Source organism: Magnolia sinica, chromosome 3, assembly GCF_029962835.1.
Source record: "Magnolia sinica isolate HGM2019 chromosome 3, MsV1, whole genome shotgun sequence".
Taxonomy (NCBI): domain Eukaryota; kingdom Viridiplantae; phylum Streptophyta; class Magnoliopsida; order Magnoliales; family Magnoliaceae; genus Magnolia; species Magnolia sinica.
This window is the reverse complement of record NC_080575.1, coordinates 8,076,346-8,220,524: the sequence shown is the minus strand read 5'-3', so window position 1 is coordinate 8,220,524 and position 144,179 is coordinate 8,076,346. Positions and strand designations below refer to the sequence as shown.

Sequence of the window (144,179 nt, the reverse complement as noted above, 5' to 3'; positions counted from 1 at the left end):
GCCCTGGCCCCTGGCACATCATGTGGTTGTAGGCAGGGACACATCTCAGCAAACCTCTTTGATGATACTTCACATACCTAGGCTTGGATCATTGTCAAAATGAAGGTTCGCTAGACTACATCCTCACCAATGGTCCTTTGATCATGGGTCATTTTCCAATAACCGTGACTGTTTATATGATGTGACTAATCTTGGGGCACGTTTGGTTGGTAGAATTGAATGGTATTGAATTGTATTAGATGGAATTAACATCATTATCATACCAATAATTCCATGTCAAGAAATACGATGGTATCATCATGTCCAATTTCATGTTTGGAATATAAATTTTGCTATGGAAAAGACTAGATTAAGCAAAGTCATATTTGGTGAATCGAGGAATTGTAATCAATGAACCAAATTTACAATGGATGTCATTCACTTGTACACATACATAACCACAATGTCATGTATAAACAGTGTATATGGATGGATAGTATGGATAAACACATGCATCAATGTGGGGCCCACATATTTAGTGAATTTCAAAATCCACGAAAATCCTGCATGGACCAAACGTAATTAGATGGGAATAAGGGTTTGTTTGATTTTTTAAAGTAAGTGTAAATACCATGTAAATGAATAATTATTACTATTTCACCTGCTTGAGAATTCATTGGGTTTCAGTCTTGGAAACTTATATCTGTTATGTCCATTCATTTTACTACAACATTCTGAGGCATGAGCCAAAAAATAAAGTAAGTCCAACATTCAAGTGGCTCGTACCAAAGTAAACGATGGCCTCATGAAGTTTTTAGCAGTGAGTGTTTAATTTCTTTTTTACTATGGTGTGGTCCACTTGAACTTTGAATTTGCCTCATTTTTTTACTCATGCCGTAAATTTAGTTGGCATAACGGATGGATATTGTGAATAATTCACATATATCATGATGGGCCCCACATATATTTGTGGGCAACTTCAGTTTTAGTGTTAAAAAAAATAAGAGTTAAATCAACCTTAGGGAACAATGAGGTACCTTAGGAAGTAATTATTATATATTTACGATGCATTTACGATTACTTTGGAAAATAAAAAATGCATTTCTATCCCACTTGATCTCAACCTTTCCTCTCCTCTCTAAATGCTTAATGGAATTGCACGGGGCCAAATTTAATTCTATCCCACCTAATCCCGTTTAATACCCTACGCCAAATGCCCCTTTGGATGGTGATTTCCAAAAATAAAAAATCTTAATGTGGAATATGATCTGACTGTTTAACATTTAATTCTTTTTCTTTGAACATGAAGGATCTCCTTTTAATCTCAAAGTTCTTTTAATGTCCAATCTACAATGAGGCTTATTGTATAAACGGTTTTGGTAGTTGAAAAGGACCACAATCCAACGGCTAAAATCTTACTTATCCTATTAAATGCAGCATGCATCATTCACAACAATGGATCAAAATGACAATGATGGATTATTTGCTCCATTTGCATCCTTTGGTTTTCCAAATCATGGACGGATACTTTCGATCAAGCGATTATTTGGAACCATCCATAATAAGCCCAAACAAATAAATGATTTAAATTATTTATTGGGCTTATTTTTTATAAGTGATCTCGACTATTCATTTTATAGGCCATTAATTAGATGCTTAGAATTGTTTGGTCGATGTGATTTGTACATGTGAGCCCATGAAACATATACTGCAGCTAATGGACAGTTCAGATCAACCGATTGGATTGTTGTTTGTCCAATACAACTATGAGCACCACACGTTACAGTGCTCATTTGTAAGTGCTTGTATGAATTTTTCTTGGTAACGTAGGTGGAAATGTAAATTAGGGGTGGTGTACATCGAGTTGAACCGGGTCGAGCTGGCCTTAGCTCGACTAACCTCAGCTCGAACTTGGCTCGGCTCAGTCCTTGAGCCTGACTGGCCAGCTCGGCTCAGTTCGGTTAGTAGCTCGGGCAAATTCGAGCCAAGTTCGCCTATGCAGCATTTTTACAAACACCTAGACTGCACCTTCAAAATCTCATTGTATTTGAAATAGCAACAATGGTTTCACAGGTATTTTATTAAACTCCTTCTAAGTAATATAAAAAATCAAGAAAAAAAGGTATTAGTTTCATATACATACCTTCCTTGCCACCTGCCACACTTCGTTGAGTCATTTCATCAAACACTTGGTGAGCAACATCAATATCAAAGTAACCAAGTCACCGAACTAGTTCAATCCAAGTTCGATTCGATCCGAGTTGAGTCGAGTTGGGCCAGCTAATACTCGGATCGAACTCAACTTCGAACCGAGTCGAATCGAGCAGGCTAACCGAGCTAGCTCGGATCTTGTACACCTCTAATGTAATGTAATCATGCAGGTCAAGAGTCGGCGCGCCCGCTCGGTGCTCCCGTATTTGGTGCGCGCAACCAATAAAGCTATGAAAGGACGAAATCCAGTTCTAAAATCATGAACTAGATGTAGAGAAGCGTCTGAGGATGGCACTCTGCATTTCAACATTGAGTTCGGCTTGAATATAAAAAGTGCGCACTGGGAGCACTGAGAGTAGTGTACACACTATCTTCAGCAATTCGTCGTTCCTTGGACCCGATGTGAAAAATATAACTGAGTTTTTAAAATATCAAGCTTTCGCGAGAAGTAAACTGGAGATTTTCAAAATATCGCGAGAATTTGCCTTCATGGGTTGGGCTGGCCTGTTGGGTTTTTGGGCTTGGGCCGCTTCATGGCATTAGGAAGGATTAGTTGGGATGGGATGTAAAAAACATAATTATTACACATAGGTTGTCCCTTGTTACCATGGGATAAACTTAATTCCATCCCCCGTTTGTAATAAGGTGGTACATTGAATGCATATACCCACCATTATTTGAAACTATTAAGAATAACACATATGTGTTATATCTAAACTGTTCATTTGTTTTGCAACCTCATTTTATGGCATGAGCCTAAAAATGAGGCAGATCCAAAACTTATGTGGCTCCAAAGAAGTTTTCAATAGTAAGTATTCAATCCCCACTGCTTTCTATGGTGGGGTCTACTTGCGCTTTAGATCTACCTGATTTTTTGGCCCATGCTCTAAAATGATCTTGAAAAATGGGTGGACGGTGTGGATATAGCCCACACATCATGGTGGGACCTACACAACTTACTAACATTGAGTGGAATTAGCACAGGTCCCAATGCAATTCCATCTGATCTAATTCCAAGCTTTTCCATTCTTTCCAAACATGGAGTGGAATTGGCACGGGACCAAATGCAATTCCATCCCACCAAATCCCTTCTAATACCATGCACCAAACGCCCCCTAAGCTTGACTAGCCAGCGCAGCTCATGCTGGGCTTTTACAAGCTGAGTTAGAGTTTATCGTTTTGGAGTTTTTAATATATATAATATAATATATATTATATAATTTATTTAAATATATAAATATTTACAAGTTATTTATATAAAGCAATTTCAATAAGAGTTGAATTGATTCCAACTGAATTAAGTTTGAGTCAAGTTTTGAGCCAAGTCAAGCCGAGCTTGGTTTGGATCCTTACTCTTGCTCCGCTACTAGACTCATGGGAGTTTCAACCCCCGGTCAAGGGTACAAGTATCCATAGGTGGTAAAATCCCACTACGACGTGAGTGTGTGGGGGTGTGTGTGCATGTGAAAAAAAAAAAAAAAAACAAAAAAGTCAAGCTTACTTTAGTTCAAACTCAGCTCAAAAATTTTGCAAGCTTAAAAAATCAACTCAACTCAGTTGGAACTTAACTTCAAGCTGAGTTAAATGGAGCTTTTTCTAGTAGAGTGGAATAAGTTAACCAAGCTAAGTTAGTTGGAATGCAACCCTAATCAGTGTATGTTTTGGTAGGTAGAATACATCTTGACATATATTGATTTAGGATACGTTAGGACTTTAGCCTAGTAGGTTCAACTACATATGTTCAGTCAAACTAGTTGATTCATCACGTGGGCCATATACGTGCATAGAGCTGGGCATTTCTAACCCGATCCGGTGGATCCGGTAGATCCGACCTGATCCAACTTGATCCGAAGGTCTGGATCGGTATGGTTCGAGTTGGATCAGTCATATTCGACCGTTCATCAAATCGAGTTCAGATCATGGTCAATCCAAACCAATCCGAACCAAATGGATCCGATCCGGAGTGATTCTCATGAATATTTATCACATATATTTATCTTATGAACATGTTGGATGACAAATAAACATCACTGAGGCCTTATAAATTTTTCAATGATGGAAATCAATACTTCTACCTTTTCCTATGGTATGGTCTACTTGAGCTTTGGATATGCATCAATTTTGAATTCAACCACTAAAATGATCTGGAAAAATGAATGGACGGTATAGATAAACCACATGCATTCATAGTGGGACTCTACAAAGTTTACTCAGTACGATAAGAGCCACTTGCAATTTTGTGCACAACGCGTCAACACGAGCGCGGATTAGCTACTAACGGGTTGAGTAGGGAGACTAGCTACTGAAGTGATGTCAACAAGTTTCGTGGGCCCCACCATGATGTATGTTTTGTATCCACACCTTCCATCCATTTGGAGAGATCATTTTAGGGTAATATCTAAAGAATGAGTTAAATCCAAAGCTCCAATGGACCCCAGCACAGAAAACAATGGGATAGTGACGCCCACCATTAAAAACTTTTAAAGGCCACAAAAGTTTTAGATCAAGCTGATATTTGTGTTCTCCCTTATTTCATGTCTTTTTTAACTTTTGAACAAGTTGGATTTCAAATAAACATTATGATGAGCCTTGAGATAGTTTCAATGGTGGGAATCACTCTCCCCACTGTTTTCTTTGGTGGGGTCCACTACAAATTTTTATTTGCCTCATTCTCTGGTTCATAGCCTAAACTGATATCTAAAAATGGATGGACGGCGTGGATATAACACATACATTATAGTGGAGCCCATAGAACTTCGTGACGCCACTTCAGTAGCCAACTCACTACTCAACCTGTTAGTATCTAATCCGCGTCCCGTCAGGCATCAACACAAGTTGTAGCCTATAACCATTTTGTGCACAGCACGTTAACACAGGCTGGTGTAGATACGTGTCGTGCAAAGACAAGAGGAGACGCGCCTCGAGCTCTGAGTTATACGAACAGCTCAAATGAGATCAAAATTACATGGACCCCACAATGATGTATTTATTATATCCATACCGTTTATCCATTTTTTGTGATCATTTTAGATCATTTTTTAAAAAAAAATCATATCTAAAGCTCAAATGGACCACACCGAAAATAGCAGCAAGAATAATGATTTTCACCATTAAAAAATTCGTAGGGCCCACCATAACATTTATTTTCCATCTAATCTATTAGTAAGGTTAAAAATATATGGATGAAAAGGAAAAACAAATTTTATATTAATTCGAAACTTCTATTATCTCCAAAAGGGTTTCAATGGTAAATGTTCAATCCCCCACTGTTTTTTGCAGTGTGGTCCAACTGATCTTTAGATCTGTCTTATTTTTCGGCTCAAGCCTTAAGACGAACTCTACAAATGGATGGACGGTTTAGATATAACACATACCTCATAATTTGACCCATAGATCCAACCCGATCCATATCGTACCCAACCTGATCCGACTCGGTTTTCCGGACCGAGTCGGACTCGGTTCGGGTTAGGCCAACCGTGCATCAGATCGGTTCGAGTTAGATGTCCTGGACTTGGTCCCGGATCGGATCAAGTTCGGGTCAACTCATGTAGATTTCGGACCAAATCGATTTTGACCCAATCCGATCCGACCCGGTCCGATGCCCAACTCTACATGTGCATCAAATGTAAACGTCTGGTCATTTTTCTCACATCCATGTTTTAGGCACACCACGCCAGTGGCCCAACCCGATCACTGCATCAACCACATGGTCGAGCCATGGAACATGGATGTGCGGACCCATCTGATGAACAGCCTGGATTCGACATTAGAGGACCCTTCACATTGTAGAAATGGGAACGAAATTTTAAGAGAAGCGTCCAACACCAGAGATGTGTGGGCCCACTGTGATGTGTGTGTGACATCCACTGCGGAATCTCATGTTAGGAGCTGGTACCTGAAGCCAAAAAGTCAGGCCCATCGAGAACTAAGAGGGTCAAATCAGAGGCAACGGTGGGACACCCACCATATGACCCTTCCTGGAACCTACCTGTTATTTATATGACATCCAAACCGTTCATCAGCTGGAACCCACCAGGATGAAGGAAGAAGCCAAAAATCAGACTGACCCAAAACTCAGCTAAGTCAAACTGAGTGAATTTATAGGATTATGCATGATTTCTGTTCCCATGGTGTAGCCCACCTGAGCTTCCGATCAACATTATCACTACCATATTCAGTGAACATAAGGTTTTGCAACTGATGGACGGTGTGGATTTCACATACACATCATGTTGGGCCCACAGAGCTCGGACGTTCCATACACTTCTTACAACAAACAGGTTTCGTGGAGGAATCTGGTCCGTAGAAATAGACAAGGGGCTGTAAAGGGAGGAAAAAGGAAGCATGCACGAGGCTGTAGTGGGAGTGACTTTGATGTGTACGTGTGGATGTGAAGGGCCATTGAAAACTAAGGCATTCTTAGTAGTTGTGTGGCCAGCTTTCCTACACTCTTCCAACCTCTCTTGCTACGATGGCTGCCCTTTGTTGATTATTAATAGAATTCTATGAATGGGGCGTTTCCTTTTGGCAAAGGAAGTTGGCGAGATTCCTTTAGAAAGAGATCCACTGAAGATCGTGGACCCTCTTTTGAGAGAAAAGAAAACTAGGCTTAGCTGTGGGCCCCTTTGATTTGGTCATGATTGGACCACCTTATATATTTGGGTGTCTGCCAAGATCTCCGTGGTACACACGTGTGGATGTGATCTGGCCGTTTTATCTTGTGGGTGTTGTCTTGCATGGATGCGTTGATGTGATGATCGGACCATCCAAGTTTTCTGATGTGTGGCCTTGATATTGGCTGCTAAAACAAAAATGGCAAATGGGTTTCATTCTACAGCTGGAATCCAGTGATCTAGTGTCTAGGATTGTTTGATTGGTGAGCCATGTCCATCCATGCCAATATGATACCCCTGTGCAAGATCCTAGCTTTCCATCAGGTGGGCCATATATACTATTTAGAATTTAATGTCTTTCAATCAAGCTGGCCAAGTGTACAAAATAAATGGATAGCTAGAAAAACTGATCTTAAGCAGCCGTTCATTTCATTCAATGTTGTCCACTAAAGAATAAGTCGGCCTGAATTTTAGGCCAGATGATGTAAGCGATGTGGCCTACTTGATGGAAGGCTCAGATCTCACAAATCACCAAATTTAAAGCATTTCTTGCATATGGATGGGCAGGGTTACACATGTCCACGCTTAGCAAGTTCTCTATATAATAAGAGAAACCAGGGAACAAAAACTCGAAGCTGTTGGTTTTCCTTTCATGTATTGTTAAAACCATGCATTATCTATGGACGCATGTATAATATTTTATTAGATTTAAGATATCTGTACTTAGTGTCCAACCTCTTCTACACATGTACGAACATGGTCTCTTGTCTACAAATCCTCTTTGTGAGCTTTTTCAATGATATATGATCTTTCAACCATTTTCCTTAATGAATAATTTAAAACCAATGTGACCTCGATACAAAACTTTGGTGGACTATGACAAATAGAGTTGTACACAAGTTGATCTGAGTCACTTTGGCACAGCTCAGCCATTAGCTAAACCTAACTTGAACTCGGCTCGCTCAATCCTTGAGCTAGTTTGGTCAACTTGGCTCAGCTCGATCAGTAGCTAGAGCCTGTGCGGCATTTTCTCAAACACTTCAAATGCATTTTAATTTGTCATATAATGCAAAATGGTAACAACTCTTTATAGATATTTTATCAAACACTCGATGAGCAAAATCAAAATCAAGTTGTGGAACAGTTTTAGGATATATTTTTTTAGTGGTTTGTTTTGTATTAATTCCTTCCTCGCCACCAACTGATCCCGCAGAAAATGCACACACCTTGAAACAATAATTCTTTAAGTCTTTTCATCAAATACTCAATAAGCAACATCAATATCAAAATAACTAAGTCATCGAGCTGATTTGATACGAGTTGGGTCGAGTCGAGCTCGGGCAAGCTCGAACTTGGCTCGAAGTTTTTTCGAGCTCCAAAAATTAGCTCGACTCGATCTACGGAATCCAATTTCAATCCGAGGTGAGGTGAGCTTTTTCGAGTCGAGTGAGCAAGCTAACCTAGTTAATTCGACTCGTGTACACCTCTAATGACAAAAGGAAACAATTTCCTCCATTGATTTGCATTTCTCTTTGTTATGACAAATTAGATTTTTGGTTTAGGCTGAAAATTATGCCCATAGAGTTTCAAGGGGTGCAACACCATGTATACGATTCAGATTTTGTGCCCATGACACATGTACTCACATAAGAAGGTGCGCAGGTGAGCATTCCTCCAATAATTTTAAAGTGAGCTTATACACTCTTTTTCAAAGATAGTTTTTTTTTTTAAGATAGAGGAAACCTATTATATTTTAAAAGAGGACTAAGGTCAATAAATAGACAATGTGATATTCTACACTTGGTGTAAGAGAAACTGAAACTAAACAAATCAAATTGTGGGCCATAATTTTGGGGGACCATTTAAAAATTATACCAATCTAATGATCTAAACAACCGTTTCTATGGTTTGATGAAAGGAAAGAGAAAAAAATCCAATGGCTTCTATTAGTTAGGGGTCATGATTGCTTAGATAATATGGTTTTTGAACGATGAGACTTTGCAATCTAGAGGTTTACATGTCATGTGTACAAGTTTTAAATGCATATCAAGTGTCACACTCTACCCGAGTATCAAGTAACCATCATTGAGAATCCCTGTGCCTCTCCCACTTATACAGCTTCTCTTTCCAAGTGGATTGCATGTGCCACCTTTTAGTCTATTATATATAAGCCATATGAAATTAGGTGCGGAAGCGTACGAACGTTCGTGGAAGAGCTCTTTAGGAAAAGATGAGAAGGACAGGAGATATTTTAGTTTCATGCACTCAAGGCTACTATCATATGATGGTTCAATGATGGTTCTTGATGCATGCATGGCCCACCGTGAAAGATACGTACACTTTATCACATGCACGATGTGGCACACGTGCTTGATTGGAGCCGTTTATTAAGTGGGCTGTGACCTGTAGGTGCTGTCCTATGGATAAAAACAGTTGGCCCATCAGCCAAGGCACATGTGTGGACTATTATTCAATACGTTCAAATGTTTTTTTGTTTTGTATAGTGTATAGCCCGCACAACAAATAGGTTTGATCGAAACCGTTGATTTGTGATGGCCCATCTAATGGAAAAGTTGTACATGATACTGATATTCAATGGACGAAGATGTCAAAGATTGGACGGTAGGATCTTTTCATTTGGGAGATTTGGACCATTTACACAGATGTCAAATAGGTTCTTGATGCATGCATGGCCCACCGTGAAAGATACATACACTTTATCACATGCACGATGTGGCACACGTGCTTGATTGGAGCCGTTTATTAAGTGGGCTGTGACCTGTAGGTGCTGTCCCATGGATAAAAACAGTTGGCCCATCAGCCAAGGCACATGTGTGGACTATTATTCAATACGTTCAAATGTTTTTTTGTTTTGTATAGTGTATAGCCCGCACAACAAATAGGTTTGATCGAAACCGTTGATTTGTGATAGCCCATCTAATGGAAAAGTTGTACATGATACTGATATTCAATGGACGAAGATGTCAAAGATTGGACGGTAGGATCTTTTCATTTGGGAGATTTGGACCATTTACACAGATGTCAAATAGGTTCTTGATGCATGCATGGCCCACTGTGAAAGATACGTACACTTTATCACATGCACGATGTGGCACACGTGCTTGATTGGAGCCGTTTATTAAGTGGGCTGTGACCTGTAGGTGCTGTCCTATGGATAAAAACAGTTGGCCCATCAGCCAAGGCACATGTGTGGACTATTATTCAATACGTTCAAATGTTTTTTTGTTTTGTATAGTGTATAGCCCGCACAACAAATAGGTTTGATCGAAACCGTTGATTTGTGATAGCCCATCTAATGGAAAAGTTGTACATGATACTGATATTCAATGGACGAAGATGTCAAAGATTGGACGGTAGGATCTTTTCATTTGGGAGATTTGGACCATTTACACAGATGTCAAATAGGTTCTTGATGCATGCATGGCCCACTGTGAAAGATACGTACACTTTATCACATGCACGATGTGGCACACGTGCTTGATTGGAGCCGTTTATTAAGTGGGCTGTGACCTGTAGGTGCTGTCCTATGGATAAAAACAGTTGGCCCATCAGCCAAGGCACATGTGTGGACTATTATTCAATACGTTCAAATGTTTTTTTGTTTTGTATAGTGTATAGCCCGCACAACAAATAGGTTTGATCGAAACCGTTGATTTGTGATGGCCCATCTAATGGAAAAGTTGTACATGATACTGATATTCAATGGACGAAGATGTCAAAGATTGGACGGTAGGATCTTTTCATTTGGGAGATTTGGACCATTCAAGCACCCAAAAAAAGTCACCCAAATCATCAAGTGGACCACACTTTCAAAAAAAAAAAAAAGTCACCCAAATCATCAAGTGGACCACACTTTCAAAGAGAGTATACAATCTATGAAAACTATCAACGGTCCAGATTTGCATTATCCGATGAAAGGAGTCGGCTGGCTTATTTCTCAAGGCAGCTCATCCATATGGTACTTCATACTTGGGCTTTCAGATTCTGGGGCTGACAGATATGGGCTGTTCTAATGGTGTTGAGACAAGTCAGGCCCATTTATGTCTCTCAGTCTCAGTTGTAGGAATTGGGCCTAAAACTCAGCCCCACATGAGATGCTCTAGCCCAATAACAAATGGGTTGTGCTTGGCTTTTAGGCTAGGCCTGGACCAAGGGAAGCCCTGCCATGTTTACAGCCATGTAAAGGCTATCCCATCAGGCTTTCGGGCCTGGCTCGTCCGGGGCTACTCTTGGGCCAGGAGCGTCTATATCTAAGAGCCCATTGTCCTGGCCCGTTATATTAGGGCTGAAAGTCAGGTGGGTTTGGCTCGGGTTGGTGCTCAGCCCTAACCCAACCCAAGGTTCCTATACCTCAACCCTAACCCAACCCAATCTCGGGTTGGGAATTCTCAACCCAAGCTCAACCCAAGCAGGCTCGGTCAGGTTGGTAAGGTGGATACATACTAATGTTTTCGTTATTACATTAGTATATTATATTTCAATACATGTCTTATTTTTTATTCCTATGATTTTATTAATTATATATGTAGTTATTTATGGTAAAGAACTTCATTTTTTTTTTTAACAAACAAGCTAAAATATAGGACAAGTATTCATTTAAAAGTCATGTTGTGTAGCACACAATCTACATGGGAGAGAGAAATCCGCTGTATCTTGTTAGCTTGAGTCGACATTGGAAATGACGTGGACCAATGAAACCCGACGGCACTGGAATTTTTTGTGCGTTCAACACAGACGATCCACACTTGATTATAATCTATAAGTAACTTATATATCCATCGGGTTCGGGTTGGGTCGGGCAACCCAAGCCCGACCCAAGTTTTATCAGGTTGGTGTTTGTATAGCCCAAGCCTAAAACCAAACCCAATACTTCCTGCCCGAGTCCAACCCAATGTGGGATCGGTCATGGTCAGTCGGGTTAAACCCGCCCAACTTTCATCCCTAGTATATATCTTGCACAAAATGGGGTGGCTGGTCTTTGGCCTGGGCGGAGTTGGTATTTGTAAAGAGCCTGGGCCGGTCTCTGTTTGTGTACAATCATTAACAGGTCGGGCTCAGTCCTCAAGGACCTCGGCCCAACCCAACTCGTTGATGACCCTGTGCCTTTTATGAAGACTTGCATAATCCTTCACCCCAAGATATGTATACTTGTGTTTCTCAGCTTGTAAAGTGGGACCAATGGTTCAATGATCTGGATCATTGAAATGTTGGGCCTCATCATGGATGGACATGACACATAGTATTTGATAGGATGATCTGAACTGTTCAAATCATGGGCCCTTTTGTTTATGGATTATCGGTTACAAATCACAGTAATTAGACAGTAGAACTAACCATCTAAATTCGCCTATTGGATTGAACCGACGACCATTTATCTTTTACCCAGCCATTGGATGAGCCCCGGATGGACCACACCTCTCACTGCAATTTTTGGCGATCTCCTCTGACATGCCACTCCATTCATTTGTGCCATCGTAAAATCAATTGGTCCCACTCATTATGTGGACCACGCGTGTACATTGAATGTAAATTGCTGGTTAAACCCTTTCTCACCGATTTAGAGCTGGGCACGGTACGATTCGACTTGGCAAATTCAACTCGTCTGACTTGATCCGATTTAATTGGGTGAGTCGATACAAATGGAGTTGACTTCGTCCAATCCGAACTCAAACCGAGTCGCGTTCGAGTCACTTAGTAACTTGACTCGATTGGACTTGAAATCCAAGTTAGTACTAACTTAACTCTGCTATCTGAAACTCGACCTGTACATATATATTTAAAAAAACTCGGATCTAAGATACAGTGTAGCTGATGGAGAGGGGACAATTTTAGCAAGTGAATCTAGGTTTTGAGTTGTGATTTTCGCTATGGATACCCACTGCACCTAACCCGACTTGGTGTCTGCTCTAGCCGACTTGATATTTGTGACTATGTCGGACTTGGTTCGGATTAGTCCAGGCCAGACCTGGACTCAGATAAGTCAAGCACGCCAAAACTCTGTACTGAGTCGGATCTGGGTCTGGCCTATTTCAACTACCCTAACTCATCCAACTCGACTCGATGCACAGCTCTTCACCATTCATTTTCTCATACGTGCGCATCGATGGGTGTAAAGTAGCCCCACTTTTAGTAAAAAGAGAAAAAATGAAAATGTAGGGCCCAGTGGTTACTGATCTAGACCATTGGTGTGATGACACTCACCGTGGATGTATCATACGCTAAAATATCCCAGACGGGAGATTTCATTGGGCACGGTACAACTCCAGTAAGATGGGCCCACAGGCTTAAATTGTAAACTCGAGTATTCCGTGCATATCCTCGGACGATATCAATGGTGACCTGGTGCACGATTATGTGTAAATGGGCCCAACCGTTTGATGGTGGATTTATCAAAACTCTTTGGATTAGAAAATTCAAAACCTTGATGGGTGGTTCACCAAAAGGGCCGATTGAATACAAGGATAATAGTTAATTTAAATTATTCAAAAGTTAACCATATTTGGTAAATACATAATAGTACTGGAAAGGATTATAATTATTTAAAAATTTTAATGGTTATTTTTATTATTATTCAAAAGGTTATTCCTCTCTTTCTCTCTCTCTCTCTCTCTCTCTCTCTCTCTCTCTCATGGACCGTTCAGTTTTCAGTGATCAAATGATCAAGATCATTCCTTATAAGTGGCTCTGGAGATTTATGGGCAATCGAAGGTTGATGCCACATCATGAGCGATCCCAATCTTCTTTATTACAAATTAATATGGATGGTCCATTATCATTGCAATTGATCAAGTGATTACAATCTTCATACAAAAGTGATTTAATACGAATAGATAATCAAAGGTGCGCCCAAATGGCAGAAGTTCACATCAAGTACATAAGCTATTCTATTACCCTATTACAATCAATATGGACCATTTATTTTCCTAGCGGCCACTAATTGTATGACTAAAATCGTCTAAGGTAAGTTATTTTTTTTAGTGGGATTCACAATAAAAAATAAGACTCGGGGTGTGATAGACAATCTAGATTAATGATTAGATTTTGATGTTAACTAGTATAATTAACATGGACGTGATAGACAATCTATATTAATGATTAGATTTTTATGCTATAACTAATATAATTAACACCGACAATCCAGTTTTCTAGCCAGATGGTTAGGATTATCACATCCAATCACCTTTGAGAGGGATGCATGATCAAAGGTGGGCTCTGGCATAATAAATTATCTAAATTACTTATTTGGACATTTTTTTTGAAATAATTAATATGAATCCATTTATACCAGGCTTGTGCCAGGATCAACAAGAGAGAAGCCGTCATGTGTTGGCACACTTGTGCAGAAACAAAAGAGCAAACATACTTGCAGTTGGAAAAGAGTACGCATACCTATCTACTAGGAAAGTAAATGTAAAGAGGAGGAAGCAGCTCAAAGATAGGGATATTGTTGCTCAAATAAAACGCATCATTGAAAAAGCCATCTCCTCATCGATGGACTATTTATGGAAGCAATAAAATTTTAAGCAGTCATTGCCTCTTCAAACCATTAAAAAGTAATATATGAAGAAGAGTTTGGAGCCTCATACTAATACAATCACACAAAAATCTTTTAGCTAACACTTAGTTAAATTAGTTTAATCTTTAGTTTTTAGCATAGTTTTTTAGCTTTAGTTTTCACTATTGTCCAACAAATCATTACGGTAAGTCGGCTAGTTTGGTACAAATATTCACGTCAACCCATCGTGAGATCCCCAAATTGTTGAGTTCTTACTTCTTAATTCTCCAATCACAACTAGTTGACCATACACCATGATTATCTCACGACCATCTAATTTTTCTTACAACCATCTCACGAATCGTCCAAGTCTGGAATACTATTAAGATCACAATTGGTCCACCCACATAGATCGTCATTGATAATCTCTTCTGCTTACTTTTCTTTTTGCCGATTGTACTATATTCCTATTTAGATTAATAAAATCGGTATTAAGTTATTTTTTTCTCTAACTTTTTCTATCTTTATTGATTTTATTGAGAAATATGACCAAAGTTATCACATTATAAGAAAAGTCTTTATTTTGAAGGCAAAAAGATCTATCCAAAGGACCTTTTCATAAGCTAATTGCTTTGACAATCGGTAATTGAATAGTCAGGTCAATCTTCTCGTATCTAATCCCAATTCAGCCAATTTAGTCCTTAGAGTCATAGTTTAGTTTGATTCAAGTTAAATACTATATTTTGGCACTCTTGAGACTTAATACATTCATACATGTTTAATTTAAGTTTGACCATTTGTTACACATGTGGCCGTATGTCAAATAGTTAGATCAAGTGTATTTTAATAATATACATGATTGATAAAATCCTTTTTTTTTTTGTTACACATGTGGCCGTATGTGAAATAGTCTGATCAAGTGTAGTTTAATAATATACATGAATGATAAAGCCTTTTTTTTTTTCTTCACCCCCACATACTTGGGCAGTGGGATTTCACCACTCATGGATACTCGAACCCTTGACTGGGTTTTGAAACTCCTCACCAGAGTAAGAGTTAGGATCCAAAAACCTTATATATTGTAATCAATGTATAACTTACCCATTCTCATAGTCATTTAGAGATAGCTACAATCGCCCAACCAATGTGAATTTTAAGAGAAATCAGCCATCAAAGATGCGCATGATGATAGATGGTTGACAAATAATCTAAAATTTTATACTATAATTAATGTTGTACCAGCCCATAATTTTAGAACGTATGTGCACCCATGTATGTTTGAACATTTGCATCCATAATTACACTTATATGTATCATGAATCAACCAATAAAGTAAATTTATATATTAAATAACAGATGTAGACATCTGACTCACTGTTTTGATATTTAATTCCAATTCTAAATTAGCATACTTACCAAAACATGGTTCAAAACGTTGAATTTTTTACCAAATAAAACTCCAATCTGTACCTTCCTTTCTTGTTTTACTACAATAGTACAACTTGTATATATATATTTTTAATTTTATTCTTTATTTTTTATTTTTTTTGGTTGATGCCTCTTTTTCGTCCTTCTATAAATAATTCCAGAATTCTTCCTAACTGCAAAGTACATCAATGGCCCAGGAGAAAAAAACCAAAGAATTTGATGGATGTCATCTTTCCATCCCAACCATCTTTTGGACCATTTACGTCTGCTAAAGGTCAGATAACTGCATGGACCAATGAGTGTGAGCGTGAGCTGCGTTAGCCAGGACTTTGGTAGGGTGCACCAGTATCTGTGTTTGAAATCCACTCCGCTCGGGCTGCGGTTGGATCCCTGACTGTGGGGTCCACTGTGATGTATTTACCTTACATCCGTAAGGTCCATCCTTTTCTATAGATCATTTCAGCGTATGATCCTGAAAATTAAGTAGGTTCAAGTGTCAGGTGGGCCACACCACAGGAAAAAATGGTGATTGACCATTAAAAACTTCTTATGGGCAACAAAAGTTTTGGATCAAGCTGATATTTGCGTGGTCCCTTCAATCATGTCTTTTTGACCTTATCAACAGGTTGGATGGCAAATAAACATTCGGGTGACCCCAAGAAGTTTTAAATGGTAGGTATTAAATCACAAATGTTTCATGTAGTGTGGTTCATATAAGTTTTGAATCTACTTCATTTTTTTTAATTCCATAAAATTATATTTCAAAACGGATGGACGGCGTGGATTTAAGGAACATACATCAAGGTGGGCCCCACAGTAAGGGATCCACCGAAGCCGCGCCCCTCCTCTCGGACCACAAAATTTCGAATCGGGAAGATCGTTGGTTTCTCCCTTCATCCTGGTCTGACATGAACGGGTTGGATGGCATACAAGCATCACATGACCCATGGGAAAGTTTCAAGTGTGCACCCCATCCTCACTGTTCCCTGTCGCGTGGCCCACTGGAGTTCCAGATCGGTCCCATTTTTGGAATTAGGCCCTAACATGAGCTGCCTCAAATGATGGACGGTGTGGATGTCACACACATCCCAGTGGGCTCCACAGCTCTTTTGTTGCCCGGTCTCCTCAATTGCAGGAAATTCGAATCTCACCAGAACTCTTCACACACGCTGTGTGTTCGGTCATCTCGACGGACACGCCTCGATATTTCCGATATTCTCTCGCTATTTCCCTCAAATGACCCTGGTCGTGGCTCGTTTCTTCTCATCTTAGAAGAAGGAAAAAAGAATGGCACTTTCTTTCCCAAATTACTCTTCGTCTTCCCCTTCTAATCTTCCGTCTCCTTCTTCATTCAAGCATCATCAACGTACAACACCTTCTTCGATTCTATCCTCCCAGAACTCCTTCCGCCATCGATTTCTCAAATGGGTCTCCATCCAATCCGCCAAAAATCAAAACCTCAATGCCGTTTGTATGCAAGAAGGTGAATTTCTCTTTCTTTTTTATTTTGGTTTTTTGTGAATTGGGTTGTCTTTATTTCATTTTCGGATGCTCAGTTTGTTTGTTTTTTTCGTTGCTGTTAGATTTGTTGTTTTGTGGGAATTGATACGATGCCACTGGTTGTATGGAAATTCCCATGCAACCTAACTAGCTGTTTATACATGGGAGAGAGGAAGGTGAATCAGGACCGTTAATTTGGTGTTTTACCAAGTTAAGAAAAATGGGCAGATTAGATAATCTGTTGACAGCCTAGGATAAAATGTGGATAAATCTGATGGGTAGGAGTGTTTGATTGATGAGGATTTTGAAATGTGGGCCATCCAGATTGCATAGATAAAATCTCATTAATTAAGAAGCTTGATTAAGCTTTGAGAAGTGTATTTTCATTAATTAATGACGCAGGGAAGAGTGTGAAAAAGTGAAGAGGAAGATCACAGTCTTTCTCAAGTGATTAAAATCTTCCTGGAGTGATTGAAACCTTGAATCCACAAGAAAATAAGAGAAATTTTGGGTATTTTACTGAATAATGTGTAATATCTATGATTTTTCGATTACACCACTAATAAAGAAATAAAAATTAAAACCCTAATCCGAAATGACCCAAAATAGCAAAATTCTAACCCTCATAGAAGTCCTAATTTGACTAGAATAGGACTTACTAGGGCTGAAAGTCGGGAGGGTTGGGTCGGGTTGGTGCTCAACCCTAGCCCAAAGCAAGGTTTCTGTACCTCAACCCTAACACAACCCAACCCAACCTCGGGTTGGGAATTCTCAATCCAAGCCCAACCCAAGTGGGCTCGGTCGGGTTGGGAATTCTCAATCCAAGCCCAACCCAAGTGGGCTCGGTCGTGTTGGTCGGGTTGGTCAGTTCGATACATGATAATATTTTCATTATTACATTAGTCTATTGTTTTTCAATACACATCTTATTTTTTCTATATATAGTTTTATTAATTATATATGTAGTTATTTATAGTAAAGAACTTCATTTTTTTTCTAAACAAACAAGCTAAAATATAGGACAATTATTTCTTTAAAAGTCATGTTGTGTAGCACGCAATCTATTTGGGAGAGAAAAATCCGGCATATCTTATTAGCTTGAGTCATCGGAAATGATGTGGACCAATGAGACCCAACAACACTGGAATTTCCTATGCCTTCAACTCAAACAATTCACACTCAATTATAATTTATTAGTAACTTATATATTGATCGGGTTTGGGTTTGGCAACCCAAGACCTCAACCCGAGCCCGACTCAAGCTTTATCGGGTTGGTGTTTGTATAGCCCAAGCCTGATATCAAACTCGATACATCCTGCTCGAGCCCAACCCAATGTCGGGTTGGTCACGGGCAATGTTTGCAATATCGATACTATCGGCCGATATTATCGGTATCGCAGTCCAGCGATACGAAACCCGTCAAAAGATACCAAGAAATTTTTATTTTTTATTTTTTAATTGTATGTAAATATCTGAAAAAATTGGGAAAAAAATTAAAAAAGAGAGAAACCTTCAACAATGTTGATTTCTATACCTGTAGAAGAGTTTGTGCTGATCGGAAGCTCATTTAGTGGGCCATTTGAATCGAAGTCGTAGGAAATTGATTTCAGAAGTTTGTAGGGAATTGATTTCGAAAGATAATGTGAAAAAAATCCAGAGATTTGGGAGGGAAATTAGGGTTCTAAGGGGCTGAAACCCTCTCTGCTACAAAATAAGGCTTTCAAGCCTTTTCTATTGGGCGGTCGGACATAGATTTCATGCGAAAGACTTCCGCACATGAAGTACTTGCGCTGGGATGCTAGGTGGGGCCCACTGTGATGTTTGTGAGAAATTCGCCATGTCCATCTATTTTGCAAGCTCATTTTAGGACATGCGACCGAAAATGAGGTGGATCCAAAACTCAGGTGGGCCGCACGAAAGGAAACAGTAGGTATTTGGTGACCATCGTTGAAACATTTTTATGGCTTAAGAAGTTTCGTATCGGGATAAGTTTTTTATGTTTTCACTTCATCCCAGTGGTAATGACCTCATAAACGGTTTGGATGGCATATAAACATCAAGGTAGATCCCAGGAAAGTTTCAATGGTAGGAAACTCTTTCCCCAGTTTTCCCTCTCGTATGACCCACTTGAGTTTTGGATCCACCTCATTTTCAGTTGCATTTCCTAAAATGAGCTTGTAAAATGGATGAATGGGGTGGATTTCTCACAAACATCACAGTGGGCCCCACCTAGCATCCAAGCTTAGGAACTTCCTGCTAAGGCCTTTTGCAGGAAATCCACGTCCAATGCGGATTGAAAACCTCAGAGACAGACGGTCCAGTCAGAGGCTACATAGGGCCCACCATGATATATGTGTTTTATCCACACAGTCCATCCATTTTGATAGGTCATTTTAGGGTATAAGCTTAAAATGTAGTTAAATATAAGGTTTAAGTGGACCATATGACAGGAAGTTGTGGTGGCAATGATATCCACCGTTAAAGCTTTCCTAGGGGCCCATTGTGAATTTTATTTGCCATCCAATATGTTCATAAGGTTTGACAGACCTAGATGAAAGGAAAACATAAATATTAACTTGATCCAAAACTTTCGTAGCCCCAATTTATTTATTTTTAATAGTGGCCATTCAATGACCACTTTTTCGTGTGGTGCGGTCCACCTCGTTTTTGGATTTGCCTCATTTTTTGGCACATTCACTAAAATAATATGCCAAAATGAATTGACGGTGTATATACACAATATTATGTCGAGGTGGCCCCACAGTCATGGCCCCACCATTTTACGTAAATCCTCTGATGTGGTTCACTTGATCTTTGGATCTACCCCATTTTTTTTCTCAGGCTTTAAAATGATCCAAAAAAATTAATGGACTTCATGGATGCCCACACAATCTGCTTCATTTTTTGAGCCAAGACCTATCAAAAAGTAAAACATCAATGTTAGGAATTAGAGAGTGGATTAGGCGAGAGCCAATACTCACCCAAGACGGTGCAGCCCTTAATGGGGGGCCCACCTTAATGTATGTATTCTGTATTCTTGTCGTTCATCCATTTTTCCAAATCATTTTAGTGTATTATCCAAAAAACGAAGCACATCCAATTATCAGGTGGACCATACCAAAGGAAAAAGTTGTGATTGACTATTAATGGGCCACAAAAGTTCTAGATCAATCTGATATTTATTTTTTTCCCCTTCATCTAGGCTTATGTGAACTTATCAACCGATTGGATGGTAAATAAGCACTACGAAAACATTAAGGTAAGCCCTAAGAAGGTTTTAATGGTAGGGCCTTCAATCAATAATGTTTCCGATGGCATGGTCCACTTGATAATTGGATACGCTTCATTTTTGGTATGGTACCATAAATTAAGGTGGCAAAACAGATGGACGATGTGGATACACGTCTTGATGCATTTATAAATGTTATGCAACATATTTGAATATAGTTGTTTTAGTTCAATCGGACAATGCATAACTTAGGACACTATACAAAGGAAACATATTATGTGCAAATTTTTTTTTTTTCGAGATTTTATGATTTAAAAGTGTGTATTAAGGTCATTTTTAATAATCTCTGAAGTTTCATTGAAAAATTCAAACGTTTTCCCAATGTTTCCCTATGTTTCCCAAAAAGTGCGATAAATTACGCGATACAAACGATATATCCCGTGCGATAACTGATACGTATCTATATCCCAAGGGTACGATACAGTGCGCGATACCAATATTTCGAACACTGGTCACGGGTCGGTCGGGTTGAACCCGCCCAACTTTCAGCCCTAGGACTTACTAGTAAGGGGTCATATGGCACCATGGATTTGGGGGAATTTCAAATCCCGTGGTTGTTTGGCACCATAAAGTAACTGGGGGTTTCAAATCCCCTCAAAGAGGGGGTTTGAAATCCACGGTGAAAGCTTGGATTACATCTATATTTTTTCCAAGAGTTGCATGTGTCACATGTGTGTCACTAGACTATTAATCTATTGGACATATGGCCCACTAATGATATCCCAAAATAATTAGATTATCAATTGCATCACTATAATTACTTTAAAACGATGATCAACGCCGTCCAAACATTGTCCATGTAAATCAACAGTTAAAAATCATTGGTTAGTCACTCAGACGTGATCTTGTGCTTGTGGCTCATCAGAGACTCAGAATTTCATCATTTTCGAGTAAAAGTATATATTTGTGCAGGCTTATTACAACCATTGTATCAAACATTATATACGTTCACTAATTAAAGATATTAAAGTTGATTTAATAATTAAATTCAAACCCCTGTAAATATACTATCCATAACTACTTTTAGATTAAAGTTGATTATGAATCTAGGGTGCCAAACACAATAGGAGGATTTCAAATCTAGGGGGTTTCAAATTCAGGGGATTCCGAATTTAGGGGAATCCCTCCTCCCAAGTAGGCCCTAAGTTTTTGCCAAAAATAGAAAGTCCTAAATTAACCTTACTGGAGGATTTCTGACATAATTACAAGTAATTTCTAAAAAAGAAGGAAATTCTAAATCTTTATAAATAAGGAGATATGACAAAAATCAGAATTACTAAAAATAGTAAAAATTTCTGAAAATCACAATTTTGAAGAGCAAGCGTCCGTTTTCTCGCGAAACGGATAGATGTAACCTACTATGTGGGTCGGTTGACCTTGGATGGCCCACCACATAAAGATCGATAGGTCGTGCATCCTGTAATGCTACTTGGATAAAAAGTTATGGCCAAATTACAGTTCACACTTAGAACGTCAATTTCCCCTTATCCAAAATGAATTTCTTTGAATTGGACGCGCTTGGGCCCAGTTACGTCATGCCCTACATAGGATTGGGCCCGAATTTGCTGGGTTACTTTTGCTTCCGTTTGGCCTACTTTTGGTCCAACCATGCTGGGAATGTATCTATCCCACATCCCACATCAGTCCCCTCTACCTATAAAGAACTCGTCCTACATCAGTCTCCAACTTGGCTCATGATACTCATAAAAGTCTGTCACAATAAAATTCCGTGACATCTTCATGCCCTTGGGAGGATCAACAACATAAGCGCCGATCTTCTTATTCCTTTGCTTTTTATGTCCTGGTTGGAAACTCTCCTCATGCAGGTGAACTAGTACATTATCACCCACTTCAAATACCTTCTGGTGCCGATATTTATCAGCCTCTTCCTTGGCATTAGACTCCTGTAACTTTTTGAGCGTCAACAAGACTAGCACAACACGGATTCATGCTCTCCCACACTAGACCTTATAGATCAATTCCTCTACTTGTTCCTACAAGATTTCACATTCTTTTGGACTCATCTGATAATGTGAGTGATTAGGTAGACTTATCCTTGTGACAATATCAATGTGATGTTGTATATCCCATATGGGGGACAACCCATTAGGTATAATCCCCCTGAACTCCTCCAACACCGGTTTCAACTTCTTTATATTTCTTTTCTTTTTTTAAATAATTCATTGATCTCTCCCATCTCCTTAGATTTTTTGACAAAATCCTGTACGGTTACAAGACATTGCCCCTCCACTTTAGAAGCCTTGCATTGGTTCTTTGTTCTCACAGGGGCGAGGATAATCTTTATACAATCTTTAGCAAAAATAAAAATATTATCCCGGCCTATGCGTGGCATCAACATTATAATGCCATGGTTAACCAAGTAACATGTGACAAGCTTCCATATCGATTACGTCACACATTACTTTATCCTTATAATATTTACCAATGGAGAAGGCAATACAACATCGTTCAATAACCTTTATTACACTGATCTCCTTGATCCATCCAATTGTGTATGGAGAGGGGTACTTATCTGTCTTCAATTGTAGGTTTTCCACCAGTCTTTGACGCGATATTCTCACCGTTCCTGCCATATATGATTAGATCACAAACTTTTTATTCACAGTGCACCTTGTTCGAAAGATATTGTGCCACTATGGATCTATCTCCTCCTTTGGTATGTACAACAACTTCCTCATGATCAGAGTGGTGGCCTATGATTTACCATGATCGGATGGTGGCTTACGATTCATCACCTGTTTCATACCATGAATATTATGACCGCAAGCTCCATCGCCAATCTCATGTTGCTTATCATTATGAACACGAGTCTATCCTCCTAAGGCTTTCGTCAAACGGTCAATCACCACTTGCAATCCTTACATGGTTGTAGATTCTCCTATTGGAAAGTTATAAACGTTGTTTATTGTCCTTTAGAGCACCATACTTGGAGTTGTTGCTCAAACCATTTTTAGAAGCCATCGAATCCAGGAAAATCCTCGCTCTGATACCAACCAATGCAGGGAAGAGCGTGAAAAAGTGAAGAGGAAGATCATCGTCTTCCTCAAGTGATTAAAACCTTGCATCTACAAGCAGAGTTCTCGAATTCACAAGAAACTAAGAGAAATTTTGGGTATTTTATTGAATAATTGGTAGTGTCTATGATTTTTCGATTACACCACTAATAAAGAAAAAAACCCTAATTTGAAATGATTTAAAATACAAAAAATTCTAACCCTAATAGAAGTCCTAATTTGACTAGAATAGAACTTACCCGAAATGGTAAGTTTTGCCAAAAATAAGAAGTCTTAAATTAACCTGATTGGGGGATTCGTAGATGATTACAAGTAATTTCAAAAAAAGAAGGGAATCGTAAAACTCTCAAAGTAAGGAGATAAAATAAAAATTAGAATTACTAAAAATAGTAATTTTTTCTAAAATTGCAATTTTGAATAGGAAACTTGTGTTTTCTCAAGAAACATGTGTTTTCTTGTGAAACAAATGAATGTGACTCACTATGTGGTCGGTTGACCTCGGATGGCCCTGTACATAAAGATTAATAGGTTGTGCATCCCCTAACGATACTCGGATAAGAAGTTATGGCCGATTTATGGTTCACACTTCGAATGACAATTTCTCCCTATCCGGAATGAATTTCTTTGAACCGGATACGCCTAGGCCCATTTACGTCATGCCCAACATAGGACTGGGCTCGGATCTACCGAACTAATTCTGCTTCCGTTTGGCCTTCTTTTAGTCCAGCCATGCTACGAATGTATCTATGCCATGTCCTACGTCAATTAAGCTCTGCAAATTAAATTCTCATTAGCTAAGAACGAAGAAAGTAGCTTCTCATAACTAAAGAGGAGCCTATTGTCTTTGTTCTCACTCATCGAAGCAACCCAATACATCATCATCAACATCATCATCATCTGAGTCTTATTCCAACTAATAGGGATCAGCTACACAAATCTTGTTCCTCTATTTTCGCTTAGGTGTGCAACTTGGGTCGGGTTACCACAACCCCGATTGGGCCAACCCAAACTTTGGGTTTGTGTTAGGTTGGAATTGGGTTGAAAATCCTCAACCCGACCTAGGTTGGGTTGGGTTGGGTTTGGGTGAAGGCCTCGAGCAACCCGATTGAACCCAAACTAAACCTTATTTGCAGTACATATACATGTGGGTTATGATTGAACACATGATATAAATGTAAAATCATGGCCTAGATAGAAAATAAGGCTCATGTAAGTTTAACTTGCATGATTAGCGAACCACTATTATTTTTGGTCCATAGAATGTTTACATTGCACTACTTGATGAATGACATGGATCATGGGCACGTGTGCCACTCGTCAACGTCAATGATGTCAAATGGCATGGGTGATCCTTTGTGACACAGGGGACCTCTGCGTATATGCAGTCACATAATTACATATGCTGTCACACAAGTCTAATGTAGGGGCATTTTCACATCGGGCTCGAGTGGGGTGGCTTGTGGGATGCAGGGGCACACTTGGGGTGGGTGGCCCGTATAACACATGGATTTGGGGCCCGTGTGAGGCAGAGCTCATGGATTTGGGGACCACTAGGGGGCGGAGCCCATGGATTTGGGGCTCGTAAGGAGGGTTCGGCCAAGAACCTAACTCATGGACTTGGGGCCTGGGCTATGAGATAAATGGATTAATTCGCCATACTTTATCAGTTTAAGCTTTTAGAGCAAGTGGTTAATTGTCTTGCATTAAATTGGTATCAAAGCGGGAGGTCTCGTGTTCGAGACTCCTCACCGGGGGTGATTAATGCGGGGGCATTTTCACACCGGGCTTGAGTGGGGTGGCCTGTGAGATGCAGGGGCACACTCTGGGTGGGTGGCCCGCAGAACTCATGGATTTGGGGCCTGTGGAGGTGGGTGGCTTGTGTGAGGCAAAGCCCATGGATTTGGGGCCCACAGGGAGGTTTCGGCAGAGGATATAACCCATGAATTTGGGGCCTAGGCTATGAGATAAATGGATTAATTCGCCATGCTCTAACAGTTCGAGCTTTTAAAGCAAGTGGTTAATTGTCCTGCATCAAATTGGTATCAGAGCGGGAGGTCTTGTGTTCGAGACTCCTCACCGGGTGTGATTAATGCGGGGGCATTTTCACACCGGGCTCGAGTGAGGTGGCCTGTGGGATGCAGGGGCACACTCGAGGTGGGTGACCTGCATAACCCATGGATTTGGGGCCCGTGTGAGGCGGGTGACTCGTGTGAGGTGGAGCCTATGGATTTGGGGCCCACGAGGGGGCGGAACCCATAGATTTGAGGCTTACGAGGAGGGTTCGGCCGAGAACTTAACCCATGGACTTGGGGCCTGGGCTATGAGATAAATGGATTAATTCGCCATACTCCATTAGTTTGAGCTTTTAGAGCAAGTGGTTAATTGTCCTGCATCAAAGTCCCTTGAATTTCTTTTTTTGGAAAAAAAATTAGAGAAAATTCGAAAATTTAAGGGAAAAAAATGAAAAAAAATTATAAAAATTTATCAAAAAGTACTACTAGTGCAGGTTACATCAATTAGACTATTAGACCATAACAAGTCAACTAACATATACTTAAATGAATACATTTACTAAAAAATGTGGAAAAAAGCATGAGAGAGAGAGAGAGGCAATTATATATTTGTGTTAAGAGAGAGAGACACTAAGAGAGCAAGTAATGGAGTAAGGAATATAGGGAAGAGTGCCTACTTATAGGCAAAAAGGGAGAGAATTGTTGGGACATTATGCAATTGCATACTGAGTATGCAATGGCATGATCACATAATCATGGCTTATGCGGTCACATACTTCTTTTGTGTGACCGCATAAAGCCAATGGTCCAAAAACTGCACATGCCACTATGGCACATGTGATTGCATATGACAACACTGGTCAGAATCTCTCATGAGTCCTCTACCCCCTCACAATAGGTTCACTTCATTGAACATTCATGAGTCATGACTCTATCAGAAAGGCTGGAATCATCTCAATCTGTTTTATGTAGTCCACACAACTCCCAAGCTTTGTGGGGCCTGCCATGTCTTATGTGTGACATCCACTAGAAAACACTCCATTGAATGTGGAAGGCCTGTGGTAGTGGAAGATCCAAGATCGGAAATCAAGTTTCTCAATAACAACGTCAGTTCCAGAGTTGTTAAAGCACATTTGAGAAGTCAAGGTTCCAAAAGAGGCTTGAAACTTGTTTATTGCATTGTTCTCCCAAGAAAATGACACTTAATTAAAAATAGAGAACAAGACCGAAGAGTGAAGATTTTCAGAGAAAATATTATAGAGATTAGCTCGAAGAATGACTAAGAAGAAGAAAATGCATGGAATGCAGATACCTTATTTGCAGAAAATGTCTCCTATTATTAAGAAAAAAGAGCACAATACCTTGATATCGATCTTAAAAAGTCAGTTCAAACCAGGTGGAAGTTGATGGTTCTGCATCATCTACCTTGAAGAAGGAGAAGATCAACCAGGACTAAGATTGGAGAGTTAATTTAGGGTAATTCATATCACCTGATTAGCCATATGAGTAAGTTCATGAAGTTACAGAACTACGAAGGAATTGAGTTTGGTAATGTGTAGTTGGTCTGTTCCACGTAGCATCCCACCTTTTTCATGATGCTTGTGTCAGTTCTCACGGTGGTGCTTGCCTTTTGCACAACGTATTTGTCCTACACGTGACACAGATCTGTTTGTAAGGTAGCCCTTGGTTGTAGGGTCCATCTAACTAGCTGCTGCTGCTCCTTTGAATCCCCGCTTTAGACTCTTGCTCTCTCTCTCTCTCTCTCTCTCTCTCTCTCTCTCTCTCTCTCTTGCTTCCTACCTACTTTTTTACATCCTGAAAGAGTGTCCTTTCTCTTGCACCTGAATTTGTTGCCACTTTGTGCAACTATAAACTTATCTACAACTGTTGTCGGTCATAGTTGATTTGGTTTTCTTTTAGCTACTTGATTACCTCCGCATTTTTCTTCCTTTTGTTTTGTTTTGTTTTTTGGTTTTTTTGTTTTTTCGTTTTTTGGTTTTTTCGTTTTTTTTTTAATTTTTTTTAATTTGTTTTTTTTTAATTTTTGGTTTTTTATTTTTGTTTTATTTTTGTTTTATTTTTTTTCGTTTTTTGTTTTTTCTTGTTTCTTGTTTGAGGTATTTATTGTTCTTTTGTTTATTGATTTAGGTTTTCTTTTAATGCTAGTTTTTTTAATTCTCAACTCATTGGCATTTTGCTTCGCATTATTACGAGAAAATGAATCGACGTAGTGCACCTTATAGTTGCATGAAGTGTGAAGCGAATTGGCAATAGATTTTGGTGCTGGAGTGGGGAAATTTCTGTTTCGAAAAGTTCACAAGTAATAAAAGGCTAGAAAGCAGGACTACAAGTCTGATGTGTGATTTGAGGCTGGAGGGGTAGCTGGATAGAAGACATTTGCAACTAAGAGTGCACTTGTCCTGGGTCATTGTAGCAATTGTGATGGGGACATCACGCGCACTCACACCACCACCCCTACGTACGTACATACGCAGGAGGACCCCACCATCGATCTGGCTCGATGATGACATCCAGGGAGGGCCTCCTAGCTCGAAGACAAGTTTTGGTTCAAAAAAAGTAGGCCCGATAGTAAAAAAAAAACCTATCATGAGATCTCATGATCGTGGCCTACTCGTCGGATTGATTTCATATTTTAGATTTTGCTTATTGTTATTATTTAGAACATCGTGAACGCTTTAGATTTTTCTGTTTGGTTTTTATTTTAGTTTACTTCATCGACAAGTAATAGGTTGCGCACATGGTGCGAGTTTTTTGGGTATAGAGTTTTCTTATAAATAGGCACCCCTTGTAGCTTTTTTCATTGATTGAAGATTAATAAAAATTCTGTGTTTTTCTACTCTCTGAGTTGTAAAGCCTAATTGGGTGCGAAGCCCTCCCTTCATCGAAGGGTTAACTACCGTGGTGCGAAGCCACATCTATCCCGATTCGCCCCCATCCATCGCCATCTCTACTACCCATCTTCTACCATCCATTCTTCTCATCTCACCCTATCATCTACACTTCGAATCAATCATCTATTACAGCAATTCTCCTCCCCACAGCAGAATTTCAGAATCTGGCCCTACAGGAGAGTTGAAACTTTGGCGGAGCACCACATACAAACCGCACATCGGATCGAGCTGAGATTTGAGGGTTTTGGAGTCCATCCCTGGCCGACCAGGGCCAAGGTGGCCTTTTTCTGAATAGTAGGTCCCACACACGTGCGGTTGGGATCACACGCACATACGTCTGGGCCATTGTTGTTGTCCACACGTGCGGTACTTCTTTGGTTTGTCTCTCTCCTCTCTTTCACTCCTCTTTCACCCAAAATCCCTAAACCAAACCCTAAATTACACAAATCTCCAATTTTATGCCCCTTTTCTTACCCTAGGGTTCCCCGATTTTGAATTTCTAAATCCCTTGGATTAGGGACTGATTACTATGCATGTGTGGATGATTATTTCTTATCTTTGAGTATCGTTTGGTTCATAATTTTTATTGATCTAGCCCTATCATGTGTAGGCCTGGACCCGCATAGATTCCCCTTAATTGAATGGTTTGGACTTTCATGTGGGATATGGAATTTGTGTAATTGTTTCTGAACTAGCGTGATCTTAAGCCTAAAATCTTGCTCATCATATTTGAATTTCATGTCCTGCATCAAATTGTCCTGTTTTTGTGCAGCACACGGGATGTTAAATCTTTGCACTATACATATGTTACTAAAGCTCCTCTTTTTCCTTTCTTTTTTATTTTTTATTTTTAAATTTGTAGCCTTCTTAAAATTTGTGTTTTTTTTTTTTCCTTTCTTGTTTTGGAAATTTTCTTTATTCATTGGTTCAATTTCGATTTATCAGATCCCAAATCGCAGTTTTTAGTTTTTTCTTTTAATTTGAATTCTCATTAATTTTAACTTCTTGTTTAAAATTTATCACCACCATTTTATTTACCATCAATTTTCAGTTTTTAATTGATGAGACGAGGGATGGGGTTACGTAAAGCTAGAACTATGGAGTATGGAGGAATGCTTTAGAATCTAAAGGTTTTAAAATTTGGTTTAGACTAAAACGAAGTATATGGAATGCAATTTTAATAACAATAGGAGTGGAAATGAGGAATTAGTTAAGATTACTGAGCAAGAAGTAATCCAAAATGACCATTTTCAATAATTTAGAAGAATGGAGAGATTGAGGAGGATGTCGCTAAGAGAATTAGAATTGGGTGGATGAAGTGGAGATGTGCCTTGAGAGTTTTTTGTGATCGCTGTAAGACCAGCCATGCTTTATGGGACACAATGTCGGGCATTCAGGGGACAATTTATTCATAAGATGAGGGAAGCTGAAATGGGGATGTTGAGATGGATAAGTGGCAAGATAAGGAAAGATAGAATTAGAAATGAATGCATATGAGGGAACTTAGGAATAGCACCAATAGGTAATAAGATCAGGGGAAGTATAATTAGACAGTTTTGCTTGTACATTGGAGACCAAGAACTGCACCAGTTGGAAGGAGTGAGAGCTGGTTCAAGTTGGAAGGCTCTAGAGGGGCAAGTGGAAGGGACAAAAGGACGTGGGTGGAAGTAGTAAGAAGACTTTATTACCTATGGTTTAACTGAGGATATGGTCCTTGATAGAGTGGAATGGTGGAACAAGGTTCTTGTAACTAACCCCAATTAGTTGGGATAAGGCTTAGATGATAATGATTTGCTCATTTCTCATTTTTGAGCTATGTATATCTTCTTCTTCTTATTATTTTTAGATCTCATTTGGCTGCGTGTTTTTTATTTTATTTTATTTTCCTTCTCTTTTCTAGATGATAAATTTACTGTTTTGTCATTTTTGTATGAGTACTGAACTTTCCTTTTTAAAATGTTTGGTTAATTGGTCATGTCTTCTTCTCTATAAATCTCATTTGGCTACCCTTTTCTTTCATAAATTGCTGGGACTAAGTGTTAAAGCTTCATTATTTCTGCATCCAATCTTGAATTTTTCTTCCTTTCTTTCTTTCTTTTAATGTTTGGATCTCTTTGAAATGGGTAATTTGGTGTCATGCAATAGCAACAATTGCAGCCTTACCTTCAAATGAAACACTCAAGAAATTGAAAGATAGGTCATTGCCATTTGCACCTCCGGAGGAATGCGGAAATGTAGTTGGCTTTAGTACTGGCAAGGAGGAATGTACTGTCAGTATTACTGTGGTTGGAGCATCTGGGGACCTTGCAAAGAAGAAAATATTTCCTGCTCTTTTCGCGCTTTACTATGAAGATTGCCTACCCAAGGTCTGGTTTATTCTATTTCGATATTCTTTTTCCTTTTCGACCAATCCACTGATTTTGGTTGAATAGAATAATGGCATTTTCTATGTTATGATGAAATCTGGATGCAAGAGATATACGGATTTGTGTCTCCACAGCATTTTACGATCTTTGGTTATGCTCGGAGTAAGATGACAGATGCCGAATTAAGAAACATGGTTAGCAAGACTCTTACATGCAGAATTGATAAAAGGTGATGCCAGGCACTCATATCTTATCCTTTTAGGAATTTGATAAGAATTATTATACAATGCTTTGTTCAAACCTGCACCACTTTATTTGGGAGAGCTCTAGGTACAGGGGCTACTTTTCCTAGATCCATATCCTTCATCTGGTTGTGCCCACTGTGGATGACTGATGGACAAAATATCTCCTTCATTAAACAAACACAGCATTAACTGAATGGATGTTTTATTTAAGCTGTGCATAGATAGGCAGTATTGTACTTTTAACCATTCATTTGCAGACTAAGCAATCGGATGGTTGAGATTGTCGAAAAAGGGGTGTGAGCATCGCTTAGCTGATTAGTGATGCAAATCACTGAAGGCTGTCCCCTTCCCATATGATATACTGTCTGGATTAAGATGGTACAAGTTCACATCAAGCATGAGGAATGCTAATATGCCGCTTTTCATCATAGTTCTTTGCAGCCCTTTCACAGTGCATGTGGCATACAAGAGTGGTGATTGCAAATTTGCAGCTGTTGCTCTGGTGGGTCACCACATGGATATGCCATACCCTAAAAAGGAAGGGGATTGGACTCTGGTAGCCATACGAGCAGTGGAAAAGGAAGGGTTAGGGGAACAGTCCACATTCAATGAGCAAAACTTACAAAGACTAGATGGTGAGGGTTTTCCAATCACTTTGATTTTTGCCTATAGCTCATCCAAAGGTGGTCCACCAGACAATGTCTGGAAAACCATATGTATTTTCAATGCATAACATAAAGAGGGAGCTGCTTTATAGACATTTTATGATGAAAGCTGCATGTTAGCATTCCCTCGCCAGGCATCATATATTCCCACTTTGATAATGTGGTTCACTCCAGTGGTACCAGTACCACCGTAAGCTTATGGTATTGCTGGGCAGATTTAGGGCCCACGTGATGTATGAAGGACGCCCAGTCCATCCATCAGATGCGCGAGCACATGTTATTGGGTAGAAAAAGTCAGCCCGATCCAACACTCAGGAAGGCCACAACACGGAACAAGTTTTTTTTTTTGCACCAGGGCCCACCTGAGTTGTGAAACAGTCTGATTTTGGTCCAGTTACTTCATCCAGGCAAGGTGAAGAGTCTGAATGTCCTGGATTTCAGATATACTACACGGTGGGCCCCTATTCAAATCAATGGCAGATGTCTGCCCTCAACTTTTTCCCAGTGGTGTGGCCCACCTGAGTTCTGGATCGGGCTTCACACACACACACACACATATTAACAGGGCAACTCGAGATCATGCATCTGATGTGGGGGTTGGATGTCATGAATACATCATGTGGGCTCCACTTCTGTCTGGCATGGCTGTAGCTTATGGTGGTACCAATACCACCGGAGTGCGTCCCTTTGATAAATTCCTTCTCTGGTACTTACTGCTAACTTGAATTCAACATGTAGATTGCTTTGGTGTTTTATCATGGCAGAAACTTGTTTTGGCTTCTCATAGTGTTATCCTGTGCTGTGTTGATTTTTACAGGGAAAATTGTAGTGAGAAGATGAATCAGTTTCTTAAAAGATGTTTCTACCATTCAGGTCAGTACGATTCCGAGGAGCATTTTGTGGAGTTAGACCAGAAGTTGAAAGAACATGAGGTAATGTGTGTGTGCTTCAGATACTAGTTTGCTTTTCCTCCATCCTATTGAGATTTTTTTATTTTTTATTTTTCAATTATTTGATGATAGTTAGCATAATGGTTGAAATATCCTGTTATTGACACTCTTATGTTCAATGCTTTTTTCATTTCTATTTGATTCATTGTGAGATATCGAAATAAGTTATTCTGTATATCATGAAGATGTTGTTAAGAAAAGGGGTGCATTTGGTTGGACCAAATAACATGAAATTTCATTATATTTGGTGTAACAAAATGCACCACCAAATATCATGAAATTTCATTGTATTTGGTGCAACCAAATTCACCACCAAATATCATGAAATTTCGTGCAACCAAATGCACTCAAAAAGAAAAAGAAGAAAAAAGGACTTCGGTTTAGCAAGGTCTTTTTTTTTTTTTTTTCTAGCTTCATCTTTCAAACAGGCTTAGTGCTTGGCCTGGTGCAGCATGTTTTCAGTATGCCCCTGCTCTGGTGAGTTCTTCTGGCTAATGTGGCATTATGAACCTAACCTTTTCTTCTTCTTCTTCTTCTTCTTCTTTCGAAAGCAACTATAAGAGCTACCATCATGTAGAGTATCCCAGCTGATGCAGCTGGATGTTGTTCCTGACGCTGAGACAGCCAATGGCAACGTGGTGGTGGTGAGATCACTGCCCGACTGGGAAAAAAAAGATAGCTCGCATGGCTCTTTGAGCCTTTCTGTGAGACTTCTGTGCACCTGGATAATGGCAAGGATGACCTTGCAACCAGTGGAGATGATTCATACCAGGAAAAAAAAGAAAGAAAAAAGAATCTTTATTCTCCAAAAACTGGCTTCATGGCTGCCCATTTGGTCGTTTAAATAAAGTCCTCTCCATAATAGGAAGAGTTACAGAAGTCTCTTGTTAGCATAAATAAAATAAAAATCCTATATACTTGATTAACAGCTAAGCATGACTAGTATCTAGCTCTTGGAAGGAAGGGAGGGAGGGTGGGGAGATGCAGTTGGATGGCTCCTCATCCTTTGTTTGCTGTCTCCTTGATGCTTCCAAGGAAGAATTCCCGTTTATTCTTCCATCTCTGCTAGTTCTTTACGGTTCATTTGGATGTGCAACCGAGTGGAGCTCCAAATGTCAGTCTAACTTGACTGTAATTTCCTTGGCACTCATATTGAGCATCTGGTCTCCGAATTGCAATGTTGTTACTTTTGCATCGGACTGGAAAGGAACACATGTTCAATTTGAGGGTCACTTCCTCATTTTGAATATTGGGGGTATGCCATGTGCAATGCACATGGAGGGATAGTAGGGGAAAGGAGAGACACGGAGGTAAAGGGTGCAAATACAAGCTACACAATAAGAAGAACATTTTCAACGGCGGGCAACCCATCTTCACTTTTTCAGTGCTGTAGCCCACTTGAGTTTTAGATCTGCCTTGTTTTCATGCTGATGACCTATCATGAGATGGCACACTAGATTTCATATAGTCATCATGGTGGACCCTCATGTTGGGTGGCTACACGTGGAGAAGTGGAAAGCAGGTTAATCGCATTAAATCCAATTGCTTTTTGCAGGTAATCTAAGCCATTTAAAGGCTTATTGCAGGTGAAATATGAACCTTCCTTTGCCAAGCAGCTACATTTTTATGACAGTTTTACCCTCTAATATCCTTAGTCCCTAAGACTAATTGTGGAAGCAAAAATGTCCGAAAGCTGCTCGTGTTATATACGGTGTAGATGCTAGGAAACATCATTACAGTTTGTAATTTCCTATTGATTGAACTGAACTTTCCCTATTCAATGGCCTGTGTATCCAAATGCTGCCTTACTGTCGGAAACTTTCCAATAAAATTGCCATGAACTTCGATCAGATAAATATTCCAACATATTTTCGAAGGACCAGCTTGGACATCCAATTTCTTGTTGCTGTACAACAATTGTTTGTGAAATTTGAAATTAGGCATTTAATAGTTGTTGTCTTTTGTTAAAATTTAAATTGGTTTGCTTATTTTGGTTCACAGTTACCAGGAATGAAAATTGTCAGTGTCTTGTTACTGTAGTCTTCATTTGTTAACTGTCAACACAAGTTTGGTTGCTGATTTTCAACGAACATGCCTGCTGTCTGTGATTGCGAAATGCTTTCCATCTTTGATTGCTGAGATCTGATTGGTTTAAATCCAGATCGGTGTTTAGGGGTGCATTTGGATCATCGATAAATCCAATTCAGTATAGAAGAAATGACCAAAATGAAGGTGGTTCCTTTTTAATTCATTATGACAAGAAAACCCCCTGTTGGACTTGGAATGATTGTTAAGTTTGATTTGCGTGGTAGTCCATCATTATGAATGGGATGGGGTTATTTCCACTTTGCTCCTTTCTGCTTTTTTGAACCAAATTATTGTAATTTATTCAAATGAGCTATCCAAACGTCACCAATACATGGCAACACTTTCTAATGCTAATAAGAGTACAGGCTGGCAGAATCACGAACCGGCTTTTCTACTTATCAATTCCACCAAACATTTTTATCGATGTGGTGAAATGCGCTGGTTTATCTGCCTCCTCTTCCAATGGTTGGACAAGGGTCATTATCGAGAAACCCTTTGGCAGGGATTCTGAATCATCTGCTGCTTTAACGAGAGGCCTGAAGCAGTACTTAGAGGAGGATCAAATTTTCAGGTGGGCCTTCAAAATCAGAGCTATTACTTTCTTTTAAAAAATGACCATGGATTATGCTCCACATGGTTGTACCCCCCTAAATGTTGTTTGTGGAGCTGCCCAAGCATAGCTGATATGCTTGGCATGGAAAATGGAAACTGCACTAAAGGCACTAGCATTTGTGTGCCTTTTCTGCCCTGAATCACAAGTTGGATAAGAAGGGGAAGGTCCTGTTCTTATCCCAACCTGGATTGACCTACAGCATTTTCTGTCAGCCTTGGGAACCTGGAAGACCCAAATGTATTCTTATGTGCTGAGGGCCTGTTTGGATTAGTAAAAACCAAGAAGTAGATGAGGAAAGGAAAACCTCGCATTTGAGGAAAACTGTGGAAGAGGAGAAGGAAATCTATTTACTCAATTGTCGAGTCTTCCACCAATGAGGGAAACCATCTCATCCAAGGAAATCTACTTCCTTTTCCTCAGTTGTCTTGATTTCCACCAATCCAAGCTGCCCCCTAAGTAGGGCTGTCAATGGGCTGGGCTCGGGCTTGCCAAATCAAAATTTTGAAATTTGGGCTGAGGCCAACCTCAGGCCCAACCCGGCCCGTTGACTGCTCTACTACTAAGTTTGCTTACTCACATCAGATTGATGGAGGGATTCAGCACACATGCTTTAACATGGCACATGTGCATAAGATCCAGGACATTCGACAAGTGCAGACCATGAACATGCCCTAGCCCAAAAATCAAGCCGGTTTACTCATCAGGGTAGGTGTTACCCACCTAATGATCAACACCAGCCTGACTTTTGGGCCAAGGAATTTATAATGTGGGGCCTGCATGGTGAGTAGCTTAGATCTCTCACATGTGCTGTGTTGCCATTTGTGAGAGGCGAGCTGCCAAAATGTGTTCTTGCTCTACTGTACGTAGCTTTAGCCCGCTTGAATTACTTGTATATTTATATTCTGACAAGTGATGATCATGTTTCTACAGAATCGACCACTATTTGGGGAAGGAACTGGTGGAAAACATATCTGTACTCCGCTTCTCAAATCTTCTTTTTGAACCTCTATGGTCGAGGCAGTATATAAGGAATATGCAGTTCATCTTCTCAGAAGATTTCGGCACTGAAGGCCGAGGAGGGTAAGCTTCGCTTAACGTATCCGTGTTATCTATAGATTCTATACTATTTGGGAAAATGTTGTATATTGCCATTGCCAGAGTCCAGAAACTGGCCACATCTCAGTTATTTATGAGATCCTGACCCTTCATCAATAACAGTGGGATCATTTGATCACTATTGTTTTTCATCTATAGACCCACTTGGCAGGGCCCGCCTGAGAAACGGTTAAAGTTTTCATATGCCACGTTTAAGGTTTTTGTATGGTTGACAGAAGTTCTGCTCACTGATGCATACAGACATCGGGCTTATACAGCTCTGGAACCTTTTTTTTTTTTTTTTTCTTTTGTTTTTTGTTTTGTATTTTTTGTTTTTTTTTAAAGTAACTTCTTTCGATTGGTTTGTTTGCAGCTATTTTGACAGTTATGGGATTATAAGGGACATAATGCAGAACCATCTGCTTCAAATACTTGCATTGTTTGCCATGGAAACTCCTGTCAGCTTGGATGCAGAAGATATCAGAAATGAAAAGGTTGGTGAGATTAACACAATACAGGGACTTCAAAGAGTTTGATTTTATTTGCATGAAATTCCAGAGTATGGATCAATGACTCAGCAACTCGGACTGACTCATGGTACCAAACTGGATCTGACTTGACTGAGTCCTAGTTGACTCGGACGAGTCGCATCTGACTCAGACAAGTCAGCAACCCACATTCCAGAGCCCTGCTGTGGCTACTCAAGAGGGTAGGATTCTGAGTCCTCTCTGTGAACATCTGAGCTCAGGCTGTACATTTGGGGGCAAGAGGTGGAGGGATCCACCACGTATATTCCATTCCTTAGAAAATTAGGCTGTTTCCTTTATCAGGGGAGCAAGACATGTACAAAAAATGTTGTTGGCGGTGGAACCCACCAAGTGAACACCGAATTGTGCACACGTGTCAGATTTGCATGATTGCAGAGGATGGCCAATTCAGAATCCTATTCTTGTGAGTGGCCATCACATTTATATTCTATTTAATTGCTTGATATCTGTCAGGTGAAAGTTCTACGATCTATGAGGCCGTTGCAACTCGAAAATGTGGTGATTGGGCAGTATAGAAGCCACACAAAGAATGGTGTAACATACGCAGGTTATGTAGACGACAAGATGGTGCCTAAAGACAGCCTCACTCCAACATTCGCAGCGGCTGCCCTTTTCATAGACAATGCAAGATGGGATGGGGTGCCATTTCTTATGAAAGCCGGGAAAGCATTGCATACTAGGAGGTATGTATGAAGAGAAATGCAAACCGCAGTCAATCATGCAACTGCACATTGCAAGGGACTTGTGGCTTGCATGTGCCTACAAGGCACCTGTGCAAGATCTAAGCCATTCATTGGAGTCCCACCGGGCTTTTGCTAGGGACGAAAATCTGGCTGGACCATGCTCATCAGGTGGAACCCACCGTATTTATGCTGGCCAAAAAATAGTATGGGTAGATCATCAGGTGGGCCACAAATGCATGTTGAATGTGGATCGGTCATTCTTTAACTGTCCATTGTACACGTGGCATCCTGACGAGCACACTGGCCTGATTTTTGCCAGGGACCTACACATCTTGCGCAGCTTATCTTGCCCCCAGGTGCTGTTTGGCCAATGTGAGATGTACCCCATGAAAAATGGACTTGTGCAGGTGTACTTAGCGGGACTCATGTAAGAATTAGTTGGTATGGGTGCGTTTGGTTGCAACAAATCTCATGAAATTTCATGATTAATCAGTCCATTTTGGTGCAAAATTTCATGAAACACGCCCATATAGAATCTTTATTTGGGTCTATTTACCTTCAAAAAGGAAAGGATACTACTTTTCAGCTTTAAACTGAGACAATGCAAAAGATTGAAATCATCTTGTTTCCAGGGCAGAAATCAGAGTACAGTTCCGGCATGTTCCTGGCTCTTTATACAAGAAGAGTTTCGGGAAGGACCTTGATCAAGCGACTAATGAGCTTGTTATTCGAGTGCAGCCTGATGAGGCAATTTATTTAAAGATCAATAACAAGGTCCCTGGTCTTGGGATGAGGTTGGACCGCAGCGATCTGTATCTTCACTATGCAGCAAGGTATGGACAAACATGAGCCATTGCTTGGAAGATGAGAGCTGATGAAATGAACTCAAGGCCCACTTGGTAAAACTGACATTTGTCTCTTAATTGCTACCGTGGCGCTTAATTGCTACCGTGGTGCTGTACATGTGCCGTTTGGCAATCATGTCAAAGATCTTAGCAGTTCATCTATGTTCCCTACTAAGGTGGTAGGCCACATGCCAAAAACTGCATGAATCAGATGATCAAAGAGATTGACAGGAGATTTTTTTTCCCCCCATTGAATATTGACTGTTGGATGTATCTTTTCCTAGCCACCCCTTGTATTTCTCAAGAGTTCTTCACTGTGGTACTAGGATCACTCAACCAGTGTGATTTTCGGGTGTGCCCCATCAGCAGTAGGATCCAATAGATGAATGATCCAGATCACAAACACATGTAACTAACTCGGTAATATCAAATGCTGCTGGATTATCAATCAAAAGGGGAAAAAAATAAATAAATAAAAATCTTTTTGATATTGCTGGATCCTCTTAATTTGGAAGTATTATCAAACATGGCCAGATCTACTGCTATTTTGCCTTGTACCAGCATTCACTGCATTGGGCAATCTCAGCAATCTGATCCCTGTAGTTTGTCCCATTGGCATTGGCTTGGTTTCTTTTTAACTGTCCATTTTCAGGCTTACTGTCAGATTGCTAGGATTGTCCGGTGTGGGAGTTCCGACCTAACATCGCCTGTCCATGGCGGACCTGCCAGGGAACTAGTCTAGATCACTGAAAGGTGGTCCCACCTGTATGGAATGCTGGCCCAAATGAGAATACTGTAAAATTCAGGCTGAGCGTTGTATATTCCATCTTTTTTGTATTGATACTATAATAAGATGATCTGGAAAAACATATAATCTTTGCCAATATGGATCATCTCCCCCCCCCTCCCCCCCCCCCTCCCCCTCCTGATTTTCATGCCAAGAATGGCCTGCATTGATAAATAGCCCAGATCTCAGTACATCCAACTAGGTCCCTCTTCATTTCACTGGAATGAAACCATTTGATAAAAAAAGAGGGTGTTTTGGTAGCTCATCAGTTTTCTTCCTGCTGATTGATCCAATGGTATATGAGAATCTTCATTGGTTATGTGTAGATACTCAAAAGAAATACCAGATGCGTACGAGAGGTTGCTGCTTGATGCGATCCAAGGAGAACGGCGGCTGTTCATCAGGAGCGATGAGCTGGATGCTGCATGGAAGCTCTTCACGCCATTGTTGAAAGAGCTGGAGGAGAAGAAGATCACTCCCGAGCTCTATCCTTTCGGAAGTCGTGGGCCAGTCAGAGCTCATTATCTCGCTGAGAAGTACAATGTCCAGTGGGGCGACCTTAGCACTGAGCATGTTCACGGTTGACATTTTTTATTTTTGATTCATTTGAGATGTATGAGAATAATTTTCATTCCACTTGTATGGACGAGTCAAAACCAAGGGTTGAGATTTCTTTAAAACAAGGGAGAGAGATTTGATTCTTTGGGCTTCTGTAATCAGAGATGATAAGGGAGAACTGAGAATTTTGGCCGCATTTGTTTAAATTGTTTCCCTTTTCTAATGTTTGTTACAGATCTTCATCCTTTACAGTGTGCACATGTGAGGCCTGATGATCCAGTGATCAAGACCATTGATCTGATGGTCTTCACTTTGGGTGTGGGATACCTTGCAAAAATATATTCTAAATCTATTTTTAAACTTTTCTGTTGAATTAGTTTTTAGCAATCTGGTAGAATTTGGGGAATCTCCCATTCTCGGTGAAGATCAATTATCTCAATCATAAGATCATGGACCCCACAGATTCAAGGCAACACCATGATTTGTGTGCATTAGATGCTTTCTCATATCTTTAAAGGTGCCTTACACAATAATGAGTTTCACAAGGGTTTCAATAAGCATGCTATTTATGTCAAACGGAATGATCATGGTGATGTATTGTTTATCTTTGTATGCTGAAAATATAATCTTCATATGCAGCCTCTTTGTTATGATTGATGAGTTTAGGAACGCCAGGGTTCATGAATTTGATATGACAAACATAAGATGCATGGGGGGCATTATGCAGCATTTTTGTTATGATTGATGAGTTTAGGAAATCTAGGATTCATGAATTTGATGACTGACATTAAGACACATGGGGGGCGTTAATATATAGTTGTATCACTTCTGTTAAACAAAATAGTTTAGAACCTTGTTCAAAGGATACTTATTATGTATTGTGATTTTTTTTTTTTCAAAATTTCTATGTAATGACATCTTTCTTCTTTCTTCTTTCTTCTTTTCTTTTCTTTTCTTTCTTTCTTTCTTTCGTTCCTTCTTCTCCTTTTTTTTTTTTTTTTTTTTTTTTTTAACATTTCTTAAAGTTTCATTGATCAACTGATTTCCCAATGTTTTCCAAAAATATAAAAATATCATGCGGTGCATTAGATATATATATTTTTTTGTATATCCGATATGTTTTTATATCCCAAGCGTGCAATGGATTTGTCGTTATTACTTCATTTGAGAAAGCTTACCATGATATGCTCATCCAAACGAAGCTTAAAAGGCAAAATATTTTATAGTTAAGGGACAATCCATGGTTAAGAACTCGTGAAAATTTCTGATCACCAAACCGTTGGCCCCATAGGTTACAAATGCAAAACCATTTACATCAGTCCAAGCCTAGTATATTATTATTATTATTATTATTATTATTTTGTTAAATTAAGATCAAATGGTTTAAAATAAAGATCATTTGTGGGAGTCCGCATCCGAGCCGGGGGCCATCAGCTTAATGGTCATGTGAAGTGTTGAAAAACTATAGTCCACTCGTCCTTGCTATTCTTTCATATTGGTCATGTACTCAACAATAAGATCAGAGTAGGTCAAAGGCTAACCATATCAATCGCTATAAAAAACAAGAGGGCAACTCTTAATTTTAAAATTGTCGGCATTGACATTCCCTCACGGATTTTAGTTGTGGAAAGGGCGCGTCGGCGTTATTTGGTGGCCAAAAATAGAACCGACGGTTGTTGATAATTCCGACGGATTTAAACCGTCGGAACTTTATGCTGTGACTTGCCGACGGTTAAAAGCCGTCGGCGTTTATCATTAAAAAATATAAAAAATTATATAAATTATTGGAAGCGTATTGCCTACCTCCGCCTGTATCTATCTCAAAATGGGTGTGATGGTGCATGGGCTCATTCATCAAGTGGGGCCCACCACGAACACATTGGCACAAAAAAAAAAAAAAATCAAACTTGACAACTAATCTAACAAGCACGTGTATGATGAAAAAGAGTTGTTAACAAGAAAATGTGTATATTCGAACATATACAAAATTAGGAAGCATAGAATTTTCATTTTCAACCCATCCTTTCTTCTCATTACCTCGAGCAAGAATACATGATCAATGACAAGGTAAACTTACTAATAATGATAGATAATTAGTTGTGCAACATAGCAGGCAGGATCTTCTTTATAAAATGAAATAACATGAAATTTAAAGTGCCACCATTATAAATATGTGGAATTTAGACACATTCTAACATGGAATAGCCCATGTACCGCTAGTTAAAAGAAGGAAAACAAAAGAAACAATAGAGTAGAAGATTGAGTAGAAATTGAGAGATTGCATCGCATTATTTCTTTCAAAGACCCTAAAATCTCCAATGAAATTGAATAAAGAAAATTCCCATTCAAAGGCAAAAAAGGAATATATATCTATGACAACAGGAAAAATTACTGGGGTTTTTTTTTTATTTTTTATTTTTTATTTTTTAACACCATGAACTAATAAGAATCAAACCAAATGAGCCTTCAATCTTCTGAAAACCCAATAGAAAGAAATAGGGAAAAAAAAAATCCATTTTTACCACTTAAGAGAATACAATTCATACCCACTTCCACCTCAAAAACATCAAAGAAACCACACATGGGCTAGAGAGAGAGAGAGAGAGAGAGAGAGAGAGAGAGAGAGATTGGGGAATGAATGAGAGAGGGAGGAAGATGAGAGAGCTGGAGCAAGATTGGGAGAGAGATAGGGTTAGGGAACTGAGAGAGAGAGAGAGAGAGAGAGAGAGAGAGAGAGAGGGATTTTTGGGCGTGGCTCTATTTTGAGCGCGCACCCAATTTTAGGCGTGGATGGGGTAAGACGGACATGGACGACATCTTGTCTGGAGCTCCGTGGGACCCACCATGATGTGTTTTGTTTATCCATTCCGTCCATTAATTTTAATAAATGATTTTAGTACATGATCCCAAAAATAAAGTAGATTGAAGGCCCAAGAGGACCACACCATAGGAAGCACATGTGATTTAATCTCCATGTTTACCATGTGGTCCACTTCAGCCTTCGATATAACTGATTTTTAGTTTCATGACCTATAATAATATTTCAAAATAGATGGATGGCTTAGATATAAAACATATATTTTTGTAGGCCTTATATAAAACATAATAAAATTATAAATATTTACCATCTACAACTAGACCGATTATTTGGATAGTCTGGATAACTCTAAATCTTTGCCACTATTGTTACGAATGAGTCACCATTATTTTAAATCAAATACAAAACTCACATTCTTTCACTCTCGCCTAAAAACACTGCTTGAGCTTTGGATCTAGTATAGCTCTGTGGGCCTCACCATGATGCGTGTCAAACATCTACCCCATCAGTCAGATGCACCATTCCATGGTGGGCCTAGGGATTAAAAATCAAATCAATCTATGACTTGTGTGGGCCACACCACATACAAAAGTTGAGAGGGGTTACCCTCCATTAAAACATTCGTAATTATTTTTTGGGCCCACATAGATGTGGTTCACAAATCCAGCCCATCCATTATGTGTGTGCCACTTGGATGAGGGGTCATACCAAGTTTCAGATGCATTCAAATTTCAGGTGGGGCCCCACCAAATGCACGGTTGATTTTTGAGATAATTTAAAGGGGATCCATCAAATGCACACTGTTGATGTTTAACACACATCATGGTGGGGCCCACATAGCTCGACCTCATGGTGAGTTCCTATGAGCTCGACATATAGAACCTTTTTCATAATTTGAAGGGGACCCATCAAATGCATTGTACTGTTTATTTGACATCCAATCTGTTTATTAGGTCATACGGGCCTAGATGAAGGGGAAAACAAAAATCATCTTGATCCAAAACTGTTATGGCCCCCAAAATGTTTTAAATGGTTGACGCTCATTCAACACTGTTTCCTGTAATGTGGTCCATTTCATATTGGGATGTGCCTCATTTTTTATCTTACACTGTAAGATGATCTTTAAAAATAGATAAATGACATGGATTAAACACATACATCATGGTAGGGCCCACAGAGCACCAACCACTAGCCAATGGATGGTGTCAGGGCAAGTAGCCAATCTGTTCCCCTTATTTGTGGTGTGGTCCATTTAATCTTGGATATGATTCATTTTTTGGATAATTCTCTAAAATTATCTCGAAAAATGGATGAACGGTGTGGGTTGATCCCAAAATGAATAATGATTTCCACCGTTGATACCTTCCTTGGGCCCACAGTAATGTTTATTTGACATCCAACATGTTCATAATATCAAAAAGATATAAATGAAGAGAAAACACAAACATCCGCTTGCTCCAAAACTTTTATGAATATTATTTTTAATGGTAGACGTTCAGTCCCCACTTTGTAGTCCACTTAAGCTTTGGAACCGCCCCATTTTTTGGTTAATATCTTAAAATGATCCGAGAAAAGCGTTGAACGGTATGGAGCAAGTCAATCCATGACTTATGTGGGCCAAGAGCTTAAAAATAAAGTCAATCCATGACTTGGGTGGGCCACACCACATAATATAATGGAGAGGGGTTTCCATAAAACATTCATAATCATATATTGGGCCTGCCTAAATGTGATTCAAATATCCAACCCACTCATTATGTGTGTCCCACTTGAATGAGGGGTCAGACCAATTTTCAGCCGCGTCCAAAACTCATGTGGGCCCCACCAAGTACTTTTATATTTTTAAAGATGTCTTCACATAGTTTTAGATGGTATGGCCCACTTGAGTTTTGTATACAGATGATTTTTAACATATCTCATAACCTAAAGGGGATACACAAATTCACGGTGTTGATGTTCGACACACATCATGATGGGGCCCACAAAACTAACTAACATCAATTCTTAGGTTCTCACAAGGTCAGTAAGTTGGGTCACAATTTTGACCAGAATATTTGGCCCATTTTACATGTCTGGTCTATTCACTCTATTTTAGTGATCAATACCCTCAATTTGACTAGTTACTTGCCTCAATCAAGCTACATATGAGAAAATATATTGGGCATACCAAGATTGATCAACAATTTCAGTGAAATTTGATTTAAACATCTCAAGTTATTTACTCTTCAATTTGAACTGATTAGATTGTCCAAAAATGGTTAAATGTTGTTCATAATATCAAAAATATATGAATGAATAGAAAACACAAACATCAACTTGATCAAAAACTTCGATGGCCTCCAAGAAATTTTAAATGGTAGAGGTTTAATCACACTATTTCCTGTGGTGTGGTCCACTTGAGCTTTGGATATGCTTCCTTTTTGTTCTTTAGACCTCAAATTATCTGTTAACATGGATGAATGGAGTGGATAAAATAAATAAATAACGGTGGATCCCATAGAGTTTACATTGGTAAGGTTAACGTGTAACTCACCTAAATGTAGTGGAGAAGGGTTTCCTTAAAACAATCGTAATCATATATTGGGCCTACCTAAATGTGATTCACATATCCAACCCACTCATTATGTGTGTCCCACTTGGATGAGGGGTCAGACCAAGTTTCAACCGCATCCAAAACTCATGTGGGCCCCACCAAGTGCTTTTATATTTTTTAGGATGTCTTCACATAGTTTCATCACACACTGCCAGAGGATGCTGTTGGAGATAAAATGAAATGAAAGAAAAGAGAGATGGTTTATGGTATGTAATGAGATAGAATATTTTAATCTCTTGATCCATCATTTAGTTCTTACTTTTAATCTCAGCCGTCTAATCAATGGCCTGAAAAGATATCGATTGTCTTATGACTAATTAGTTGCATGAAAAAAAAAGTACAGTTTTGGGACAATCCTAACCGTCTAATTAATGGGTTGAATCTCCATTTTTATTGATATCCACGCCGTCCATTCATTTTTATAGATCACTTTAGCGGTTAATCTAAAAAATGAGGCAGATCTAAATCTCAGGTGGACCACACCACGGGAAAATAGTAGTGATTGAATCTTCACCATTAAAACCCTCTTAAGGCCAACTTAATGTTTATTTGATATCCACGCCATTCATTTATTTTTACAGATCACTTTAGGAGTTGTTCCTAAAAATGAGGCAGATCTAAATATCATGTGCACCACACCATGGGAAAACAGTAGTGATTGATTCTCCACCATTAAATCTCTCTCAGGGCCCACTGTAATGTTTATTTGACATCCTTCAGTCATACAGACCTGGATGAAGGCAAATTACCAAAAAAAAAAAAAAAACACAAATATCAGCTTGATTAAAACTTTTGTGGTCCCAGTAAGTTTTTAATGATAAGCATTCAATCAACTCTGTATGTGGTCCACTTGAGATTTAAATCTACCTCATTTTTTGGACAAATACTGTTAATCATATGGAAAAATAGATGGACAGAATGGATGTAATAATAAATCATAGGTAGTGGCATGGTCACTAGCCAATCCCTTTCCTGATGGAAAGTAAAAATAAAAATTCTCACCTTGGGTAGCAAAAATTTTTATAACCTGTGGTGAGCTTGGGCAGGTAATTGGACAATCCTAACCGTCTAATCAAAGCCCTGAAACAAATCTGACCATCTAATCAATGGTGAAAAAAGATCTAAACTGATCATAGCAAAAAAAAAAAAAAAAAAAAAAGCCCTGAAACAAATCTCACCATCTAATCAGTGGTGAAAAAGATATGAATTGTTCAAAAAAGAGGCCTGAAACAAAAATATAACACTTTTATTGATGAAAATTTTCATCAGTAAAAAGCAAAAATTGCAGGAAAAATGTTTTTACCAACTAAAATTTTCGTCAATAAAACTCTTACGGCGAAAGTTTTCAAAATAGCGCCAAAATTTTTCCAAGTGAAAAGGATAACACTTTTACCAACGAAGCTTTTTGTCGGTAAAAGTATTATTCCCAACGGTTTTTGATCGTCAATAAAACTCAGGAGAAAAATTTTCTAAGTGAAAAACATCACACTTTTACCGACGAAACTTTTCGTCGGTAAAAGCATTATTCCGAAAAACATCACACTTATACTGACGAAAATTTTCTCAGGTAAAAGTATTATTCCTGATGGTTTTTGTTTGCTAGTAAAACTCGGGACGAAAATTTTGTAAGTGCAAAACATCACACTTTTACGAATGAAAATTTTCATCGGTAAGCATTATTCCAAAAACGTCACACTTTTACTGACGAAAAGTTTCGTCGGTAAAAGCATTATTCCCGATGGATTTTGTTCGTCAGTAAAACTCAGGGCAAAAATTTTCTACGTGCAAAACATCACACTTTTATTGACAAAAATTTTCATCGGTAAAAGCATTATTCCCGACGGTTTTAGTTCGTCGGTAAAGCTCAGGGCGAAAATTTTCTAATTGAGAAACATCACACTTTTACCGACGAAAATTTTCGTCGGAAGCATTATTCCCGACGGTTTTTGTTCGTCGGTAAAACCCAGGGAATCACACTTTTACCGACGAACAGTTTCGTCGGTAAAAGCATTACTCCTGACGGTTTTTGTCCGTCGATAGAACTCAAGGCTAAAATTTTTAAGTTAAATACAACACTTTTACCAACGAAAATTTTTGTCGGTAAAAGTGGTTTTGTGCTTTTTACCGACGAAAATTTTTGTCAGTAAAAGTCTTACCGCGAAATTTGAAAGCTAAGATGGAGGACTTGCTTTATTATAGGGACTTGTATTCTCCAATCCAAGGCATATCAGCAAAGTCAAAGGATACGACAGATGATGATTGGAAGAAGTTGGACTGGAAGGCGGTGGAGTTTATTAGACAATGGCTGGATGATTCTGTGTTCCACCATGTGTCTACGGAGACCTCACCCGCTAGCCTATGGCTGAAATTAGAAGGGTTGTATGAGAGGAAGACGGCCGGTAATAAAATCTTCGTGATAAGACGACTTGTGAATCTCAAGTTCAAAAATGGCGGTTCTGTGGCTGAACACATAATGAGGTCAACAATATAGTGAACCAGCTCTCTGCTATGAAGATGGTCCTGGATGATGAATTGCAGGCTTTGTTATTGCTTAGTTCATTGCCTGACAGTTGGGAGACATTTATGGTGTATATAAGTAACTCCACGCCAGACGAAAAGATATCCATGGAATAGGTAACCAATTGTCTCTTCAATAAGGAGACAAGGAGAAAGTTTCAGGGGTCTACTCAGCAAGAGGCCCTTGTGACATAGGAACGGGGGAGACGAAAGAACGAGAAGGGCGGGAAGGCCCGAGATAAATCAAGAGGCAAGTCGAGTACCAGGAAAGATGTTGAATACTAGAATTGTGGCAAGAAGGGCTACTATAAGCATGAATATCGTAAGAATAAGAACAACAAGAAAGGAAAAGGAAAGGAGAAGGAAGATGAATCAGATTCTACTACAGTCGCTTCAGATGGCGACGTTGTAGTTATTCTTTCAGCAGATCATGATGTTTGTCTCACAGCTACGAGTCAATACACCGACTGGGTGATTGACTCAGGAGCTTCTTTTCATGCGACTCCATGTAGGGACTTCTTCACAAGCTACAAGTCAGGTGACTATAAGACCGTGAAGATGAGAAATTCTGGCGTATCGAAGATTGTAGGGGTCAGTGATATTTGTGTGAAAATTGATGTGGGCTGCACATTGGCTCTCAGGGATATGAGGCATATCCCAGACCTTCGCCTCAACTTGATGTCGACGGGAAGGTTGAATGATGATGGCTATAAAAGCCGGTTTGCTGGTGGGTGCTGAAAGTACATCAAGGGTTCGTTAATCACAGCTAAGAGGAAAGAAGTGTTGCACCATTTACAATGCAAGTGTCAGTGTGTGTAAGGGTGGGTTGAATGTAGTAGAAGATTCAGCTATTGACATGTGGCACAAGCGTCTAGGCGGCCACTTGAGTGAGAAAGGGTTTCAGGTACTAGCAAAGAAGCGGCTCCTTCCAGACGTGACAGGTATACCTCTCAAAACCTATCTTGATTGTTTATCAGGGAAACAACATATAGTTTCATTTATTAAATCTGTTTCTCAAAATCTGTCTTGATTTGGTTTATTATGATGTTTGTGGTCCTGTGAGGACAAAAACCTTGGGTGGGGCATTGTATTTTGTCACTTTTATAGATGATGCATCTAGGAGGGTTTGAGTTTATGATTTGAAATACAAGGATGAGGTCTTTGGTGTGTTTAAATTGTTTCATGCTATGGTTGAGAGAGAGACAGGTATATCATTGAAGTGTATCTGCACTGACAATGGTGGTGAATACATTGGTAACTTTCATGAGTATTGTAAGTCCCTGGGTATACAACATGAACAGACGATTCTCAAAACCCCTCAGCATAATAGTGTAGCTGAGCGAATGAATTGCACCATTGTTGAGAGAATCAGATGCATGTTATCCCATGCAAAATTGCCCAAGACGTTCTGGGGAGAAGCAATGCACACAGTAGTGTATCTGATAAACAGGTCTATATTAGCTCCATTGAATGGAGAAGTACTTGAGAAGGTGTGGACTGGATAGGACCCATCATACAGTCATCTCAGGGTGTTTAAATGCAGGGCATCTGTTCACGTACCAAAGGACGAGAGGTCCAAGCTCGATATGAAGATCAGGCAATGTGTGTTCTTGGGGTACGGTGATGAAAAGTTCAATTACAGATTGTGGGATCCGACCGAGAAGAAGCTCGTCAGGAGTAAAGATGTAGTTTTCTATGACGATCAGTGTATAGAAGACATTGGTAAGCAAGAGAAGAACCAGTCTAGTTCAGGTGAGCTAGAGGACATGGATCCAATTATTCCTCCCATGGTGCCTAATGGTAGGGGAGTATAACAAGGTGCAGAGGACGAGGGAGCAGCCCCCACTTGATCCACCTGTTGAGCCACAGGTGAGGAGTTCATCTAGGGATAGACAGCCGTCCAAGAGATACTCGCCACATGAGTATATTATACTGACTGATGGGGGAGAGCCAGAAGATTATTCTTATGCCCTAGCGGACGAGCATAAGGGGAAGTGGTTGAAAGTTATGCAAGAGGAGATGAAATCCTTGCATAAGAACCACACCTGTGACATGGTGAAACTGCCTAAAGGCAAGAAAGTTTGAGCAACAAGTGGGTGTTCAAAAAGAAGGTTGAGCAGAAGAATTCATAGACAAGGTTCAAGGCTAGACTTATGGTGAAAGGGTTTGGTCAGAGGAAAGGCATAGACTTCGAGGAGATATTCTCACCAGTGGTGAAGATAACATCCATACGGGTGTTGCTTGGGTTGGCGGCTAGAATAGATCTGGAGATAAAGCAGTTAGATGTTAAAACAGCCTTCCTCCATGGTGACCTGGAAGAAGAGATCTACATGCACCAACCAGAGGGGTTCGAAGTCAAGGGCAAAGAGCATATGGTGTGTAGGCTGAGGAAGAGCTTGTATGGACTGAAACAAGCTCCACGGTAATGGTACAAGAAGTTTGACTCGTTTATGTTGAAGCATGGGTATGACAGAACAGAGTCGGACCACTGTGTGTTCACACGTAAGTTCTCAGATGGTGATTTCTTAGTTCTGCTGTTATACGTACGTTGATGATATGCTCATCATGGGAAAAGACATCAAAAAGATCGACAAGCTGAAATAGGAGCTAGGCAAGTCGTTTGCGATGAAAAACTTGGGCCCGGCTAAACAGATCCTAGGAATGGAGTAACCCGTGACAGAAGTAGCAGGAAGCTTTGGCTGTCACAAGAGCGGTATATTGAGAAAGTCCTAGAGCAATTCAATATGAATGCAGCAAAATCGGTCAGTACTTCATTGGATGGTCACTTCAGATTGAGTGATAGGCAGTGTCCCAAGATAAAGGCAGAGGTGGAAGAGATGCAAAAGATACCCTACGCGTCAGCGGTAGGAAGTTTGATGTATGCTATGGTGTGTACTCGCATAGACGTAGCATATGCGGTTGGTGTTGTCAGCCGGTATCTTGTCAATCCTGGCAAACAGCATTGGGCAGCGGTAAAATGGATATTATGGTATCTAAGAAGCTCATCCAGGTTGAGCCTATGCTATGGTGACGGAAAACCTGTGTTAGAGGGCTACACAGTTGCAAATATGGTAGGTGACATAGACTTCAGGAAGTCTACATCGGGGTTCATGTTCACGTTTGCAGGGTGAGCAATTTCTTGGAAGAGCAAGCTACAGAAGGTCATAGCATTGTCAACGACAAAGACCAAGTACATTGTAGTCACAGAGGCATATAAAGAGATACTTTAGATGAAGAGGTTCCTATAAGAACTTAGCCTGAAGCAGGAGCAGCACGTTGTCTATTGCGATAGTCAGAGTATTATACACTTGAGCAAGAATCCAAGTCAGCATTCTAAGTCGAAGCACATAAAGATTCGGTATCACTAGATCAGGGATACTTTGGAACAGAAGGTGTTACAGCTTAAGAAGATCCACATGGACGATAATGGGTTAGACATGATAACCAAGGCTTTACTCAAGGGCAAGTTTGAGGTTTGTAGAAACCAAGCTGTCTTGAAGAAGGTGAATCCCTCCTGAGTCGGAAAGGGGTGATTTGACAGGGTTTTCCTCCTCAGTTTAGGAGAGAGACAGTGCAGCAGGTTGAAAATTCGGAGTGTTTCACCACGCTGCTCGACCAGTCGAGTGGTCTGCTCGACCGGTCGTGGATGACACTTAACCGATCGAGTGGGGCTCGACTCAAAGTCCAACGACCATTTGATGTAATTTCTCCATGGTGCTCGACCAGTCGAGGGAGGTGCTCGACCGGTTGAGTGGGCCGCTCGACCGGTCGAGGACACTGCTCAACCAGTCGAGGTTATGCAGATTTGAGTCCGGATCTTGTGCGGACTGCAGAAATATAAGCCCTTTCACAACAGGGTGCAGAAGGGAGTTTCCTAAGCTATAAATAGGGGTGCCTAGGGTTTTTCTAGGGAATATAAGAGGGTTTCCTAAAGTTTTGCAAGGGTTTGCTAAAGGGTTTAGGGTTACCAAAGGTGTGAGAAAGAGAGAGAAAGAGAGAGAGAGAGGAAGCTTGTGAAAGGGAGGTTTTGCTCATAGAGGTGATCTACACTTGATATCTCAGCGCTTCTACGTCCTCGTAATCGGTGAGATCTCTCTGGTTTTTCTTTTATTCTCTTACTGTTTATCTGCTCCTGCATGAGTGAAGAAGGTTGTAACGTTCTACTTCATAGTGGATTGTTGATCTGAACGAGGTCTCGTGGTTTTTACCTCTTTGAGGGTTTTCCACGTAAAAATCTCTTATGTGGTGTGGTTTATGCTTTGATTTATTTCATTGCTTTATTATCCCATAATTCTGGTTTATTTTGGGAGGCTAGATCCTAAGGTTTTTGTGCAAGGCCCTCAACAATAGGGAAGGTAAGCTGTTGCAGACGCTTTAGCCAGATCCGCCAGCGAAGGATGGCCAGACCGAATATTCAACTCGCGCTCTCTTCTCCCTAAAGAAGTTTAGGGATTGCTTATCATGGATAACACTGGCTTAGGCTCTTTCAGATTTCATTGAGCCTCCCTATTTCAGTTTTAGTTTTCTATTTTTTCTTGTAAATGTCTCATGATAGGTGGGGACCATCCCTTTTTGTAGGTCCCTACCTGAAGGTTTGTAATTGGTTGCCTGTGATTATCAGATCAAAACGTTCAGTTGGCTTATAATAAAAAATAAAAAAAATATATATGAAGAAGCAATACAACAAAAATCAGTATTCTCCTATTTCCTTCTAAGTTATTTTTTCTAAGTAAAAAGGCTACAATAGCCTACAACCAAGTGTTGCATATCCTTGCCATTGATCATACTTTGAACATGCCATGGACCAAAAAATAATGTTCCTATTCCGATCCGGAGCAAACGAATGGCCCAGATCACTGACACATGCGCAGTTCTTTGAGGTCCCTAACACGTGTCCCCCCACTCACACGATAGGCAATTCATTGAATCACGATCCTTGCGTGGATATAACACCAACCTACACGGGCGTGGATTAGTTGAAACACGATTATTGCTTGGAGAGAATGGTGGTTGAAGATATTATCCTACATTCTACATTTCATAATCAAACTGGTCAAATCAATCAACTACAGAAGCACCGTACGTACACGTGGCCAATCAGGATTGACGAATATTCATGGGCGTCATGTCCCGGAATGAACATTGATGAACATTAAGAAAAGTTGTTGTGGAAATAATTAAAATTAAATGAGATGGTTTAGACGGTCCGTCATCTCTCGACGGTGGCATTAAATGGATGCCGAGTTGTGGATGGAGCATAAAAGATTAAAAGCCATTCCAAAACTTCCTAAACGAAAAGCAATTGCACTACTCAGCCATGGACTCAGCCCACCTTACTCACGTAGCCTTTTCTCTCTTCTTTCCTCTTATAGTTCTCTTCCTTCTGATACTTTTCCTACCACCCTCTTCATATACAAGCTCTTCCTCTCCCTCCTCCCCTCCTCCAATGAGAACATGGCACGTAAGGTCATCCTCATCACCGGTGCTTCCTCCGGCATCGGCGAGGTCCCCACAAAAACTTCATAAAAACCATCTTGTGTCACCTGATGGGGCCCACGTACATCCATGGACCATTAGCACCGTGGTCGTTATCTGACCAAAAAGGTCCAGAAACATGATGATCACAGATGATCCTAACCACTGATCATTGGTTTTCAATCATCCATGTATGTTCCCATAAAGTACTGTTCTGATCATCTGATCATGGGTGCAGATGGACCCCATTGGCGACACTTGCAAAACAAACTTCCTAACTCATCTTTCATATGTCGTCGTGATTTCCAGCAATTGGCTTACAAGTATGCAAAGAGAGGGGCCTTCCTAGTCCTTGTTGCGAGGAGAGAGAATGCACTTAAAGAGGTCGCCCAGAATTCCCACCGGCTCGGCTCACCGGAAGTCCTAGTGATTCCTGCCGATGTCTCCCAGCTTGAAAAATGCAAGGAGATTGTGGAGAAATCAATCAGCCATTTCGGGCAATGTAAGTGGTAACCGACTCTTAGGTGCCCATGATTTGGTGATCCTGACCGTTGATCTAGTGCTTCGCACTATATATTCTTCAGGTTCCTGAATTCTCTCTACATCGAGAAAGATCACAGCCGTCCAGTCTGTTTTAAAATCGCGATAGATCACTATCCCTTATATATTCAGGTCATTCTAATGAAAACCAACACAATATTCACTCAAAATGTAGCCCCTAAATTATAACTTTCTTCACTGTCTATTTGTAATTTTACTAGTTGGGGCCTCCAGATGTGTCGTCCACATGGCGAGCTGAGTTAACAATCATGTCCATCCATTTATTGGACCTTAATAAGGTTTGCGTATGTTTTAAAAATTAAACCTTTTACACAATCCTACACTTCAATTTTCTTTTAACCATTTACTATACCATTTTCTACCTTTGTTTTAAAGGCTTGTGGACAATGGGCAGGAATGCCTAATAGATGTTCTCTTTGATACATATGCCATCCATTCTGAGGCCCAAAATATGAATGGAATGGATTGGTACATAAACTCAAGTCCAATGGCTAGAATATTTTGATCTAAGAGTTCTTTGATTGTTTCTCTATCCTCCATCGAAGGTTGAACACATAATATGAATGGCATCATCCCAGATGTATACAAATTCATGTGAATTTGAATGCAAAAGAAGCTACAATGATTGTTGCAGCAAATCAAACTTGAAGAGCCCAGTTGTAACCAATATCATTTCTTGAGGGGGTAGGGAGATTTTGTGTCTTGGCTTCCATCTATCACCCAGATGTTATGCCTTAAAACCGGTGAGTTGTAAATAAAGACGTTTCCTATCCAATCTCGTTGTTTTCTAGCAAGAATAGATATTTTGAAATACACAATTCTTTGGAAAGATTAACTGTATCACATGGCTAAAAACCCTAATGTTACTGTCCTGCATGTTGAGGTGGTGAAGTACACGCATTCATGCATTACACTTCCAACTTGGAAACTCCTCTCCTCTCCTCTCTTCTATTTAACATGTGAAACCCAGTTTAGTAGGCTCTTGGTAAGTGCCTTCTCTTAGGGCGATGTTGTCTATAACCATATGGTAGAGAACTGGTTCCTCGGTGAGAGGTTTCTTGTACAACTGATGAATGGAGAGAAAGGTAAGCCTTATATTTTCTAATTTCTCTTCTTAAAGAAGAACAAAAGTTCTTTACTGCTACCTTGTGGATCTTGCAAATTAACTGTCCAACCATATAAATCCTTGTACCTCTAGTCTCGTGCCATTCTTTTGCAACTTATTTTTATGATTTTGCTTTGCATTATTTTTGTGCAGGTGCTGAGACAGTGTAGTGTAGTGGGCCATTTGGGCCTCTTTATTGTTGGTTCTTTTAGTCTAATAAAATAAGGGTCAGGGAGGCCTTAGTGTAGTGTAGTGGGCCATGCCCTACACTACACTAGCACCTGCATATGGTGTATCAATACCTCTAGATGCATATTCCATCAAATGTATGGATATGCTGGCCTTTTGGATGTTCCTGAGCGTGTGTGAGGGGCCAAAAAAAAAAGAAGAGGAAGTAAACCCTAGAAAAAAGAAAGCTAAGTTGGGGAGAAAAAATGCCATATGAGATGATTGAAGTGCTGCAATCCTCGGATTAGTGCACTCAATCACCGGATGGTGGGCCACATATGTACTGACTGGCAACAAAACACAATTATGACCCAAATAATTGTTCTCTAACCGTTAAGCCCAGAATCTATTGTTTACAGTGGATCATCTGGTAGCCAATGCTGGATTGGGTGCATCCTGTCTGTTCGAAGAAGTGGAGGATATCGCCAGCTTCACAAAAATAATGGTAATGCTGAAATGAAATTTCCTATTACAACTTGCACTTCATACAACCTTACACATAGCACCACATGTATATAATCAGGATAGATGATTTCATGGGCCTCCACAAGAACAGGCCATAGCCCACAAAAATCGTAGCAATTTCAATTGCATTTGGACCATTTTTATTCCTTAAACTGGCAACCCTTTTCTCAGGCCATTAATCAGTAGCCCACCAAGTCAAAAATGCCTAATCACCACACACAAGTTCCCATTATCTGGTTTCAGGTTCTGATCGTTTGATGTCGTCTGTAGGATGTGAACTTCTGGGGTTCAGTCTACCTGACATACTACTCAATCCCTCACCTCCGAAAGAGTAAGGGAAGGATCATTGTAAATGCATCATTAGCAGGCCAGGCCGCTATCCCCAAAGCAAGCTTCTACAATGTAAAGAAAACTCAAAAATCCAATGGCTATCAATGTTTATTTTCTTCATGTTTTAAGATTTGAGAATTCCAAATTCAAATTCGATTGTGCATCCAAATGCCGCCAGACAATTTCATAATTCTCTTCTCCAATTGGTTTTCAGGCCAGCAAGGCAGCTCAGATAAAGTTCTATGAGACGCTGAGGATTGAACTCGGTTCGGATGTAGAAATTACCATAGCGACTCTTGGGTTCGTCGCATCGGAGATTACTAAAGGCAAACTCATGCTCAAGGAAGGAAAAATAAGAACAGATGAAGAAGAAATCAAGGTAAGAAACAAGTGGCTTTTGATCAGAACTTACATGATCCTCACATTGTTGTGGTGATGTAGTGGGCCCCAACAGCAATATCATTGTGCGACATTCTTAACCCTTATAATTGTTGGCCTACCCAAAATGGATGGTTAAGAAGAAAAAATACAACGGCCTACACAAAAATTAAACAATGTACACCGTTGTTTCAAGGGCCCCACTTGTAAACCTGAAAATCCAAGAACACCTAGAATACCTGTAGATCAATTGGATCATCTAATTTCTCCACTCACCATACAACTTTGATTATAACCTTACTCAGATCTTGCCAATGACAATCATTTACAATCCATGGGCAGGTCGTTGGTCCAATCCCGATTGGAAGTGCAGAGGAGTGTGCAGCGGCCATACTGAGTGGGGCATGCAAAGGAGAAAGATACGTGACATGGCCCACCTGGTACAGGGCAATTTATCTGATCATATTTTTGGTCCCTGAGGTTTATGACTGGTTTATGCACTCATTTTATGTCGCCAAACAAGGCTCGCCAGAGGGAAATGCTCTAAGCAAGAGGATCTTGGACATGATCGGGGCCAACAAGTTCCATCCAGCTTCAATGCAAGCAATGAACGTAAAGGCGAACTAAGGATTAATGTCCCATCAGTCATATTATAATAATAGAGAATTCGCTATTTTCATGGACTGCTTTATTTTAAAGAAGGTAGTATGCTAAATCTAAATTTAAGTTGTAAACCTTTGTCCATGGCCATCTGCATTGGATAGTATTAAATTTTGTGAAACCTTTGTGTGGGTGATAACTGCATTTAAATATTGAAGTATAATTGGACCCACATACTTTTGTGGGTGATTGTGTAGGGATTAGTCTGGCCTTAAAAAAGACATCCTGCCATCATAATAAATAAATATTTTCATAATGTTGACTTTTTTTTTTATAACTATTCAGGTTTATTTATTTTTATTTTTTTATTTTTTTTTAAATTAATTTTTTTTTGGAATGTAAATAAATAACCTGCAATTGAACTTTGTTTGACCATTCCTTTCCTTTACCTATAAGTCGTTCCAAAGGGTAGTTTGAGATTATTTGATCCAAGTAGACACTATAAATCCTCAGTACTCAACACTAAGGTCTTGGTATCTATTCCCCGGATTCTTCCCAAGTGGGGTGTGCTAACAATGGGTGTTCACTAACAAGCTTACAAATAAATAAATAAATAAATCTCCAGTTCTTGTACAACAGGTGGAGGCAGTTTGGCTAGCCACCCAACACCGGCCAGCTAGCTGCAAGACCTCTATAGTCTCCACCATGATGTATCCATTTTATCTGGACAGTCCATCCATCTCCGCAGCAAATTTTAGGGATGACAAAATTGAGGCAAATCAGAATCTCAAGTGGAACACACTAGAGGAAACAGTGGGGAATGACTGCTGCTTGCCATTGAAAACTTTTTCAGGCCATAGAAGTTTCGGATCAAGCTGATATTGCTGAATGGAAAATAAATATTTCAGTGGGCCCTAGGAAGTTTTTAACTGTGGACATTCAGTCAACACTATTTTCATGTGGTGTGGTCCACCTAAGATTTGGATCTGCCTCATTTTTAGGTTTATGCCCTTAAATGAGCTGGCAAAATAGATGGACAATGTTGGATAAAACAGATACAGAGATACATTATGCTGGGCCCCCGTAGGTTTGACACCAACTAGGTGGTTGGTACTGGGTCACTATCCAAACCTGCCGATGACATGGTAATTAAAATCTTACCAAATTAAAAAAGAAACATCAGTTGAGAAGTAAAAAAACATCAATCACTCCAATTGAATCACTAAAAGGTGAAGTATTTTAGGCTATTGGCTTCTACTCTTGAAACTTTTGATCAAGGGACAGTCCACATGTCGCCTGCCTCACAAAAGTTTCTAATCACGGAATTATTGGCCGCACAGATTGCAAATGGAAAAATAATTACGCTTAACCGGGCATCATATATATATATATATATATATATATATATATACTATTCAGTTGTTTTTCTATGAAATGAAAATAAATTGCCAGCTGCATTAAATGCAATCTGTGATGACGTGGCCCAATCACACTAGGACAAACAGGTTTTTTTTTTTTGTGAAAAGAAGACTATCCGGATTCTTCGCAAGTGAGGGTATACTAATGGGGTGTGCAACAAAAAGCTTACTAATAAATAAATCGCCAGCCATATGACAGGTGGAGGCAGTTTGGCTAGTCACCCACCAGCAGCCAGCTAGCTGGTGTAAAACCTATGTAGTCCGCACCATGATGTATCCATTTTATCATGGACCATCCATCCATTTTGGCAGCTCATTTTAGGGCAATATTACAAATTAAAATGAGGTAGATTGAAATCCCTGGTGGACCACGCTAGATGAAACAGTGAGGAATGAATGCTTATAGTTGAAAACTTTTTCAGGCCATAGAAGCAGTTTCGCATCAAGCGAATATTGCTGGATGGAAAATAAACATTTTAGTGGGCCCTAGGAAGTTTTTAACACTGGACATTCAGTCAACACTATTTTCATGTGGTGTGGTCCACCTGAGATTTGTATCTGGCTCATGCCCTAAAATGTCATTTATGGGCTCATGCCCTAAAATGAGCTGGAAAAATAGATGGACGATGTTGGATAAAATAGATACATTATGCTGGCCCAACATAGGTTTGACACCAACGGGCTGGTTGGTTCTAAGGTCACTAGCCAAACCTCGCCTATGACAGGTAAATCTTACCGAACTAAAAAAGAAACATCAATCACTCCAATTGAATCATTGAAAAACAAAGTATTTTATGGTTACTGGCTTCTACTCTTGAGACTTTTGGTCAATGGACAAACCATATGTCGCCTGCCTCACAAAAGTTTCTAATCAGGGATTTATTGGCCGCACATATTACAAATGGAAAACTAATTACACTGACCCGGGCATTGTATAATGTATCTTTATATTCCTTTGTCAAACGTTCAGGCTGAGAATACTTTCATTTTCCGGCATTTTTTCCCCAAGTTCTCGGATATTTTATTACTAGACTGCGAAGGACCCGTACAAGATCCATCAATCATCAAAATATATGTTAGACAATTTTAACCTTCATGAGGAGGGTGTTTTTTTGAAAGATCATCTTTTCTTGGAAGACTAGCTTCTTTATTTTTAAAAGATCAGCTTTTCTGGGGGATCAGCTTTTTCTTAAGAAAAAGTCATGAAACTTCAGGAGACATTTGCTACGACTGACCCAGTGGAGGACATGATAAGGTCTTCCTCAAGGATAACTACTCCGAATCCATGAGCTGTCTGGACTCCTCACAATGCTTCCTCGTATTTACAAGGGATAAAAATAAAATTAATTTCTAATAAATTGATTGATGATAAAAGAAAAAAAAAAAAACCAGAAATTACAATCATTTAAATAGTGAACTTTAACCTAAGAAGAAATTTTAGACTCAAACTCCTAAAAACGTGACTTACTATTAATAGTAAACTTACTATTTATAGATGGTCATGATTCTTACCTGACTTCGTGGTTTTCAGCCAAAAATAGTAAGTGTCCAATTTGGTCTAACCAGGCTATTTTTCTAATTTTTCTAAGCCCTTTTCATGTTGGGCACTCCTACAACTCAAATGATCAAGAGTTATGATTGAATTAAAAGTTACTATTTATATTAAAAACAGAAATAAATTGGGCTTTTGACCATCGAACTGATGGAATCTCACAAATCCAGCGTGGGCAACCCGGAATAGTGGGTTGGTTTGCTAAAGTATCTTTTCCTACCCTAAAATTATATATGTTACATCGAAAAACTCATTCTGATTTGCGAGATATGACTGTTTTAAGGTTTTGATGGTCTTGATCACTTCCACCTATAATCGAGCCTTCTCTAGTCCATCTTTGTCATGAAAGTGTCCATAACCCACTTTACATCAGTCCCCACCGCTTCAAAAGAACTCGACATCAAGTTCTCAACCTGCTTTGATTCATAATACTCGGTTAGGTCTGCAACGTTGAAAGTACGCGAGATGATCTCCATGTCATCCGAAAGATTATCAACGTAAGCATTGTCGTTAATATTTTAAAGGATTGATATTGGTCCAATCTTTTTGTTCTTTAACTTGTTGTAAGTAGCAATTAGAAATCTCTCATTGCATATACAGACCATAATAACATGGTCGCCCACCTCAAATACTTTTCGACTTGTTCCTTGTACTTGTTGTTTGAAGCTTGTAACTTGGCCTGCACATTTGCATGAATGTCCACGAATTGGTTTGTCATATGTTCTGTTTCAATACTTGTGCCCAGTAACTTGGGCAAAGGGACCATGTCAAGTGTATGGCGAGGCACTCGACCATAAACAATCTAGAATGTGGACTTCCTTATCGAGCCGTTGACCATCTTATTGAATGCAAACTCTACTTTAGACAAGGACAAATCCCATTGCTTCGGTTTGTCACATGAAATGTACCGAACGAGGTTTCTCAACGTGCGATTCACAACTTTAGTCTGCCCATTGGTCTATAGATGGTAGATACTACTGAAATGAAGTTGTACACTGAACCTATTTCACAAAGTTTGCTAGAAGTGGCTAATGAACTTCGTGTCACGGTAAGAAATAATGATCTTGGGAACCCTGTGTAGCTGCATAATCTCTCTGAATAATAGATTCATCACGTGTGTTGTATCGATGGTCTTCTTATACGGGATAAAGTGTACCATTTTTTAGAAATGATCTACCACCATGAACACTAAATACATGATGTGAAATGTTCATGGGAGACTAAGCATGAAGTCCATAAATAAATCCTCCCAAGGACCATCAAGCATAGGTAATGGGGTGTAGAGGACCGTATTCTGAGACTGTCCCTTGGAAGTCTGACAAACATAACAATGTTGCACTGCTTTACCTACTCTCTTAGAGAACTTTGGGGGATGCATAGTTGATTCCCTTTAAAGAGAAAATCATATTTCATATGTACGCCATTGGGATGACCCTCTTGGAACCTCATCCATGCATCCTTGAAGTCATCATCCTCTGCATATGGCTCCTTGAGACAGTCAAAGCCGACCACCTCATTGCTAATTGTAATAAGTAGTGATGTAGCCAAAGCCAACTTAGAGGCAGTGTTAAGAAAAAGAAACTCTAGAATTGACACTAGTGGGCTACGCAAAGAGCAATCAAACTTCCATCCTACAATTGATAGATGCCAACAGAAACTCAAAATATGCGGCATCAACCATTGATGCAGCAAGATTTAGTGAGGATAGCTTCTTAATTGTGCTGAAATCAAAAGAGGAATTCAAAGACTTCCACAGGTACCAGTCTATTCACACATCTATGGGTCTCAAGAGAGTGGTGGTCTAGAAACCATCAGCAGTTCTAGGCAACAGAGGGTCCTGGTTACGAATATACGGAATTCCGGCTTATGCTTAGCTCGAATCGGTCATCTTCGACCTGGGTGAGCTCTTTGAGAAAGTTATCAAGATGGACACATCTTTTAAATATGGCCTATTCCAAATGTTTGCAGAGTTAAAGTGGCTCCGCAACCGGGGAGAGTGCTGTAGAAGGTCATTGAGTTGTTAGTAGATGGGCAATCATTCCTGATCCATGCAGCCATCGAAGAACCTACCTTCCCAGCAAATGGACCTCATTTTCGGCCCCAACCCCCTTCGCCAGTGGAGATTAGCTCACAGATTTCAACCAGGAAATGGGTAGAAGCAACCTTCTATAAAGAGAAGGGGCAAGCGGGAGTAGGACTGTCAACTAGTCGTGGTTTTGCACCTCAAAAAAACAGCTCAGAGACAGCTCTCAACAAAGTAATGGGGAATAGAGAGGAAGGTCCTTCAGCTGTTTGTGGGAATGCAGAAGATACAGCATGCAATAGAGTAACCAGGAAAGTAGAGGAAGGGACTTGTGGGAATGATGAAGATACACCTCGCATCATAGTATCGGGGAATCCAGAGGAAGGATCGTCAGCTGTTTGTGGGAATGCCAAAGATAGAGCATGCATCATAGTAACGGGGATTACAGAGGAAGGAACGACAACTGCTTGTGGGACCACTAAAGATACAACTTACAATATAGTAACCAGGAATGCAGAGGTAGGGTCGTCCAATGTTTATGACCATTTCGAAGACACAACACAGGCTATCAGGCTGCTAGTGGCTCCTCCTCACCAATCTATTGATGAGTCTCCTCAGCTTGATCAGGGACCCACAGACCAAGAATGCTACAATTCCCGGGACAACTTCAATTCAGAAACAGAGAAAACGACTCCTCCGAACCCAGCCTATGTTCCAGACAACCTACAAACTCCTCCTAGGAAGGATAGTCCTAACTATAATCCAACTTCACCGCAGTGTCAAGTAGGCAAAATCAGGTATAGAAGCGAAACTACTCCCTCCCTGCGCACATCCATATCAGAACCGACACTGAGGAGTCTCCTATCGCAATTTGAGGAAGCTACCTAACAGTGGAAGACCCTATCAGTGATCCAATGAGTTCCTTCGCTCTTCCTAATACAGGGGATAGGGAAATGAACATAATGAATTCCCCAGCAGAGGATGTTCGAGGATGTTTATCTTTTAGTTGATTTATCTCCATATTTTTATGAAAGGGTCCCGGAAGACGGAAACGAAAACATGCAGAATACCCAAACCATCCCTGCCCCAATTCAAACTGGGAAAGAAAAGAATGGAATCCATGGAAGCTTGTCAGCCCGGAGTCCAATTCTCTCCACAATGCAAGCAGAAGAAACAGATAGTAACCAGCTCGGGGACTTCCCCAAGTGGTAGATAATACACAACACAGAAATTTAAGAAGTTAAAAAGAAAAGACTTCATCATAGGGCTGTGAATTCAGGAAATGTTTCAGATGGATAGCATTCTTGTGTGGAACGTCCGAGGGGTGGGAAACGCGCCCATAGTTTGATTGATCAAGAGACACATTTCTAAGTACAAAACAGTCATTGTAGCAATTCTGGAACCAATGTTACTAGAATCAAAACGGGTTCAAACGAGTCTCAAGCTATGCTTCTCCTCCTCCATCTCCAACATCGACATGGGAGGAAAATTTTGGATCTTTCACGCTCCCACTATCGCAACCGCTGCAGTTTCTGCTTCGGATCAAATGATCACTCTCCGAGTGGATCAGTAGGGTACAGATTTTAACCATATCATCTCCATAGTTTTTGCCAAATGCTCGTTGGTGCAGAGGAGAGACCTTTGGTCAGATTTAGCAGACATTGCTGTAGTTGCAGGCTAGTTTGCGGTGACTTTAATGCGATAACACATCATTCAGAGAGAATTGAAGGTAATAATCTCACTGTCCCTAGCACTAATGACTTCGTTGAGGCAATCAACAGGGCAGGTTTGATAGATGCGGGATTCAAGGGTCACCCTTACACATGGTGCAACAATCAGACCGGTAGAAATCGGAAATGGGCCAAACTGGATAGGGCCTTCGTTTCTAAAACATGGGTGCATATGTTCCCCCGCTTTCAGGTTGAACACCTCCCCTGGATCAACTCAGATCATTCCCCCCTCCTCCTCTCTTCTCCTCAACTGCCCCAGTCGTCTCCCTGCCCCTTTCAGATCCTCCGTATGTGGACTCTACATGACACGTTCCAGGAGGTAGTTACAGATTCCTGGAAGTCAGAGACTTTTATCAACCCTAGAGCTCTCTCCTCTGTAAAATGAAGAATACAAAATCTGCTTTAAAAGAATGGAATAAAGCTATATTTGGTAATATCTTCAACAAAACCAAGGAGGCAGAATCGACAGTTAAGCAGCTAGAAGAAGAAGACACTACGAACCCCACATATCAAACCTACAGCAGATTAACGGCTGATAAACAGGAGCTGGTTCACCTAGAGAACATAGAGGAAATTTTCTGGAAGTAGAAATTTAGGAACAGTTGGCTTCATGATGGCAACAGAAACACTAAATTCTTCCACTCTACTGCCACAGACAGAATAATATAGGCAACCATTCATAAGATAGAGCTGCAGAACGGCACCCTTTCTTTGGACCCCGCGGAAATGAAAGATGAAGTGATTCAGTATTTTTCTAATTTATTCAAGGCAGATCCCGTTGGCCTAATCGATGACATCCTTCTGCCGATCACAGCAACAGTCATAGCTGAGGAGAATTCTTCACTCATGGCAGATCCCACTCTAGACGAGATTCATCTTGCGGCAGCAAGAATCCCCCTCGATGGAGTCCCTGGCGCAGACGGCTTCTTTGGAGCATTCTTTGCTAGCTGCTAGAAGATTGTGGGACAGGATATTCACAAAACAATCACACATCTCTTTAAGGAAGGTAACATTCCTCATGCATTCATGGCCTCCCTCATATGCCTTATTCCAAAAAAAATATCTCTAAAAAATTATCTAATTTTCGGCCTATCAGTTTATACAACTGCATATACAAAATATTCTCCAAAGTCATTGTAGCTACGATCAACGCCCTCCTTCCTAAGCTTATCTCGAGCGAATAAGCAGCCTTCGGGTGAGGAAGGTCCATCTCAGAAAGTATAGCCCTTGTGCAAGAGCTTCTTCGCGACATCAACAAGAAGGTGAGGGGAAACAACATCAGCATAAAGATTGACTTAGAAAAAGCATACGATAGGGTGGATTAGAACTTCCTCAATTAGGTTCTGTAGAGATTTGGGTTCAGCCACCAGTGGATCAGCCTGGTGGAAAAGTGCTATTCGGGAGTTTGGTTTTCAGTTCTTTTCAATGGAGCAGCCTGCGGATTTTTCAAATCAGAGAGAGGGCTGCGACAAGGAGACCCGGTCTCTCCCAGCCTCTTCATCTTGCTCATGGAAGCCCTCAATAGGGGCCACAAATAGTTGCGGATGCCGGTCTATGCAGCCCATTCAAATCCTCAAGCACCAACCAAGTTATCACCCACCTCCTTTATGCCGATGATACCATGCTATTCTCCAACGGCAGTAGGAGTTCCATTTCGAGTCTTCTACATTTCCTCAACAAATTTCTGTCGGCGTCAGGGCTAAAAATCATCAAGAGCAAAAGTTGTATATTAGTTCCCCCTCGAATGTCTGAAGGTCGAATCCGTATAGTTGAAAGGCTTACAGGGATTAAGCGAAACACGTCCATCTCTTACCTCGGCGTCCCCTAGACTAGAGGCAGATCTAAGATAACCTTCTTTCAACCTATGCTAGACAGAATTCTGCATAAAATTTCTGGCTGGAAAGGTAGGCTTCTCAATCAAGCAGGAAGAATTGTCCTCATAAATCATGTTCTAACCAGCATTCCAATCCACACGTTAGCAGCCATGGAGGTCCCGAAACGTGTTCTATCAACAATCGAAAAAGCCCTTGCTAACTTCTTTTGGGGATGGATGGATGGCAAGAGAAATCTACACTAGGTTGCCTGGAAAAAAATTACAGCCCCCAAACTCGAAGGTGGGCTTGGAATCAAGTTTCTTAATGATGTAATGAAAGCTTTGAGACTTAGAATGGCCTGGAATGGAACAGTAAACTATAAATCCAGTCTACGGGCCCCTTTCATGGCAACCAAATATGAATCACAACCTCGCAACCACCAAACTCCCTCAACAGCCTCCTCGCTCTGGAAGCAGATCAGAAATATGAAAGGCCTGATCAAAGATAATACTTGAGTGATTCTTGGAGAAGGATCCTGCAACCTCTGGACCACAAATTGGACTGGCCTTGGCCCTCTCTGTAGCTTGCTTCCTCAACATTCTCCTCCCCATGTTGACCAGCTTAGAGTGAAAGATGTTCTAGATCACTCCAGCCTCCTTCCCACAGCCACAGTTTCCACGATCCTTCTGCCAAGCGTTCTTGAGCACGTTCGCAGAGAAGGAATAGCCACTCTTTCTGGAGTTGATACCTGCATTTGGACTAGAGATCCCTTCGGGAATTTCACAGTTAAATCAGCTTGGGATTTGGTCCGTAGAACAAGGTCAAGATGCATATGGGCAGAGTGGGTTTGGAACCCGCGATTACCTCAAAAAATCTCTATATTCACTTGGAAACTCTTAAATAGAGTTGTTCTAGTCGATGTTAGCATCAAAGCCAAAGGTGTCACCACTGTATCATGCTGCAACTGCTGTTCGGAAGCCGCCTCCTGCAAAGAGGAATCTACTAACCATTTGTTCGTCAGTGGAGAGCTGGCTGACAGAATGTGGGCCCACTTCTCCATCATCCTCTCCATCTCGGATCTTCATGGACAATCCACATTGTCTCGTGCTTGTCAATGGTGGAATCTGGCATCTGATAAATCCAGCATTGGAATTCTTCGTTGCCTGGCCCCGGCGCTAATCTTCTGGGAAATCTAGATCTCTAGAAATGCTAATTGCTTCGACGGGTCCCTAATCAGGCTGGATCAATCCATCGCTAGAGTTTGCAATTGGTTCATTCGTATCATCTCCGCATTCGTTCCATTAAAGCTAATAGCGCTTCTAAGGTGCTGAGGGACTTGGGTATTACTCAACCCCAAGTTTGTAGACTGCTTATGGGCATTTGTAAATGTAGAAGGCTGTCAGCAGGGTGGGTTAAGCTGAATGTTGATGGCTCCTCCCGCAGAAATCCGGGGCCTTCTGGAAGTGGAGGTGTATGTTGCGATGAAAAAGGTAGATTTATTTTCGCATGCTACAAAGGTTATGAGGAAGGAACCAATTTTCTGGCAGAAACTAAGGAGGTAATAGATGGGTTGAAGTTATGCCTGACTCATGGTCTCAATCGGATTGAAGTGGAAAGTGACTCTCAATTGGTTGTGGACCTTCTATCTGTTTCAACGCAGGCTCCTTGGAAAATCCTCTACTCGAAAAGGACTTTTGTCTCCATTCAGAACAAGATTTCGGTCTCTATCTAGTACACTCCTCATAAGGCAAACAAGGTGGCGGATGGCCTTGTTCGTTTGGGAAGCCTCAACCAAGAGGAGAAAATTTTTGCGCGAATTTCGGAGCTCCCGAGAGAAACCAAAGGGGAGTTAGTCTTGGACTGTACTGGCCTGGGCTAGATCAGATTCTAGAATCCTGTTACCCACGCGATCTAATTATACGATAGGCAGGCCTCTTTGTTTTTGTTGAGGGCCGGCTCATTCTTGTAAAATCCTTTTGCCATGGAATAGAATTGATCTGTTCTTAAAATAAAATAAATTTTTTTTAAAAAAAAAGGCTCTCATCTCTATGCTCTGGTCAAAGGGCAGCTAGCTGCTGGTTGTGTTATGGGCCTGCTGCTGCATGCAGTTTTTTTTATGTAAATTTTGTGGGGTCCAAAAAGGAAAAAGAAAAAAAAAAAAAAAGTATTGATGTATGGTGACTAAGTGCATCGGTTACCTTGTTCTGCTTCCTTGACTTATGCTTCAGAATGAACATGATTTCCTACAAAAATGTTATGGCTTTAACCTAAAAATGAAGCATATCTAAAGCTTAAGTGGACACACCACTTGAAACAATGAATTGAACATCCACTGTTGAAAAATTCTTGGGGCCACGAAAGTTTTCAATCAAGTTGATATTTGTGTTTTCCCTTCATCCATGTCCTTAGTGATCTTGAGAACAAGTTGGATGACACATGAACATCGCTGTGGGCCCTAGGAAGGTTTCAATGGTGGAAATCATTATTCCCACTGTTTCTTGTGGTGTGGTCCACTTGAGCTCTGGATATGCTTAATTTAGGGTTCAACTCTTAAAATGAGATAGAAAAACCATGGACGGCGTGGATAAACCACATACATTCACAGTGGGCCCAACAGAGTTTACTCAGGACGTACAATAAAGCATTTTAGTCATTAACTCAGTACGCAATCCAATTTCACCTTGAAGGCAATCCGATTTCACCTTGAAGACAACCATCCATATTAAAAAATATATATGGGTGAAATATTTATAGACATATACACAGTTGTCTTTCTTACCGTAGCTTCTCATCAGTACATGTCATTCTCGGTCACACCAGCTCACAAAACATTTTCTCTCTCCGGTACAGAAATAAAATAGAAATAAAATGCGAACTACATGACACAACTTTAAGGTGTTGAACTTATCTGGGACCCATCATGATTTATGTGTTAGATCTACACCATTTATCAATTTTTTTTCCCAATGTTCTAGAGCAGGAGCTTTTTTTTTTTTTGTTTTTTTTTTTGAAAAACGGCCAACTGACAGCCCTGAATCCATTCGATAGCAAAATGAGCATTTACAAATTCGAGGAGGCCCAGAGAAAAAGGACTAGGCCTGCCTAACATAAAGAGCCAAACAAAGGAAACAAGCCGATTGACAGACAGAAGGAGGAAATGGAGGCTACGAGAAGCGAAGCGCCCCCAAGCCAGCATTATCGAGAACCAGCTCTCTACGAGTGAGCTTATTTAAAGCTCACATGGACCACACTAGATGAGAATTGAACGAACTACCTTTGAAACCTTCCTACAGCCTTAGAAGCTTTTTCATCGATCGTCTAACAAATATTAACCTCAGGGGAGCCTTATGCAGCCCCAAGAATTTTTCAACCGTATGGGTCAATTCCTACTGTTTCCTACATTGTTGGTCCACTAGCTTTGAATTCGACTTGTTTTGGGATGTATATCTTATAATGATCTGAAAAAAATGAATGGATGATATGAATCTAAGAAGTACATCACCTCGGAGCTCACCTAAATTTCAAATGTCAATAAATTCTGTTGCTTGCTGGGTGGTGCACCACATTATGGGGAGAAGAAAACCCAATGTGTTGACATGTGGATCTTCAGTGGCCTCCATCATGATGTATGTGTTAGATCCACACCGTCAATCCATTTTTTTCATATCAATTTAGGCCACACAACAAAACGAGGCAAATCCACGGCTCATGTGGGCCACACTACAGCAAACAGTGGGAATTGTACGCCTACCATTGAAAACTTTTTGAGGCCACATAAGGGTCTGATCCAGCTGATATTTGTTTCTTTTTCCCTTCAACTAGGTCTGTGTGACCTGATGAAGAGGTTATATGGCAAATAAACCTCACGGTGGACCCTGGAAGGTTTCATTGTGGAGAGAAATGGGGAGCCTGAAAAATAGCGCGATGCAGTAGATCAACGGTCAGGATCACCAGACCATGGGCTCTTAAGAGTCGGTTACCACTTACATTGCCCGAAATGGCTGATCGATTTCTCCACAATCTCCTTGCACTCTTCAGGTTGGGAGACGTCGACAGGAGTCACAAGGACTTCCGGTGAGCCAAGCCGGCATGAATGCTCGGCAACTTCTTTAGTAGTGCATTCTCTCTCCTCGCAACAATGACTAGGAAGGCCCCTCTCTTTGCATACTGGTAAGCCAGTTGCTGGAAATCAAGACGACATATGACAGATCAGTGGAGTTCACTACACCAAAATCGCCATTCAGGTACGGCCACTATTTTGGTTTAACTACGGTTTTAGGCCGTTCCTGATTTTTAACACTACTATTTTAACGCCCAGAACCCTAAAACCGTCCTTATGTCTCTCTCTCTCTCTCTCTCAATCTCACTCCCCTATCTCTCTCTCTCTCTCTCTCTCTCTCTCTCTCTCTCTCCCTCTCCCTCTCCAACTCGGAGCTCGACGAAGAGAGCCTCAATGAGCACAACCAGGTAATTCGTGGTCTGCGTCTTCTAGGGTTTTTTTCCACCTGTCTCTCTTGACAAAACCCTCTGCAGCGAAAATGGTGAAAGGGCACAAAGGCGAGCGTGTCAGGCTGTACATGCGAGGAACCAGTACCCATCGACATCTCTGGTTCAGATCGAGGGTGTGAATACGATGGAGGAGGTGGCCTGGTATTGCGGCATGAGGATGTCATACATCTACAAGGCCAAGGTCAAGAAGGATGAAAACCCACTGATTTTTCTTACTCAGTTTCTGTTTTCCCCCAAAACTCTGTTTTGAAAGGGTCGCTGATTGGGTCAACCTGCAACCATGATCAGATGATCTGAACGGTACTTGTTGGAAAAAACATGGACTACTGAAAACCAATGATCAGTAGTCCACGATCAGTGGTTAGGATCATCTCATCAGCATGTTTCTGGATCTTTTTTGCCGGATAACGACCTTGCTGCTAATTGTCCATGGATGTATGTAGGCTCCATCAGGGTGACACAAGATGGTTTTTATGGAGTTTTCATGGGGACCTCACCAATGCTGGAGGAAGCGCAAGTGATGAGGACGACCTTAAGTGTCATGTTCTCATTGGGAGAGGGGAGGAGGGGGGTGGAAGAGCTTGTATATGAAGAATGGTGGTAGGATGAGTATTAGGAGGAGAACTGTGAGTGGAACGAAGAGAGAAGGTTTTGTGAGTTAGATGGTCCAAGTCCAAGGCTGAGTGGTGCAATGGCTTTTCGTTTTGGAAGTTTTGGAACTGCTTTTATTCCCCATCTGGCATCCATTTAATGCTAATTTCAGACAGTCTAGATGATGGACGATCTAAACCATCAAATTGAATTTGGATTCCCAGCAACTTCTCTTAACCGTCCATTCAATGGTCATCTCTTGAGGCCTATCGGCTGTGTTGGAAACGGATTGGCTACTCCCCCTACCACCGGCCAAGGGCTGATGGTCGGTGCTATGTGGGCCCCACCATGATGTATGTGTTTCATCCATGCCGTCCATCTATTTTTATAGATCATTTTATAGTATGAGAGCAAAAAATGAGATATATCCCAATCTGAAGTGGACCACATTGCAGGAAACAATGTTGAATGAACATCGACCATTAAAAACTTTTTGGGGGCCATAAAAGTTTTGGATCAATCTGATCTTTTTTTTTTCCCATCATCTGGGTCTGTATGACCTAATCAACATATTGGATGTCAAATAAACAGTACAGTGGGCCTTAGGAGGATTTTAATGGTGGATATCCAATCACTATTGTTTTCCTGTGGTGTGGTCCACCCGAGATTTATATCCCTCTCGTTTTTGGGATCATGCCTAAAATTATCTGTAAAAATTGATGAACAGAATGGATGAAACATATACCTAATTGTGGGGCCCACAGAGCACCGACCACCAGCCATTGGGCTGGTGGCAGGGGGAGTAGGACGCGGATTTCCTGCGAAAGCCTTTCGCAGGAAGTTCCTGCGCAAGATTCTATGTGGGGTCCACTACGATGTTTGTGAGAAAGCTACTCCGTCCATCCGTTTTTCCACTTCATTTTAGGATATTCCACCAAAAATGAGGAGGATCAAACACTAAAGTGGGCCACACGAGAGGAAACAGTGGGGATTTAGTGACCACCGTTGAAACATTTATATGGCCACAAAATTTTTGTATCGATTTAATTTCTTGGTCTTTTCACTTCGTCTCAGTGAAAATGACCTTATAAACGGTTTGGATGGAATATAAACATCAAGGTGGTTCCTGGGAAGGTTTCAACGGTAGGAATTCATTTCCCCACTGTTTCATCTAGTATGGCCCACTTGAGTTTTGGATCCAAATCATTTTCGGTCTCATGTCCTAAAATGAGTTCAAAACACGGATGGACGGGTTGGATTTCTAACAAACATTACAGTGGGCCCCATCCAGAATCCTTGCGCAGGAACTTCCTGCGAAAGGCTTTCGCAGGAAATCCGCGTCCGGGGGAGTAGCAAATCCGTTTCCGGCTATGTTCTTCTGGAACTTGAGGCCCATGAATTCGAAAATCCTGATTGGCCAAGTGTACGGTGCTGCTACACCTTAATATCTTCAACCACCAGTCCATTCCATGGCATGACTCCGTGCCACCGCTTGTCAAAGGCGCACAACCTATGAGAGAGAGCGAGGGAGATCTACGTATGGATCGTGATTCAACGAGGTGTCAATCGTGTGAGTCGGTGGAACACGTGTCAAGGATTCCAACGGACTGCGCACGTGTTAATGATCTGAGCCATTCGTTAGGTCTGGATCATCCAAGGAACATAACTTTTTGGTCCATAGTATGTTCAGTTGTATCATACCTGATGAATGGCAAGGATCTCTAACACGTAGTCTTCTCCACCCATGCTTTGCTCCTGCATCATGGGCCTTCGTTGAATAACGACCCTTTAAATTAACAAACAAACAAGGAGAACCATTGAACTTAAACAATGACATGGACCAATGAAAAGTTAGGGTGTTACACACCTCCACGTAGCTCTTGAGTAATTTGATTCGGAACTTTAGAGGATGCTGAGTTGATTCCTTTTGAAGAGAAAATCATCTTACATATGTAGGTCACTAGGATGACCCCCTTATACCTCATTCATACATCATTGAGGTCCTTTCCCTCAACATACAATTTTTTGAGATAGTCGAGGTCGACCACCTCATTGTTCAATGTGACAATTAGCGAAGCATGACGATTAAGTGCATCAAATACCTTATTTTGCTGCCATGACTTATGCTCCAGGACAAAGGTGAATTCCTACAAAAATGCAATCCATCTAATATGCACACGATTCACGTTAATTTGAGTATTAATAAATTTGAGAGCTTAATAATTTATATAAAGAATGAACTCCCTCTAAATTAACTAACCACTGATGTCCTCCAAAAACCTCCATGGATTTGTAGTACTTATCCTTGAGAAAAACAGTAATCAACCTCATCATGTCCTCCCCTACGTCAATTGTAGAAAAGATCCCCACAGTTCCATGACTTTTTCTTAAGAAAGAGTTAATAGCCCAAAAAAAGTTAATCTTCTAAAAAAAGAAGCTAACCTTCTAAGAAAAGATGATCTTCCAAAAAAAAAACCACCCTTCATAAAGGTTATAATTGTCAAATCTATATTTTGATGATTGATAGATCTTATACTATCCTTCACAATGTGGTAATAAAATCACCGAGAACTTAGAAAAAATTGCAGAAAAACAAAGGTATTCTCGACCTAATTAAACATTTGACCAACGAAAATAAAGATACAATAGATTCATAGATGGGTTAAGAGATTCTAGATTTCAAGCATCAACGATCAATGTGGCCAGACTCTCCCCATCTTCTTTCCTTTTAACCTTCAAGTCGAGATGCGAACTCTTGGATTTCTGGGGAGATGATTCTTTTTGGCTGTCGCTGGGTCTGGAGAAACTGCCATCATGGTCCCCTGAAGCTCACATGGCTGTGGATAAAGCTTGGATTCGTCTAGTTGGAATCCCTTATCACGCATGGTTCGAATCAGTCATTCGAGACTTGGGTAGCTGTTTTGGTGAAGTTTCTCAGATAGATACCATGTCTAGATTCAGGATTTTCCAAATGTTCGCCCGAGTTAAGGTGATTATCAAACAGGGGACATATTTGCCCTCGCTGATTCAGCTACTTGTGGTAGATAATTCGTATACAATTTGGGCTCTTCCAAAAGTGTATCCATCGGACTTGAAGCATGCATCGACTGCCCATAACGAGGTCTCTCCTCCCCATCTGATATATACCACAGAGGAACTAGTGCTAACCGAGATCCAGGGCTCAGTCCTTCAACAGAGATGGTGATCTATGATAACAGTCATCCAACACAGAGACGTCGCCCTCTAGCTGTTTGTTAAAATTCCAACAAGAACGATGTTGAATTCCCTATCCGCCCCTCTGTGTCGCAACCCTCATCCAGTAGTTGTCCAGTCGAAGGGACACACATCAGCAACCAATTTCATATGTAGATGTGCTCTCAGGTGTCTCAGTCCATTCCGGAAGCTGACCCTTCGGAGCCTTTGCAACAGCTTCGTCCTCCAATGCAGCTCACTTCGGCCCCTGCTCAACAAAGCCATCACTATCAGCACCTCCTAGTCGAACCGTCCTCCCCACCTAAGTCCCCTCATATCCAAGGTGATGGTCTCCCCATTCAGGTGCGTTGTCCTCTTCCATATCTTCATGATGATGCAATTATATGTTCTATCACTCATGGCAATGATTCCAAGAACTGGCAGAGAACTTGAGGCCGTTGCCTCCTCTGCTCCTCCAAGTTGAGAATGACATCCCCAATCTAAGTCAGCATGAAGGAATGCTAGGCAAAGGCAAAACGAGGTTTGTTTCAAGTAGGAAAGTGGCAAGATTGATGGAAGAAGGTGAATGGTTCTGCCGGCTGCGGAGATTGAAGCGAAGGTCAATTAACTCAGGATGTATTACGGATGTATAGCGTGATATTTTGGAACGCCCGAGGGGTAGGAAACAAAACAACTATCAGGACTTTGAAGAAGTTAGTTCGTAGGCACAATCCCATGCTAGTTGCTGTATTGGAGCCCATGGTTAGGGAAGACAAACGCATCGCCATTGGGCTGAAGCTGGGTTTCCATTCCTCTTTATCAAATGGAGATGTGGGGGGTAAGATTTGGGTCTTTTTTAAAAACCAACTCTCTATTTCCTTCCATGCTTCTACCAATCAGTGGATTTCTTTGAATGTTCCGATTCAAAATGGCAGGACTGTTGTTGAGGGTCAAATATTGCATATTAAACCCCAGTTATTACTTGGATCTACAAACATAATACCGTTTAATGGCTGATTTAATCGTGTTTGTAATGCAGGGTGTGTTTAAGAGCCTGGACTGAAAAAGGGTAGTAAATGCATGGATTTGACGCTCCAGAAGCACCAAGGCAAGGAACGGACTCTAGAAGACCAAGAGCGACGGAATTATACACTAAGGGTCCACGAAAATCGAGAAACTGAAGCTCAAGTGGCCTGAAAGTCAACCAGAATGCAAGATCACTAGGTTTCCATCATCTGTTTGGCTCGAAACTTTATACATGGCTCGAGGACTAAAAACTAACCGTACACGTCAAATTTCAGCCATTGGATCCCTCTGAAAGTGGCCCAACGGATAGATCAGCCCATAAATCAGTGATTTGGGGCCCACCTGCTATCTGGATAGGCTTCAAAATTGGTGTCAACGCGTTAAATGGGATGAGAATACAGATGGTCGGAGCGGATTTCTCACAAACATCTTCTAGGGACCTCATGTACATCATGTGTACACGGTAGACAAGTGCACTAGCCGTGCACCAAAATTCCCAAAGTCGGTCAGCACACGTTGACCGACTCCATCTTCCTCAGGGGATACAGCGTCCTGCTTCGTCCGTCGATTTTCACCAGTGGACCCCACTCATCATTCGTTTGCAAGATCTGGACCGTCCATCGCGTCTAGAGGGGAGGTTGGACCCCTGCCTAGGTGTCCTTCTATTCCCATGCGTGCACACACGTGTAAATAGCCATCAAACGCAGGATAGACGGTGGAAGTATTTGATACGGTGGGCCGCACTAAAATCAAGAAAAAATATACATTTCTTATTGATTTCTTGCCCTGAGTCGAATTAACGGAGTGGATTTGCTTTTTGACATTGTTTATGGGCCCCACCGACTCTCATTCAAAAACGGAAACTTCCGTTTCTCCTGGCGTGAAACAGGGGCGCCGTTTGATCTGCGGTGGGCCACCATCATGGCTCACGGGGGCGATCCGATCCATCCATATTTTTGAGAAACTCGAGAAGGTCAAAACCACGTGGATCTCGTACACCCAAGCACACACACGTACCTGCTATAGTGGTCAGAAGGAGTTCATTTTGCAACGTCCAAAGCAACTACAGCTTGATTACTTCAGTGGGCCACATCAAAGGATAGCTAAACCAACCATCCCGCACCGAATTCTCGCCACGAGTGTAATGGACAGAGTGGATCTCTCTGTTGAAGTTGAACATGGGCTCGCCGAATGTCTCAGCGCAAGAAAGTGCGCAGCTGAGTGCGAACCTATACACGGACGCCGCCCGGCCCGCTGTGGGCGATTATGCGAGAAAGATCACAGTCGAATCTATGATCTAGGCCGTCCAAATTGAGGAGAAGACAATTTTAACCATGCCTATGATGTCAGATCTCGGGGAATGGAAGAAATACGTCATGGATTGAATTCAAACGCAGAGGTTGGATGTGTTTTCTTTTTTTTGCTGCGTAAAACAGAGTTACACAACTCCGGGTTTCAGTGCTGCGTAAAGAGGAGTGCGTAACTCCCTCTCCAGGGCGCTGGACAACTATAAGAGGAGAGAAGAAACAGAGAAAAAGTGGGTGGAAAATTCTTGGCGGGGACGTGACTGACGATTGCAAGAGCAAGAGACATCCGGGTTTTTGTTTCCTTTTTCTTTTCCTTTTATTTATTTCTTTCCTTTGATGTTTTTTCTTTAGTTCTAGCATGATCATGCTAGGCTAAACCTCTTAGCTGGGGCTAAGAGGTGAAGCCTGTAGCGAGATGGGAGACACTATTTCCTGCTTTTCATTTAAATTTCTGAACTAAACTTGGTTTTAAGTTGATTATTAAAGGAATATTTCCTCTCAGTCTTTAATGGTCTGTTGTGACTGAAATTACAATGGGTTTGCAATGGCTTTGAATATTTCTTTTTCTCTTTTGATGTTTATGACGTCAGGAGGCCCTGTTGTTCACCATCGTCTCCTGGGCATGGTTGGATGACAGTACCCTTCCTAACTTTCATGCACTATTGATTGGTTGGTAATTAGTTTAATCCTGTTGTTGGCTTTGTCTCCTGGGCATGGTTAGATGATGGAATCCATTCTAATTCATATACCATTCATCTCGTAAAGCCTAAACCAAGTAACGTTCAGTTTAAGTTTCATAATTATTGATGCAGGCATAAGATCTCCCTGATCCCTACAAGTGGATCCTCTGAATCCCTAATTTCCTTCCTCTAAATTTCTTAAAGTTTTAGATAATTATTCCACAATTATTCCTTAAATTCTATTTGGTTTAGATCACATCTTAAATCTAGTTCTATTTCTACTTGGTTTCAGATAACGTACAGGTATCAGTCCCTGTGGATTCGACCTCGGTCTTACCGAGTTTATTACTACATCACAACCCTATACTTGGGGAGTGAACAACTGTAGGTCTTCTTACGATTGTATATGCAAAGTACTCTCACATTCTTCGAAGGGAGCTGTGGCAGGATCTTGTAAACTTAAGTAGCGCGATGACAGGGCCTTGGGCAGTGGGGGTTGATTTTAATGCCATTGTTGATTCTAGCGAAAGACGAGGAGCAAGCATGGGAGGAAGCATTAGTATGTTAGAGTTTTCTGCAGCAATTCAGGGATTGGGGCTCCTAGATGCGGGCTATGCTGGCAATCCGTTCACGTGGAGCAATAATAGAGCCGGCAAGCTAGAATCTAGGCGCGTCTGGACAGAATTCTGATAAATGACAGGTGGGTGACTACTTTTCCTTCTTTCAAAGTGAAGCATATGGCTTGAATAAGCTCGAATCATGCACCTCTCCTGCTTTCCTTCCCGGTCATCTCTCAACCGTCCACCAAACCTTTTAGGTACCAACGAATGTGGTCCCTGCACGACTCATTCCAGATCATGGTCAAGAAAGCGTGGATGGGGTTAAGCTCTTATAATCCCATGTTAAATGTCCAATTAAAACTAAAGAAGACGAAGCAAATATTAACAATGTGGAACAAGGAAGTGTTTGGCAACGTCTTTTCCCATCTAAAAGAGGTAGAGACAGAACTAAATCAGTTGGAAAACAGGATGTAGCAGGATGATTCGGAGGATCTAACGTTCCAAAGCTTGGCTGCTAAGAGAAAATTGGCTCAGTTAGAGCTCATGGAGGAGGTATTTTGGAAGCAGAAAGCAAGAAATTCCTGGCTACTGACGGAAGACAGGAACACGAAACATTTTCATGCCTCAGCTCAAGAGCGGATCAGGAGAGCTAACATCACAGAGATAAAGGACAGTAATGGGGTTTTGATCATTGATGTAGCGCGAATGAAGGCCAAAGCGGTAAATTTTTTCTCCACTCTCTTTCAGGCAGATTCTCCCTTGTCTTTAGACGGTTTTCTAGATGTTATTCCATCTGTGCTATCCTCTTGGGAAAACTCTGCTCTTCTGGTCCCTCCAACCCTCTCAAAGACTTATGAAGCGCTTAAATCTCTTTCATTGGAAAGTGCACCCGAGCCAGACGGATTTCCAGTTTCATTCTATATTGATTGTTGGCCAGCCGTAGGTGAGGATATTCATAAGGCTGTCTATTTTTTTTCTGGAAGGGGGCCAAATGCCTAGAGCTTTCTTGGCTACTCTGATCAGTCTAGTTCCAAAAAAATCAGCGGAGCTTCTCTGACTACCGATCAATTAGTCTTTGTAATGTCATTTACAAGATTTTCTCAAAGATCCTAGCAACCCGCTTGAGTAAGATCCTTTCACACCTAATATCCATGGAATAAGAGGCATTCGTTCAAGGCAAGTCTATCACAGAAAATGTTTCAATGGTGCTCGAGGCGATGAGGAACATAGACCGAAAATCAAGAGGAGGTAACCTCATTATAAAACTAGATCTAGAAAAAGCCTATGACAGGGTGGACTGGGTCTTCCTCAAGAAGGTTATGAGGCGTTTTGGCTTTAGTTACAGATGGATCGGGTTGATGGAAGCTTGCTAGGGAAATTGCTGGTTCTTAGTCCTATTCAATGGGGAGCCTACAGGTTTCTTCGAATCGACTAGGGGGCTTCGCCAAGGGGACCACATATCTCCAGGGTTATTCATTCTAGCGGCCGAAGTCTTCTCCAGGAATTTCAAGCAGTTGGTGGAGAGGGGGCTGGTGTAGTCCTTTCAATTTACCCCGAGGTAGTCCTATTCTCTCTCACCTTTTATTCGCTGATGACACTTTGTTGTTTGTTAATGGCAGCCTTCGCTCCTTACATTCAGTAAAGGCTTTCCTAGAAGCCTTCCAAGAAGCGTCAGGTCAGCGAATCAATTTTCAAAAGAGCAGTTTTCTATGTCCCACAAAGTTGAGCATAGGACGAATTAGACAAACGGAAAGAGTTCTCGGCTTCTTCAAAGCAAGCACGGGGGTTCTATGTTTAGGTATCCCTTTGTTCAAGGGTAGAGTGACCATGGCATCCCATAAAGCTTTATTGGATAAGGTGGCAAACAGAATCTCAGGTTGGAACACTAGATTCTTGTCGCAGGCAGGTTGTCTGACGCTCATCAAGCATGTCCTAGGCAGCATCCCTCTTCATACCATGGTAGCCACTAAACTTCCAAACAACCTAGTCGTGGAGATGGAGCGCCAAGTTGCCCAATTTTTCTAGGGTAGGGCAAAGGAAAGCTGAAATTGCAGTGGGTTGCTTGGAACAAGATAACGAGGCCAATTGAAGAAGGTGGATTGGGCATAAAAAAGCTCAAGGAGGTGCTGAAAGCTCAAAGGAAGAAAATGGCTTAGAATGTAAAGTACGAACAGAAGACGAGCCCTTGGGTGTTGTACATGCACATTCGGCATCGTTTGGAATTGGAAGAGGGTAGAATGCCTGCTTCTTCCTCCCTGGCGTCCCCTTATTGGAAGGAGGTTCGATCTGAGTTCCCAGTGATTGCAAACTCTCTCCAATGGAATGTTGGGAATGGAGAGTTGAATGTCTGGACCACCAATTGGACGGGGATGGGACCTCTTCTTCCATTGGTGTCTTCTCCAATTCCTCAGGAGTTGATGTCCTTTCAGGTCAAAGACTTCATTGGTCCAACTGGACCCGCTCCGCCATCATCCGTTAACCTAATCTTGTGTCAAGACCTTTTAAACTCTATAGTACACAGCGGTTTTACAACTTCAGCTGATCCTCCCTCCCAGTTTTGGCCGCTTGATTCTTCGGGTCAGTTCTCCTCAAGATCGGCGTGGCAGCTAGGTAAGGAGATATGACAAGGAAATTGGTGGAACAAGTGGATCTGGCACTCAAAAATTCTGCCGAAAATGTCACTATTTTGTTGGCGCCTACTGAACGAAGCTATCCCAGTGGATGAAAGGGTGCAAAGCAAAGGCATTCTCCTGGCTTCAAGATGCTCCTGCTACAAGACCGGCCTTTCCTCAGGACCGCAGGTGGAATCTCTCTCTCTCATCTCTTCCTGTTTGGTCAGCTGGCGACTCATATTTGGCATAGTTTCTCGGCAGCTTACGGCATCACGTTCCTCAATCACCTCTCTATTGATGATTGGCTAAGGCAGTGGAGGAGAGCAGATGCTCCAGGAGCAGCGTCAGCCTCAATCAGGTGTTTGATTCTAATCCTCATATTATGGGAGATCTGGGTGAGCCGGAACGGAGCCAGGTTTAATGAATCTCCTATCGTGGGAAATGCTACTATTGCCCGCATCAAGTGGTGGGCACTAACCTTGTTGGAGGACCAACAAGAAGTTAGGATGTGAATATCAAGTACCCACTCCATTGGCCATTCAAACGCCCAGCCCTCCTTCTCTTATCGAGCAGTGAAGTGGTTGAAACCTGCAACAGGGTGGGTGAAATTAAATGTAGACGGTTCTGCCTATGGCAATTCAGGTCGATCAGGGGGTGGGGGAGTCTACAGGAATGAGGAGGGAAATCTGATTTTTGCTTTCTCAGCTGCCTATGGAGTGGGGACAAACAACAGGGCGGAAGTGAGAGCAATTTATGATGGCATTATTCTATACCTGGAGCGACGTTTTGAGAAGATTGTTGTCGAGTCTGATTCCACGGTGGCGGTGGGCCTCTTATCCTCATCCTCCAGCATCCCTTGGCAATGGCGCCCATGGGTCAGTAGAATTAAGAGGCTGGAGTAGAGCGCGACCCTTCAGTTTTCGGTGATCCCTATAGAAGGGAATGGCCCGGCAAACGGAATGGCTAGGGTGGGCAGCCAGGCCCAAGCTACAGCTGTTTTTGAGAACACCAGGGAGCTCCCCCCTCAGGTTCGTGGTCTTTTATTCCTGGACAGAGTGGGCCTAGGCTCCATTACATCTGCTCTCTTATAGTTGTTGTTTAACGCATTTTCTCATTCTCTGGTTGGGGGAGGTAGAGTCAGGGGGTCAGATAGTCTGGGAGTTTAGGGAGCAGCTCGGGGTAGCTGTCCTACTACTCGCTGACCCCAGTTTCTATCTGTTTCAATGTTTTTTTTTTCTCTTACATGATAGGTGTGGCTCGCCCTTTTGTTTGGGCTGCATCCGAAAGCATATACATTTGCTGTGATTATGAAAATGTGGCAAGAGTCCACTTTAAAAAAAATGACCAACCCTCCATTCAGAGGGAGGCCATAAAAATTTTAGAGTCTCTGCTTACCGCTGATGTGCCCCCCCTCTCTACTCCCTCGACTGATGGTTTGTTCTCCCACATCCCGTCCCTGATCTCTGTGGAAGACAATGAGATGCTTCTTCGCAGCCCCTCCATTGAAGAGGTTAGAGACGCGGTCCTTAAGATGCCCAAAGATGGGGCCCTCGGCCTAGACGGTCTGTCTGCGGCCTTCTTTGCTAGGTGTTGGTCCATTATTGGGGGAGATGTTCATGCGGCAGCTGCTGATTTTTTCAGTGGGGGCGCCCTGCCTAGGACTTTCACTTCTACCCTGGTCTATTTAGTTCCAAAAAAATTGGGGGCCAAATCCTTCTCTGACTACAGACCTATCAGCTTGTGTAACGTCGTTTATAAAATCTTTGCGAACATAATAGCTGGTAGACTGGCGGTCTTGCTTCCTAAGATGATTTCCTTAGAGCAAGGGGCCTTTGTTAGAGGCCACTTTATCACTGAGAACATTGCCCTCTGCCAAGAGGTGTTAGAGACGTTGACAGAAGAGTTTATGGGGGCAACATTGTTGTGAAACTCAATATGGAAAAAGCCTACGACCAGGTAGATTAGAATTTTTTGAAGCAGGTTCTCCTCAAGTTCAGTTTTGCCTCGAATTGGGTCCAGCTTATTGAGGCTTGCTGGTGCAACAAATGGTTCTCGGTTCTGTAAATGGGACTAGTTATGGCTTCTTCAAATCGTCCCGCGGTCTTCGCCAAGGAGATCCCCTCTCCCCCAGTCTCTTCATCATTTCTGCGAAAGTCCTCAGTAGGGGTCTCTCCTATCTCTCTGTCAGTGGTCTTTGTATCCCGTTCAAAGTTAAAAGAGGTTGTAAGTAGATAAATCATCTGCTCTACACAGATGATACGATTCTTTTTCTCAATGGGACTAAAAATTCGCTTCTCCAGGTCAGGGCTTTCTTCTCACTCTACCAATCCATCTCTGGCCAAAAGATCAACCTTAGCAAGAGTGTCTTCTTCTGTTCAACTAAACTTGTGCCTTCCAGAGTAAAAAATATCTCTCAAATCCTAGGGATTGGGAGATCATCCGGCAACCTCTCCTACCTAGGTGTCCCAATGCTCAATGGTAGGATTAGATGCAACGCTTTCTCCCCTCTTGTCGAGAAGCTAGCCGCGAGGATCGGTGGTTGGAAAGCCCGGATCCTCTCTCAATCCGGTCGGCTAGCATTGATTACTTATGTGCTAAGTGGGATTCCTATCCACACTCTAGCTACTATGCCGGTCCCAAAGAGAGTCTTGAATGATATTGAGAAGATGTTCGCTAATTTCTTCTAGGGTTGTAAAGACGGAAAATGCATACTTCATTGGAAGAAGTGGGCCTTTCTCGCCAGGTCGAAGTCGGAGGGTGGTCTCGGCATCAAAAGGCTGAAAGAGGTCATGCGCTGTCTCCATATGAAGCTGGCATGGGGCATTAAAATCGACTGGCAAGGGAGCCTTTGGGGTTATTTCATGCATTCAAAATACTGGCAGGTCTCTCTCCCAACGGGATAGGTCAGTCCTCCCCCTTCTAGAAAGCTCTACTTCACCTTTTCTCTATTTTGGATGAGCATGGCAGCTGCCTATTGGCCGTGTATCCAGCAGTTTGTGGCGCAGTAACTGGTCTGGTTTAGGCCCGTTGATGTCGTCTCACTCCTTAGACATTCCTGAGTCGTCGGCTGACAGATTTATTGCAGATTTCTTTAACTCTAATGGGCTGAAACATGTCACCCCTGTCCCTCTCCCTGACTGGTTACGCGAGATTATAGTCCAAGGTGGTTTTTGCACTTCTAATAGCGATGATAAACTCGTTTGGCCTCCTAACCCAGTAGGGAAGTTTTCTGTTTCTTCCACTTAGAACGTCATCCATGAGCATGGAGAAGTGCTCCCTTTGCCGAATTTTGTCTGGAACTAATTGATTCCTCCAAAGATTTCCCTCATGGCATGGAAGATTCTGAACCGGTCCCTCCCCATCGATGTTCTCATCCAACAGAAGGGGGTCTACTTGGCTTCCAAATGTTCATGTTGTCCAGAAGAGCATACCTCTGGCCCTCGTGCAAAATCCCCATGCCACCTCTTTCTGGAAGGTGTGCTCACCTCGTGCATTTGGCATCAAGCTGCTGCTATGTTCAGGTTACAGGTTTTCAGCCACTCCTCCATCCAAGAACACCTTCATTGGTGGTGGATTAGGCCCCTGCCTCATTCCATCAACCGTAATTGTTTTCGCCTAGCCTTGGTTTTCATCTTGTGGGAGATTTGGAAAGCGAGAAATGAGGTAAGATTCAACAATGAGCGGATTGTTGTGTCTGTGCTGCTCTCTAGGGTGAAATGGTGGCTTTTTGCCCTCTTCCCGACCTTCTCTTCTGCTATGCCTTCTCCGCCTCAGCCCAAGTTTGCGGCAGCTAATCCTCTTCGTTTCCCCGGGACTGCTCGTATTGTTTCGTTTGTCAAATGGATGAGTCCTAAAGAGGGGTTTCTTAAGTTAAACGTCGATGGATCGGCCTTGTCCAATCTCGGCCCTGCAGGTGGTAGTGGTGTTGTTCGCGACCACCTCGGCAATGTGGTTCTCGCCTTCGCCAATGGATACGGCAACGCCTCTAACAATTTGGCTGAATTGAGAGCTGTCCATAACGGCATTCTTCTTTGCTTGAATAGGGGCCTTCAAAATATTATTGTTGAGTAGGACTACTCCTAGGTAGTGCATTGCCTCCAAATGAATTGTACCCCCTCCTGGAAGTGGGTATATTGTCTTTCCAAAATTACTTCCCTCTTGGGTAGAGGTTCTTTTCATTTAGCGCACGTTCTCCGGGAAGCAAATGGTCTTGCTGACAGTTTGGCGAAGCTCGGCAATAAGACACAAACCAACAATATCTTTTCTACCATTTCCTCCTTACCCTATATCACTAAAGGCCTGTCTCTTCTTGACAAGGCGGGCCTTGGATCCATCAGAGAACACGCTCTTAGCCCTCATCACTAGTCCCTTCTTCCCTTCTGATTTCGGGTCCCTGTTGGTTTTTTTTTCCTTGTTTTGCTGGGTCATTGGGCATTTTTGTATAGCATATGATAGGTGGGGCAAGTCCTTTTCCCTGTTTTTTTTAAAAGTAACTAGAATATATTAGAAAAAAGGAGAAGTACAAAAGGGGACTGCTGAGATAGCAGACCCAAAGCTACAGGCCAAGAAATAGAAAATTAAAATCTTTCAACCCCGGAACAGCAGTCTCCCATTCAATTACTAATTTTTTAGCCCAGGATCCCACAGATTGCGGTGATGAGAGGGAGTTGTTGAAGCATCTGTCGTTCCGCTCTTTCCAGACCGCCCACAAGATGGCGAGGATAGACATTCTCGACAAGGTCCTTTTCCTTGTTTCCCACCCGAAGTTCCTAGGCTGTAATTTTGCCATGTTCCAGTCAATAGCATCTTAATTATATATATATATATATAGAAAAGGTGTTATACGCTCAACCTTACCATAGCACTCCGTAAGGTCGAGTGGTGCCAGCACGTTGAACGTCGGATGTGGGTTTTTGAAACCAACAGTTGAGATGTGAGCGCAGATTAAAGGGAGAAAACTAGTTTCACTGGTTATGGTAAAGCCAAGCATGTATATGGCCACTTAAAAGGGTGTTTTACCCTATCCGTCCAACCCCTTTCTCTCCCTAAACTTCTGCAAGTAGCCCTCTCTCCCTCAATCCATCACCAGACGCCCCTGTGTAGCCTCTCTCTCTCTCTCTCTCTCTCTCTCTCTCAATGCAACCCTAGCCATGCAGCCCTCTCTCTCCCTCCTTCAATCCCTACCACCACAAGTAGGGACAACCTGCCTGCCGCCACCTCTCTCTCTTGTCTCCCTCTCCCTCAATCCCTACCACCAGCCACGTCCGCGTGCAGCCCTATCTCTCCTTCAATCCCAACCACCAGCCATGTACGCCTCCACCTCTCTCTCTCTCTCTCCGCCCTTCTCTCCCTTAATCGGTACCACCAGCCACGACTGCCTCCACCCCTCTCCCTCATTCCCTACCACCACGCTGTGCAGCCTCGAATTGAGCGTTACAGGTTATTGGCTCTATTTTTTGGTTTTTTTTCAGATTGAGATGTTCTGAATCAGGTTCTAGGTCTGGGCATGGATCAGACTCTGGCTGATCTGGATCCAGGTTCTGGGTTTGGGCAGTGATTTGGGAAGATATCAAGTAGTAAGCCCCTAAGGCCCTGTCCTAGTACTAGAACGATCAACTATGGAATAAGTCACGAATAATGTGTCAGATCCAAATTCTAGATAAATACTATCATTTTTATTAAGTTTTAATAGCAGGTTTCATAATATCGAGAATATCACAAGGGATTATCATAGTTCCGGCTGTCGGTGGGCAGCACTTAGGCCTAGATATTGAATTGTCGGGCTGGACGTGTTCAAAATTTTGCATTTGCTTGGCCTAGGCCCAGCATATCTACAACCCGATTATACATGCCAACATTTTGAAACTAAAGCTTCCCTGATCCCAAACCCAAATTAATAACAGTTTTTGCATGTAAAAAAAAAAAGGCTTGTTTTATCTTTTTTCTTTTTCTTTTCTTTTTTGTAAAATTTACTTTTGAATTTTTAATTGGTGAAGCCAGTAACCTTGTTTACTTGGACATTTGCAGAAGATTGCTAGTGGCCTTGTATTATTGTATCTAGTGCTAACACTTACTTGTTCCCTAACCTGTGATTCTAGCAAATATCCTAATCATGCTAAACATACTTCTTGAAATACTTTCTACCGTATGCAATTCATGTAATCCTTCACTAAATATCACAATCCAATAAACAATTGTATGATGTTAAGTTCTGTTATTATTGTTGTTATTGTTTTATTTTTAATTGAAACAGAATAGTTATTGCTTTCTCTTGATTAGTGATTAATTGGGCTGATTCTTGTCCTAGGAGTTCAATGTTGTCAATGAATGGAATTCAAATAAAGCTATGGTTAAATAAAAGTTTCTCTCCAACGAATGAGTGTGTACTAACAAGCTAACCCCCCCCCCCCCCCAAAAAAAAAAAAAAGAAGCTATGGTTAAATAAAAGTTTCCCTCCAACGAATGAGTAATTGGAGTATCACTTTGAAATATAAATGACGCAGGGATGAACGTGATGAGGATAACTACTCCGAATCCACGGAGCTTCTCTGGACTCCTCACAGAGACTTTTCGAATCCACGAGGAAAGAAAGCAGAAAATAGAATTAAATTCTAAGAAATTCGAAATTGATTAATTGATGAATAAAAATGAGTTCACAACCCTTTAAATAGGGGTACCAAGCAATGGGAAAGAAATTAGAATCAAACTACAACTCAAACTCCTAGAATCCGCGACTTACTATAAATAGTAAACTTACTATTTATAGACGGTTGTGATGTCTACTAGTGCGCAAGGTTTTCGGACAAAAATAGTAAGTGTCTTGTTTGGCTTCACCAAACCGTTCTCCTAATTATTCTAAGCTCTTTTCACGTTGGGCGCAACACCTAAAGCCCGACGGATGAAGAGTTATAATCAAACTAAAACTTACTATTTATAGTAAAAACAAAATTAAAACAGGGAAACGACCGTCGATCCAAGGGTTTTTCGCAATTTCGGGCTGCGCAACCCAGCATAGCAGGGTTGGTTGGCTTCAGTAGCTCGTTCTACCCCAAAATCATATATTTTACGTCAGATAACTCATTCCGGATTGCAAGATACGCCTGATTTAAGGTTCGATGGTCTGGATCACTTTTGTCATCAACCGGGCCTTTTCTAATCCATCTTGGCCATATAACTGTCCGCGACCCACTCTACATCAGTAAAGATGGGAATATTCTTGCCCTTATTTTACGTTGTAGTGTTGCAATATGGATTACAAGCTGAGCATTACTACTTTCCCATGAGAAGCTGTAATTCTACTAGTTTTTTTTTATTAGTAATTACTTTATTAATCTGGTAGCTATCTTTACTCTCATATACTGGTTCGCAGATACCATGCACGTGTATAGCCCAAGCCCAATCTATGTGGCAAGATGGCATGCTTAGTCTGAGCCATCCATCAGGTGGGTCCTGCCATGTAATTGCCATAGGCCAAAATAGGCTGGTCCACTCATGGGTGGGCAATAGTTTACACGATGGCCAAATAGCTAAAATAAAAATTTCCTTGTTTTCTATTTGTTTAATACATTGTGATCCACTAATGATTGAGCCAGCCTGATTATTGCACCTGTGCATCTATACAATGGGGCCCACATGATAGATGGCTTGGATCTCACACACGTATAGTACATTAGGACATGTGCTGGATGTAGGTTTGGCTTATAAACTCATGTTAGATTAACAAACCCTTACTCTTACTCTGTGTATATATCTGTGTAGTGTTTATAACCACTTCTCCATCATTTTTTGCTTTCTCTAAGCTATTTTTATTGTATCATATATATCTGCTTTTATTGACATAACAGTACCGGTGCCTGTTTGCTGTGGGTGAGCCTACAAGCTTCCGGTCTACAATTTGGGTGGGTGATGGAATGGGGTCCTGCACACATCACCATTGCAAATGTAGGATGTGGGTTGGCAGGTGCTTGAACAATGGAAACCAACTTGTAGGGAAGGTGTAGATAAAACCATCCGACTAAAGTATCTAGAGTTATAAAGAAAAAAGAACAAGTTTCGAATTTTCAAATATGAAAAAATCCTTCCAATTTAATATGTTTCTACAATTAAATAATTTCTTTTGCATGCTCATTGATTTCAATTCTTTAAATTATATAGAAGAGAGTAATTTGATACTTTTGTAGAATATGCCAATATGATTCACTAGATTAAGCTAAGGGTTGTTATTATTTTTTTTTTCTTTTCTTTTATATTTTTTCTTCTTCATTTATAAATAGTAATTTTTGTGCCCTCATATTTATTTCATAGTTTTTTGTTAACCGAATTTATGTTTACTTTGAACTTGTAGTTGGGGAAATGGAGTCACAACCTAATGCAGGTGTAGAGAATCATAATGGACCCCCAATTGGTTCATGTAGTATTGATAATGCCATAGGTGATATACAAATTTCCAATGAACACCAGACAAATCATACTGAAGAAACAATCTCACATCCATATGATTTCATTCCAAAAGCACCCAAAGAAGTGAAACCAATAGTTGGTATGGTGTTCATTTCTGAAAATGTTGCGTATGATTTCTACAATGAATATGCTAGATGGTGTGGATTTAGTATACGAAAAGGTTCAACGTGAACTAGTATGAAAACAGGTGAAACAATTATGTGAAGTTTTATATGTTCTAAGGAAGAGTATTGACATCACAAGCATATAGAAGCAACGGATCATAAAAAAAGACCGAGAACCATGACCAAATGTGATTGCAAGGTTCATTGTTTACAGTCACATCGACATTTTACAGATTCTTATAAGGTTGTCATGGATAACATGAGAAAAGCAAGTATTGGAGCAGCTAAAGTGTTAAATTTTTTTACAAATGAAGCTGGGGGACCTGAGAAAATGGGTTTTGTTGATGAAGATGCAAGGAATGCTCTTAAAATTCAAAGGTGTGACAAACATGGCAAAAGTAGTCAAGAGTTGCTTCTTTACTTTCAAAACAAACACAGGAATGATGATAATTCTACCTATGCAATCCAGATTGACAATGAATGTAGATTGGCATCTTATTTTTGGGCAGATAATATTTTAAAAATAGACTATGAAGCTTTTGGTGACGTTGTATGTTTTGACACAACATACAAGACAAATGAATTTGATATGCCTTTTGGTCCATTTGTCGGAGTCAACCACCATAAGCAATCTATCTTATTTAGTGTCAGGCTTCTGTTTGGTGAAATTATTGAAGATTTCAAATGGTTATTTCAATCATGATTACAAGCTATGGGTGGGAAGCTTCCAAAGGCCATAATCACATATCAAGATCCAACAATTATTGTTGCAATTGCAAGTGTATTTCCGAATACTGAGCATAGGTTGTGCATGTGGCACATTGTACAGAAACTTCCAGAGAAGTTAGGTAAAGTAATTAATGAGAACCCATCATTCAACACTGATTAGAGAAATTGTGTATATATGTGCAATGAGGAAGCCGAATTTGATGCATTATGGTCGAAAATGATTTTAAATTATAACCTTGAAGAAAATAAATGGCTACAAGATTTGTACACGATACGTAAAATGTGGATTCCAGCTTATGTCAAGAAAACGTTTTATGCAGGGATGTCAACGATATAACAGAGTGAAGTCATGAATGCCTTCTTTGATTATTTTGCAAGTCATAAGTCAACATTATTAGAATTTGTAGAAGGATATGATCGCGCTTTACAAAAACATCGGCATAATGAATTGAAATCGAATTGTGACACTAAATCGACAATGAATGTAGATTGGCATCTTATATAGTACACCTGTATCAATAACCTCGATTGATATTGAAACAGAAATGGCAAAAATTTATACAAGATAAGTATTTTATGACTTTCAAGTAGAGGTGAAGGAAAGTGCTTTAATTGTTAATAAGTTGATAGTAAGAGAATGACCATTAAGTAAATATAATATATTCGACTATAGAAGGAATGATAAAATGTATACAATTATTTGGAACCATGATGAACGGTTCGGTTCTTGTACTTGTCAGAGCTTCGAATTTTGTGGTATTGTTTGCAGGCATTTATTAGTTGTGTTCAAGGAAGAATCCATCATAAAAATGCCTCCTCGTTATATACTTAAAAGGTGGACATGTAATGCGAAAGAAAAAAATAAAAGTGACTCAACTCCCCTGTCTTCAAACATTAATGAGTCAACCATCTTAGGGCGCAATAAAATATCTTGTATGATGAACTATTTAATAAATGAAAGAATGAGGACTCTAGAAATAATGGAACCTGTGTTATCAGCTTTAGAAGATTTGGTTGCAAATGTTCATGGACGAGATAAGGATATGAAAAATAGAATCAAAGTAAATAATATCTGATGGAAGAAACAAGAGAATAGAAATTATAACAATGAGCTTTCCAGCATTTTCTGGTCTCTTTGCAATCTTAATTGCAGCAGCAGCAGCTGCTCCAGATGATATCCCGACCTGTATGTTCACCCTCAATCATCGTAGAGAAGTAAAAAAGAAAACCTGAAAAAAGGCAGGCTCTCACACCCTAGATAAATATGCAAAAATAAATAGCAGGAAAACTCATCGGCAATCCTTCTTTGAGAGCAAGAAGCTTTGGGCATAATGCGGGGCCAATCCATCTTTAATTTCACTTCTTACGCAACATAATCACCGTAATAGAAGTGAATTGTACATCCAAATGCATTTGCCCTTCATGATTATGTGTTGGGCAAATACTCAGTTTAATTTTTTTACCTTTTTTTTCCACATATCCATGTTCATTCTTGTTGGTACACAAATCTGTCAGCATTGAGCATCTGGAGTGCTCGTTCATACCTTCAAATATACTTGTTGCAGTCATATCAAAAGGCTCTAAGGGCTCATCTATCATACAAACCAGCTACAGAATGTCTTGCAATTGTCATAACAGATTTGGGCACCAGTTTAAAACTGGCTGGAAACACTCAGGATGGAATCTAAAAGTATTGTGAACCTCTAAAGATGGACAGCCACTATGCCGTAATCTCACGATCTCTTCGATTCTTGTTCTGTTGGTATGGCCTTCATATATTTTATATTTTACGGCAACCTTGTTAATTCTTGGTGTGTTGTGTTTCAAATCTAGCCTGCATATTACAACCTTGGGGTGGTCTATTATGAGATGATGCAATATGATTTGGCTCTTAGCTGGCTACGAGAAAGCTGCACTACAGAGGCCTATGTATGCCGAAGCATATTGCAACATGGGTATTATATATAAAAACCGTGGGGACTTGGAATCAGCTATTGTTTGCTACAAGAGGTAGTCCCATGGTTATCTGCTCTCATATTTGTAGTCATAAATAGTGCATGACTCTTGATGCATTTTGATTGATATTTATCTTTAGTGATGGATGTTTTGCTGTGTCAAGTGTTTGACAGTGTCTCTAAATTTTGGGATTGCCAAGAATAACATGGCAATAGCCTTGACAGAATTAGGAACAAAGGTAGGTTTCATTTCGAAGTCCTACATAGCAAGTTACCGGAATATCTTCATTTCAAGGTCCTTACTCATGCCTCAGTGGTAGACTCTCTGGAGTTTCAACATGAGGTCATGGGTTCGAGTACCCAGCGTGGTATAAAAAAGCCACTGTGGAGTGTGAGTACGTGGGGGTGCGAGTGCGTATAATAAAAAAAAAAGTTGCATGTGTTAAAGAGCCAGGTACCTGTACTAATACTACACCAGCAGCATCACCAAAGAGGATACAAGTACCTCTATCTTTCCAATCTACATATCGGGAAAGCGCATCAGCACCAATTACTAGAACATTTCGAAAGCCACCCGTTGTAATTAAAAGCAGTATTGTTTAGTTGATAAATCATGAGAAACAGCATACCAACCCACTTAAGGCAAGGAGCCCTTCCCATATCTGGGATTTCTTTTTCTTTTTCTTTCTAGTTCTGTGTTCTTCTTGATGGGATGAAAACAACACTTGAGAGGGAACTGAGATCTTTCCAAATGGGTTGGTTGGGTTTTTAATTTATGTTTTTTACTTTGCTTTGCCTATAAGAGAGTCACCGAATTTTCCAAGAATCTGTTAGACTTGCACTTTTAAATAGTTTCATAGATTTTGCAGGTATGCTTGACTGTTGCAATTTAAAGTTTCAGACTGCAAAATGTGATTTGTGCATTTTAGTTTAATGCCTAGATTTATTTGGTATTGAAATAATGAGATTTTATTTTGTTCACTGCCATCAGGTTATCTGGAGCAGATAGGGAGTGGACTCTTTCAAAGTAATTCAAACAAAGAAACCTGAAATTTATAAAACTCTTTGCCTCTCTCAACAAGCTAGAGATCCCAGTTCTGTTGCTTGGTCATGCATCATGACATGCTCTGTGGTTTGCGCCATGCATCATGCATGCTTAAACAAGGAGTGGAGCATAGAGGATTTATTTATTTATTTTTCATGTATTCAGACCATTGTAAACTTATTGTTGTAAATATATATAATTTTTATTGTAAAGTTGTACAATAATTTTGGAGAAACTGTGCTGGAAGTGCAGTGGAGAAATGGGTCCGGCCATTTTTGGGTGTACCTCCTGATTGTATGGGGAAACTTTCGGATGTTTCATCAAGTGACCTTGGTAGTCCTATGTATGCACTCCAAAATCCGCAAGGTAGGGCATGCTTAATGTGCATGTATAAATTTTTGGTGCAATGCCAAACATGACTAATTGAAATTTTTGCACAGAACTTTTGTGCACAAATTCAACTTGTCCAATTTTGGGATTTGATTCCTGATCGCATGGGACCCATTTTAGCAAAGGTAAAATATCAAAATTCCAGAAATATGTATGGTGTAGAGAAATGTACAGATAGCTACGGATAATATGTGCAGCTAAAAGTATAAAGAAATCCGTAGCAATATGCTGAAACTAGTAAAATTGCCGATTCTAGAAATAAGGCTACGGATAATATGCGTAGCTATTTCCTAATTGTTAAGAAAAAATTATAAAAATGTGACGTCTCTTACCATTGATAGTAAATGCCTTGATTGATCAACTCATCTAAGCTAATACAGATAAAGACTTCATGGCTTACAAACCCATGACAGTAAGGATGAACTTGAGAAAAAGAGAAATAATCCACGAAAAAAAGAAAGAAAAAACCACAACAAAAGATAGGGAGTAGACAACTTAGTGTTTATTTTTATTCTTTTTAAACTTTTCCTTCTTTTCTTCTCTGTTTAATCTGCCAAAACAAAGAAGAAGGGATTGAGAAAATGGAAATAATGAAGATAGAAGAAAACCCAATCAATAGACTAAAGAAATATACAACAATGAAATTAAAATTCCAAATGAAATCAGAATTCCAATGAAAAATTCCAAAGAAAACCCAATTCAGATACAAATTATAGATTGTTGTCATTCCAAAATTAGAACTGGATAATAAGTTACAAAAACAATAAGCAGCACAAAAGATTAATTTATCCAGCTGCATCAAACTGATCAGATAATTGGAATAGTCCAACCGTAGTCAACTACTAAATAGAGGCAGGTGAGTGTCAGTTAATTATCTTATAATTGAATAATACATGTGCCAACGTTTACATGCTAAGGCAATGCAACCGTCTCCCTGCACTTGTGGACGTGGCACGTGTGCAAATGGGGTGACACAAGGCTTGATGCTATGTCTGGCAAGAATGCTGAATGCATGGTGAGATGGATTTGTTGGTGGAATTGGGTTTTCTTTGGAATTTTTTGGAATTCTGCATAGTTTGCATTGGAACAAATAACCAACCAATTAAAAGAACAAAATTCTTGTCAATTACAAGAGATGAATTGTTAATTTGAAGATATACCTTCCAACAAGTATGTTCTTTGAATTTCTGTAGTTGAGGCCCTAGGAATTTAAAAACACAAAATGAAAGTTAGCGGTTTCTAGCATTGGAGAGCCAAATTCAAAGAAATAAAACAGCGAAGAGTCTTCCAGAAAGAAAGGAAAAAAAATGAAAAAAAGAAGAAAAGAAAAACCCACTTGAGTTCTTTGGCCTCCGTACCATAAAGCTTGAGTTGTGTTTCAAGACCATGGCTCCCACACAAATCACCTCCACTACTGCCACTGGGTTGCTTATCAATCATGCACGCTTGCACTTCATCACTCCCAGTCCCAAGCGATATGGTCATTTGTATTCTACAAGTCAAATGATGGTGATATAGTCAGTGTCCTCGGGCTTGAATGGCTAAAGACAATGATGATACTACATAACAAACATGTCAGTTCAACTACATAAAAGAAAATGAAAACTCAAAGCTAATTAACCAAGTGCTACGGTTTCTTCCTTGAAACCTGCAGCAGAAGACCAGATTCACGAAGTTAGAAATTAGAATGGAAAATCCAAGGTACTAATCCAAATAGGCCTGGAAAAAAAATACTCAATATTCATACTTTTTGGAATCTTAAATAGTGTTAAATAGTATGAAATAAGGTCAATTTAAGTTTGAGTCCTATTTGCCTTTTCTTGTTTTAGTGAATCGGGCCACAGGCTTGAATTCTAGACGGTTGCCTGGAAATGCAAAGGTTATTTACAGATGTTGTGTAATTGGTTTGGATAGATAGCGTGGGTTTCCTTGTTTACACTTGCATGCATGTGCTTGTGCTACCGTGCTTATGAGCTTTGACCGCTTGCTCCCATGTTTTGTGCAGCATCTGAATATTACATTCAGGCGGAACCCAACTAATTATAGGCCACGAACTAGCAAGTTGGACTCCACCAAGGACAGGGAGCAGAAATCTGCTGGCTCTTATTACTACCTGGATGATTGATGTAATCTCTGCAGGTCAGTTTCCTTCTCGCGCTTTGTTTGTTTTTGGCCTTGTGTTTTCCCTCAGTGAACCTTTGACAAGTAACACCTTATTTTTTGCAGGCATTTACCCTCCCATGGATGTTCTGCTGCTTGAAGGCTGCCTGAGCTACTTGCTTCAATTCTAATGCAAGGCCAGAGTAATTCAGCTTTATGTTGAGAGAGTATTTTTTTTCCTCTAAAAAAATATGTAAGCGTGCTTCAATCAACAAGTCATGGAGTCGTGGTTGCTTGTCATTCAAGTCACTGAGCACTGGTTTTCCATCCGTCTTGAGTGGAATCTAGAAATCAACATGACCGGCTTGCCTTTTAAGCCCGTCCAGCAAAGAGGCCTAGTGTGACCTGGCCCTACTTGGCTAATCGTGCACAATACTCAGCTACAACAATGCACATTACTCGTGCTTGCGTCCAACCACTAAGCATAGAAACATATCCATCACACAAACAACATATATCTTAGCATTCGGGATGTGTAGTGCGTTTGGATGGCCAATTGAAATGACTTGAAATAACTCCAGCCGGTAAAACAGAGATGGCCAATGCTGTGCTAGCACAACTTCACTTATTACCAGAGGAAAAACCCCCACTACCAGAACTGATCACCTACATCCAGCCAGCCTCATGGTAGCCTGGCATGCAACCCCATCTTTTCTACCATCAAGTCACACTTGTAGATCATCTGATCCATGCACAGGGAGGGCCCCAACATGAAGATCGATCACCTGTCTCAAGAATCCAAGCCATTCTCCATTAGGTGAGTGGATCACAAACCTGCACTGGGTCAGTCCAATGGAGTGGCCTACCTTTTGAGTGTACCAGCCTACTTTTGCATCAGCTGATAATCATGTTGGAGCCCACTGTTTGCATTGGCTTGTATTTCATACAAAAGCGACCCACTAGTGGTCTAACTTAGTATGCAACCAGCCATATGCAATCAGATCTTCCCAAACATTATTTGCCAACATGGTGATTTCCTTTTGATGAAAATGATTTATCGCAATCCAATTCGACCGACCATCCAAACACACCATTGCATTAGAATCAATGTGATGAAAGCGAAAATTTCATTTTATTCGGCAGGCTGATCGCTCCAACCATATATCTCAAGTACTGAAGTTCTCTTTAATACATAGTAGATAACAAAAGACAAAAGTTGAGAAAAGCAAATCCTTGGTTATTCCCAATTAGAAAACAGAAGCCTTACCTTAAGCCGATCACTTTGAGGTCTACATAAGGGAGAGGGAGAGGGAGACAGAGAGGTGGCGGCGGGCGGGTTGTCCCTACTTGTGGTGGTAGGGATTGAAGGAGGGGGAGGGAGGGCTGCATGGCCAGGGTTGCATTGAGAGAGAGAGAGAGGCTACACAGGGGCATCTGGTGACGGATTGAGGGAGAGAGGGCTGCTTGCAGAAGTTTAGGGAGAGAAAGAGGGCGGGATGGATAGGGTAAAACACCCTTTTAAATGGCTGTGTACTTGCTCGGCTTTACCATAACCGGTGAAACCAGTTTTCTCCCTTCAATCCACACTCACATCTCAACCGTTGGTTTCAAAAACCCTCATCCGATGTTCAACGTGCTGCCACCACTCGACCTTACGGAGTGCTATGGTAAGGTCGAGCGTATAGTACCTTTTCCCTATATATATATATATATGAAGTCAACATTAAGAAAATATTTATTTTTTATTATTTTTATTTTTATTTTTTAATGATGATAGGATGTCTCTGCTCTTTTTTAAGACCAGACTAATCCCTACACAATCACCCGCAAAAGTATGTGGGTCCAATACTTTAATATTTGAATGCAGCTATCACCCACACATGAGGTTATACAAAATTTAAGACTATCATATGGCCATGGACAAAGGTTTACAACTTTAATTTAGATTTAGCATATTACCTTCTTTAAAATAAAGCAGTCCATGAAAATAGCAAATTCTCTATTATTATAATATGACTGATGGGACATTAATCCTTAGTTCGTCTTTATGTCCATTGATCGCATTGAAGCTGGATGGAACTTATTGGCCCCAATCATGTCCAAGATCCTCTTGCTTAGAGCATTTCCCCCAGTATAGCCTTGTTTGGCGACATAAAATGAGTGCATAAACCAGTCATAAACCTCAGGGACCAAAAATATGATCGGATAAATTGCCCTGTACCAGGTGGGCCATGTCACGTATCTTTCTCCTTTGCATGCCCACTCATTATGGCCGCACTTCCAATCGGGATTGGACCAACGACCTGCCCATGGATTGTAAATGATTGTCATTGGCAAGATCTGAGTAAGGTTATAATCAAATTTGTATGGTTAGTGGAGAAATTAGATGATCCAATTGATCTACAGATATTCTGGGTGTTCTTGGATTTTCAAGTAGTACAAGTGTGGCCCTTGAACCAACGGTGCACATCGTTCAATTTTTGCGTAGGCCATTGTATTTTTTCTTCTTAACCATCCATTTTGGGTAGGCCACCAATCAAAAGGGTTAAGAATGTTGCACAATGATAGTGCTGGTGGGGACCACTACATCACCGCAACAATGCAATTTCCCAAGATGAAGGATCATATAAATTCTGATGAAAAGCCACTTGTTTCTTACCTTGATTTGTTCTTCATCTGTTCTTATTTTGCCCTCCTTGAGCATGAGTTTGCCTTTGGTAATCTCTGATGTGACGAACCCAAGAGTCACTATGGTAATTTTGACATCTGAACCGAGTTCAATCCTCAGTGTTTCATAGAACTTTATCTGAGCTGCCTTGCTGGCCAGAAAACCATTTGGAGAAGAGAATTATGAAATTGTCTGGCGGCATTTGGATGCACAATCGAATTTGAATTTGGAAATCTCAAATCTTAAAACATGAAGAAAATAAACATTGATAGCCATTGGATTTTTGAGTTCTCTCTACAATGTAGAAGCTTGCTTTGGAGATAGCAGCCTGGCCTGCTAATGATGCATTTACAATGATCCTTCCCTTACTCTTTCGGAGGTGAGGGATTGAGTAGTATGTCAGGCAGACTGAACCCCAGAAGTTCACATCCTACAGACGACATCAAACGATCAGAACCTGAAACCAGATAATGGGAACTTGTGTGTGGTGATTAGGCATTTTTGACTTGGTGGGCTACTGATTAATGGCCTGAGAAAAGGGTTGCCAGTATAAGGAATAAAAATGGTCCAAATGCAATTGAAATTGCTACGATTTTTGTGGGCTATGGCCTGTTCTTGTGGGGGCCCATGAAATCATCTATCCTGATTATATACATGTGGTGCTATGTGTAAGGTTGTATGAAGTGCAAGTTGTAATAGGAAATTTCATTTCAGCATTACCATTATTTTTGTGAAGCGGGCGATATCCTCCACTTCTTCGAACAGACAGGATGCACCCAATCCAGCATTGGCTACCAGATGATCCACTGTAAACAATAGATTCTGGCCTTAACGGTTAGAGAACAACTATTTGGGTCATAATTGTGTTTTGTTGCCAGTCAGTACATATGTGGCCCACCATCCGGTGATGGAGTGCACTAATCCGAGGATTGCAGCACTTCAATCATCTCATATGGCATTTTTTCTCCCCAACTTAGCTTTCTTTTTTCTAGGGTTTACTTCTTTTTTTTTGCCTCACGCTCAGGAACATCCAAAGGGCCATCATATCCATACATTTGATGGAATATGCATCTAGAGGTATTGATACACCATATGCAGGTGTTAGTGCATGTAGTGTTGAGGCATGGCCCACTACACTACACCAAGGCCTCCCTGACCCTTATTTTATTAGACTAAAAGAACCAACAAGAAAGAGGCCCGAATGGGCCACTACACTACACTGTCTCAGCACCTGCACATAAGTAATGCAAGCAAAGCAAAATCATTATAAAAAAAAAAAAAAAAAAAAAGCAAAAGAATGATAAGAGACTAGAGGCACAAGGATTTATGTGGTTAGACAGTTAATTTGCAAGCTCCACAAGGTAGCAGTAAAGAACTTTTGTTCTTCTTTAAGAAGAGAAATTAGAAAATATAAGGCTTACCTTTCTCTCCAGTCCAGTTCTCTCCCATATGGTTATAGACAACATAGCCCTAAGGGAAGGCACTTGCCAAGATCCTACTTAACTGGGTTTCACATGTTTCATGGAAGAGAGGAGAGTTGGAAGTATAATGCATGAATGCGTGTGCTCCGCCACCTCAACATGCAGTACAGTAACATTAGGGATTTTAGCCATGGGATACAGTTAATCTTTCCAAAGAATTGTGGATTTCAAAATATCTATTCATGCTAGAAAACAACGAGATTGGATAGGAAACGTGTAAGGCTAACATCTGGGTGACAGTTAGATGGAAGCCAAGACACAAAATCTCCCTACCCCCTCAAGAAATGATATTGGTTACATGGGCTCTTCAAGTTTGATTTGCTGCAACAATCATCTCATCTTCTTTTGCATTCAAATTCACATGACTTTGTATATCTGTAGCAGGCCCATCATGGGATGATGGCGGGCATGTAAGGAAAATACGATCTATTACTTCCAACGATTTTAACGATTCATATTATGTGTTCCACCTTCGATGGAGTATAGACAAACAATCAAAGAACTCTTAGATCAAAATATTCTAGCCATTGGACTTGAGTTCATGTACCAATCCGTTCCATTCCTATTTTGGGCCTCAGAATGGATGGCATATGTATCAAAGAGAACATCTATTAGGCATTCCTGTCCATTGTCCACTAGCCTTTCAAACAAAGGTAGAAAATGGTAATAGTTAATGGCTAAAAGAAAATTCACGGATAGGATTGTGTAATAGGTTTAATTTTTGAAACATAAGCAATCCTTATTAGGGCCCAATAAATGGATTGACATGATTGTTAACTCAGCTCGCCATGTGGACCACGCATCTCGAGGCCCCTACTAGTTAAATTATAAATAGACAGTGAAGAATGTTATAATTTTGGGCCTACATTTTGGGTGAATATTGGGTTGGTTTTCATTAGAATGACCTGAATATATAAGGGATGGAGATCTATAGCGAAACGGTCATATTTTCCAAACAGAAAGCTATTTTCTGCTAACCATTTTGCCCTCCTCTTTCCAACTTCCCTCTTCCGGAATCCAAGGCTCCTCTCTATGCTTGTCTTCTTTTTCCTCTCTTCTTCCTTCTCTTTATTTCAAGAACATGATCTAATCAATCTTTCTCTGCCAAAATCCAATCAAAACCTTTCCTTGATGGGGTGTTTTCTCGCTTGCTTCAGTGAAGGAAAACGTCGAAAACACAGGAACAAATCTCTCCCCTAAGACCGAAGCCATGGAAGCTATAAATCTCTACAACCCAGATCCCCTTTGAAACAAACAGCAGCGGAATCGGTAGTTTGTCCACTCCCGGAATCGAGTGATAAGCCTGAGAATCTTAGTTTCAACAGCCGAAAGAAAGTCACCTTTGATTTGAATGTCAAGACATATGAAGAGACAATAAAGGAAATTTTATCTTCCCTAGAAAATCCGGGACGGGTGAAGCTCAACGTGGACGGATCGTCCCTAGAAAATCTGGGATTTTCGGGTGGGGGAGGGGTTTGTAGAGACGATAAAGGAAATTTTATCTTCGCATTCTCCGTTGCCTATGGAGTGGGATCTAATGTAAACGCAGAGCTCAAATCCATTTTTGATGGGATGGAGTTGTGCATAGATCGAGGCTTTAAAAATGTGGTTGTAGAATTGGACTCGCAACTAGTGGTTAACTTCCTCTCTAGTTTTGCTGAACCTGGCTGGAAATGGGAGTATTGGATCCAGAGGATAAACCACATTCGGCGTAGTGGTAATTTTAAGTTCCAACATATTTTCAGAGAAGGGAATACCGTTGCTGATCAGATGGCTCGGACGGGCAGTTTGGTGCAGGGAAGTGCGCTCTTTTTGCAGCAAGGTAACCTTCCGGACAAGGTGAGATGTATGCTCTTCTTAGACAAGGTTGGGCTCAGTTCTATTAGGGAAGGTTCTCGAGTAGAGAGAAGCCGCAGATAAGTTTCTGTTTTTCTCTTTTGTATAGTGCTTTCTTTTCTTTCCTGTTTCCTACGATAGGCGTCCCTTGGTTCTTTTTCTCCCGGGGGACCCCTGAATGTAATTGGCCACTAATATATGAAAAGCTCCCTTTCTTTTAAAAAAAGAAAAAGAAAAAGAAAAAGACATATGAAGAGGTCTCAGCTCATGATCTACCAAAATATTCATTGGAGAATGAGGAAGAGGAGAGGGGAAAAGAAGAGAAGAAAGAAGGAAAGGAAAGCCAACCCATTTCAACATCCGATGATAATTCAACCATATCAAGTACCGGATCCTTCCCATCAAATCATCGATACCAGAATTGCGAATACAGCGACGATGAGAATAACAAGCAAGAGGAAGAAGACATGGAATATGAAGATAGCGATTTCGATGATGAAAGAGGAGAACAAGAAGAGGTGTCTACCGACTCATGCTTCTCTTTACCAATGGAAAGGGAAGGAAGAAATCATGAGAATACCTTAGCCAAGAAATAAGAGGTTTGTGATTCAAGGCCCCATTTCTGTGCCTTCTCCTGATCAGAGATCAACACTTCTTGTTGGAGAAACCGCAAAAGCATACAGAGATGAATTTAGGATAGCAATCCAATAGCACCAAGCAAACACAAAGAGAACACAGCGATTTAACGTGGAAAAACCCTTCTGGGAAAAAATCAAGGCATAAAGCAACAGAAAATTCACTATGAAAACAGAAATTACAAAGAGAGAAGACTTACCCAATTTGAACAACCTCGAATCTCACCCTTGCTATACCCCTTTGAAACCCTAGAATTATTTAGAAAACCTTGGAATTCCCTCCCAATCTTGTTTACACCCATATATATAGCTTTAGAAAGAATCTCAAACAAAATCGAAAATAAATTTTATAAATCCGACGGATCCACAAAATTCTGCGCAAAATCGTTCGATGACGTCGAACCGCTTCCAAAACTGTCCAACGGCAAAACATGGATTTTTCAAAAATCTTCGATTGATCGATCCAACTTCGATGACATCGAACAATCCTTAATGTCATCGAAAAATGACGCCAATATTTCTAGTAACCAACAGAGGAAATTTGGAAAATACTCGATGGCATCGACTTCAGCTCGATAACATCGAACCTATCATCGACAAACTCTTAATTTTACAGATTTAAGACATCTATCAACATCAATCTCCACCATGTCTTCAATCTTCAAACGTGTAGCTATTTTTCCTCTTCTCTTATCTCTGTCTCACATCATAGCTTCGTCAATACTTCTCGTGCATACTCCGTCCTCCTTTTACGTCATCGCCAAGTCTAAAGAAGTTGCACAGAACTTGAACTTCTCCACAGGAACGACTTTGGTGAGCATGCCTGCTGAATTCACGCTAGTGTGAATCTTCTCCAGAGTTACTCTTCCTTCCTTAACCACTCATCTGATAAAATGGTGACAAACATCAATGTGTTTAGTATGTGAGTGATAAACAGAATTTGTATCCAATTTGATAACACTCTGACTATCACAATTAACCGGCACGGCCTCCTACTGAAGTCTCAACTGATTTATCATGCCTCTTAACCAAACACCTTCCTTAAACATTTCTGTCATTATGGAAAGAGTCACCACAAACTGAAGCTTCGACATCCAACTAATTGCTCCACCACTAGTACAAACGAGTAACCTAAAGTTGACTTTCTGAAATCTACACTGCCTGCGTAGTCTAAATCCACATACCCTACCAACTTTGTTAATGTCTTCTTAAAAGTTAAGACGTAGTCTTTTATACCTCAAATGTATCGAAGTAGTCATTTCATCACTTCCCAATGTTGGTTGCTAGGGTTTGACATGTATATGCTCACAACATCGACTGCTTGTGAAATACCTGGTCTCGTATAGACCATAACATATATTAAACTGTCAACCACATTTGAATAAGGCATATGAGACATAACCAGTATTCAAATTGTCGATGAAATGTCGATATTATCGCCGATAATATCAGTGTCGCTAGTCTAGCGATACTGAAACCCCAATTTTTCGTTTCTCTCCCTATTATCGGCAAAAAATCGAAGATATATTGTCAATAATTTTGGATTATCGCTGAGAATATTGACCGTAGCCACCAACCACATAGCCAACAACCTATTTTTTTGATAAATAGGTAAAAATAAGGGGAAAAAATTAAAAAATCACTTTGATTTCGCTGTTTTCGTAAATACGTGAGAGTGATCGCATACCTGGTTAATCGGAACTCACAGCTCGGAAGAATGCCTCTTGTCGATCTTCGAACATTGCAAAGCGGTAAGAAAAACCTCAAAATCCCCTTTTCCCTTTTCGATTGGAAGCTTGAAATTTCGACGAAAAATCAACGATTTTGGAAATTTCCTCGCGATTTGGGAATGATATAGGGTTTCAAAACCCTCCCTCAAAAACCCCATTTCTTCGGCAAGAATCCCTCGCGAATGACATTTCAGGATTTTCTTCTTCTTTCTTTCTTTATTTTTTCTTTATTTCGAGGCTCGGTATAAGGACGCGGATTGGCTGGTGTACCTTAACACCAGTTGTATACTTGCTGTATTGACGTCAGCAAGTTCAGTGGGTCTGATCATGAGCTATGTGTTATATCCAGACCGTCAATCCATTTGGCCAGCTCGTCTTAAGGCTTTAGAAGGAAAATAAGACAGATCTAACTATCAAGTGGACTACACTGCAAAAAGCAATGGGAAATTGAACGTCTACCATTGAAACACTTTTTGGGGTCACAGAAGTTTTGGATTAATATGAAATTTGTTTTTCCTCTTCATTCAGGTCTTTTTGACATTATGAATAGATTGGATGGAAAATAAACGTTATGGTGGTCCTTAGAAAGGTTTCAATGGTGTACATCAATCTTCCTGCTGTTTTGTGTGGTGCGGTCCACTAAAGCTTTGGATCTGCCTCGTTCTCTGGGTAATGCCTTAAAATAATATCTTCAAAGGAACGAACGTTGTGGATACAACACATACATCGTAGTGAGGTCCACAGAACTTGGTGATGTGTAGCGAGTCTCGTTACTCAACCTGTCAGTATCTAATCCGTGTCCGGTTTTTACCCGGAAAGCAGATTGCGTACTAAGTTATACACTCTTATTGTATTGAGTAAACTTTATTAGGCCCACCGTGAATGTATCTGGTCCATCCATGCCGTTCATCCATTTTTCCATATTATTTTAGGGGTTGAGACCAAAATTTAAGCATACCCAGAGATCAAGTGGACCATACCATTGGAAACAGATGGAATAATAACTTCCACCGTTGAAACATTTCTTGGGCCCACAGTGATGCTTATTTGTCATCTAACGTGTTCATAAGATCACACAAACATGGATGAAGGGAAAACACAAATACAAGCTTGATCCAAAACTTTTGTGGCCCCTAAGAAATTTTCAATGGTAGATGTTCAATTCATAATGTTTCCCATTGTATGTTCCACTTGAGGTTTGGATATAGTTCATTTTTAGGCTCAAGCCCAAAATTATCTATTAAAATGGATGGACAGAGTGGATAAAATACATAAATCATGGTGGACCCCACAGAGTTCACTCAGTACGCTTAACCTATTGAGTTACTCGGTACGCAATCTGCTTCCTTTTAACATGGTGTGTAGGTGCGAACGTAAGTGGCATGTGGAAGTCACCAAGTTCTGTGGACCCCACCATGATATATGTGTTATATCCACATGGTCCATCCAATTAGCAAGATCATTTTAGGTAGTGAACCTAAAAATGGGTGGACCACACCGCCAAGGCAGTGGGGACAATGATTCCTACCGTTGAAACCTTCCTAGGCGCTATGGCTGTTTATTTGTCATCCAAGTTATTCATAAGATCACACAAGGATGGATGAAGGTAAAATACAAAAATGACATGGATTTAAAACTTTTGTGGCCCCTAATGATTTTTCAATGTGCATGTTCAATTTACATTGTTTCCTATGGTGTGGTCCATTTGAGCATTGGATATGCTTCATCTTTGGGATCAAGCCCTAAAATTATCTTGTAAAATGGATGGATGGGGTGGATAAAATACATAAATCACAAAGGGCCCCACACAGTTGACTCAATACAATAAGCGTACTGATTAATAGGGTGCGCACGTGTCACTTGTTTGTATCCGTGGATTGATGGGTCGATGTTATGTGGGGCCATCATAATGATAAATATTTTATCAATGTCGTCCATTTATTTTGATAGATAATTTTAAGGCATGTGTCCAAAATAAGACAGATCTGCATGACTGCATCTCAGGTTGACCACACTAAAAGAAACAGTGGTGATTAAATGCCCACCATTAAAAACTTCATGGGGCCATTTAATGGTTTTTTTATGTCATCCAACCTCTTGATTAGGTTACACAGATCTTGATGAAGCAAAAAAAACGGTTTAGATTGCGTTAGAATTTGCCACATGTATCATTTTCAAATGCTAGGTATCAAGTGTCATATGCAGCCAAAGTATCAAATACCGCACTAATTGGATAATCTAATCCATGCATCCTTGATCTAGCATTTTTGAGTTCATTTACTTTTACATGTCTTAGTTACTATATGTCAGCTGCATTTGTATTATATGAACTCATTTTGGTTACTATTTGAGTTATTTTTTACGACAACGCATGCTTTTTAGCCCCCATTAAATGGAAACTTTTAATTTAATGCATTCTTTTTGTAATTTTTTCATTCTTGAATATGTAAATATGTGTATTTAAGCATGTCCTAAAGTTTCACTAAAAAATTCCACCATTCTCTCCATGTTTCCCCCTTTTTTCCCTGCATTTTCGATTATCGGCGATATTATCAGCGATAACGATATTATATCTTTATCTCCAGCCAGCGAAACTTGTAGCGATACTGACAACTCGAACACTGGATATAACATACTTTTCCTCATTTAATTTAGGATATTGTTCTAAGTAGAGGTGTACACGAGTTGATCTGAGCTGAGTTTTACCCAACTCGGGTCGACTCGGCCAGCTAGAGTCCTCAGCTTGAGCTCGGTTCAGCTCGTCCATCGAGCTTGGATTGGCAACTCATCTCAGCTCGATCAGAAGCTCGGTCCAATTCGAGCTGAGTATGAGTTTGAGTTTTTGAGCCACCAGTGGCTGGGGTCTGAGTCGTCTGACCGTTCGATTGGGCCATAGCCACCCGTCCAATGGATGGGTGGGGTCCGCTAATCGGACGGACACTGCTCACCACGTGCCACACCTCAATCGAACAAATGCTGGAAAAATGGAGAGAGAGGAGAGGAGACTCACTTTTCAGTTGTCAGTCGTCTGGATAGACGCCGAAAAATGGAGAGAGAGGAGAGGAAGGAGAGTAATCGTCGGTCAGGCGCTGGAGAACGGCGAGAAACAGAGGAGAGTACCACTGGTACTGGTCATCAGTGACCATTCAGGTGCTCAAGAGATGATTTGAGTGAATGGCCAAGATGATTTGGGCGCTGGGGCTAGGGTTAGGTGAATGGCTGAGACAATTTAGGTGTTAGGGGGTAAGGTTTTTTTAAAAAAAACTATATTTGAGCATCCAATTTTTTATATATATACTCAAAAATTGATCTGAGTTGATCCGAGTTGAACCAAGTCGAGTTCGAGCTCAATACCGAGTCAAGTTGAGCTAGGTCTAGCACGGACTCGACTTGAAAATTTTTGAGCTCATTAAAACTGGCTCAACTCTGCTCTAACACAGTTCGATTTGAGTCGATTCGAGCTTTTTCGAGTCGATCCGAACGAGCTAACGAACTAACTCGACTCGTGTACACCTCTAGTTCTGAGGAAAGCTTAAAGTGAGCCACATGGGGAACGGTCACCGGCTTTGCCTGATCCATCTCATACTTGATCAACATCTTTTTAAAATATTCTATCTGTGATAACCAAATCCTGCTCATCTTCCTGTCTCTATGAATATCTATGTTGAGAACCCTCTCTACAGCCCCTAGATCTTTCATCTCGAATGTCTCTTATAACTGATTTTCAGTACGTCGATTTCAGACATATCATGACTGGTGATCAACATATCATCAACATTCAATACTAGGATGATGAATTTGTCATAACTCAGTGTCTCGTAATAGACACAGTGATCGTATTCACTTCTGGTAAATTTCTGACTCAACATGAAATAATCAAATTTTTATACCACTGCCTAGGCGAATATTTCAGGCTGTATAATGACCTCATTAACCTGCAAACCTTGTTCTTTGCCCCTTTAAATTCGTAGCCCTCTAGTTGCTTCATGTAGATATGCTCTTCCAACTCTCCATGCAGGAATGCAATCTTGATATCCATCTGTTGTAACTCGAGATCATATTGGGCAACCAGCATTAACACGAATCTAATGGATACTTGCTTAACCACCGGTGCGAATATTTCTGTGACGTCGATTCCTTCTCTTTGAGCATAACCCTTAGCGAATATTTCTGTAAAGTCGTTTCCTTCTCTTTGAGTATAACTCTTCTCTTTTCGACCCACTTGAAGCTCCACTAGCTCACATGTATGATTTTTGTACAACGAGTCCATCTCATCATCCATAGCCGCCTTCCACTTTTATGCATCGGACTCATCAAGAGCCTCCTGAATAGTAGATGGGTCCCTCTCATCCATAACGAGGGCATATGTGATATTAAAGTCGTCCATGTATCTTGTCAGTAACCTGAGAGCACGCGGTGGGTTTCTTCTCATAGGTGGCTTCTCCACCTGCTCCTGTATAGTTGTCTGTACATCAGCCTCTGCCTAAGTATCATATGTGTCAATCTGGATGACTACTATCAACTTTCTGGTTCCTCTTGCTCTTTTTGATCATTCTTGCGGAATAGTGAACTTTCATCGAATCTAATGTCACGGCTAAAGATGACCTTGCATGTGACCTTGTCGAATAACTTGTAACATTTCACACCAACACCTTAGCCAACAAATATATACTTTTTGACTCTATGGTCTAGCTTATCTCTCTCAACTGATGTATATGAGAGTAAGCCTCAGAACCAAATATGCGCAAATCTAAGTAGTTCATCTTATGACCACTCAATACTTTCTCTAGAATCTCACATTCAATTGCCATAGAAGGAGACCGGTTCACCAAATAGCAAGTCGTGTTACGGTCTCAGTTCAAAGGTTCTTGCCTAACACAGCATTACTTAACATGCATCGGGCCCTCTCCAAGAGAGTCCAATTCATCCGCTCAGCCACATCGTTTTGTTCGAGCATGTGGAGCACCGTGTTATGCCTAATAATCTTTTCATCCTTGCAATATTCATTAAAATTTGTGGAAGTAAATTCTCCACCATTGTCAGTCCTTAAAACCTTTATTTTTCGCTCTGACTATTTTTCTGTCATTGCCTTCCATTGTTTAAATATGGTGAAAACTTCGGATTTACGTTTCATGAAGTAAACCAAAACTTTTCAAGAGTAGTCGTCAATGAATGAGACAAATTATGACAACCCTCCAACAGAAACCTCTAGCAATGGCCCCCATACATCAGAGTGCACATAATCAAGCACTCCCTTTGTAACACCCTGAACTTTTCAATACCCAAGTATTGAAAGTTCTCAAGTGTTACCAAGAAAGTTAACTTATTATATACATGTGTATAATACCAATCTAGCTATCCTAACTTTACATCTATTCCCCAACTCGAATCTGACAGTTGAGAATAATCTTCATTCATAGATCAAGTCATCTGACCGTTGATTTTGAGATATGATCATCATATACCTAAGTATTCTCACTTGGCCATCATAACCAACCATTCAGTCAACTATTCACTACTAGCTAAAGATATCTGACCGTCCACTCTAAGTTTGGATTACCTGATCATAGTAAACTAGCTACTTGATCTCTGCATCCGCTCATACACATATCAAATTGAGATTCTGATCCATTCATCTTGCTCATCACCTTTGAATATGCTTAACCCACCATCAAAACTATAGTCTAAGAAACTTACACATGTGAACAAGTCATTTGAATCTAAAGGTATACAAAATCTTCCAGCTTATTAGTTTGTGTAATATGATTTACAAAATCTTTGCCAAGGTTTTAGCTAACAGACTATCCTCTATATTACCTAAGTTGATATCGCAGGAACAAGATGCTTTCGTCCGGGGAGATCCATCATTGAGAATATTGCTCTTGCTCAGGAGATGATCCGAGATATCAATCGAAAAGTACAAGGGGGCAATCTCATCCTCAAGCTTGACCTCGAGAAAGCGTACGATAGGGTGAGTTAGAATTACCTCAAGCAAGTGCTTATCAAATTCGGTTTCAGCCAGAGGTGGGTGCAGCTCATGGAGTTTTGTTGGGGGAACAACTGGTTCTCCATTTTGGTTAATGGCGAACCCACGAGTTTCTTTCAATCTTCCAGGGGTTTGAGACAGGGGGACCCTCTCTCCCCTGCCCTGTTTATCATTGCAATGGAGGCGTTCTCAGCTAATCTCAATCTTCTGCTCCAGAGTGGCGGTTGTCAACATTATGTGATGCGCTGTGGCAGTCCCATCATATCCCATTTATTATACACAGATGATATTCTACTCTTCACAAACTGCTCAAGGGAGACTCTCTGTCAAGTCCATCAATTTTTATCTTTATTTCAGGAATCCATGGGTCAAAAAATCAGCTCCTGCAGGAGTACTTTCATCTGTTCTCGAGCTCTTCGGCCAGATAGAATCAGGTCCATAACGCGTATTCTTGGCTTCCGGCAAGCCGTTGGAGCCATTTAGTATTTGGGTGCCCCGCTTTGCCAAGGTAGAATCAGATCTTCGGACCTCCAGTTTCTGGTAGACAGGGTGGACCGGAAGACCTCTGGATGGGCTGGTAGGCTGATCTCCCAAGCAGGTAGAGTAACGCTTATTCGGCACATTTTGAGCAGCGTTCCCATTCATATCATGTCAGCAATGCATATCCCGAGCTAGGTAATTGAAAAGTTAGAGAAAAGTTTCTCAAATTTCTTTTGGGGTTGGCTAGGGGGAAGGAAAAAATACCATTGGCTGGCGTGGTAGAAGATTGCCAGACCCACCGAAGAGGGAGGTCTGGGTGTCAGATGTATGAATGAAGTGATGGCAACTTACAGGCTAAAGTTAGCTTGGGCTGTAAGTTTCGAGGACCATTCGGGGCCCTGGGTTAAGCTAATGCGCAATAAATACTGTAGGGATCTCCTCCCTAACGTCCGGCTGACTTCTAATCAAGCCCGTCGCCCCTGTGGAAGTGAGTTAAGTCTCTCCTTCCGCTTCTTTCGGTGATTGTCCAATGGTATATTGGCCGCGGTGATCTGAATTTTTAGGGAGACAATTGGATGGGCAGGGGCCCCATCCAAAATCTACCCAACAACCTGGTTCCCCCAGAGCTCGTGGATTTGCAAGTGAAAGATGCCCTCAGGGTCTTAGGCCCTCTCCCTTCTTCCCGGGTTTTTTCCGTCCTGCCTCAACAAATCATAGATGATTTTTTCAATGGAGGTTTCATAACTTCTGACGAGAATGCGATGGCCATTTGGCTGCTCGAATCCTCAAGTACGTTTTCCCTGCGATCTGCCTGGAAGCTGTTGAGGACTTCGACCCCCCATCTTCGTGGACCAGCTGGATCTGGCATGGCTCGCTCCCTCCCTCCAAAATTCTCCATATTTATGTGGAGAATTCTCCATAATGCGACTCCTGTTGAAAGCAGAATTCAAGCTAAAGGTGTGGCTCTTGCGTCAAAGTGTTGTTGCTGCTTTAGAGAAAGGAATGTCTGTCCTCAAGAGGAGACTATTGCTCATCTCTTTCTTGTCGGGAGTCATGCATTCGCCCTCTGGGCAGAGTTCAGTGCACAATGTGGTGTGGCTCCAATGCACCACAACTTCGTTGTCAACAAACTCAATCACTGGAGAAATGCGCATGCCCCAGGATCTGCACCAAGCTCAATCAGAACGCTGCTCCCGATTCTTATCTTGTGGGAGATTTGGCGATCCAGGAATGCTGCGTTCTTTGATAATTGCCCCATGAACGTCAGGAGTTCTTCGGCTTGAATCAAATGGTGGGCGAATTTGGTGATTGGTGCTGATTGGATGGCTAGTTTCGATTGGCCCTTTGGAACTGCTATCAGTCAACTGCCTAGTAATACGAAACGCTCTGCCTCTATCCTGGTAAAATGGAATCAGCCCTCCCCCAGGTGGTTCAAACTGAATGTGGATGGGTCTGCAGGAATGACAAAGGTGCCTTCGTTTTCGGTTTTTCTGTCGCCTATGGAATTGGTTCAAACAACCTGGCAGAACTTCGTGCAATCCACGACGGTATGGTGTTATGCTTAGAGAAAGGTATGCATAGAGTTATGGTCGAGTCTGATTCAAACTTGGTGGTCACTAGTCTCACAAATCAATCCAAGATTCCGTGGAAGTGGAAACCTTGGATTACTCGTATTAACCACCTGTGCCAGCTGGGAATTTTTTCCTTCTCCCACACATTCAAAGAAGGTAACTGCCCAGCAGACGGGCTGGCCCGGGAGGGGAGCCATATTCAACTAAACACGATCCATGTTCAGCTTTCGATGCTCCCGGTTCATGTCCGTGGGCTGATTTTCTTGGGTAAGGTCGGGCTAGGGTCGCTTAGATCAGTCTATTAAGTCCTACTTGTTTCTTGCCTGCTTCGTTCCGTCTTAGTTTCTTTTGTATATAAGGGTCGCCTGTGATTCCCTACGACAGACCCTCTCACTGTTTTTTTTTGGTTCAAGGGGTCCAAAATTTTGTGTAAACCTTTTATGAATGAAAACCTTTTCTCTTTAAAAAAAAAAAATCTAAAGGTATACATGTTCTACCTCTTGATCGCTCCAAAAACTCACTTGTAATCACCCGTTTACAAAACTGACAACACACCCAGTTACATACATCATCAGAGTACTAACCATCAAGTTTTTTTATTTTTAACATGTCATCTAACCATCTATTATGTTAATTGATAAATGTACATTCCCTTATTTAATTTGATAAATAATTCTTTATTCATAATGATTTAAATATAAATTTTTTTATAAGAATTACTTAGAAATGTGCCACAACCATGTATAACCATTAAATTTTTCAAAACTCTCATATCAGCAATAATTACGAAAATATCGTTTACCTAAACCCTTGAATTCTAGATCACATGGTTCTCACGATCTGTTCGATGTGAAATTTTATATCATGCCTATGTATTATAAATTAATCATACATATCAAATTTTAGCCCTTAAATCATTGTAAAAGTAATCCAATTGACAAATCAGCCCCTTAACCGTTGATTTTGGTATCCATCGAGTGAAGAAATCTCTTGGGAAGTCGTAGTAGGATATTTCTCCTCATATGAATAACTTGGATGGCCTATCATATAGACCAAGTGTGAAATATGAAGACCTCACTTTAATAGGATTTTTCTTAGGCATGATGTTATCCTTTCAAGGCTTACTGACTCCTTATAAATTTGGATCTTCCGATTTAACCATTTTTTGTCGTCCATCGCAACTTAAATTTAAACCACGCTTTAGTCTTATATGACTATATGGTTATATAAAATTTGGACTCCGATTGATGATCTTACACCGTTGAATGTTGAAGTCAGTTCCTTTTGAAGAAAAAGGTGAAATTTCAGATTTAAGCATTTTCCACCATTGATCAACTACCATCTTTTTTCAACTGTTTGTCTATCCTGACTACACATTTCTCCTAAAATTGTGCCCTAATCATTAAGTGTAAACTATTAATTGAGATCAAGTTTGTTTTAGCACCTGTTAGGAGAATTTTCAAGATAGGTCAATCTAAATTTTAGATCACCAAGAAATTCATATATCTCAACTCTATTCGACAACCCCGACGCACTAGACGAATTAGATTTAAAGAAAGATCATTAGAAAATGTCAAATTGAAAAAACTCAATCCAAGTGGGACGTGAAACACACCCCCTCTCACATGCCCACTCCTTTATAAAAAGAGTGTGCGTCACCTTCTCCACCCACACGCCCATAATCCCACATCTAATGGAGAGAGAGAGAGAGAGAAAGAGAAAGAGAAGCCTAGACGCACATCATCCTCTTCCTTCTCCACACATGTGGTGGCTCCCTTTTACTCAAGTGATGTCGTGATTCATGTAGAAGCTTTCTTACATGAATATCTACCTAAGGTTTAGATCTAAGGCTAAGGTGAGGGATTCCTTTAAGCTTACACTAATTTGATTTGATATAATTTATCTTGTCTTTACATACTTTCATATTATTGTGATTTTCCATGTAATTGATTAATGGACCATTATCAATTATTTATCCTTTTAGAAATTATGGTTAAGATATGATTTTAATTATGCGTGATTTTTATGAATTTATGTGGGGTAATGGATACAAGTCTTGCCCTTTGCTAATTTTGAGAGCGATGCGTGCTTTAACTCTATATTGAGTTGGCCTTTTGCTCCTCTCCCCTTATTCTTGTTGAGTTCGCCTATTTATTACTCTTCTTTTTTATTAAGATAACTTAATGCTACTTTTCTCCTTTATTTGTTTAGCCTTGTGTTACCTCCCTTTTTGGCTTGAGCATGTGTCTTAGAATTTCAAAACCCTCATGGTTCAACTTATTTCTCTATTGATGCAAGTGATGTGTTAGAAGTCTCACATCTAGTTATTCATATATTTTATTATGGACGTAATGCGCTCTGGGTAGTGACCCTCTTAGTCGACCTATAATTCCATGAATTTTGGATAGTGGTACACAAATCGATGTAAGTAATCTGCAATGTGTATTACATCACTTCTGGGATTGGATGTCACAAATATTCGCTCTATAAACAAATTGTGTTACATAATTTATTTGATCTGTGTATTGTGTTGTCTTGAGGTATTCATGTAAATCCACGGTAGCGTTGGACACGCTGACAAATCTCCGTAGTGTGAGAATATGAATTATATTCCACATTATGATGATCACTACATATGATGGATCACACACACTTTGCTAGGCATGCATTCATATATATATTGGTTACGCATACAAATACCACTCGTAGTGGCGGAGTACGAGACATATCAAAACTCTCACATTATTCTTGTGAATCTCATGAATTATCGTCAATCTTAAAGGATAACCATCACTATGAGTAGGGCATTAACCCTCTCCAACCATACAAATGTTGCAGGTGAATTACAGGATGATGATACGGACGATAATCATTATGTGAAAGATACGTTTGAATAAAGAAGAAGGGCATTGAAATTTATTTATTTATATGTTTTTTGTTGTTTAGTTTAATATGATGTAATAAGCTCCCATTGAGAGGGCGTATGAAGATTAGTCGGACTCTTTTTACTCTAATAATAAATAAAGTTAATTTTACACTTCTAAATGTTTACCTTTGTGAATGTAATTGGATGTGATATAAATAAAGAAAAAAACAAGGTGCGATTTTGAAGCATCCAATTTTTACATTATTAACACCCATAATTTTCAGGCGCGAGTATATATTTGGGCCACAAAAATTTGGGATGTTACACCCTTACATGTATGTTTTTCAGATTTAAAAGATAATCTAGATTGTTTACCATATATATAATGCTCGCATATAAAAGATAATCTGAATTGTTTACCATATATATATATATATATATATATATATATATATATATATATATATATATTAGAATCAAACATCGATAAGAAAGTACTTTCATGGCCTGCTTGCTCATGTGGCCCACAAGAGCATGCCTCTTACGTGCAGACGTGGAATCCACAACAGTCGTTGCCGCTCCACCTACTGAAGTGTTTCCAATCAACCTGTAAAGGTTTTTGTGCCTCTGCACTCTCATAACCACAAGTGCCCCTTTTGAAACTTCAAGGACACTATTAAGACCGATGAACTTGCACCCTATAGCCTCAAATGCACCGAGAGAAATCAAACTCTTCTTCATATCAGGAACGTACCTAACATCAGTCAATGTGCGCTCCATCCCATCAAACATCTTGATGCACACCGTACCAATAGTCACAACATTACAGGCATTATCATTACCTATAAAGACCTGTCTACCATCGCACTCTCTATAACTGGTGAATTAACTCCGATGAGGAGTCATTTAATATGAAGTTCCTGTGTCAAGGATCCACTCGTCTCTACGATCGTCGTGCAAGTGTCTGATCATAGACACAAACAACACCTTTTTTTTCAAAAAGGCTAGTATATTTATATCCAAAGATAGATACAGAGCTTTCGAACCTCCTCGGGAATGGAAAAGCTCACGGGAAGCCTATCCCATCCATATACAAGAAAGACAAACCCAAAAACTGATAAACATCCTTAGGCTTCTCTAATAGAGCCTAGACCCATCTTATCTAACATGTACAAGCCTCTTATGCTCAATGGGAGATCTCTAACCGTGTGAAATCTGGAGTTCCTTTGATGATGAGCTCCCTCTTTAGCCAACCCATCCACGGGGTCGTTGCCTTCCCTTAGGATGAGGGAGATCGAAAACTTTCCCCTGTTTTTCAATCCATTAATCCGGGTCCACCAGTGCCTCCATTTCCAAGCAATCGTTGATTTCCCATTGAAGGCGTCCACCACGCATTTAGAGTTAGATTCCATAGCTACCTGACTAAAGCCATATTCCACACATAGGGACATAGCATCGTGCAAAATCCGGAGCTCCGCTCTATTGTTCGAGCCAAAACCATAACTAGTTGTGAAAGCAAAAAGAAAATTACCGGAGGAGTCTCTACAAAAACCGCCCCCTCCTGACGGACCCGGGTTACCTGTGGCCGCACCGTCGATATTCATCTTCACCCAACCTTCACCCGGTCTGGACCATTTAACGATCTACACCGTCTTCGGTTTGGGAGGTCGGGGCGGGATCCCCAAACCTTGGAAAATAGATAGCTCTACGTGGCAGTTAGGCCTAGGGCCAGGAAGATCAGGGGCTAGCTTTGATAGCCACTATTTGATTCAGTCTACAATCCGGTTAACTCTTGGGCTGGTCCCTTTGTACCGAGCAGCATTCCGGGCTTTCCACAGCTCCTATAAGATAAAAAAATGAGGTCAAACGACGGTCGTAGGACGTAGATTCACATGTGAGCTAAATATGCCACCAAGTGTTAATCCTATCAGTGATAGATCCCTGAGGGGGAATATAGAGATTGAAAATACCAGAGAAGACTGACCATACACCATCAGCTAATGCGCCTTCAATGAAAAGGTGGGCAATGGATTCAGGCTGGGGGGTGAAACGTTGATCCATATCGCAGCAACTGCATTTTTGAGGTAATGTTGATTCCTGTATTTTGTATCCTATCATCCCAAGGATAGCACATTGAATCAATCTCCAAGTAAATACCGAAATTTTTAGTGGAAGATGCTTGCTCCAAATCCAACCAGCCCACTCTATGTTTTGTCTTCTTGAACGGCAAATGTTCCAACCAGAGCTAACGGTGAAGATGTTTGACTGATCATATGACCAGATTAGCTGATCTTGATCAGCTGAGGTGCAGTAGCCGCCAGCCGTGATGTGATGGATAACGTCCAATGGTAATAGAGCGATCGTTGGCGATAGAGGGTCAAGGCCGTTGTGCAGAAGAACTTCATTTACTTTGAGATTACGAATATGAGGGGGAATTGGTTGAGGAACCCACACCGCTAAAGGACTGATGTCTAACCAGTTGGAGGACCAAAAGTCTAAATTCCCCTGACCCACCAGCCAATGAGCATTTTGATGAATGAGGGGTATCATTTTGGCAATTTGTTTTTAGAGAGGGGAGGCGTTGGAGGGTTGAACATTACCTACCTCATCAGTCCGAGCAGCGCCATATTTAGAAGTTACAAAATCGGCCCATGGGTTGGATCTATTTTAGACTGTCAACGTCTAAGCCATCTTCAGTCTGAAGGCAAACATGACATCTTTTAGTCTCCTGATACCCGGGCCGTGTAAGACCAGTATCCTAATCCGTACTGTTCCGTCAAATTTTGCGATCCTTCCCGACGAATTCCGACAACCTGCGACCTATAAACAATGTTTGTGCGCGACCCTAAGTCGTATCCTATAGGTTTGAGTCGGCTTAATCCGAGACTTATACTATTACGACTGCGCCGTCGCCACGGTTCCAACGCCGCGTATTACGCACCGATCCAATACCCTGGCAGGGAGATGTGGACCCGCATTCCGTTTGAGAAAAACACCGTGTGTTTGCAATCCCAAGAGAATCTCTACAACATGTCTCATTCAATCAATCAATCACCTCATGTCAAGTATAAGAGCACCTATAATTTCTTTCTCCACAGGTTAAGCAACCACCAAGTCAACCAATCTCTCACCTCACCCATCACTCACCTCACATCCATCACTCACCTTACATCCATCACCCATCACTCTCTCTCCCTTACAACCCTCTCTCTCTCTCTCTCTCTCTCTCATTTCTCTTCACATTTTCAAGCAACCAAAAATGGTGCACGTCCAAGCCTTTCCCAAGAGAAAAGTGTGAGTTGTGTGGCCCACTTCCCACCCCAAAAACCTTCATCCTAGCCATTCAATTCTCATCTTTCACCATCAAAGAGAGACACAAGGAGATCGGCGTTCCATTAGACCAAGAAGATCAAACGGTGGGTGCTTTATAGGCTAGATTTTTATATTTTTATGATGGGCCAAGTGAGGCCTACCGATTGATGGTATGGATCTCACTTTAGACCCTAAATGTGGTCGATGGCCCACCTTGATTCTCATAATCATTCCATGATGGGGCCATTCTCCATGGACCCCATCATGATGTTTATGTTCTTTGCACAAATAAGGTCATCTAGACCTTGGATTTCAGTGAAGAAAGGATCTCTACCGTTGATTTTGATCGGTGAGCCCATATGTAATGGGACCCACTTGATATATGTTGTAAATCATGGAAGGGAGGGCCCATAGTGCCGGGGTCCCTCCATCACTTGATCTCTTTCTTTCTCTCTCTCTCTCTCCCTCTCTCTTTCATTTTTTATTGTGTGAAATGATGTGACTGCTTGGCCCACTTGGATGGACCCCACCTTGGTGTATGTTTTACCCACACCATCCATGTATATGGTGGCCCACCTGGATAGCACGTCTGAGGGTGGGGCCCACCTTAACATGTGTTGCATCCAAAACCGTTCAGTGTCCCTGGACGCTGGACATCAGTGAAGTATGGACTGACGGTGTGGTTGCTGTCAAGTAAACACAAAAAAAATCAGTTTGATTCTAAGCTTTGGGTTGGGCTGCTCAAGCAGGCCCCACCTTAAAGCATGGGTCTGATCCACGCCATCCATTCCATTCCTGAGCTCATTTTAGGCGTTGAGCCGAAAAATGAAGCTAATTTGACTATCTGGTGGGCCATAGCATAGACAACAGTATTGTTACCATTGAAAGTCACTCCGATGTTTCTATACACTGAAACATGTTCAATATTGGGCTTGTTTGGTAGGTCTTGAGCCATGGAATGCAATGGCTGGATTGGATTCACCTGATGCAGGCCCCACCTAGGAAAAATCGTGAAAAAACCACTTTTTCAAAATAAATAAATAGGTGCGGCGCCTGCTGCTGACGCTGCTGCATCAGGCGGACAGGCTAGGGACCACAGTCCTAGCCATGGGCCCCACCATGATGTGTGATGTACATCCACACCTTTCATTAGGTGGGCCCCCTTCTGGCTGTGGGCCACCCCTAAAATAAGCCCTATCCAGAACTCAGGTGGCCCACACAACAGGAAGTAGTGTGATTGAACGGCTGCCATTGAAACCCTTTTCTGGGTCACAGAAGTTTTGGAATTAATATGAAATTTGTTTTTCCTTTCATCCAGATCAGCATGACCTTATCAACGGGTTGGATGGCATATAAACATTAAGGTGGGCCCACGTTGGACCCACAATGACGTATGTGTTTTATTCACACCGTCCACGGCAGTGGACGGTGGAACACACCATGTACGAACAATGCCGTCCAGGAAGTTGCTAAATGGCCAGTAGGCCCCACCCTTGATGTCTGTGATATATCCAAATCGTCCATTTAATTGGTGGGCCATGTGTGTGGACCCCACCATGATGCATGTGTTGCATCCAATCTATCCAACCATTTTGAAAGCTTATTTTAGGGCTTGAGACCAAAATTAAGACAGATTTAGGACTAGGTGAACCACACTATAGAAAACAGTGGGTTTGACCATCCCCCATTAAAACCCCTTTCAGGTCAATGTAACCTTATGATCAGATTGGATGGGAAATAAATGTTATCGTGGGCCTTGGGGATTTTAATGGTAGAAATCATTATCACCACTTATATTTGGGTGTGACCCATATGATGTACATATGGGGCCCATTGGTGTGACCCATTTGATGTACATATGGGGCCCATTGGTGTGGCTCATTTGATGTAAATATGGCCCCGGGTGAGGTGGCCCATTTGCTATATGAGGGCCCATTGTAATGTATTCAAGATCCATGGGTTATGGCCCATTACAATATACATAAGGCCCATTGGTGCGACCCATTGGTGCGGCCCACTTGATGAATATAAGGCCCATGTGATGCAGCCCACTTGATGTATCTAAGGCCCATGGGTCGAGGCCCAACGGATGTCCTTAGGGTCCATTGTAATATGTGATTCCACCATGGTGTATGTAGTGATGTTTATAACGGACTGTACCTTGGGAGTAATGACGGTTTGACGTCCACATTGTAAGAATAATATTGGTTAAATGTTTGCATTATAACTCTCTCTAAGGACCATTGATAGGCCCATACTTGTTGTGTGTAGGCTGTCTAGGCCCATCTGTGTTATAAGAACAGTTCATCACTTTATAACATGCTTAGTATAACTCCATGATTCATGCCCATACGCATCATATGTATGCTTGATATGAGGAATGCTTGATCATAGCATCAGCCGTTGGGCTGAGACATTTACGGGACTCCTTATGAGACAGAGTGCCCCACATGATCGCGCGGTACGCGCAGGATTGCTTCCTAACTGACGATGTGACTCATGCATTTCACATTGTGTGTCGTATCACTGCACGCTCTAGCGACATCAGGGTCATGGCCTCCACAGGCACATCGTGGATGGTCGTATCGGATACCAAAAATATTAGCTCTAATATTGTGGGCACTTAGGATGTCCTTGGGTGAAAATTTCAGAACCTTTTTGGTACCAGGAGATGCTCCAACGTCTAGACTGAGTGAATACACGAGCGCCCGAGTGTCGAATACCAGTAGGCCGCGTCTCCCACTATGTAGTGGTCTATTGGAAGGGCGTGTGGCCTTATCCGCCCGAGTGAGGGGGCTATAAGCTAGGCTGAGTTTGACCAGCTCGCAAATGAGTCCGCCATCGACGAGCCGAGTAGGTATTGGCAGACTACTGGTCAGGCGGATAGTGTGGTCTCTTCCACTTGCTTAGCTGTACAACTAGGGATGAGGTAGTCAGTGTGAAGTGTATTAGACCCCGGTGATATCCAGAGAGGAACTGTATTGATATGTATACTTGATGAGGACTGGCATGCTTGCTTTGCATCTCACATATGACATTTAGCTACATAGGCCTCGCATCGCATGGCTTTCATATGGCCAATAACATTCATGCCTTGCATCATATAGCTTTGGTATAGCTGATAGCATTCATAGACTTACCACATATTTCTGCATTACTCTGATATTATACACTTGGTGCTTACCTTGCGCACACACTTACACCACCCTCTAAGCTTTTGTAAGCTTATGCACGACCATTGCGTGCATGTAACATTGGATCGCAGCAGCGCTGAGGCAAGAGCGCACATCAGATTATTTTAGAGTTTTTGATCACCCTATATTTTCCTTTCCACATTGTACTTAAAGTTTTTGATATAGCGGATATGTGGTGATGTTGTTTTGTGACTTGGTTATGCTTGTGGTTATGCTTTATTACAAAAAAAATAAAAATAAAAATTCATATTGAAAATCCTCCTTGTAGGATCCCAGAATCGGAATCTAGCATGTAAGTGCCGAGGTCCAAGAATGGGGGACTACGGAGGCTGTCGGCGCCGGATTCGGCCATCAAAAATTTTGTGAGCCCGTTTTTCGAGTTCGGAGCGTGATAGGCCACCCTCCTCTTTGGGTGCTGCAACTTTGCTCCAATTCAGCCTGTGTAATTTTTTCTTACCATCACACCAGCCCCAAAAGAAATTCGTCATTTTTGCCTCAATTTTTGCTAAGACTTGAACCAGGATAGGGGCAGCCGTCATAGTGTGCACTGGAATACTGCTGAAGATGTGGTTGATGAGGGTACATCTGCCTGCCTGAGATAAGTAACGGGTCATCCAGCCTAGGATCTTTGCCTCAATCTTGTCTAACATCGACTGGTAAATTAAACTTCTGATTCTTCCTTTGACGAGAGGGACACCGAGATATGAAAAGGCTGCCGCCGAACTGGGGATGTTAAGGATTCTCTCAATCATATGGATTCTACTAGCAGGGAGAGAGGGAGAGTGGTAAAAACAGCTCTTCGATGGGTTTACTTTCTGGCCCGATGCACGTTGGTAGGAGGAGAGGAAATCAGCCACTGCTCTAACCGAGGGTTTGCCGGCATTAAAAAAGAGCACCATGTCGTCCGCATACAAAAGATGGGTAATCTGATTGCAGCCTTGCTTCAACTTGAATGGGGTGCATACCTTGCTATTCATCAACCTTGTATAACCCCTACTTAGAACCTCTGTGGCTAATATGAATAAACTTGGGGATAGTGGGTCCCCCTAGCGCAATCCCCTAGAAGATTTGAAAAAACCCTGGATTCGCCGTTGATCAATACCGAGAACTAGGCATTTTTCCAAAATTTTTCTGCCAAACCTATCCAAGTTGAACTAAAGCCAAAATGATCTAACACCTGTTTGAGAAAGTCCCATTTGATTCTATCATACGCCTTCTCCATATCTAGTTTAATAATAATGTTCCCTCCTCAGACCTTCCTATCGACGTCTCTGAAAATCTCTTGGCCCAGAGCGATACTTTCGGCTATAGATCTGCCTTTAACAAAGGCACCTTATTCATGAGAGATCAATTTTGGGAGAATTGGAGCAAGCCTATTCGCAACTATTTCAGCAAAAATCTTATAGACACAGTTACAAAGACTGATTGGCCTAAAATCAGCAAACCTCTCGGGGGTTGACACCTTAGGAATCAAACAGATCAAAGTGAAAGTGAAGGATCTAGGAAAATCACCCCCTGGAAAAGATGAATGGCAGAAGAATATCTGAACTAATAATCTCCCAACTACCTGTAAAAAAATGCACTAAAGAACCCATCCGGGCCAGGGGTCCCATCCTTTGGGATGGCCAACGCTGCCTCTTTAACTTCTTCCATAGTTGGGATAGCCAAGAGCTAGCTATTATCATCAGCCGACAGCAGAGAGGGGACGGCCTGAAGGAGCTGATCATTGTGAACTCGAGTATCAGATTGAAAGAGATTGGAGAAGAATTGTACAGCCGCTACCTTGATTTGATTGGCGTCCGAAGTTAGAATACCCGAATCTAGCTGGATCTCTTCTATTACAGCGCATCTGGCTCTGTCCATGGCTGATAAGTGAAAAAACTTCGTATTACGGTCTTGTTGAGGGTCAAATATGGCATATCAGACCCCAGTTGTTGCCTGGATTTATGAACATGGTACTGCTTAACGGTTTATTTTAATCGTGTTTGTGATGTAAGGAGAATTAACGAGCATGGATTGAAAAGGATGCTAAAGGTATGGATTTGACACTCTGGCATCACCAAGGCAGTGGACGGGACTCCATGGGACCAAGATTGAGGATTTACGCACCAGAGATCAGAGAAATTCCAGCCACTCACTTCAAACAGGCCTGAAAGACGTCCATAATACAAGATCACAGGGTTCCCACCATCTGATCGGCTCCAAACTTTATATATGGCCTGATGATCATGAACTAACCGTACACGTCAAATTTCAGCCTTTGAATCCCTCTAAAAGTGGCCCAACGGACATATCAGCCCATAAATCAGTGATTTGGGGCCCGCATGGTATCTGAAAATGCTTCAATTTTGTTTTCAACGCCTTAAATGGAGTGACACAGCAAATGGACGGAGCAGATGTCTCACGAACATCACAGTGGACCCTACATGTACAGTGCGTGTACATAATGTACACGCACCGGCCGTGCACCGGACGGTCAACTCGGTCAAAAACGGGCTGACCCGTGTTCTTCTTCCGCAGCAACAGCGGACGGATGCTGTCTGTCCGTTTTTCAGTAGTGGGGCCCACTACTCATTCGAATCCACGATCTGGACCGTTTATTTGTCCCATGGGGCAACCAAAACCCACGCCTAGGTGTCCCTTCTCCACCATACAAGCAAATGTGTGGAGTGCTCATCCAAAATGCAGGATGAACGGTGTAACGTGAAGTTTTGTGGGTCACACCGAAATCAAACTGGACTTGGTCTTCCCGAACGGTTTTTCGTGGGGAACCTATTGGATGGCATGGATTTCTTTACAACCATCAATGTGGGGCCCACCAACCATCACAGTGAAGACGCGGAAGCTCTGTTTCACAACAAAGCTTGCAATTTTTATTTGTGGGCCACCATCACGAGCTAGCTCTCCGATCCACACCGTCCATCGTGCAGAGGGCCTCGATTTAGTCAAACACATGTTGATCTTGTGCATTCATGCACGCACATGTACTAGTTTCAACGGTCACAAATGGACAGCCCTGCGCCAATTGCAGCGTGATTACTACATTTGGCCGCGTCAATGACATTTCAAAACTAGCCATCTCCGGTCGAAATCTCGAGGGGAAGCGGGTGAACGGAGTGGATCTCCTGTCTGAGCTCAATAACTGGCCCCACCAAGGTTTAGTGCAAGAATGGCTTGCGTAAGAGGTTTTGCTGCGTAAAACCTCCGCATGGAGTGTGGAAATTTCAGCCACTGCCTTTGGCACTCGACCTTCTCTGCTGCTTATAGGGAGAGAAGGAGATTTCGTAAGGGGGCAGCGGGAATTTGTAGGGATCTACGGCTGGACGTGAACAGAGAGAGAGAGAGAGAGAGAGAGAGAGAGAGAGAGTTATTTGGTTTTTCTTTTTCTTTTCTTCTTCTTTTTTTTTATTTTGGATTTAGCCTAATCATGCCCATGATCGGCTAAACCTCTTAGCTAAGGCTAAGAGGTGAAGCTTGTAGTGAGATGGGAGACTCTATTTTTTTATTTAACTATTAAATTGTGAATTGAGCTTGATTGTGGTTTGATTATTAAGGAAATATTTTTAGTTTTTAATGGTCTCTTGTGACTGAAATTACAATGAGTCTGCGATAGCTTTGAGCATGTTCCTTTCCTTTTATGTTTATGACGTTAGGAAACCATGTTGTTCAACATCGTCTCCTAGGCATGGTCGGATGACGGTACCCTTCCTAACCTTCATAGCATGATGATTGGTTGGTAATTAGTTTAATTCTATCATTTGCTTTGTCTCCTTGGCATGGTTTGGTGATGGAATCCATTCTAATTCATATACCTTTCATCTCTTTAAAATTATATCAGAGGAAGTTCAGTTTAATTTTCATGATTCTTGAAGCAGGCCTAAGATCTCCTTGATCTCTACAAGTGGATCCACTGAATCTCTAATTTCTTATCTCTGATTTCTCTTAAGTTTTACATTAATCTCTCACCATTATTCATCAATTTATATTTGATTTAAATTTCATCGTAGGCTAGTTCTATTTCTACGTAGTTTCAGATTACGTACAGGTTTGAGTCCCTTGGGATTCGACCTCGGTCTCACCGAGTTTATTACTACATCACAACCCTATACTTGGGGTGTGAACAAGTTTTTGGCGCCGTTGCCGAGGATTGACGGTTGCGATTCTCTGAAATTAATAGGGTTTAGGATTAGTTTAAGATTAAGATTTTACTAACTTTAGTTTTAGATTTTTATTTCTATTTGATTTTTAGAACTAACTTGTTTCATGTTTTGTAGGATCCTGATATAAACTTCTAAATTGGTAATCCTTTTCTAATTCCTCTACTTTTTCTATTTTTAGAATTAGGGTTTGAGTTTTAGAAATTTTCTAATTCTAGTATTTTTCCTATTTTTAGGAAATAGTTTATTTTACAAGCTTTCCTCTTTTGTTTTTAGAAACTTGGTTAGTTATTTCCCTTTTTAGAAATTCTTTCTAATTTTAGAAACTAACTTATCTTTCCTTTATTTTTAAAAACTTTCTAATTCTAACTCTTTTAGAATCTAACTTTATTTCCTAATTTATTTTTAGAAACTTTCTACTTGTAGAATTTTTGTTAAGAAACTAACTTTCCTATTTTGTAGGCTTTTAAGATGGAAATTTCTAATTTGGTAAGCTCTTTCTCTACTTTATATTTTTCAGATCTCTTTTAGTAACTTACTTTCTAATTTAGGACTTTCCTAATTTATTTTAGAAATTTTCACTTTTTTTTAGAAACTAGTTTACTTCTATCTTTCTTTTTAAAGGATTTTCTAATTCTAGACCTTCTCTTTATAAACTGACTTGTTTTATTTTCTTTTGCAGGTTTTTAACTGAGGGACTCCAAATTGGTAACTTCTTTCCAACCCTCTCTTTCTTTTTAGATTTTCTTTTCCTTTCTTAGGATTAGGTTTCGAATTTGATTGAGGGCTACGAGTGTTTCATGCCCAAGTGGGCCCGTGACAACACTCGACGTCTCTTGACTGAAGGAGGATTGGTTGAGGGGTTAACTATCCATCGCAGGACTAAACACCACTCGAAATTCCCTGAGTTAATTGAAGTGATGGCTGAAAACCAACCTCTTCTACCCCAACCTAGGGTGGAGGACATTCAGGATGAGAATGAGGTGCATCAAGCACCCCCGCCACGTACTTTACGAGATTATTTACAACCAGCGGTGGTGAGTACGCCCTCATGCCTGATTTTTCCTGAAAATACAGGACATATGGACATTAAGCCAGGAGTTATCTAACTCCTTCCTAAGTTCCATGGGCTTGAATCTGAAGAACCATATCTACATTTGAAAGAGTTTGATGAGATCATAGCCACTTTATATTTTCAAAATGTGTCTGAGGACACAGTCAGGCTAAGACTCTTTCCTTTTTCCTTGAAGGAGAAGGCTAAGACGTGGTTACATTCACTATGTTCTAGATCCATTGGCACATGGAATGATATGCAGAGGAAATTTATAAAGAAATTTTTTCCACATCATAAAACGATTACCCTGAGAAAAGCAATCATGAACTTTACCCAAAATGAGGATGAAACATTTTACCAATGTTGGGAAAGGTTCAAGGATTTGGTCAGTTCATGCCCACAACATAGTTTTGAAACGTGGCGCATTACAAATTTTTTCTACGATGGACTGAAATCTTCCATGCGCCAAATGGTCGAGACAATGTGTAATGGAGAATTCATTAATAAAAATGTTAACGAGGTATGGGATTACCTAGATAGTCTTGCTGAAAAAACACAACCATGGGATTATTACCCAAAATCAAACACCACGTCTAGGCCGACTCAATCTAAGGAGAAAGGTGGATTGTATCTCTTGAAAGAAGAGGATGATCTCAAGTATAAAGTGACTACACTCATAAGGAAAGTTGAGGCCATGAAAAGAAAGAAGGATAAGGTTAATGAAAGTGTTTGCGACATCTGTGATTGCAACATTCATCAACTTAAAATTGTCCAACAATACCCGCCTTTTGAGAAGTGTTGAATGAACAATCCAATGCCGTAAATAATTATCAAAGACCTTTCAATGGACCGACCTTTAATACTTACAATCCTGGTTGAAAAAATCATCCAAACTTTAGTTGGAGAAATGGACAAACTGCTACCCCTCAAAGTTTCTTCAATCAAAATCCAAATCAGGGGAAACCTCAAGAAGAACCGATTCAAAATTCCATGCAAGAGCTGACCCAGGCAATGTGAGATTTTATGCAAAAGATGGACTCACGTATGACGGTTATAGAAAAGGGGATGCTTCCTGCATAACCGCTCCCCAATCCTAAACCGCATTACGAGATAAGTGATCCCAGGTCTTCAAATCAAATGGGGCATGCTAAATCTATCACCACTCTTAGGAGTGGGAAGAACATTGATAAAACCCTTCTGATTAGGCCCGAAAAGCCTCAAGAACCAGAAGAGGACAACAATAATGGATCTAGTGAGGCCCCACAAAAATTAGAACCGGAACTTCTAGAAAAGCCAGTTGCTTCATTTCCTCAACGGTTGGTCGCACCAAAATCTCTCTCTAACTCTCAGGATATCCTAGAGGTGTTGAAACAAGTGAAAGTCAATATTCCTCTACTTGATGTCGTAAAACAGATACCTTCATATGCCAAATTTCTGAAAGACCTATGCACGACCAAACGACGGCAGAGTATTCAAAAGAAGATCTTCTTAACCGAGAAAGTGAGTGACATCCTAAAGCAAGACATGCCATAGAAATTCAAAGATCCTGGTAGCCCAACCATATCATGTGTAATCGGGGACCATCGAATTAATCATGCACTTCTTGACTTAGGAGCGAGCGTTAATCTGATTCCCTACTCGGTATACAAACAGTTAGGTTTGGGTGAATTAAAACCCACCCTAACCACACTACAACTTGCTGATCGCTCTGTTCGTGTACCAAGAGGGATAATTGAGGATGTGTTGGTCCAAGTTGATAGATTTTACTACCCTGTAGATTTTATCATCCTGGACACCGAACCCATCAATATCATGAGCACTTAGATTCCCGTCATTCTTGGTCGCCCATTCCTTGCCACTTCAAACGTAATTATCAATTGCAGGAATGGTGTCATGACTATGTCCTTTGGGAATATGACATTGGAGTCAAACATCTTTTTCAATAACGGTAAAAACTTAGAGGATGATGACGATTTCTACGACATTAACATGATTGACTCTTTAGTGGAAGATACGACGCCTCTGACCTTATCCTCTGACCCTTTAGAGACGTGTCTGGCCCACTCCCATGATTTTGATGATGACATGATTAGGGAGACGTGTGTCTTGCTTGATACTGCACCGGCACTTGAAGTTAACCGGTGGAGGACACAATTTGAAGAGTTGCCCCAAACTGATATCGTGCCTCTACCGTCTAACCTCAAGCCACCGAAGCTTGACCTAAAACATTTACCATCTGATTTGAAATATGTCTATTTAGGTCAAGATGAGACATACCTGGTGGTGATCTCTGCCCACCTGGAGAAAGAACAGGAGAGTATGCTCATATCTACTCTCATTGAGCATAAGGGAGCCCTTGGATGGACGATAGCGGACCTCAAGGAAATCAACCCCTCGATTTATACTCACTACATTTACCTTAAGGATAATGCTAAGACCACTCAGCAATCACAACGTAGACTAAATCCAAACATGAGAGAAGTGGTTAAGGCTGAGGTTCTTCAACTATTAGATGTGGGTATCATATACCCCATATCCGATAGTCAATGGGTGAGTCTAACTCAGGTGGTTCCTAAGAAGTCCGGGATCACCATCGTAGCCAATGCCAATAATGAACTCATGCCAACTAGAGTTACTACTGGTTGGAGAATGTGCATTGACTACAGGAAGCTGAATACCGTTACGAGGAAGGACCACTTTCCTTTGCCCTTCATTGATCAAATCTTGAAAAGGCTAGCTGGTCATTCCTATTATTGTTTCCTTGACGGGTATTGGGGCTACAATTAGATTGAAATCACCCCTGAGGACCAGGAAAAGACTACATTTACATGTCCCTACGGCACCTTTGCTTATAGAAGGATGCCATTCGGATTATGTAATGCCCCTGCCACCTTTCAGCGATATATGATGAGTATCTTTTCTGACATGGTGGGAAAATATCTAGAGGTCTTCATGAACGATTTCTCTGTTTTCAGTTCATCTTTCAGCGAGTGCTTGGAGAGTCTTAAATGTGTGCTGAGAAGATGTGAAGAAAAGAACTTGGTACTTAATTGGGAGAAGTGTCATTTCATGGTTCATAAGGGAATTGTCCTGGACATATTATCTTGTCCAAAGGAATCGAGGTGGATAAGGCAAAAATCGATCTTATCTCTAACCTACCTCCACCCAAGAACATTAGAGACGTGCGATCCTTCTTAGGACACGCAGGATTTTACAGGCGATTCATAAAGGACTTTAGTCTCCTCTCTCGTCCTTTGTGTAATCTACTTCAAAAGGATGCACCATATGAGTGGACTGATACATGTCAGGAAGCTTTCACTAAGCTTAAGGGCATGTTGACTAGTGCACCCATCATACAACCACCCGACTGGGGCATTCCTTTTGAGCTTATGTGCGACGCGTCTGATTATGCTCTTGGGGCCGTTGTAGGCCAGTGAAAAGATAAAAAACCCTACGTTATTCATTATACGAGTAAGACTCTAAATCCTGCCCAAGTGAACCACTCGACTACGGAAAAGGAACTCTTGGTCGCAGTGTTCGCTTTGGACAAATTTCGGTCCTACTTGATTAGATCCAAGATCATTATATACATTGATCACGCAGCGCTCAAGTATCTTCTGTCTAAGAATGATGCTAAGCCCCGCCCGATACGATGGATCCTCCTACTCCAGGAATTTGACCTAGAAATAAAAGATAAAAAGGGAGTAGAGAACATAGTGGCTGACCATCTTTCTCGCCTTAATCCCTCTGATTCCCTTGAAACAGCACATATCAATGATATGTTCCCTGATGAACAATTGTTTAGAGTCTCCTATTCACCTTGGTTCGCTGATATTGTTAATTATCTTGCAACAAGTTCCATACCGACACATTGGACTGCACAAGATAAGAAGAAATTCTTTACCAAGGTACGCAACTTTTTCTGGGATGATCAATATTTATTTAAATATTGCCCAGAACAAATCTTGAAGAGATGTGTGTCAGACGATGAGCATCAGAGTATCATCTCCTTTTGTCACTTACAGGCCTGTGGTGGTCACTTTTCTGCCAAAAAGACTACAGCCAAGATTTTACAGTGTGGTTTTACTGGCCCACTATGTTCAGGGACACTCATGAGTTTTGCAAAGCTTGTGAGTGTTGTCAGAAATTGAGAACGTTGTCCCGTCGAAATATGATGCCCTTGAATCCCATTCTTATCATCGAGGCATTTGATTGCTGGGGCATTGATTTCATGGGACCATTCCCCCAATCTTTTGGAAATCTATATATTTTACTCGTTGTAAATTGTCACTAAATGGGTTGAAGCGATTCCGTGTCAGAATAATGACCATCGCATGGTCATTAAATTTCTAAAAGAGAACATCCTTTTCCCGATTCGGAACGCCTCGAGCTACCATTAGTGATGGGGGCTCACACTTTTGTAATAGGACATTCGAGAGTTTAATGAAGAAATACGATATCTCTCATAAGGTGAGCACCCCATATCACCCACAGACAAGTGGGCAAGCCGAGATTTTCAATAGGGAGATCAAACACATTTTGGAGAAAACGGTTAACCCTGATCGTAAGGATTGGTTAATCCAATTAACCGATGCCTTATTGGCTTACCGTACTGCATTTAAAACCCCTATTGGAATGTCTCCCTTTAGACTTGTCTATGGGAAGGCTTGCCACTTGCCTGTGGAGTTGGAACATAGAGCCTACTGGGCAATAAAAAAATTGAATTTCAATTTGGACAACGCTGGCCCACTACGCAAACTTCAGTTGAATGAACTCGAAGAAATCCGGAACAACGCATACGAGAACTCGAGAATTTACAAGGACAGAATGAAGGCGTTTCATGACCAACGTATTCTATGAAAATCATTCACACCTGGTCAGAAAGTCATTTTGTATAATTCTCGATTACATCTCTTTCCAGGTAAGCTTCGATCTCGTTGGACTGGCCCTTATATTGTGATCACTGCATATCCTCATAGGGCCGTTGAGATAAGAGATCTGGACAATGACAAGGAGTTTAAAGTAAATGGACATCGCTTAAAGCCATTCGTCGAGAAATTTGATTCAGAGGACATGTCCATACCTCTGACTGATCCTGTTTACCAGGATTGATCTCCTAGTCTGATGGGGGTATAGGTAGATTTCCTGTTTTCATAGGACTTAAGATAGATGTTAAACTCAGCACTCCTAGGAGGCAACCCAGCTTTTCATTCCATTTCATTTTCCTAGTTAGTTAGTTCAATGTTTGTGGGTAATATTGCTGCAAACCCTCACGAGACTACAACTCGTCCATTAGGGACAACCTAGGGGTTTAAAGGCTTGTTGCATATGCTAAATGCAATCGAGAGCACCTGCGAAAGTGATATAGGTAGGATTATATTTTTGTTATTTTTTTTTTACATCTGTTAGTTTCTCTCTTGCTAACTCGCTTCCATGCTAAGATCCTTGTTGAAAAGTCTCTTGATTTCTTCCTCCAGGTACTATCTTCCCATCACTTCTCATTTACTTTTGTTGTCCCATGTGCAGTGCATGCTCATATCTTTTACATTGAGGACAATGTAGATTTTAGGCTGGGGTGGGAGATTAGGTTTCCTAATTAGTGTTTTCTTGGTCTTGAGCAAAAAATTTGTGAAAATTTTTAATTTTTCTGGACTTTCTTGTGAATTCGAAGTGATTTTAACAGCCATCTAAGGCACTTGGAATTTCAAGATACGTAATGTTGGTAATTTAAGACGCTTGGATTCAGTATTTGTTAGATTTCATAGTTAAGTTTGAATTGTTAATCCAGAATTAGAAGTTGTAAACATCGAATGAGTTATGATCTCACATGTCACATCTCGTTTTCACATTAAGGTTTCAGTTTGATATTGAAGGATAACTTGGTACTCACTAAGCATGAAAGGAATCGGCCTGAGAAAATTGAAAGGATTGGGCGAATAATCTTCACCATAGGTTTGCTCCCTATAGGTGAAGGTTCAATTTCCCAAAGTAGCCAGTTGGAAAGGGGTAGGTAATGGTCTTCACCATAGGTTTGCTCCCTATAGGTGAGGATTTAATTTCCCCACTTGGCATTACTTTTAATGAAATTTTTTAAAAAAGGAATTTATGAGGCAAGTTTTGGTTCAAGTTTTGGTTGTCATGAATCCTTTTATTGGTTACCAATGATATCAAGAAATAGAGAAGTGAATTTTAATGATGATAAGTCGAGATTAGACTATACACCCATGGAACTTAATGTTTAGAATTGTTCTGATTGATGGATTAATTCTTTGAACTCGACTATGAAGTTATCGTGTGCTCGAGTCTAGGAGATAGTAATGCCCAACATGCATGAATCATAGAATTCTAGGATCTGGATTGTTTTTCAAAAATCATTCGATTTTATAGAAATTGTCCTGTAATTCTCAACTTATTTTTCGCAATATTTGCTTGGGACTAGAAAAATGCTTGTTGGGGGTTGTGTTAAGGGTCGAATATTGGATAGCAGACCCCGATTACTGCCTGATTTTACATACACGATAATGCCTAATATTATAATTTAATCGTGTTTTTGTTGCAGGATGTAATAAGGAGCTTTGATTGAGAAAGAGTATTAAAAGCATGGATTTAACGCTCAAGCATCACTAAGGCATTGGACGGGACTCCATGGGACCAAGATAGAGGATTTACACGCCGGTGATCAGAGAAATTCCAGCCACTCACTTTAAACAGGCCTGAAAGACGTCCATAATACAAGATCACAGGGTTCCCACCATCTGATCGGCTCCAAACGTTATACATGGCCTGAGGATCATAAATGAACCGTACACGTCAAATTTGAACCCTTGGATCTCTATAGAAGTGGCCCAACTGATAGATCAATCCATAAACCATCGATTTTGGGCCCACCTGATCTCTGAATATACCTCAATTTCGGTATTAACCCCTTAAATTAAATGAAAAAGATGATGGACGGATCAGATTTCTCACATGCATCAAGATGGGACCCACAGTGCATACGTGGGAGTGCACATGAGCTGTGCACTCGTAGTGCACCGAGCAAAGGAAAAAGGTTAACTTGCGTTTGACCGCAAGTTTCCGCCCGCAACAGAGTCCGCCTCTGTTTACAACAGACGAACGAGCTGTCCGTCTGAGATCTTAGTGTGGGCCACCAATAGGATGATCTGGACCGTCCATTTGTTTCAGAAGGTCAAACCGACCGTACACATGAGGTTTTTCCTGATCTATGCTCGCATACATAGGAAAATACCGTTCAAACGCAGGTTGAACGGCAATATAGAAAATCATGTGGACCACACCAAAACTCGACAAAAACTAGCCCATTCCAACCGAAAAATCGAGAGGAATCTGATGGACGAGGTGGATTTCATCAAAAACATCACTACGGGGCCCACCGAACACGTCAGCACGTCCGCGTAGGCCTTACGCGCATTTGGGAAAACTGAAAATTGTGGGCCGCCATCCGTGATCGGATCGATGATCCACACCATTCAACCTCTTGAAAGGGTGGTCCTAACTCTATCCATGATGTCAGTTTCGAAAGAATTGGACAGTCAGTCGAGAAATCCAAGTTCAAAAGCAGGGTGTTTTCACTCCTTTCTGCGCACGCGGCTGTTGCTGCAGAAGTTTTTCACGCACGCCGAATCCAGCCTCTCCACCGACTCCTGCTGCTGTTATAAAAGGAAAAGAGTGCTGGGAACGGGGAGGGGGAAGAGGAGGGACAGGGATTGAAGGCTTGGGTTGGACGTGAGCAAAGAGAGAGAGAGAGAGAGAGAGAGAGAGAGTTATTTGGTTTTTCGTTTTCTTTTCTTCTTCTTTTTGTTTATTTTGGATTTAGCCTAATCATGCCCGTGATCGGCTAAACCTCTTAGCTAGGGCTAAGAAGTGAAGCTTGTAGTGAGATGGGAGACTCTATTTTTTTTATTTAACTATTAAATTAGGAATTGAACTTGATTGTGGTTTGATTATTAAGGGAATGTTTCTAGTTTTTAATGGTCTGTTGTGACTGAAATTACAATGGGTCTGCGATAGCTTTGAGCATGTTCCTTTCCTTTTATGTTTATGACGTCAGGAAGCCATGTTGTTCACCATCGTCTCCTGGGCATGGTCGGATGACGGTACCCTTCCTAAACTTCATAGCATAATGATTGTTTGGTAATTAGTTTAATTCTATTGTTTGCTTTGTCTCCTGGGCATGGTTTAGTGATGGAATCCATTCTAATTCATATACCTTTTATCCCTTTCAAATTATATCAAAGGAAATTCAGTTTAATTCCCATGATTCTTGAAGCAGGCCTAAGATCTCCCTGATCTCTACAAGTGGATCCTCTGAATCCCTAATTTCCTATCTCTAATTTCTCTGAAGTTTTACATTAATCTCTCACAATCATTCATCAATTTATATTTGATTTAAATTTCATCTTAGGCTAGTTCTATTTCTACCTAGTTTCAGGTAACGTACAAGTATCAGTCCCTTGGGATTCGACCTCGGTCTCACCGAGTTTATTACTACATTACAACCCTATACTTGGGGAGTGAACATTGGTCATAATCAATTGAAGAAAAAGAAAATACCCAGTAAATATATATATATATAGATAAAATAAAAATAGATACCTTTGGAAAGGGTTGGGCGAATAATCTTCACCATAGGTTTGCTCCCTATAAGTGTAGATTTAATTCCCCATGGGTGATATGTGAAAAGGGGTGGGTGTACGATCTTCACCATAGGTTTGCTCCTTATAGGTACGGATTTGATTCCCCTCTCTCTTGATGGAAAAATCAAAAGCTGTAAGAATGAAAAGATGATGTGTGAGGCAAGTTTTGGTTATCATGAATTCTCTTATTGGGTACTAATGATATCCTTAAATAGAGAAGTGAATTTTAATGTTGATAAGTCGAGATTAGTTTATACATCCATGGAATTCAATGTTTAAAATTGTTCTAATTGATGGACTAATACTTTGAACTTAATTATGAAGTTTACCGTGTGTTTGAGTCTAGGAGAGAATTATGCCCAACATTCATGAATCTTAGATTTTTCGTATCTGAATCGTTTTTCAAAATATCACTCGGCTTCACAAGATTTGTCTCGTAATTCTCAACTTATTTTTCGCATACTTTGCTCGGGACTAGCAAAATGCTGGTTAGGGGTTGTGTTGAGGGTCAAATATTACATATCAGACCCCAGTTGTTGCCTGGATTTACGAACATGGTACTGCTTAACGGTTTATTTTAATCGTGTTTGTGATGCAAGGAGAATTGACGAGCATGGATTGAAAAGGATGCTAAAGGTATGGATTTGACACTCTGGCATCACCAAGGCAGTGGATGAGACTCCATGGGACCAAGATTGAGGATTTATGCACCAGAGATCAGAGAAATTCCAGCCACTCACTTTAAACAGACCTGAAAGACGTCAATAATACAAGATCATAGGGTTCCCACCATCTGATCAACTCCAAACTTTATATATGGCCTGATGATCATGAACTAACCGTACACGTCAAATTTCAGCCATTGGATCCCTCTAGAAGTAGCCCAATGGACATATCAGCCCATAAATCAGTGATTTGGGGCCCGCCTGGTATCTGAAAATGCTTCAATTTTATTTTCTACGCCTTAAATGGAGTGACACAGCAAATGGACAGAGCAGATGTCTCACGAACATCACAGTGGACCCTACATGTACAATGCGTGTACATAGTGTACACGCACCGGCCGTGCACCGGACGGTCAGCCTGGTCAAAGACGGGCTAACCCGTCTTCTTCTTCCGCAGCAACAGTGGACGTGTCCGTCCGTTTTTCAGTAGTGGGGCCCACTACTCATTCGAATCCACGATCTGGACCGTTCATTTGTCCCGTGGGGCAACCAAAACCCACACCTAGGTGTCCCTTCTCCACCATGCAAGCAAATGTGTGGAGTGCTCATTCAAAACGCAGGATGAACGGTGTAACGTGAAGTTTTGTGGGTCACACCGAAATCAAACTTGACTTGGTCTTCCCAAACGGTTTTTCGTGGGGAACCTATTGGATGGCATGGATTTCTTCGCAACCATCAATGTGGGGCCCACCAACCATCACAGCTAAGACGCGGAAGCTCTTTTTCGCAACAGAGCTTGCGATTTTTATTTGTGGGCCACCATCACGAGCTAGCTCTCCGATCCACACCGTTCATCATGCAGAGGGCCTCGATCTAGTCAAACACATGTTGATCTTGTGCATTCATGTACACACATGTGCTAGTTTCAACGGTCACAAATGGACAGCTTTGCGCCAATTGCAGCGTGATTACTACCTTTGGCCGCGTCAATGACATTTCAAAACTAGCCATCTCCGGTCGAAATCTCGAGGGGAAGCGGGTGAATGGAGTGGATCTCCTGTCTGAGCTCAATAACTGGCCCCACCAAGGCTCAGTGCAAGAACGGCTTGCGTAAGAGGTTTTGCTGCGTAAAACCTCTGCATGGAGTGCGGAAATTTCAGCCACCGCCTTTGGCACTCGACCTTCCCTGCTGCTTATAAGGGAGAGAAGGAGATTTCGTGAGGGGGCAATGGGAATTTGCAGGGATCTACGACTAGACGTGAGCAGAGAGAGACAGAGAGAGTTATTTGGTTTTTCTTTTTCTTTTCTTCTTCTTTTTGTTTATTTTGGATTTAGCCTAATCATGCCTGTGATCGGCTAAACCTCTTAGCTAGGGCTAAGAGGTGAAGCTTGTAGTGAGATGGGAGACTCTATTTTTTTATTTAACTATTAAATTGTGAATTGAGCTTGATTGTGGTTTGATTATTAAGGGAATGTTTTTAGTTTTTAATGGTCTGTTGTGACTGAAATTACAATGGGTCTGCGATAGCTTTGAGCATGTTCCTTTCCTTTTATGTTTATGACGTCAGGAAGCCATGTTGTTCACCATCGTCTCCTGGGCATGGTCGGATGACGGTACCCTTCCTAACCTTCATAGCATGATGATTGGTTGGTAATTAGTTTAATTCTATTATTTGCTTTGTCTCCTGGGCATGGTTTGGTGATGGAATCCATTCTAATTCATATACCTTTCATCTCTTTAAAATTATATCAGAGGAAGTTCAGTTTAATTTTCATGATTCTTGAAGCAGGCCTAAGATCTCCCTGATCTCTTCAAGTGGATCCTCTGAATCCCTAGTTTCTTATCTCTAATTTCTCTTAAGTTTTACATTAATCTCTCACCGTAATTCATCAATTTATATTTGATTTAGATTTCATCGTAGGCTGGTTCTATTTCTACCTAGTTTCAGATTACGTACAGGTTTCAGTCCCTTGGGATTCGACCTCGGTCTCACCGAGTTTATTACTACATCACAACCCTATACTTGGGGTGTGAACAGGTCTCCTTCGAGCAACCAGTTGTTGCGCACTTTCTGTTTCCAATAAATCTCTTCCGCAAGTTCCAATTGGGCAACCCGATGCTTAGCATCCGAGAGGGATTCTTGGCTGACCTGAATCTGACCGTGCTGGGCCTGGTTTTCAAGATGAAGCAGATCATCCTCAGCCGACTTGAGTTGTTGGAAAATGTTTCCAAAGACATTCCTATTCCAATCCATCAGACAAAATTTCAGCCTTTTAAATTTGAGCAAGAGATTTATCATGGGCTGATCTGAAAGATTGATCGACCAGACATCTTCAATTAGGTGGTTGTAATCTTGGTGTAGTATCCACATTCACTGGAAACGAAATAGCTTTGCAATGAATGGCGTAGTTCTCAGAAAAGCCAGAAGAAGTGGGGCGTGATCGGAGCTAATATGAGGCGGGTGTTCAACTTTGAATTGAGGAAAATGGGTTACCCAGTCTCCATTGCAAAACACTCTATCCAGTCTGGCCCAAACCTGAGCATTCCCAGCTTGATTGTTGCACCATGTAAATCTGCTGCCAATGAAGCCCGCATCAAGGAGAGCATCATTGTCAATCACCCCTTGGAATTCTGTAATGCAGTTCTGGTCATAGTTTCTGCTGCCGATTCTTTCAGAAATCGACAAAACCGCATTGAAGTCACTGCCAATGACCCAAGGACCTGAAAAACTTCTCGCCAAAGTTAATATATCTGTCCATAATGCCCTTCTCTGCACCTTAGAGCATTTTGCATAAATCATGGAAAGATAGAAGGATATGAGGGAATTGTTAACATTTACACAAAAAGACATCATTTGTGAAGAAAATTGGACTACTAAAACATGTAAAGAGGAGCTGCAAAAGAACCAGATTTTACCCCTGACCTCCACATTGGAGGAGGTGTGGAAACCCAACTTGATGCCTACTCGGATCCTCCTCTCTTCCCTGGCTATCGGTTCAAGGATAGCCATCAACCAGGGCTAGTGGATGCAGATAAGCCTTGAAGCTGAGCGCAATGTCCCGGAATTGGCCACGCCTCTGCGTTCCAAATAATGGCTTTATCCATCAGACACGTTTCCTGAATTGATCACTCTTATCTTTAGCCTTCTAAGTCTTCCATTCCATTCAGCTGCAAGCCCTATATTCCTATTTTCAGAGGCTTTTCTTCCACCGGTACATTTCTTGCGAAGAAGGGGGTCCCTCTATGAGTATGGCCAATCCCTAGGAGGAAGGATGATGGGATTCAAATGACTTTCTTAGCGCAAACAACACCTCACATGTGTTTATCTCTTCATTAGATGTAACAATATTGGCCTTCTTAAAATAAGCCTCTGAGTTTTCTTTCTTCGCTTTAGGATTTGTACAATTCTTCTTCATGTGTCCAGTCATCTCATAGTTTTAACACTTTAATTTTATTTTGCCCTTGCTCTTGGATTTGGATCTAAGTCTTGAAAATCCTGTACCTCACTCAGTATTCCTATGAAAGCAGAAATTACAAAAAGAGAAGGCTTACTCGATTCGAACAACTTCAAATCTCACCCTTACTACACCCCTTTGAAATCCTAGAACTATAGAACTATTTAAAAACCCTTAGAATTTCCTCCCAATCCCCTTTACACCCATATATATAGCTTTGGAAAGAATTTCAAACGAAATCAGAAACAAATTTCGCAAATTCAGTAGATCCGCAAAATTCCACACGAAACCGTTAGATGACATCGAACCACTGCCAAAACTATTCAGTGGCAGAACATGGATTTTCCGAAAATCTTCGATTGATAGACCCAACTTCGATGGCATCGAACACATCGTCGATGTCATCGAAAAATAACACCAATATGTCTGGTAACCAATCGAAGAAATTCGGAAAATACTCAGATGGCATCGAACCTCTCATCGACGGGCTGTTGATTTTACAGATTTAAGACATCTATGAACAACACTTCTGGCTAACAAGAATGCTCCAGATCGGAGACTATGTTCACTCCATGTTAAATCCAATTGAAAACCTCTCACATTGGAAATCTGTGAAAGCAAGCACTACACCATTAAAGCAACGGAAGAAGGAAAGTGTCGATTTGGAACAAGAACTTCAAATACCCTTCTGTTCGGAACCGACATTCAAGCTCCCAATGTCTCAAAAATCCTTCGCTTCAAGCCCAAGAAACCTCGATTTGGAGCAAGAACTACATATACCCTTCAGTTCAGAACCCACGTTCAAGCTCCGAAAGCCTCAAATATCCTCTGATTCAAAACCAAGAAACTTCGATCTCACAAAGCCTTCTCCAAAGCAAGAAATCTCGGTTGACACCAGCCTCTCTAATTGGTTGGTTTCATCCGAAAACACTCCTTCAACCAAAACCAGTTTAGCTCGGACCGAATCATCAGAAAATAGCCAGTCTCTGAGTTCGCACTCATCGAGAATTTACGACAGACCGGCCGATTTTAGGTGCTTTAACAGTTGAGGAGCTTAGGCAACATTCGGTGTCTTCATCGCCGAGAAGGTCGCCAAGTCGGAGCCCGGATGACATCCCCATACTGGGTACTGTGGGAAGTTGGTGGAATTCGAGCACTTCTCAACGGTCTGGATCAGATTCTAAAGGAATACCCAATACAACTAGCAAGTACAGAGAGGATAATAGGGTGAACTGGCACAACACTCCATTTGAGGTGAGGTTGGAAAGAGCTTTGATAGAAGGTGCTGCTGAAGCCTACTCAAGGAGACAAAGGAAACCTCTTTTTCTCTTTTTTTTTTTAAAAGGAAAGGAGACCTTCTTTTTGCTTTCTCTGGGGGCTACGGGGAAGGTACTAACACCAGAGCTGAGCTCCGTGCGGTGCATGATGGGCTATCCCATTGCTTAATTTTGGGCTTCTCTAAGATAGTTGTGGAATCTGATTCGAATCTAGTAGTGGGTTTCCTGAATGGCTCTTCTTTGGTTGGCTGGAAATGGCATTATTGGATTTCAAGGATTGCAAGGTTGAAGAAAAGAGGGCAGGTATCCTTAGTGCATATTCTCAGGGAAGGGAAATGCGCCTGCTGACAGGATGGCCCGCTTTGGTAGTGAATTTCAGTCCTTTTCCCGGCAAGTTGCTGACCTCTCCGATCTTGTTAGAGGCTCCCTCTTTCTTGATAGAGTGAGTCGGGGGGCCATGAGGTATTATCTCGTTTTGTTGTTCAGGTCCTTTTTCTCTTTTCCTTTTCTTAGTTATCGTAGGCTCCGCCTAGGCCTTTTCCTCTGGGCGAGCCCGAATGGTGCTCTCGTTGTAAATCCTGATTTTCTGATAATACAAAGGAAATTTTAACCAAAAAAAAAAAAAAAGGTTATCCTACTAAAGTATGCTAGAGAAAGTATGAGATTGATGCTGGGTAGATGCGTCTGTGTGTTTTTTTAAGCATGATGTCCGTTCCCTGCCTGCTTGAAGGTTTTGTGATTGAAGGGTCTTATCTTAATCAGTCCTTTGCACTGTTTGAAATATTTGATTTGTATTTTTTATTGTTTGTATGAGAGCAAAATAAAAATAGCTATTTTAGTGTTTGAAAGAAAAAAAAAAAAAAAAAAACCAGAGAGAGAGAGAGAGAGAGAGAGAGAGATCTATAGCGATTTTAATTAACACATACAAAGCTACATATCCTGTACTCTAACAAAGAAATAAAAACATAATATACGGTTGAGACCAGTGGAAAAAAACACAGACTGGACAGCTGTGATCTTTCTCGATGTAGAGAGAATTCGGGAACCTGAAGAATAGTGAGATGAATTAGATCAACAGTCAGGATCACCAAATCATGGGCTCCTAAGAGTCGGTTACCACTTACATTGCCCGAAATGGCTGATTGATTTCTCCACAATCTCCTTGCACTTTTCAATCTGGGAGACATCAGCAGGAATCAGGAGGACTTCCAGTGAACCGAGCCGGCGTGAATTCTCCGCGACCTCTTTAAGTGCATTCCCTCTCCTTGCAACGAGGATTAGGAAGGCCCCTTTCTTTGCATACTGGTAAGCCAATTGCTGGAAATCACGACGGCATATGAAAGATCAGTTAGGAAGTTTGTTTTGCAAGGGTCGCCAATGGGGTCCATCTGCACCCATGATCAGATGATCAGAACAGTACTTTATGGGCACATACATGGATGATTGAAAACCAATGATCAGTGGTTAGGATCATCATGTTTTCTGGACCTTTCTGGTCTGATAACGACCGTGCTGCTAATGGTCCATGGATGTAAGTGGGCCCCATCAGGTGACACAAGATGGTTTTTATGGAGTTTTCATGGGGACCTCGCCAATGCCGGAGGAAGCGCCAATGATGAGGATGACCTTACGTGCCATGTTCTCATTGGAGGAGGGGAGGAGGGAGAGGAAGAGCTTGTATATGAAGAAGGGTGGTAGGAAAAGTATTATAAGGTAGAGAATTATGAGAGGAAAGAAGAGAGAAAAGGCTACGTGAGTAAGGTAGGCCGAGTCCATGACTGAGTGTTGCAATGGCTTTTCGTTTTGGAAGTTTTGGATTGGCTTTTATGCTCTATGCACAACTCGGCATCCATTTAATGCTAATTAATGTCACACCTTCCAGATGATGGATCATCTAAATTAACCATCTCATTTAATTTCCATTAATCCACAACAACTTCTCTTAACCGCGCGTCCATTCAATGGTCATGATCTCTTGAAAGTTTGATCGGCCCAGCCACGTGTATGGTGCTCCTGCAGCTGATTGAGTTCAGCACTTTGATTATAAAAATGTAGGATATATATAATATCTTCAACCACCTGTCTATGGGATGACTCTCATGCCACGGATAATGTTCTGATCTGCGCCCGTGGATGTTGGGGTTATATCCACGCAAGGATCGTGATTCAATGAATTGTCCATCGTGTGTGGGGTACACGTGTTAGGGATCCCAAAGAACTGCCCATGTGTCAGTGATCTGGGCCATTCGTTTCGTCCGGATCAACCAAGGAACATTATTTTTTTGGTCCATGGCATGCATGTTCAAAGTATTCCCTACCTGTCAGGTCTTGGCGGGTGGTGGAGGTATTCGCCTACATGTCAGGTTATAGTCTTGGCTCCAACAACAAAGCGGAATTAAGAGCAACGGCCTCTTGCTGTCGCTCAACAAAAGACTATACCAGACTGAGATCTAATCAGATTCCAAGTTCGTCATCGACCTTCTATCAGGGAGATCTTCCCCTTCTTGGCATTGGAGACCTTGGTTTTCCAGAATTAGCCATCTCATGGCTAGAGGAAACATCTCTCTAAAGCTCACTAAAAGAGAGGGGAACGGCCAAGTGGACGGCCTGGCTCATATGGGGAGTGAGTTTTAATCGCCCCTCCTGTTTGAAAATGTTAAAGATCTCTCGATACAAATTCGGGGCCAAGTCTTCCTGGACAGAGTTGGGCTAGGTTCCATTAGGGTCTCCCCGGTGGGCCCCTAGGGCGCTTTTCCTTTGTATTGGGGGAGTCATCATCTCCTGTTTTGTTTGTTTCTGAGAGGAGCCCCAGTTTTTTATGCTGCTGTGGGGTTTCCTGACTCTCTCCTGATGGTTGTACAGCTTATAGTTGCCATTGAAATGAATAGAATCCTTTTTCCCAAAAAAAAAAAGATATTCCCTACCAGATGAATGGCAAGGATCTATGTATAACACTTGGTCTTGTCTACCTGTATCTGTCACATGTGCTTTGCTCCTGAACATGAGGGGCCCTCGTTGAAAAACCGCCCTTCAAATTAAAAAATCAAAGAATGAGAGCCACTGGATTTAAACTAGCTATTGTTCACACATTTTACCACTTCAGTTGTTTTTTTAATGTGAAAGGTGCAAAATATGGGGTCCACAAGAAGTGATCCACTATTCAGCTGCGATGGACTGAAAATCGAGGCCCTTCGATCATCCAATGGGCCACACCCACACGTGTACATCAAGTGTTGACAATCGAGGTAGAGGGACCGTCCATGCATCTGCCATGGCCTCAAAATCAGGCTGGTTGGACCACAAATGCGAACCACTCCTCCTGTAGGAATAATCTTGTATTCGAATAACCATGTTATAAAGACACGTGTGGCCCACCAAATCTTCAAACCAGCCTAATTTTCACGCTATGGCAGATGAATGGTTGTCCTATATTATTAATTCAATGGTAGGCATTTGATGAACGGTTGTACTAGATTATCAAATAGCCTAATCTTCATGCTATGGCAGATGAACGGCTGTCCCATATTTTGATGGTATGCATTTTTTATTTTTTATTTTGAAAAACAACTGTTACTTTCATATATAAATGATCGAGCAAAAGATACAAACAATCAGGCAGGCCCTAACAAGAGTAAAGGGCCAATCCAAACAAAAGCCGGACGGACAAAGGGAGCAGGAAAAAAAAGGACACAGCTGGAAGGGGCAAAAGCAGGCCCAACAGGAAGGAGGGGCAGACTGCCTAAGGGAGAGGAAAAGCAAAACAAGCCCCCACGAAGGCAGCCCGAAGTCGAAGGATCAACCTACACCCGTCCTTGGTTTAATTGCCCTCAGCCGCCCCAGATTAGCCTTGTCGAGGAGAATGGAGCCTCTTATCGCTGGAGGGAGGGAGCGACAGGAAAAAAAGGAGTACGGCCCGCCCCCCGCTGGCGATCTTAGCTAGACCATCCGCAAGGAAAATATGAGCGAACCTGGTGTTAAGGGGCAGGGCTAGCCGGGAGATGGCGGCAATGCGATACCAAAGGTTCCAGCCACAAGAGGGGGAAGGAGAGGAGACAGCCTGGAAAATGAGGCGTGAATCGGTTTCAACTATAATATTTGAGAGTCCTATGTTTGCGCATATGGCTAGCCCATCCAGCATTGCCTGAGCTTCAGCAACATTGTTGGAGACAGAACCGTAGCTATGATGAAAGGCAAAGATCAGATTACCTAGGTGATCCCTGCAAACACCTCCACCACCACCCGCACCCAGGTTGCCCCTGGCTGAACCATCCACATTGAGCTTAACCTAACCCAAATCAGGTTTGATCCATCTGACAACGAGAGGCGGGGAGATAGGAAGGGGGTGACCG

General features: G+C 41.0%; 6 protein-coding genes, 1 long non-coding RNA gene and 1 other non-coding gene across 13 annotated transcripts; 5 read left to right on the top strand and 3 right to left on the bottom strand.

The window, feature by feature from the left end:
* The first annotated feature begins 16,772 nt into the window (after positions 1-16,772).
* LOC131239442 (glucose-6-phosphate 1-dehydrogenase, chloroplastic-like) lies at positions 16,773-40,161 on the top strand. Of its 4 annotated transcripts, none has more exons than XM_058237140.1 (10): positions 16,783-17,230; positions 30,641-30,861; positions 30,996-31,090; positions 32,589-32,703; positions 35,175-35,380; positions 36,353-36,502; positions 36,903-37,011; positions 37,519-37,748; positions 38,381-38,581; positions 39,707-40,161. In XM_058237140.1, exons 1-10 carry the CDS (start codon positions 17,035-17,037, stop codon positions 39,963-39,965), a joined length of 1,782 nt encoding a protein of 593 aa, XP_058093123.1. In that variant the 5' UTR covers positions 16,783-17,034; the 3' UTR covers positions 39,966-40,161. The 4 variants fall into 4 exon arrangements, with proteins under 4 accessions (XP_058093124.1, XP_058093123.1, XP_058093122.1 ...); XM_058237139.1 differs by having other exon boundaries at positions 16,790-17,230; positions 30,653-30,861; positions 36,891-37,011; XM_058237138.1 differs by having other exon boundaries at positions 16,792-17,230; positions 36,891-37,011.
* Positions 40,162-53,173: 13,012 nt separating this feature from the next.
* Positions 53,174-57,344, top strand: LOC131239441 (11-beta-hydroxysteroid dehydrogenase A-like). The gene is given in 7 exon segments (XM_058237137.1): positions 53,174-53,268; positions 53,271-53,371; positions 53,651-53,843; positions 55,595-55,680; positions 55,971-56,102; positions 56,245-56,409; positions 56,751-57,344. Coding segments are annotated over 7 exon segments (1,047 nt in total). The 5' UTR covers positions 53,174-53,183; the 3' UTR covers positions 57,036-57,344.
* A 23,637-nt stretch (positions 57,345-80,981) lies between these two features.
* On the top strand, positions 80,982-81,949 carry LOC131238798 (uncharacterized). Its single transcript, XM_058236396.1, has 2 exons — positions 80,982-81,057; positions 81,273-81,949. Exons 1-2 carry the CDS (start codon positions 80,982-80,984, stop codon positions 81,947-81,949), a joined length of 753 nt encoding a protein of 250 aa, XP_058092379.1.
* A 118-nt stretch (positions 81,950-82,067) lies between these two features.
* On the top strand, positions 82,068-83,268 carry LOC131238797 (uncharacterized). Its single transcript, XM_058236395.1, has 4 exons — positions 82,068-82,205; positions 82,323-82,613; positions 82,710-82,904; positions 82,990-83,268. Exons 1-4 carry the CDS (start codon positions 82,068-82,070, stop codon positions 83,266-83,268), a joined length of 903 nt encoding a protein of 300 aa, XP_058092378.1.
* A 7,807-nt stretch (positions 83,269-91,075) lies between these two features.
* On the top strand, positions 91,076-92,550 carry LOC131239440 (uncharacterized). The gene is made up of 4 exons (XR_009168237.1): positions 91,076-91,336; positions 91,445-91,513; positions 92,078-92,139; positions 92,262-92,550. It is a non-coding gene; the product is annotated as an uncharacterized LOC131239440 (long non-coding RNA).
* A 463-nt stretch (positions 92,551-93,013) lies between these two features.
* Positions 93,014-96,412, bottom strand: LOC131241417 (uncharacterized). Of its 3 annotated transcripts, none has more exons than XM_058240215.1 (4): positions 96,073-96,412; positions 94,038-94,197; positions 93,866-93,906; positions 93,014-93,255 (listed from the first exon to the last, which is right to left on the bottom strand). In XM_058240215.1, the coding sequence occupies exons 1-4, from the start codon at positions 96,237-96,239 to the stop codon at positions 93,201-93,203; spliced, it is 423 nt and encodes a 140-aa protein (XP_058096198.1). In that variant the 5' UTR covers positions 96,240-96,412; the 3' UTR covers positions 93,014-93,200. The 3 variants fall into 3 exon arrangements, with proteins under 3 accessions (XP_058096198.1, XP_058096199.1, XP_058096200.1); XM_058240216.1 differs by having other exon boundaries at positions 94,064-94,197; XM_058240217.1 differs by having other exon boundaries at positions 94,042-94,197; positions 96,073-96,403.
* Positions 96,413-97,039: 627 nt separating this feature from the next.
* LOC131238796 (11-beta-hydroxysteroid dehydrogenase 1A-like) lies at positions 97,040-141,679 on the bottom strand. The gene is made up of 6 exons (XM_058236394.1): positions 141,418-141,679; positions 140,955-141,147; positions 98,194-98,279; positions 97,776-97,903; positions 97,465-97,633; positions 97,040-97,108 (listed from the first exon to the last, which is right to left on the bottom strand). Exons 1-6 carry the CDS (start codon positions 141,604-141,606, stop codon positions 97,040-97,042), a joined length of 834 nt encoding a protein of 277 aa, XP_058092377.1. The 5' UTR covers positions 141,607-141,679.
* Positions 126,080-126,186, bottom strand: LOC131241699 (small nucleolar RNA R71). Its single transcript, XR_009169255.1, has one exon. It is a non-coding gene; the product is annotated as a small nucleolar RNA R71 (small nucleolar RNA).
* Positions 141,680-144,179: the final 2,500 nt, after the last annotated feature.

Coding starts and splice junctions, on each gene's coding strand:
- LOC131239442 (XM_058237138.1), top strand. CDS start 17,035: ATGGCACTTTCTTTCCCAAATTACTCTTCGTCTTCCCCTTCTAATCTT. Junction 30,862..30,995: donor ATGAAGATTGCCTACCCAAG/GTCTGGTTTATT, acceptor GTGTCTCCACAG/CATTTTACGATCTTTGGTTA. Junction 35,381..36,352: donor GAGGAGGATCAAATTTTCAG/GTGGGCCTTCAA, acceptor ATGTTTCTACAG/AATCGACCACTATTTGGGGA.
- LOC131238798 (XM_058236396.1), top strand. CDS start 80,982: ATGGCTAGGGTGGGCAGCCAGGCCCAAGCTACAGCTGTTTTTGAGAAC. Junction 81,058..81,272: donor GCTCCCCCCTCAGGTTCGTG/GTCTTTTATTCC, acceptor CTTACATGATAG/GTGTGGCTCGCCCTTTTGTT.
- LOC131238797 (XM_058236395.1), top strand. CDS start 82,068: ATGGTTCTCGGTTCTGTAAATGGGACTAGTTATGGCTTCTTCAAATCG. Junction 82,206..82,322: donor GGGGTCTCTCCTATCTCTCT/GTCAGTGGTCTT, acceptor TCGCTTCTCCAG/GTCAGGGCTTTCTTCTCACT. Junction 82,614..82,709: donor GGCTAGCATTGATTACTTAT/GTGCTAAGTGGG, acceptor AATTTCTTCTAG/GGTTGTAAAGACGGAAAATG.
- LOC131241417 (XM_058240215.1), bottom strand. CDS start 96,239: ATGCCCCTGTGTAGCCTCTCTCTCTCTCTCAATGCAACCCTGGCCATG. Junction 94,198..96,072: donor CTCAAAGTGATCGGCTTAAG/GTAAGGCTTCTG, acceptor TTTGACTTGTAG/AATACAAATGACCATATCGC. Junction 93,256..93,865: donor AAGAACATACTTGTTGGAAG/GTATATCTTCAA, acceptor TTGTTTTGGCAG/ATTAAACAGAGAAGAAAAGA.
- LOC131238796 (XM_058236394.1), bottom strand. CDS start 141,606: ATGGACTCGGCCTACCTTACTCACGTAGCCTTTTCTCTCTTCTTTCCT. Junction 97,904..98,193: donor CCCGCTTCACAAAAATAATG/GTAATGCTGAAA, acceptor TGTCGTCTGTAG/GATGTGAACTTCTGGGGTTC. Junction 97,634..97,775: donor ATCTCCAAAGCAAGCTTCTA/CATTGTAGAGAG, acceptor TCCAAATGGTTT/TCTGGCCAGCAAGGCAGCTC.